This window comes from Micrasema longulum, unplaced genomic scaffold (assembly GCF_059751315.1).
Source record: "Micrasema longulum isolate JH-2025_06_02 unplaced genomic scaffold, ASM5975131v1 h1tg002344l, whole genome shotgun sequence".
Lineage (NCBI taxonomy): Eukaryota > Metazoa > Arthropoda > Insecta > Trichoptera > Brachycentridae > Micrasema > Micrasema longulum.
The window spans coordinates 20-144,198 of record NW_028279494.1 but is presented as its reverse complement, the minus strand read 5'-3'; the positions used below and the strand labels follow the sequence as shown (position 1 = coordinate 144,198).

The following is a 144,179-nucleotide window of genomic DNA, read 5'->3' as shown; positions in this document are numbered from 1 at the left end:
TAAATAATAAGAGTTTTTTATTATTTTTTATTTCAATTATTTATTGACAATTCTCGATGAATTCCATTGTAATGATATAATTCAGACCAGTCTGAATATGCCCATTAGAGGGTGGAAGCGCTAATTGGTCAAATAAATAAATGGAAGTGTACCAAGTATTTTTAATCAATAACTAAATAAACGATATTTTCTTGCTAAAATTGCGAAATGCCCTTTACTAGTTCGTCGTTTACAAAATTACGGCTTATTCTCGTATTTTCCTCCAGTCGGAGGATTCAACTTGCGGGTGAGGTGTGAGGTGTGAGGTGTGAGGTGTGAGGTGTGAGGTGTGAGGTGTGAGGTGTGAGGTGTGAGGTGTGAGGTGTGAGGTGTGAGGTTACAATAATATTGATGTTTTCGCCTCCAATCGCCGTAATATTTACTATTTACGGCGAGCATTCTGCCCTACGTAGTCACGTACGACGCGCGACGCGCGACGTGCGACGCACGACGCCGACGCGCGACGCGACGCGAGAAATGAGATGTATTATTATTTTGCTATTTTAGCGAGATGATTCCGTGCATTTCACGAAAATGTACGAAATTAGTCAACAATAACAAGGTCGGAACTGTAATTACACGAATCCAGAGGCTAATGTCAAAATAGACTCGAAATCTTACTTTTGATTTATATTAATAACAAATCACAACAGAGATAAAAATATGCGAATAATAAAAACGCTATTTAAACTATTTATTGTTTCACCATTTACTTTGTGGAATAACATTTTAAATATCTTTCAAATAAAACACCGTATACCTAGACCACAGACGAGTTTAATATTATAAAACAACCAGTTTCAGGGGTGGTATTCTGAATCTTCAATTAAATGACGCCAGTAGTGATAAAAAATATGACATTTGTGACTCTCATATTTATGTGGGTACTTTTGCTACTACTATCATAACGTCATTTCCCAGTTAGATAGACTGCCACACGCGTCTATCCTGACATACATTCCTTCGTCCACATTCGTACATTTTGTCATAAACGCCCTTCAATTGGCTATTTAAAGGTTGTTTGGTTTATTAAATAGTGTCGTCAAAAGAAATTAGTCAACACGCGAAATTGCACCTAATACGCCATATATAGGTATTTGATTGTACGCCATTTCTGACCTCAGGTTATCGAAATAGGAAATATTTCCATTCAAATCTGTTTGTTGCGATCTGTAATCCAAACAACTACCAGCTTCCTACTCCCTACCTACTAAATGGCAACTACATTTCGTTTCTGCGACTCGACTAATCGATATAATTCAGTGCAACTGTCAAATAATCCCACGTAGATCAAAATTTGTTGCAACAGAAGGAAAACATTTACCAGGCTTATGTCCTGCCATTGGTTGGTTTAATTATATTGCTTTCTTCAAACTAGAATTTATTTGTAATATTTCACCTAAAACTGACTATATTTTTTAATATAAAAAAAACACTTCATGGTATGACATTTTAAACTTTTCTATATATAAACATGTGTAACATTTAAGTCCTCCTTTAAAAATACTTCGATTCATATTATATTATTTTTTTCACATTTCACTGTTCATTTCTTACAATGTTTTAACATATATTTTTTTAATGAATAATTTGCGTTCTTATGATTTACTAAAATATTAAAATTTTTGAACATTTTTAACAAGTAAGTGTAAGTCCCGATGACGAGGAAGTTTGACGATGGATATTTTCGAAGGTACTTTATACCCACTACACACTAAAATAGTAAATCTATTCGCACTTGGCGCATAATAAGTTATCAAATTATGATATTTATAGCTCTTTGTGGTTCGCATAAGATTAATAGTATGTCATTAATTATCTAAATCCGAATGTAGCTCGCATAACAATTTACTGCAATTACTCGGATAACCCTGTCAACTTCAAGTTGGGTGCTTAATTCAATGTCCACAATCAATAAAAATCTACATTTTTCTTCGTATTGTGGGGTTAGATACAAAGTTAATTATTATTTCTGTTTCCTAAGTACATTTGTAAGTAAGAATCTTCACTACACCATCCTTATTTTATTTTATTTTTTTAGTGTACACGGCACAAACGCCTTTTCTAAATATATAGTTAATGCCCATAATGCCCCATTAAATTTCGAGACATTGCAACAATAAAAAAAATTGGTTTTATTCGATAAACCTATTTCAAATATTTATAAAATAAAGTGGCGAAAATTCTACCACTATATGCCTAGGGAAACATTTATTTTTTTGTTTTAAAAAGAAATATTTGCGTTCTTATAATTTACACAAATATTTCAATTTTGATGGCTATTTTCAACGAGTTGTGATAAGAGGTACGGAAGGGACGTGTGTATGCAAACAGAGTGATATGGCGTTCTATCCTCTCTGCCTACCCTTACAGAGAAACGGCGTGATGGTTTGATTGATAGCTAACATACACGCCATAATTTAATAGTGTAAAAAGTTCGCGAGAATATTTATGCGGCCTTTATAAATATAATTTTCAATGTTGTCTTAAGTATTTACTAATTTATTCGCAATAATGGCTTATTTCCGTAGTTCAGCTTTAGTAACTCTATTTGCAGGCGATACGATCTACAAGTAAACAGTGAACAGTGAACAGTGAACAGTAAACAGTGAACATAGAATGCGACGTTGTGAATAAAATTAGAATAAATTATAGTTATCAGGTGCAGGAACCGAGTCAGTTCGCCATTCGCCATTTGCAAGTGCATGTCCCTTTGTTGGATGCGAAGGAGGACCGATGCGGAAGTCGATTCTATAAATATCCTCGCCGCTCACTGCTCGCTGCTCACCGCTTGGTACCGAGGAAGTCTGGCGGAAACGCGGAAGTATTCAGGTGGACGTAGGTACCCAACGCTGACACTTCGCCTCTCGACGAGAACGCGAACAATTATTATTGATGTAAACAAAGTCCACAGCATTCTCGCGTGAATTGCATTTATATAAATACGTGCATAATACTCGCGGTACAAGCACCGACGATGACTTCTTTACAAAAGGGTCACAATAATTACTGTTCTTCTGTTTCATCGCGGCTACTACGCATATTTGACGTTCATTGCTACAAAATTACGTTCATTATGTACATTATTTTGTCTTCGAAACGGTAGAATTCAATGTTATTTAACTAAGCGAAGGTTTACCTATTTATTTATATTAATTCGTTTCATATAAAAGCCATTTTCAATCAGACGTAAATAACTATAATCAAAAATGGAAATCAAAGTGCGGGCGAGCGAGATTTTTTATGTTCCGAGTTCCGACATTATATGGTAGATCACTAAATTACCTTTAGATTTCAACAAACTTCGAGAAGGGAATGAAAATATAGACGAAATATATCGAGCATTACGATCTATCTTTTGCTACAAAATAAATAAAAGGCGAGTGATACATTGATACCCAGATTTACAGATTTTTATAAATAACAAAGAAGTTCCACAAAGAATTTTCAATAACAAACTGCGCGTTCTATCATTCATTTGCTGGTTGAAATGCATAATAAACTTAAATTCAAGACGTACATATTGTAAAAAGACAAAAAAGACATAAATAGACCCTGGTCAAAATAGTAGGAGAATCCAGCTCCGGAAAACCCCTTCAGATACATGAAACAGATCAACACACGGAGCGATGTTGTTCAGCATAGCGGTAGCCCTTCCGACAGGCATAACCATCGGTCCCGTATATCGGAATATGAAACAATATATGCTAAAGCTTTCTTAGGTAATTATCAGGAACATACAAACCGTCGCTCATCGTAATCTCAGAATTATCGATCATACCGCGCAACAATCGATAAAAATGTGGAGTCAAATACACATTCCTTCTAGTCTCTAAACTGTTGTGGCAGAGTATACCCCGGAGAAATTAGGTCGGGTGGAGCCGAGGATAATACCCGCACTCTCTCATGGGGAGATATCTCAGACTTTATATATCTACATGCTTTGTCATTATCCATTCCGAACATATTTTTTTCTGTTGACTTTTGTAAATTTATAGAGCCGAGCCGAATGATTTCACCTACAGTGAAATATTCAGCTGATTGTGGGTATGATGGTCCAGTGTTTCCAGCTTACGATCGCGAGCCTACAACATGCGAGTTCAGTCTTCAGTCTACTGTTTATACAATACAATACGATAGTGTACCTTCTCCCCAGCAGACTTGTGAAAGAGCAAGTCGTGGCTATATATATTGTACATCATATGTACTCGTGCATACATTGTGGATAGGCAACAGTAACAGTATCTCCCGGTAGACCGGATTACCTTGCCCCCGTGCGGTGGTGAAATAACACATGAAGGTACTCTTACTGAGTCGCTTATGTATGTGTTAACTAACACACATACCTGTACATACACAGCGATACCACTACACCACTATACTCTCACTCTCATGTCCCTGGATTCGTCTGACACCATTTATCTCACTATATTTCACAAATCCACATTAATTCATTTATTTCTAAAAAGCATTTGATTTTGACGGAAAAAAACGTTTGATGATTTTGATAAAAATATAAATAAAATTAATTAAGTTGTATTTGACTTTGTTTGAATTGACCGATGATCGCTTTCGCCTTAGTAGGCAGAACTGGTAAATTGTTTACAACATTTTTAACGTTAATACTGTTTTTTTGCAGATTAGTTTTAATCGCACATTTTGTCTGTCTCTAAAAATAATATGCTTATCTGATGTTCTTATCTCCCAAAAACATTTAATAAAAATACAATAAAAACTAAAAATATTGCAAACAATTTAAGTCTCGAAGATGCCTATTTAGGCAAAAGCGTTTGTTGGTCAAATAAAACCAAGTAAAATTATATTTTAATCAAAATCTATGAAGTTTTATCAAGAAAAATCTACAAAAAATATCAACATTATTTAGGTACAATATTTTGAGTTTATCTAAATTTTTAAAGACAAAAGACTGGATTTCACCCCTTAAGGAGTCATTATTCCTTCATCATTCCTCCTCTAAAATGTTCTCCGTCGCTGTTGTTATTTGTTACTTATTTAGGTAGTTGATGCGTGATAAAAAATATTTCAGATGTTTACTATTGTGTAATATTTTTTAAATGTATCTACTTTTTAATCATGGTAATTTCAGAACCATTTAATTTACATATACGATTATTTATGGTGAAACAATAAAATTCAAATTACAGATAAAAAATTAAAAGGACGTTGTTAATATTCAATTTTAATGTACGAAATTGATTTGTTTATATAGCTGAAAAGCAGATCAATGCTCGAGTACCTAAAAGCAAAGCGTATGTCTGATTAGTTAATAATATGATTCATGCTTGAAACACCAACTTTACGGTTATTTATTATATTTAAAAAAACTTCATTTCTCATATTTATTTCATTACCACCACTTAATATTAATTTTATTCCGACAGGTTTCGAAGCCACACAAGCTTTCTTATCGAGGCTTAATTAATTAACGAATAGTATCCTATTTTATAGTTTTTATAGATTTGGTATTAAGTAGACATTTGAAATACATCAAATAATTATTCAAAGACAGTTGTCGTTTTTGGATTAATCGATTGCAAATTGGATGAATAATTGATTATAGATTTTTAGGCATTTCAAGAGGTTAAAAATTAGTAATTAATTGGAAAAAAATTGGAATTATTTAGTAGATTTAATAACTTTCAGGAATAATTAAGGATGTCAAAATAAATAGATTGCTTAAATTGGAATCAGCTTTTTCCTAGGTATGTGTCTCTATGGAATCCTTTAAACAATTTCAGGATTTTTCAGATATTCTCTGAATACGTTTACTATAAACGAATATCTTCGGGATTATATTTCAAGGTACAGATAAAATAGGGTGTTTTTTTAATTTATTTATTTAAACTAGAATTTCAGTTTTAAAAGAACTGACTGGTTATTTGCACCGGTAGTTTGTTGTCGGTGTACCGCGGGAGGCGGGACGCGGAACGCGGGACGCGGGATACGGAAGTATCGAGAGTGTGCCAAGGGCGCGGGCGGACACCCGGTCACTTACTGTCCTAGTAGTTACAGTGCCTTAGAGTGTGTTAGTTAGTACCAGCGGCGAACGGTGATTTGGTTCACAGGTGCGCTACAAAAAATATTCATAAATTTATACCTAATATAATAATGACGATTATTATTAACTTCGCGATATATTATATGCAGTTATATTTTCCATTATTTTTATACAAAACTTTCGCAAAAGTTTATAAAAAATACCACAATTAATTCGTTAGATATATTCCCATAACGATGAAAAAAATGCCAACTGACCAGTTTGTTCCAGAAATGAATGATGCCAAAAACGGCAGCAGAAAGCGGCCACGTGTCCTGCGACATGACAGCACGAAATTAATGGTGATCACGTATGTCAACTGAGTCATCTCCAAGAAAAATAGCCCTCAGGAAACAATGATCGAAATAAGTAGATACTGTTTTCCAAATCAAGAATCATCAAATAATTTTTAGGAGTTTACTTTAAGAGGAAATAACCACAACTGGATTTAAGATGTTAAAAATATAGCATACTTATTTGTATGAATAAATAAGCTGGAATAATTGACTACTTTATTGGCTTAGTGCTGGCCCTGGGAGTGCATTATTAATATTTTTAGAGGAAAATTCAAACGGTGTCAATGATTTATAAGAAAAAAACAGTACTTGTTTATTTTCCGTGAGTTAAGTTACTAGAAAATGGATACTCAAATATGATGGTACAATATAAAGCTCCCCATAACTACTTATATGGGCAATTCGCCTCGACCAACGTCCAAATGCGCAAAAAATCCAATTTGGTATTGTGACAGCATACCAAACACGAAGTAAACCGCTAAAGTCGCATGGGCACTGTGTTGGTAAACTGAATGCAACGTGTTTCGATCATCCCTTTGACGAAGGTAAGGCGATCAGTGATCAGTCTTACGCTTCTGCTACCAGTCCAGGAACAATGAAATATCGCAGTTTAAACAGCCTAGGAAATCAATATTTAATGTCCGACTTGACAGAAATCGAACCCAGGACCTTAAGAATGATAGAAGAACGCATCAACCACTATACACAGAGGGGGACTTATCTCCGTATGATTTTCCGATTCAGTATTTTTATCCGAAAGCAGCCATCGAGTCGAAAAAATTCGTCTAGGGATTTGGTTCTATTTCACACGCAGATTCTTCATCCACCTGTACGCATATAAAATAATGAAAATTATACATTATTTGCCATTCCATTCACAGATTACCACTAATGTTTGTTACTATTATGAATTAAAGTTATTTTACAATCAGTGAATGAATTTGTAAATGCACACAGCGAAGCAGCGTGGCCTTTAAATTTGAACGGATTCCGACAAATACAATAATAACTTAATCTGAACTGCGCGGTACATTGTGATTATTAATTACAGATATTTACGTTTTATCCAAATTATCAACGAAGGTCAATTTAGAATGAAATGAGTGCAATACTAAAAGGCCGACCTTAATCCAGTTCGGTGCGGGGAACAAGTTAGGCACAATCGTGAGAAAAGCACTTTTTTGTAGCGAGTACCGGCAACCGCTAGGTACTACATAAATATGCAATTTATTCATTTTTGTGTATGAATAAAATGACGTTGATAATGGTTATTTGAATGTGACATAAACTTACGTTATTCATTTATTTCACGCATTCTAACAAACTATTCATAAAAAAAACAACATGATATTGATCTTGTTTCAAATTGTGTGATAAGGAACACATAATTTTTTTGTTTGAAAAATGATCTAGTTCGATACATTTATCCGAAATGACAAATATATGTATAATTTTTTTGATTGTAATAAACGGCACACAGTGCATTTGACATAATAGTTGCAAACACAAACAAACAAACCGGATAAATCAGCGTAATATCGTTTGCTAAGAAAAGTAGCGTGGATGATTGGCCTCGAAAGGGGAGACTACACTTACGGAGAAATGGAGTCAATGTTCAAAATCTCAAGTCTACAAAAACGTAGAAATAACATTGACTCCATAGTTATGTTTAATTTGCTGAATGGCTTAATTGATGTACCGTCGTTACTGGAACAAGTGGCATTCAATGTTCCGATCCGCCGGTTACGAAATAATAATGTGCTGTTCCTCGATCAACACAGCGCAAACCTATGGCTTGCATGCACCGATGTCACGATTGTGTCGTATTGTAAACTCGAGACAAGATCAGGACTTTTTTGGTGTAAGTCTTCATAGATTTAAAAATTCACTAAGATAGACCGGATCTTGTCTTGAGGTAGTATTTTTTTTTTTTTGTCCTAGCTTTAATTTTATTTAATTGTCTTTTATTTTATTAGATCCCGTATTTAGTCTTACGCTTCAGGTACCAGTCCAGGGACTATAAAATATTCTAGTATAAAAACAACCTTATGAATAAATTAATATTTCGTATCAACCATGTCGGAAATCGAACCTGAGACCTCTTGCATGTCAAATTTAAATAAAACAATTTTGAATAACGCTAAACGATAAAAAAATATTATTTTATATTTCTATATTACTATTTAAAACTACTGCTTAGGTAAATAGTAAATATAAAAAAATATGTACTGACATAACAAAAAAAAAATAAGATAAGTAAATATTTTGAACCTAAAAATCAAGAAAAAAAAACATTGACATAGAAATTAAATAAACTTTGAACAATACCGGATGATATTTTTCTTCCTTTCCATGAAATACAGGAGAAAGTCCGCCCATTATGCACCTAAATTAATATACTGATAGAATTATTTCAGGACGCCGCCGCCGGTCATGTTTGAAAAATCTCATATAAATTTGTATGGAGACAGGTGGCTCCAGGGTTCCGAAATGTCCTCCAAGTTTGATTGAATCACAGTAAAAATTTCATCACTTTGAAGTTTTAATCCATTTAGAATTTAAAATAGGTGCGTAGGTTTTCACGTCACTGCCATCAATATGTACATTTTTGGGAGATTCCGTTCTGGTTGGATTCGTTCCGACGCGAAGTGATGTTTCTAACATCTGACCCTTCCGGTATTCGTAGTATTTTTCAGTAACACAAAAACATAATATTTTCAAATAGATATTTAGTTCTTACAATAATTTTGAATCAAGGGTCATTTTCATTAAGGCGTCAATAATCGTGATAAAATTAAAAAGATGCATGTAGTGCTGGAGTATGCAGCGAATCTCGGACCTCTGATTTGGAGTCCGCGACACTCCCACAGAACCACAGCCCGTCTCGGCATGGTTTTCTCGTTTTATATGTTTTAGTTCATTTATTCATTCTTTTTTCCGCATCCAGTAGTGCATCGGGCACTGCATTGGTAAACCGAATGCAGCGTATTTTGATAATCTGTTACATCGAAGTAACGTGATTAGTCTTACGCTTCGGGTGCCAGCCCTAGATCAATAAAATAATTGCAGTTCAAACAACTTTTGATATAAATATTTCATGTTCACTTTCATATTTTTACTCGGGTTCAAAAAATCTTTAAATTTACTTTGATCTACGTTTGTTTTACTGATTGTTTTTATTTATTTGTATATAACCACTTACCGACTTTTTATGTATACCGGTTTCGAGACGTACCCGTGTCTTTCTTTGTCAGGACACCAATTAAAGCAACATGCAAAACCCACTATACACCTTCACCATTGTTGTTGCGCAAAAATATAAAACCAATATGCGAGGCATTTGAATAGGCAGCCCTTACATGCACCGATTAGTTTACGAAAATATTTTATGTTGCGGAAGAAATCGTTGAAATAAGAGACGAAAAAAGGGGTTTAATGGGAACATCGCATAATGGGCTATATTGAAAGGTTGTTTGATTATTGATCGAAGGAACGATATTTTTCAAAGCTTTTCTAATGTGAAATATTTTCATATTCCAACCTCAGGGGTTCACAACAATTAAAAAAATAAAATTATACTGATAATAATAAAATTAGAACATAAGTATGAATAGTACGGATAACGCATAGTTAAATTAATATTAGGTTTTTTATTTATTTCATTTGAAACCGTGTAAAACGTGGATACAGCGTTCATTTACAATTCAAACGGCCGCAAGTAGGCCGGTAGGGGTGATAGATAATGTTCACTGGAGGACCAAGCTGTGCCTCCAAATTTAGCGGGCAGACTTCAACAGTATACAACATTATATTATACATATTGTATGCGTTTACCGGGCCGGGTCACCGGTAGCTGGCTACTAAAGCTGGTATTGTGGCGGCTGGTGGCCGCGAGGCCGCGAGGCCGCGAGGTGAACCTTTCCCGCGCGGCGCAGACCAGAAAAGTTAACTACTTTCGGAAGTCCGATTGCCAAAATGCTAAGTCCCTGTGACAATGTACAATATCGAGTCTGTTATCTGCGCTACATTCTATTCACATCGTGAAACGATAGTTTGATTATTAATATACACGGCACGCGGTGTAAATACTTAACCTTAGAAAATAACCTTAGAAAAAAAAAAGTTTACTAAAAAAAACATTTCAGATGTAATGTAAAAGAAAAAAATATATATTAGTCATAATTATAACACGGCAGTTTCATACAAAAAACACGCTTACAAATTATGAAAGGATTAAATCAATATGAGCAAGATAAAAATATTAAAAAGAAGTATATCTTTAAACATGATAATGATTATCATAATAAACAATATTTTGAGTTTGTCCGAATTTTTGTAGACAAGGACTGGATTCAACTCCCTGGGGAGCTATTAACATTAACATATTACAACAGCAATGAAGAATATTTTGAACAATAAAATTTCTTTAAAATGTTCTTCATCTCTGTTGTAATATGTTAATTAACATAATATTTTGATAACCTTACATTTAACACAATAACGCCAAATAATTCTTTTCTTTCAAGTACTATTTGCCTGGTGATTTTAATATATTTTTTTTTAAAAAACGTCAAAATATAAAAATACTTTCTGAAAGAGAAACTTTTTGAAAATACACGATCCCATATTGTATAAATTCAAAGAAGAATAATTAAGTTTGAGCGGTTGTCGTCTACGTTTATATATTACAGCAAATGTAATCGCTTCTAACTGAGCGAGAAAATTAAAACCATACAAATATTGCACCCGCTGCTTAGCAAAAATATGTTACAGGTAATTAAACAAAATAAAAATAGCCTCTCGGCAGGCAGAATAGTTCCGATTTACAGCGCCTACGCCTCATTTATAATCAGTCGTACAATGGATTGCGCAATGTTGTTTGTAAAGTTGTTATTTATACGAGTATTATGAAAGCTTAGTATTTATTCGAAGAACTAACGCGCTCTCTGGACAATGTAGAATTTTGAGTGCATAACGAGATTTTCCTCGTACGTAGGCACCCAGAGGCTGAAGTGTTCCGCATAATTATTCCGATACATCGATACATCGATACGACGCCGACGGCTGTTCCTGGACCCCCCATCATTATTATATTCGAGTCCACTCGCGCATCTAGTGGTGCAAAGGGCAAATCGTTTTATCATCTGTTTACGAGACGGACACGCCGTGTGACATTGGCGCACTAATAAAATCATCATATTTATAATAATGAAAACGAAAAAATCTGAGAGTCAGGAAAACATTTTACATTTACACCTCGTTATATAAAAAAATATACTATTGACTGAATCAGCATTCGATTTGCAGCACTTCGGGATAAATAATTTTATAGTAGATTTAATTATTTATGTATATATATCGAAAGAATAACGCACTTACTTTAAAAACAAATATATAGAGACTCGTCGGTAGGTGAGAAAGAGAGGGCACGGAAGAAAGTTATGAAAAATATACCACAGCACCCGCGAGCTGTGTTGTGGGTATCACAATTGAGAAAAAAATATTTCCTATCATTGTTTATTTATTATTATATATATTTTCTTACATCGGACGGGAATCGAACCCGCGTCGACAGTTTCACATTTGGTCGTCTAACCGACTGTCTTTCACTTTATAGTGTTATAAAGGTTTATATTATTTTTAAAAAAACACAACCATAGTTTCGAAGGGGCACTTCTGCCATCACACACTATAGTTGTTTTTTTTTTTATATTGGCGTTTACGTTTGTAACCCAAAAATTTAAAACGAAGGTTTTATTTCATATTCAGTAATTGTTAAAAAAAAATCTATTATAGGAAGAGGTTTTTATCGTGTTTTGAGCGTATCCAAACGTTCGCTGGCGAGTAAAAAGGTTTCAGTTATTTCACAAAAACAAACAGATGGACGAAACTAAGAAATATGGATATTTAAAAAGGCAGAATTGTGTTTAAAGTTATCACTTAAAGCTGTTAATTGTTTATCTTTCATCGTTCAGTTTGCCATTTGAAATTTTTCTCTCGCGTTTATTGATATGACTTATACGTTACTTATTATTTACATTTTTATTGTACTCATTAGAGATTTATGTGAAAAAAACGTAGTTTTTCGGAAAATAAGTCAGTCGAAAAAATCACGGTCTGACTTTTCATCATGCAGATGTATTCCTCGTACTTTCTACCTGGATTATAGAACAGGAGCAATGATTTTTTTATACATTATAGATATCCACCATTGGTGTGTTATTCGTTCGTTTTTTGCTGTTGATAAATTGTCTTTTATAGGAGCTAGAACTATCCAGAAACTCTTAAACATGCCTAGTATGCAAATATAGTAACTATTGAAAAAGGCTAAACTTGTCGACGCAGAAAATTTCCTTCTGGTACTTTTTCTTTTAAAAAAATAATAAAAATCAGTTCAGTTTTGGGGTGCGGAAAACGGAAATATGAGTCCTCGATTGCTTCTATTTTAGTTTGGCATAATTAGTCCGACGCGCACCGTCCAGTTGTCTTTTTGGCGCAGCATTCGGGGAGGCATTCGCGAGAGAGCGACGAAAAACCTATGTTCAAATACCTTATCATCAAACTGCTATTCGCAGCATAGCCTCTTCAAATGCGATGTTCACATTTTCAATTAGTACTAGATTTCAATATTAAAATAATTCTCAAATTGTATCATTAGTATATCATAGTTTTAAAATAGTGTTTACAATAGAATCTACATTTTTTGTAAAATTTCAATGTAACCCGGGCAGAACCCTTCGGTCTTATGAGCAGCGCCTGGCTCATTTCGGTCTAGATAAGTTGGAATTTAGGAGACAGATTTTTGACTCGATGCATTTTTATACTATGATATATTGTTTTATCGACTCTACATTTTGTTTAGAGAATGTACCTCTCGATGTCTCCAGTCCACGGCGATTGAGATCGTACAGCACATTTTTTCTTCCGACCCTCGATAATAATATGGCGCACTTTAATGCATTATCACGTATGTTAAGATCAGAAAGTAATGCTGATATTGATATTTTTAGCGATCCATTCGATAATTATAAGAGAACTGTAACGTAATTTATAAAATCAATTAGTCCCTTATGTTAGTTAGGTAAAATAATTCGTAATAACCTGTTAGTGTATATTTTTAAATAATTTTCGTAATATTAATAGAACTAATCTAGCCAATAAAAAGAATATTTCAACATTTTTAAAACTTATTTATGCATGTTGTGTTTACATATATAATTAATGAGCAATATCTAAACACAACTGATTGTGATAATTATAGCAATGTCGTATGTATTGTTTGTAGACCGCAATAAATACATTTCCACTCGGAGAGCCGAGTGCGAGAGACGCAGACGACTCGACGACTCGACGACTCGACCGGTCCACTGGCCCATTGCGAGTGCTGCGTGCAGCGACTACAGTACGGAATACTAGGCAGCGATGTAATGGCACTCGGTGTCAACACTGACCTTCCTCACGGTGCACGGTGCGCGGTGCGCGGTGCGCGGTGCGGTGTCGCGCGAGCGGCCACTCTGCAGTCTGCGGTACATGGGTAGATAGATGGAAGGTACATAGCTTCGATAGGAACTAGGAAGTGCGTGACAGCGTGACTACTGCGCCGCGCTATCGGACTTCACTTGTCTATTACGGGCCCAGACCTTAGCCAGGGGTCGACGATCGGTTGTCGCGCTTATAATATTACTTACTAAAATACATTTATTATATTGAATTTTCATGCTTACATTTCTCGGTGAAATGTACGAAAAACTCAATATATTTTAAGAGCGTTAGTCAACGAGGTTCAAACTGTCAGTGGGGTCGCAGTGAGTCGCATCTCGCTGGCTGGTGTGATTCTGCTGCGAACGCCCAGTCGCATTCCGCTCAGTCCGACTCGTCAGCGTCCACGTCGGCGTCGCGAACCCCGGGGGATGGGATCACACGCGTAACGGTGCGGATAACGAGAGGGTGAAAGGCGAGTTTCCGGCGCCTCGAAACTGAAACCGGCCAGCCAAGGGAAGGTAACCCCGACAGAAAAATCTAATAAGCGGTTGTACTGGCTGCGGAATATGAGAGTAGCGCAGGACCGAGCCGCTTTCGCTGCGGCGCTCGCCGACAACGGGGGGACCTGACTTGTGCCTTGGCACCGCAAGAAGAAGTACAATGTAAAATATGCTAGCGTTTAATACAAATTTACAACAAAGAATGGTAAAACTACAAAAACTTATTTTGTTAGGAAAATCATTTGTCAGTCCCGACTTAAAACGAATTCATCTAGCAAGTCGAAAAATGAAATTAATTTATTTTCAAATGTAATTTTGTAAAATAAAACATTTAAAATGTATAATTTTTTGGCACAATAGTGTCATGTTATAATCGACTCATGAGGAAATGAAACGAGGAAAGAAAAAAATTATTTACGGCCAAATTTTTTAAGAACATTTTTAATTTTTGTTTTTTATTAAATCATACAATTTTTTTTTGTACTCCCGGGAGTTAAAAAAAACTCATTTTGGGACAGAATAATATTTACATAAAGGTATAATAATTATAATATAGTACCAAGTAATAATATGTACATAAAACTGAAATAAGATGGCAAGCAAGTATATAATACAAAGAAATTAAAACAATTCATAATACAAATTAATATAAAACATTCGCATATAGTCGGAAAGAAATATCCGAGGAAAAAGAGGAACTTAAAACTAAATTTCACCTTCCACGTACCTCCTCATGTAGTAATTTTTAAAATTGATATAATAAATTTTTGGCGTTCTATAGGACTCCGGTAGCCTGTTGTACTCACTACGAGCGAGGTACAGCAGAGACCTTAGATCTAGACCATACCTTGTCGTGCGTGATCCAGGTACGTGAATATTTTGACTCTGTCGCGTATTAACCTGATGGACGTCACGATTAAAGGTATGGCCAATATTAGTGAGAGAGTCTTTATTTACACCTTGAAGCACCGTTTTTGCAATCTCATAATACGGTATGACCAAAAATGGGAAAATGTCAGTAAATTTGTAAATGTCTTCGACATTCGTTTCCATTGGTTTACCGTATATGAATAAAGTCAGAAGAACATATAATGGTCATCCGCCTGGGCACAGAAATTGTAGATTTAGATCATCCGTTGAGAATGATTCGTTCATCTTCGTCGATATGTGAAAGGAGGTAATAATTTGAAAAAAATTTGTTCGATTTATTTTCGTCTCACGCCAGTCGGCGTCCCCTGGCCGACGCGACGCCAGATGAATGCACAATGCACATCGCACGTTGCACGTCCGGCGGCGGCGGGCGGAAGTACCAGCGGCAGCGGCCGCACAACATATCTGCACCCCGTCGTAAGCGGTGTCCTCATCTCGCCGTCAGCGTCACCCGCTGTCCACAGTCCGGTACTAGTCTACAGTGTGTAGTCCGCCGCCGGGAGGCGCAACTCCAGCGGACGATTCCTCACCCCGCCAGTCGAAGTATACAGTCGGCAGTCGTTACTCCAGTTCGGTGCGAGCGAACCGTCGATGGTTCCATCAGATAACCCAATTGTGAAATAGATAATAAGGTGAGAAAGCTTTCATTTCTGCTTCAATTTATAATAAAACTCGCAAACGTTTTTGATATTGCTTAATAAGCGAGTCCGGAAGAAGCTGCCGGAAGATTGTCGGGGGTTTTGTTAATCAAATCGAAACATTTTACCGGAATATCACGAGCATGACAAGATCAGTTTAATTTTATAAATTTGCGTATTCTTCAAATAAGATGTTCTTCTTCAAACAAAAGCAATATTTTCCATTGTTTATGGGGTTTTTAGAGTTTAATTTTGGCTTCTGAGGTTTTATTTTATTTTGTTTAGGAAGGCCAACAGATATGAGCGTCTTTTCAAAATGAAGTATTCAATAATTCAATACACGCACTCGAACATGTAAAGTACAATTTATTTTGATAAATTATTTATTCAACTTCTTGTACATAAAATATGTATTGTATATTTGCGAGCTAATTGCCAAATGGCAATTTCTTACAACCAACCAATAAAATAAAAGTGCTATTCGTATTATTCATGTTTCGAAGAGCATTCGGGAGAAAAAAAAATGAATGTGTACACAAATCGAAATGGCAATATTTTTATATAAATTAAATGAAATCAACACTAGCATTCAGTGAAAAAACTTATTTATTTATTTATTAACGGACATTGTCCATGTATACAATTTATAGGGCTTAAATATAACAATAAAATAATAGTTAAAAACATTAAAAAAAGAAGAAAAGAAGCATTGACAAACATTTATTACTATTTATTTAGTGCTCGTTTAAATCGTTGTAAACTTAAACCAAAAAAGTCCAGATCTTGTCTTGAGTTAACGATACGACAAAGACAAGCCATTGGAGAATTAAGGCCATAGTTTGTTCTGTGCTGATCGATGAACAGTACTTCATTGTTTCTCAACCTACGAGTTGGAATATTTCATTTTACTTGTCCCAGTAATGATGGAACATCGATTATACCATTGATTATGCCGAACATATTTATGGAATCAATATTAGTTCTACGTTTTTGTAGACTAGAAATATTTAACATTGACTCTATATCAGCATAAAAATAATTACCTCTCTCTAGTCCAAGCATCCACGCTTCTTTTCGAAGCAAGCGATGTTGGACTGATTCAATGTGATTTAAACTGATTGATTTAATATGATTTATAGAGAGAGGAAAGGAGAGATTAAGGCACTGCAGTCTTTCTCATAACTAACACATTTGAATAATGTCAAATCTACGAGTACTTAGTATCTTTTAACAAGTTAATAGATACGAGTACATCACACAGAAATATTTTTGATATCGCGTCGTGGGCAAAGTTAATTCTTACGTAGGATCGTTTCGGTGAAGATGGATTTAAACTATTTTTTTTGTATTTTTTGGTGCGCAATATCATTTCATAGTCTGCGTACTGGCGCTAACTGAAGCGTAAGTTTAACAATTTATGCCTTCGTGTAAGAAATTATCGAATCCAATACAGTGCTCCATTCACATTAGCTGCGGAAAAATGTAATAATAAAGAAAAACATTTTTACGTCGCATAATTAAAATTTATTTTATTGATGAACGAACATTTTTATTTAATTCGTGTATGTGAATAAATAAACAGATAATATTAATACAAACAAAAAGCGGATCTTGATTGATGATAATTAGAAAAAAACAAAATGACCAGTCTTATACCTAAGGTTTTAGTTCCGAATGATTTTTGAATACACATATATATATAGAATACACATACATATATAGTTATAACGCCTTTGTCGGGAATCGAACTTGGACTTCAGGCGCGATAATCGAACATGCCAACCATTGCGCCATAAAGCGGAAAATATTTCTTTTTTAAAATTATACAAATACATCATTATTCACTGACGAATTACAACAGGGATGGAGAATACTTTAAATAAGGGAATATGGAAGTTTAGGCAATCTTAATGACTCCCGAGGGGGTGAAATCCAGTCTTTTGTCCACAAACATTTGGAAAAACTCAAATATTATAATAATTCATTGTTAATAAATACCACCGTTTTCTTTGAAAAAGTATAAATGGAAATTTTACTTCAGTATTACATAAAAAGTATTTACCATGTAGGTATAGTATTAAATGCGGTATTCAAAGTACGGACAATGTTCATATTATATTATTGTGTGTACACAACAGTGGTATGCAGCACACAGAAATCCTGAAACATTTTTCAGGTATTGGAATATGGGTGCATAATACTTGGGCGTAATTTAAATCCTTATTTAAAAATATTTCAATTCTGGGAAAATAAAACCCTTTAAATTACACAACTTCTGATGATCTGTTTTGTACGTCCCGTCAATAATCATGTTCATTTTTCAAAAAATAAAATAAAAGTAAGTGATTTGATATTAACTTTAGCATTTCTTGTTTTTTTTAATGTTTTTCAATGTTTTTTAATTTACTTAATTTATTTTATACATTAGAAGTAGATAATAACGTATCCCTAACTCTATGAGGCCAAGAGACCTGTGTTGAGTTGAGAAAGAACATAATAGAAAGTTACTAAAGAACATTAACTGAATTTTGAAAATAATGATATATGTTTAATATGTGCCTGTGTTTATAAATTTTGTGTTTTTATAAAAAAAAAATTCGAGTTATATTTTCTAAATATTTAAATTGTTTAATTTTTCATTTATTTTATTATTTTGTTTTGCGTTTTTTTTTTCTTTTTTATATTATTTTGTAAACTACCCAAACACAAGAGCCAGACTCTTTTTTGGCAAGTTCAACTATTTTTTTACTGAATGCGTTGTTTATTTATGCTAATAAAGGTTTTAATTGAAAAAAAAATTAAAAAATGAAAAAAAATTACTAAACAATAGCAAAAATATAATTTAAAAATGATTACAAATACATTTATTTCATTAAACATCTTAACAGCACGTTTAATAGTACATAAATCCATATAGATATTAGTGACGTAGTTATTCTAGCATGAATCTGTACTTGATGAGTTTTGCCTGTCAAATGACGATAATTCCTTATCCAGGTAAAAGTCCTATAGTCGTATGCACAATAAATAAATAAAATCTAATGTATTGATCGACAATATTTTGAGTTGGTCCAAAAGTTTGGGATTTCACCCCCTAGGGAGTAGGGAGACATTAAGATTAACTAATTACAACATACATGGAGAATTTTGATAAAGAAATGTGAAAGTCTAGACATTTACAGTGCTAAGGACCAGTCATCGGCTGGTTTAAGTGGACACTTTTCACACTGTGTTACATTTACCATTTTGACTATATTTGAACATGCAAATTTCTTTAATCCTTCCATCTGTTGATTTTTGTGTAGTAAATGAGCTGAAATCTTTACGAAGGCGGGTGAGATTCATCTGGCCGAATTATTTCACCTACCGGGTAACGATTAAACCGGCTGGTCCAAGAACAAGAATAAGAATAATAATAATTATGACGGACAATAAATTCAATTTTTTTATAAAAGGCGTACTTCTAAAAAAGGCCTATTATGGACTAAACGAGTACACGGAAGACAGCAGTATATGGAACTGACAATATTAATTTATTTAATTATTTTTAGAATGTGCATTTATTTATTGAAACTTGACTATATCTTTGTGCTGTTTTGTTTTATTTATATATATATTGACTTTCAATAAGCGTGTACATTATAAGTACATAGAAGAAAAATTAAATAATAATATCAGTAAATGATTGCAGTCTGATAAATCTCTCCCCCATCAAATAATGGTTTCAGCTTCACAAAAATCGAAAGATGAAAGAATTGAAGGAATACGGATGTTCTAACTTAGTCAGAGTGGTGAATTCTACACATTGTGAAAGTACATTCCTCCACATACCCGGAACCGTTTGAAAGGCCGTAGGTCTTCCTATCGGTTTCACTAATACAAAAAACAATGTTTTTCTGTGAATAAACGATTTACACTTCTAAAATTTTTAATTTCACATATCGCGATTTTAATAGTTTTTTTTTCCATTATGAATAATGATTAATAATAAAAATAATTTGACCTCACTGGGGTGTTACCTGTGCCGAGGACACTTAACAATTTACTTTTTTTATTTTTTTTACGTGTGAGAATATACGAGTACATATATAAAGAAGATTTAATATACTATAGAAGACGTTATATATTATATATAGATAATTTAAAAACGTTCAGACAGTTTTAAACACAACATATTTATGTTTACATTGTATATATGTATACCTATATTATTTATTTTGTAAAACGCAAAACTGCTACTCTTTAACTCTACTACTTTAACTGCCCCTCTCGCTGTGAGTTTGGCAAATTATATGGAGTGTTTTTACTGTCGGAAATTGTCACGCATCCTCATGACTTTGTTGGAAAATTTTCGATTAATTATTCAATAACGGACTTATTCCACTCAAAAAATAGCAAATACAAATATTTATAATACACACAGGCACAATTGAAAGAAAATACAAATAAAGAAAATTAAAGCTAGGACAAATATTTCATTATTGTATATATTTTATGCTTACAAATCATTTATATGCATATTATTTTGAACTGCCTTTGTTTTCCTTAACAATCAAAATAAAATGAAATAGATTTATAACAGTATTTAGAAGTTTCTTAAATTTGACTCTCGTCATGTAGGTACTCGTATGGTAATAATGACATAAATGTACATATTATACTTGTAATATTGATGCCTCGTAAAGCGTAAGACTGGTCACTATACCTTTATGTAACAGGCGACCGAAGTATGCTGCATTTGGTTTCCAATTATTAGATGCGGACCAACCACTAGATGCGGAAAGGGGGATTGATTATAATATTAAAATTAATTTACGAGTATATATCTGTACTTTAGAGGATAAAATACAGAAGTCCACTTTTTGCCGTTTTGAAGTTTAAAATGCATAAACTATCGAAATAAGCTGTTATACGTGAATACAACGCCGAAGTCCATTTTTATCACGAAGATGAATGTGTTGTAAATGATAATGAATAAGTTGAAATAAAAATATAAATAGCCCTGTGGCTAGGGTCTCGGATTCACGGATCAAAGATCCGTGGTTCGAATCCCACTCTACCCTAACTTGATTCTCATTTTCTAATAGTGGGTTATTTACAACTCGTTGAAAATGGCCATCAAAATGAAATATTTGGGTAAATCATAAGAACGCAAATATTTCTTTTTTTTATCTCTTTTTTAATGTAATATAATTATCAAAAAAACTATTTTCATGCATTGAAAGTACTTTATATATAGAAATTATCTCATTTAGTTCAAAAGTTACGATGTTTTGGGAATCGCACGATCATAAAATCTTATCACCTAAACATTTCGTTCAAAGAGACTTCCGCGGTTTATCCTTCAAGGTACAGAATTATTATTTTCATATTTTATAATGTACTGATTAAGTCAGTATCCATATGTTCCTATTGATTCATTCGTAATTATATTTATGGTGATTTTTACTGTCATTGAATTTTCTATCGTTCCGTTTATCGAGACATGGAATCTACCCGCCTAAATAAATCAATCGTAAGCTAATTTATGTTAGCGAAATAACTGTACGCTGATTGAAATAAACCGACCTGTGCTCGAAATTCGAAAGATAATTTAGAACTTGAGATTGGAATTCATAATCGCGGAAAGTATTTCAACTTTATTAACCCTTTATAGGGCAAATTAATTTTTCTACCAAAATAGTTTTATATATGTAGTACCCGTTACAAGTTTGAACACTTATACTCTACTTTATCCAAGTTTGGTATAAGTTGGGCTCGTTTGGGTCATTTTTGCTATCTAGAACACCTTTCGAATATAAGATTTAAAATTCACGCCAATATTAAGGAGATATCGCTATTAATGTAAGTGGCTACATGAATAGGCTGTGTTCCAAAATGTTGTCGTTCCAAGTGTTGTCAAAAATGTCCCAATTTATGCCAATTACCCTATGTAGGGTTGAATACTTTGCGGTGCAAGTGTTAATAAAATTTGAAAACGAGTATCCATATTAATATTCGTATGTTTTTATAGCTTTTACCTCTGCAATGTTACCAACGCGGCAGTACGGAAAATAAAGTTGTATCGCTGATGTTTTCCGTAAAAAATAAATAACATAATGGTTTGTTTGTCTCCTTCAAACGTCAATTTTGTCCTAATTTGGCCCAGTCGGGGAGAGCCTTGGCTGCCTCGCGACCCATTCACTAGCGCCGTATAGTGCGGACGAAGGCTAGCGTGAAAATCCTACCCGAGTCGATTGGGGAAGTTCGCGGGAGGCCTTACACTCGACGGCCGCGCAGGGCGGCCCCCCGACCCCCGCCCCGAGCGCAGGGAGGGCGGGTATATAAGGCGGCGCGGACTGGCGCGCGCCAGTGGTCCTCTGGCCGACAGCTAGGTCACTTACGGACTGTTGTGGCAGTAGCGGCACTCTCCACGTGCTCGAGCATTGTCCGAATTCCGGACAGCGAAATCTAGTCTTCGTCGCGTACAGTTATTTCGTTCTGTTAGCGTCGCGCAAATCACAATTTGCCGGTAGAAAGAAATCGTGATACGCGGAACGGCGCTTTCGATTCAGCGATCGAGAAGTAATTCTAATTATTTTTTATTTAAAATACAAATTGCAGAATTCGAGAGAACGGTTTGCCGAAAGTTGGAAAAAGGTAGAGGATTATCTCGGAGCAGTATTTGTGCGCTTTCTCCGGCCGCAGAGGTCAGCCGGCTTCTCAGGACTCGAGTTGCGCAACCAGCGGCGGAGGCGGAGGCGGTTACGGCCTCCAGCGTGGCACCGTGCGTGTGGACAAACTACACACGAGCTCGTGACATATTGGCCACTGCGGTGACAGTGCGCTAGTGACAACTGTTTGTGATAATATTCTTAAGGCATCGTTCACTCGGTGCATCCTAGAACGCCGAAATATAAATACTACAAAAATCAGCGTTCGCTGATCGTAAAAGTGATAAATTGTGATTCATTCGAGTAAGAAATACGTAATTAATAGTCAAGTAAACTAATCGTAGCAAATATGACGACCGTGGAAAATGTTCCGGCGCGAGAGGAGGAGTTGGAGAAAACCGACACAGTGGGGAGCCTGGGCTTCTCGCACGGTCCCATGAAGCACTCCGACACCAGAGATAGCATCTCCTCCGTGGACAGTGACGTGTCTATGTCATTCGACAGGAGAGGGTCGGAAGACAAGTCGGACGAGCCGGGAGCCACCTCCGCGGAAGACGAGGGAGCGCTCATGGCCGACCTGTCGGACTCCGCCTCGGACGCGGGTTCGGCGGGCGGAGGGAAGGACTCCGGCTGCGAGGTCACCCTGGATCCCCAAGATCCTCCTTTCACACCCCCCTCGGAGGAATTAGCCGATAGGATTGTGGCTCAAGTAGAATTTTACTTCTCCGACGTCAACATAACCAAGGACGCTTTTCTCCTCAAGCACGTCAAAAGAAACAAGGAAGGATACGTTTCCCTAAAACTCATTTCCAGTTTTAAACGCGTCAAGCATCTCACCAAGGACTGGAGAGTAGTGGCGGCTTCTCTCAAGAGGTCCAGCAAGCTAGAGATAAACGAAGCTGGAACTAAACTTAGGAGGTTAGACCCTCTTCCTCAATATGACGAGACGACCCCCTCTAGAACTATTGTAGCCGTCAACCTTCCAATGGAGAAGCCGACCATAGAAAACGTTTCCAGATTATTCTCCAAGTGCGGTGAAATAGCTCTGATTCGCGTCCTGCGGCCGGGAAACCCGGTCCCTTCGGACGTAAGACAGTTCATCAACAAGAATCCCTCCCTGGCCGGGCTCGTGTGCGCGATAGTAGAGTTCACCGAGTCCGAATCCGCAAGGAACGCCGTGGCCATGCAGCGTGACGACTTTCCCGGTTACGGCCAGACCATGAAGGTGCACGAGCTCAACTGCGTGCCGAACCCCGACAAGAAGAAGCGCGTCCTGAGCGGTAAGAAGCCGAGCTCCAACCGAGAATTCGAGTACTCGCCGTGCTGCAGCGGGTCAGAGGCGGAGATGGAGTACTGGATCCGCGGAGACCCGCGCTACCGCCTGCGCAGGGGCTCGTCGGGCTACATGGGGCGCGCGCCGGAGCCCGCGTGGGGCCCGCGCCGCCTGTCCTCCTGCAGCCACTCGTCCGATTCCTCCGGCTACTACTACTCGCCGCGCCGCCTGTCATCCAGCAGCCGGGACTCGGACGCCTACCTGTCCCGCCGCATATCCAGCTGCTCCGTGTCCAGCGCGGATTACGAGGGTGCGCGGCGTTGGTCGCACTGCAGTCAGGGTCCCCCGTGCCCGCGCTCGCGCTCTAACAGCGCGGCGCTGTGCCACGACCAGCTGCTGCGTCCTCCGGCAGGGCCCGACGGCACGCGCGGGTTCCACACGGGGGCCCGCCAGAGGAGGATCTCCGACCTGGCCCTGTACTCCCGCTGACCCCCTCGTTCGGTTTCGGCGAGTGCCGCGCCGGTGTCGCGCTCGTACCGCGAGCGCGGGAGAGAGAACCGGTTCAGTCGACTTGCCCTACATATCGCGCTCAAAGACAATGACGAAATTCTCAACTTCTTACCGTGTGTGGAGTGTGGAGACATAACTCCGGGTGGCGCATTCTACAGAGCACTAGAGCGACATTCGGCATACCTATCGGTGGTATATATGGAGAGCCGACAGCTCCGGGAACAAGTCCCACGTCACGAACTATGTACATAGAAAATGCTTATTATTTTGATACTCGTCCAAATAAATTCAGTGTCATATTTTGCAATACTTGTACAGAATCTACATTTAGTAATATTAAAGTTATGGTGTGTACTATAAGTACATACATGCATACACAACAATGAAGTTCATGTTTTAAGCCATGTTTCTTTCAAAAAATAATTTTCTAAACATTTTTGCAATATTTTGTCTACATGCGGGTGTCCGCGCCAAGAAAATATGTCATTTAATTTTCACTTTTCACATTGTATTACGATAATTTTCATTCGCGTTGTTAACATTCATTCAACTGCAGGCTTATTCTGTCACAATGTCGTTTCGTAAGTTCGCTCGGTCGTCATATATCCATCTCACTCTGACGCAATCAATATTGTATTTCGCTCTTGTCCTTTCATACGATACAAATGAATTTACGAAACGAATTAGTAAAAGAATAAGGCCACTGCTCAGTGAACGAGTACGTCCCGGGACATGAAATGCATACGCCGGAGCTTAATTATTACGCTCATTAGCGACTATTAGTTAACGTGTACACGAACTGTGAGGTTAGAGAGGAAGGTACCCCTTTCACTTTGCATAATATTGGCGATATACTCGGCGCGGAGTAATGTTCGCATAGTGAGGTACTTTACTATTTTTTTTTAATTTCGTATGTTTTGTAGTCTCGTTATTTCATATGACGTATTATTATCGTTTTAAAGGTGAATCGTAAAGCAACTTAAATTCAACTGCTAAGCATGAATATTGCGCCTCAGAATGAATCTGTATTTATTTATTTATTGGCGTATGACGCCGTTTGTAGAAATTGATTAAAATTAAATAAGGGACGGATGAGAGAAGATGGAATGGATTTATTTAATAGTGACGAGAAGAAAGAAACTAGTATAAGACTTTTCAAAGTATTTTGTATCGATTTTATGTATTTGTAATTAGAACTAAGATGATTTTGCTGGAAGTCTCAAACTTTTTTATGAATGTACCGACTAAGAGTCCTCTTCGGGGACGTCGCTCCTAATGATTGTAAAATATTTATTGTAATTTAATATTTCAGACTAAGTCAAAAATAGGTTTTAAATACATTTGTTAAAGAACAATCGTGTTTTGTTTACTCCACACTTCCGACCATAATGTGTGCAATGCAGACACAGAGCCGCCATAAAGCAGCAGGAAGGAGAGTTTGTAAAGAAAATAGGTGAGTTCCTCGTCGTGGCCGGTACCGGAACTGCGGGTGCCGCACGATGAGGCAGGCGGCCCGCGGTATGGGTGCATTATGAATAGTAATAACACGAGTAATATTATGGTGGGTATCGGCAAAACGCGACCACTGGCTCGACTGGCATAAGGGTTAGATGGGGAATGGTGTAAAGATTTTCTCAATTAGATTTGAGAAAAATCCACATTGATTTAATGAAGACTTTTCTTCAAGTTAATAAATAGTTTATCATTTAACTTGACTGCACTGAGAAGAAACGATAGAATACACATTTGTGAATTATAAAATAATCGATTTTCTAAAGTCATACTATACCGCGTATACTGTCCCCACCCTGAAGGATATTGAAATGATTTGCTTCATTGTCATAAAGTTAAATTAGTATAACCGGCAACCGGTTGGATTTATTCAACGGTTTCCAAACAATATATAAAATACAAAATACATTTACTCATCAAAACTAAACTTTCGCAGAATAGCTACGAAATGACATTTTAATCACTACTTTTATCCAACAAAAACGATAGTTTGCAATTACTACAAAAATCATGAAAACTGTTATCAAATTAGCTGTATATTAAGATGGCGGATATTAGATTCTCCCTGGCTGTTGAAAAATCAGTGTTGCAATTGAAATATATAAAAAACATCATTACTGTTATAGTGTACCCGTGTTACACTGTACCACCGGCTGACCATACTAACCACGCGAACCATACTCGCGCATACTGTACACTGTACACGCACTAAACTTGTACGGGTACACTGGCACCGGTTGCTAATAGGAATAGCTGTAATCATAATGTGGAGAAAGTCGTGCATTTAAATTGAAAATTCTCCTCAGATTTCCAGTCATAGTAAACGGAAATGAGATTATTGTTTTACATCGATTCATACAAATGCTACATGCACTCGGCGGCGGCGGCGGCGCATAAATACCCACATAAATTCGTATTTAATTCTGAGATCGGAAGGAAGCGATTATACCCATATATTTATTGGGAAATCACAAAGAAAATTTCACATAGATAGGTTATTTATTTAACACTTTATACACACACCTATACAAATTATATACATATTAGGGCGGGCATATTTCCTTAAGGAAATTTCTTCCTACCTACCCAAACGGTGCAGTTTGAAAAAAAAAAATTACACTGTACTATGAAGACGGGAGAGGGAATGGGAAGGAAAGAAGAATGAGAAAGGAACAACTCAAATATTTAGATAGTGACATTTCAATTTTTTTTTAAAATTATTTATTTGTTTATTTATTTATTTAAACGCCTGGTAGACTTTTACATGTTTTACATACAAATAAACAAATGAAGACAGACATGTATTTTACACAGAAGTAGCAAAAAATACAAACGATTTTTCAAAGAAAAATAAAAATATAAAAAAAGTCATCTTTACCAGTACTAAACATATAATGCATACATATATTGCGGTGGAAAGAAGAGAAGTGCATTTTTAAATATAAAGACAAATATATATTTTACACAAAAGTAGCAATAAATAAAAATGAACTAAGAAGAGTAAGAAAAATAAAAATCATATAAAAATAATTATCATTACATATTAGTAGAAAGTATATGAGTTAACTCAATAATACATTCATATATTGCAGTGGAGAGAACAGAAGTGCATTCTTCGTATATATTATATTACGGGAATCTTAAAATTAGGAGAAGTTAGAAAAATAATAATTAAGAATACAGATATACGTAAGTCAATAAACGGTACACAATTGAAATCAACATAGTAATTATAATTAAATAAAGTAATATTTTTTTATTTTTTTTTTTATTTCGAATACAAACAGATGTACAGGTTAAATGAATATTAAAAAAATATATATATATAAAATGTAAACATAGTAGGGCCTGCCATCCAATTATATGTATTCACTAAATAATACTGTAATAAAGCGACGACGGCTTGAAGTTTAAACTATATAAATAATAAATATACTATATATATATATATATATATTGATTTAAATGTAAGTGATGAAGGGGCGTCTCTAATATTAGTGGGGTGATTATTCCACAATCGAGCAGCTACTACTGAGGGAAGTGAACGGGTATTGGAAGGGTTCTCTCGTCGCTGGAGCCAGCACATAGCCCATGCTGGGAGAGCTCTCTCAGATAAACAGGCGAAGTGGGATTAATCAGTTAGAGGTCTCTAAACTTTGTTGTCTCGTAGACCCCTTGCCGTTTTTTCTGTTTTGAGTCGACTCACTGCTTTCATATTAAAAAAAAAAAAATCATCAACTCATACACCGTTCGTGCCGGGAAGCCTGACTCCGGTAGAAGGTCGGCTACGAACCAGAGCGACACTCCTCGCTGCTGGTGCTGGTGCAAGGGAATAAATAGACTACTTGCTCAATTACATATTAAATATACATAATATAATAAGAAAGAAAAACGTCTATTATAAGAAAGTATTGCGTGAGTACTGAGCACCTTTTAAGATACTATCTGTGTTTGATGAATTGTTACATTTTGGTGGGGGCCTGCCTAAACGGGACCCGCTCTTACAGACCCCGGGTCGCGGTGGTCGATCAGGTCGATCAGGTCGATCAGGTCGATCAGGTCGATCAGGTCGATCAGGTCGATCAGGTCGATCAGGTCGATACAGACCACTTTGGGAATGACCGCTCTGCACTCTGTCGATACTCTTCTACCGTATACCAGTGGGGTGTAACATCTCCTTTCACTTTACTCTGAAACTTGAAAATCCAACGGTGATACAGAATACGATAATAATTGTGTAAGTATATTTTTACGTAGGTAGGTTGATGGCCGCCGCCGGGCGCGAGATGTTGTTGTGATAGGTGAGTATATCAACTGGTATCTCAACAGAGACGAACAAAATACTAGAGGACGTTGAAGGTTTACTTATGTGTTTACTAAATAAAATACATCATTTTAATAAATAATGCAGTGCATTATATTCACAATTTGGAACATAAATATTTAATGTATTTACTGTAATTAGACATTATAATCATCTCCGATCCACCATCAAATGTGTTACTACAGTATCTCTGTGTAAATCACGTCTGAAGAAACATCTCCTTTCTCTTCCTTAATCTCTTCTCCTTTCCTCTTTCCTCGTTTTTTCCTTTTTCCCATCGAGCAATAGTTTTGATTTAAGGTCATTTAAAAACAAACAAGTTTATTTCTGTTTTTATGTAGCTTTAGTTTTTTAATCTTTATTTTCTATTGAATATGTTCGGTAACTTGAATTATAAAAATAAAACTATCATTTTATTGGTTGGTTGGAAGAAATTGGCATTTGGCAATAGTACAAATAACAGTATGTGCAAAAAAATTAAATGAATAAAAACATTATTTTGTTTTATTTATTAAAAGAAACATCAGCCACAATAATAAAAAATACAATATTAAGAAATAAACCAAAATTATAGGTCAATTATAGTTTTCTGTATATTACTTAACGCAATAAATTTTAAAAAGTTAAGAGTAAATAAGAGATTATGTCTTTTATTTATTTTAATTCATTTATTTTATTTATATATAAATCGTTTTATTTCGTAATGACTTAATAATTACTATTATCTTTGATTTTATTTGGCAGTCAAGGGGCTGGCCTTATGATGTCGTCTGCCTAACTCGCAAAACTCACAAGTCCTAAACTTACTTTTGTTCAGGGAAGAGAAAAAACCTCAGAGTAAATTCGCCTCCGCTTATAGAGACGCCCTTTCGTTCTATCGCGTAGAACAGCAGCGTTTTAAATATTTGCACATATCGGATACACCCGGTGGTGGTATTTGAATCTTCTCTACCCCTTAGAGAGTGATTTATTTGAAGATTTAGATTTTTTTAATGCGATGGCACTTTGCTTCATATAATGTTGATTACCACACTGCTGATTAAACGTCAAATGGTGTATAAACTGCTTCCAAAACGGAAATAAAACTAATACGGTTTGGTTGATTCAACCTAGTGAAGGGTTTTGGGTAATGCCGCAATAATGGTCTAAATGAAAATCACCATGTTTGATTTCACGTGTTCATATTTTTTGACGTTAAATCTTCAGTGTGGCCATATATGAAGCAAACATTAGTCACATGGAAAAAAATAACATCCCCAAATTAACCACTCGCTAGGGGATAGAGAAGAATCACAATTGCATCCCTGGGATGATATTCCAAACGCTCTCGCGGCCGTATAAAAATGATTTATTTATTTTATTATTGTTTTATTTTTTGTCTATTCCGTATGTAAATACACGAGATAAAGGTGTTTTCTACGGCCGTTCTTCTTGAAAACTCCACCCTCGGGTCTACAGTGATGGTGCTACAAGAGAACGTGTGCCGGTAGTCAGCGGGGCACAAGCTCTGCCAATATTTCGCATAGCTCGCCTTGACTGGATCGACACACGACTACATATTCACTGAACGTTGCCGAAAGGTCGGATGATTACGTTGGTTATATTGGCATTGGACGGGTATATATTGAAGTACCCACCTAGTTACTATTGCAGCGAATCAACTCTCAATAATTCCATTTTTACTGACTATCCGGCCGTTTAAATATTATTTTTTAAATGTTCTGGCAATAAAAATACCAAAATCTTTATTAATTATTTTTAATTATTCGTGTCCAGGCGGACGAAGAATACAATGCTGTATGTGAAATAGAACCAGAACCCCGAACGAGTGCTTTCGACTCGACGGCTGCTCTCGGGTAAAAATTCTAACTGAGGAAAACAATTAGAGAGAAGTCCGCTCCTTAAGGTACACAAGATGCGGAATATTGATTTCAAAGGTTTTTTGAAATGTATAATTCATTATCTTTCTGAATATTTTTAATTCCACCAAATAGTCAAAGCTTAACTCGCTCACTAATCAGAATCCACTATCGAACCCCTTAAGGTACACAAGATACAAAATATTGATTTCAAAGGTTTTTTGAACTGTATAATTCAATATTTTTCTGAATATTTTTAATGCTACCAAATAGTCAAAGCTTAACTCGCTCACTACTCAGAATCCAATATCGAACTTCTTTCTCGAACTTTCGGTGATGTTAAAGTCGAGCGAAGCCAAAAAAAGACGGTGTAAATGTTCCGAATGTTCTGGCGATTAGTCACTCATATTACGCAAACATTAAACCTACACTAGTGTGCATTAGAATAATATACATATATTATCCAAGAATGGTCTCGAGTGAGCCGTCGGCGGCGCGGCGGTCAGTAATAGTGAAATGTCACCCCCTCCCTAATGTTACTCATACAGTAGAGCTATACCCGTATGCAGAGACAAAACTTAAGGTGAGGAAAGTACATTCTAATTTCAAATGCAGAGAATAACCCGAAGGTGAAGACAATAGAATGTACTTTCCTCGCCTTAAGGTTTGTCTCTGCATACGGGTATTAGTTGCCTTCCTTTTTCACTGACGATTGAATAATAAACACCGAGTAGAATCATGAATTGTCGGTCAAGTTAGAGCAAGAGCTAAAAGTACTCTCTAATTTTGATTATTTTTTCGAGTAGATTTCGAAACCGATAGGAAGACCCGCGCAGCGTCGTAGCTAGGGTCGCGAGCGCCCCTGGCGAGATTTGAACTTTGCGCTCCCCGAAAATATTTTTTTTTAATGCTGCGGGTTTCCAAATCGCGCCCCCCTGAGGGTTGCGCCTCTGGCAGCCGTCCGCCTGGCCAGCCCCTAGCTACGACGCTGAACCGGCGATCCTTAAGCTCGGGTTTCCTAGGACAGCGGTGCCCGTATTTTAACGGCCGTAGTGAACATTAATGCGGTTGACAGCCGTCGTAACGGTGACTAGAGAGTGGTTTCCTATAAAAATGGTGTTGATAACACCGTTAAAAAATAAAACCACTCTCTAGTCACCACTACGACAGCTGTCCACCGCATCACCGTTCACTACGGCCGTTAAGATACGGGCACCGCTGTCCTAGGAAACCCTAGCTTTAAAAAGGTTTTCGGGTATGTGGAGGGAGTACTTTCAATTTCACCGAGTAGATATGCCGTGAACGCCGCGCTCGAATCAACCGTGGCAAATATATGTTTGTCGCGGGAAGCAAATTTATCAGTTCTCCATGAAGTCCCGGTGCCGAAGCTTACGTCTGTGCGGGGGTGAGGTATGGCATTGGAAAAACGAGGACGAAAGAAGCCTGAATGCGGTCGAATGTGCGGTAAAGCTGCGTACGAGTATGGTACCTGTAGGTGGACGAGCGACGTGATCGCGGAACAACGGGGTCTACCGCAAACTCTGAATTCGGGCAAAGAAATTTCAGGTTTCTGGGCCCCAAAATATTTAATATGTTACCCGAACACTGCAAAACCATGACTAAATAAAAACAATTGTAAAAAAATGGTTACTGGGTCTAGATATAGAAAAATCGGAAAATTTTCTAAAAAATATTCTTAAGTAATAAACAGTATAATGAATATAATGAAATATTGTATGATAAATTAACCAAGTAGTAGGTAGTCATGATATTGTTTATTTTCCATAAAAATGTCTGTCTTAAAACAGGTTGCACCTAGTTAGGCAGACTTGACATAATCCAGAGAAATCTATTACCTAAAACGTGTAGTAGATAAATCAATTGTAATGTTTGAATAAACAGAGATAATATTATAATTATTAATAAGTAAAAGAAATTAATGAGCGATGTAAATATTTAACACATAATATATTGAAAAATTCGTACGATGTTATAATATTCCGTATACTTTATTCCGGTTTTTTGTATACTTTATTTATAATTAAAAAAACTGCTAAAAGCATTAACGACGCGAATGTCGATGGACGTAGAAAGTAGAAAGACCGAGAAAGACGCGGCATGACCGAATTCAACAAATACTTACCCGAATATTGACATGTCAAAAATCGGAATAATCGTGGTAAGATGTATGAATGCAGAGGAAACGATTTCTGTATGCAAAGATAGAGTGATATGGCGCTCTATCTTCTTGGCCAACCTCTACGGGGAAACGGCGTGATGATTTGTTTTGTTCTCGAGTAGCGATATATTGATTTATTAAAAAATTATTGCAAATATCGAAAAAGGCCCAGAAACGAGGTTTAGTTTAGTGAAATTTAGTGCTACTACTACTATTACCATCACGCCATTTCTCCGTAGGGGTAGGCAGAGAGAATGGACCGCCACACACGTCTATCCTGGCATACAATCCTAGCCTCTTCCACATTTATACATCTTGTCATACATGCCCTTCGGTTCTGTCTGCTTTTGACATGACCAGACTTAAGATTTTGGTTTATCTGATCATGCCACGTCTTCCTTGGTCGTCCTCGTCTAACGCTGCCGTTCATTTTTGCCATATATACTTGTTTTACCATTCTCTCGTCGTCCATTCGTTCTACGTGACCAAACCATCTCAGAGACCCTTTCATAATCTTATCAATTATACTTGTCTCAGATTTACACTCTCGCCTGATTTCATCATTCGTAACCCTGTCATACATTGATTTCCCACACATTCGTCTAAGAGATCGCATTTCAACCGCGTTCACTCGGCAACATAAAATGACAATAAAAAATTAGAAAAAGTCGTAACAATAATGATGCACTATTACAATGTTACTATACGCCGAGCAAGTAAGAGTTATGTAGGGCATTCTGATTACAAATATTACAGTTATATTACTATTACGCGGTGTTAAATTAATGATCTTTTGAGAAAATCATATTCATGACAAAATTAACTTTGAAAAATACATCATTTACTGCCTTAGAACGAGGAACTTATCTTATAATAGTTAGGCAGTTTAGATGGAGTCATCTAAACTGCCTAACTATTTGTTTTTGCCGGTGAGTACCGGCAAAAACACAAAATATGGATGTATACTTTTACTTTTCAATTAACTTATGTACTGTTTAAATAATTAAATATCAATTGCATACTAAATATGTAACATTTAAATTTTAAAAATACACGGTAACTTTAATATTTTATTTTTGCTGTCTTTATAGTTGTTAAGTACTGATTTTATATTTTCTATACTTCAAATCATATAAAACTGTAAATATGCCGTTCCTTCCCAAATCCTTCCTATTTCAAATTATTGTGCTTCTACCGTCCTGTGAGCAAGTCACATGTGAAAAGTTGCCTCTCATATCATATACTGCTTCAGCATATTTTGTACCGAGTGAAGTTAGTATTGTATAAATAGGCTAAATTATACAGTTCATCATCATCTACACCAGGGGTCTCCAAACTACGGCCCGCGGGCCAAATCCGGCCCTCCAGTGTCATCAATCTGGCCCGCGACAGCCAATGATTTATTGTTGTTACTATTGCTGTGATAAGTTGAAAAAGAAAACACAGAATGATAATTACTCGGTTTTATTTACTGGCAAGGTAAAACTTAACGACAGAAATGATGACGCAGAAAACTTAACTTAAGTATCTAAGTTTAAGCATATTAATAACTAACAAATAATTTAAATGAATCCCACTAATCACAGTAAAACAAAAACACTAATGAGATTTATGTAATTGTGATTTTCCACCGACAATAGTTTGTAGTTGTGGATCAATTTTACTTGTACCAATAATCAAAAGAGATTTAAGATTCTCATCGGTTAATTGAGATCTGTAAACATTCTTTGTGTACTTCATCTTGGAAAACGTTTTCTCACACAAGTAAGTAGTACCAAAAACAGAAAACAACCCACGAGCAAATTTATGCAAATTATCAAATTGTTCCAGTGGAAGACTCTTATAAAATTCCAGCAAAGATGAATTTTGATATTTGTTCTTAATCATATCACTGCACTGTAAATCAATAATTTCCATTTGGACTTTCGGAGCCAGGGTTTCAATGTCAGAATCAAAAGGATTTTGAAAAAGATTAATTTCATTCGCAATGACATCAAAATCTGAGAAACGAGTATCAAAATTTATTTTCAAAGCACTCAAAGTTTCGATTGCAAAATCGACGGGAAATTCAGTCTCTGTAGTGTGGCTGAATATTTCACATGTTTTAAAATGTGTGAAACATTTTTTACGTAATTGCGATTGAAATATTATTATTTTCTGCCTGAAGGATTTGATATTGGTGTATAAATCAGGAAGAAGCTGATTTTCTCCTTGCAATCTCAAATTCAGTTCGTTCATATGATTTGTCAAATCGACATAGAATGCTAACTTCCACATCCATTCACTATTTTCTAAATCGGTAAAAGGGCGCTGCTTCTCATTAAAAAAAAATCGATCTCTGCTCGAAGTTCAAAAAAGCGCTTACGGACTTTTCCGTAACTAAGCCAGCGTACGGCAGTATGATATGGTAAGTCACAAGTGTAACCACTCCTTTATTTTTACCACACATATTTTTGCCTCCATCAGTTATAATAGATTTCAAATTTTTCCATCGAAGGTTCTTTTTATTAATGGCATTTTTAACTCCCTTAAAAATATCTGCCCCAGTTGTCGTGCCGTGAATACTATCAATATCAAGAAGTTCTTCATAGCTTTTATCTACTCCGCGAATAAAAATCAACACCTGAGCTGTATCTGATACATCCGTTGACTCATCCAATGCTAGAGAAAACCACTCATGATGTCCATTTTTGTCAGACAGTTGAGATGATATATTTTCTGCGATGTCTTGCACCCTCCGAGAAACGGTGTTTTGCTGACAAACTGACACTTTTAAATAAATTTACCTATTCGGGGCATATTTCTTCGGCTACTGCAATCAAGCATTCTTTTATCATTTCTCCATCGGTGAATGGTTTGCCACGTTTTCAGATTTCAAGAGCCACACGAAAGTTGGCGCGAGTTGCAGACTCTTGTTTAGTATTCGCTTTGGTAAACAAAGATTGCTGCAATTTGAGTCCGCGTTTCAAAGCTTTAAATTTTTCCGTCCGCAAACTTCCTGTATACTTGGAGTAATTTTGAAGATATTTCGATTCATAGTGTCGTTTAATGTTATATTCTTTGAGAACAGCTATGGTTTCATTACAAATTAAACATAGCGCCTTATTACTGGACTCAATCACAAAATACTGAAAGTTCCATTTATCTTGGAACGTTCTGCATTCACTGTCGATTTTTCGCTTCTTTTCCATACTAACAAATCACACATAAAAACAATAAGTCAAATCAAAATACTTTTATGCACGGGTGTTACTTTATTTCACAATAGACAGTTTCGCTTCCTTCGCCTTTCCTACGCAGACTGACTCGCGGTTGCGCCGCTAGCCTTTTTATATGCAATTACTGCCATCTCGAAGTGATCGGAATACACTAGCCAGAACCAGAACTTTCTCGAACCAACGCGGTAATTCCAAATATTTAATTACGACGAATTTCATTTGTTTATTTATTCAGATATTTAGAACATTACAGAAAAAAGACCCAATTCATTCTAAATACAATAATAGATCACAAATTACAGTAGATAGTTATGTTATTAAAATAATATAACAAAATGTAAAAAGAAAAATTAAAAGTTAGAAAGTGCTTTCCTAAGAGAAGGCCCACTGTCGTAAAATATATAATAATGCCACCTGTTAGCGGGTAGCTGAAATAGATAGTACATAGTTCCGTACATAGTACCACTACTCGCCACTAGATGTCGTTAAGTGTCACAATACACAATAATAATTATTATGCAAAAAAGCGTAAGTTTGCTTAGTTCGCGCACTTTGCGACTATTCTAGTCTAGAAATATAGTTAAGGGCAGAAAAATTAAAACTGGTTTGGCCCTTGGAACAAACTGAAAAAATCATTATGGCCCGAAGGCTTCAAAGTTTGGAGACCCCTGATCTACACGATACCGGTATCCGGGCTACAGCAATAGTGATGTGCTCCATATAAGAAACAATCGGAAGAACTTTAAAAGTGAGTAACAATTTCCATACAGTCCACTAAAACTCTTAATTCTCTTTGTTATCAGTGCAGTAAATTGACCATACGGTAGTCTATTTGTGTCGTTTTGATTTCCCGTTCCCCGTAGTAGTCGTAGTAGATATTTTTACGTTTTTGGAAAAAAAAAATTGAAATTGAAAAAAGATTCGATAATGTCGCCACTTTACTGATTAAATTGTCGATACGAATTGTCCACGTCCATTGTTTTTTTAAAAATAAATTTATTTATTTTCCACGCTCAGATTTGTTGAATATCAAGTAAAGTAGAAACAAACGGCATCACTGTCTTCTGGCAATGGGCAGTTGGCAGTTCACCGACCGCGAGGGAACAAGTTCGGTGGCGGAGCGCGGCGGCGCGGAGGAGAAGAGAAAGTCACTGTTATCTTTACCAGCAGTACTAAATGGACACCCATTTGCCGCGTAGACTGCGCGATAATAAAACTATACTATACCGTACACCGTACACTACTCCGAGACTGAGCAGTTTCACGCTCTGCAGAACTTGCAATCGTGATGGTACTCGAGCTCGTGCATTGGCTCGCGGCGTTCAATCGACAGGACCTATTTACCAATGGGACATAGCACGAGGACGTTCAGCATTCATCATTCCCTTTCCGCACCTAATGATTTGTTACATGAAGGTAAGATGATCAGTCATACAGTTCGGGTGCCAGTCCGAGGACATAATGTAAAAACGCAAATATTTCCTGTCAACCATATCGGGAATCGAGCCCGAGACCTGTTGCATGGCAGGCGAGCGCGCTGACGACTAGCGCTGGCCGCCGTGTTTTCTTACACGTGGTAAAAAATATTATAATTAATATGAAAAAAATTAGCTGTTTCGCAACGTCACAGGTTTATACGACCGGTTAAGCCACGCGTTTTTGCAATAAGCGATAAATTATAGCGTTTTATTTTTTTTTTATTTGAAAATTTATTTATTTATAAACCCTTACGGATTATAACATTCATTTTACATAAAATAATACATACATTTTTCATTTATACTCTGTTGTTTAAAATAATATTTTTTACATCTTTTGTAAAGTTTGTCTGAGTCTTTTGTTTAGTTTTGTCTGGTAGTTTATTGTATAATTTCAGTCCCTGGTTCATTAGTCTTGATTGTCCTTGTCTTGTTTTAAAAAGTTGTATATGGTATTTGTATGTTGTTGTGGCAACCATGGGCGTTCATGATTGCGATTAGATTTGCGGTTTCCGGGGTAGCCATGTTTTTCGACGATTAGCGTGTTTGCGGTATAAAATAAAATTTTACGAAGTTCAACATTAAAATATCAGAAACGAAAACAAACTGTTTGCCGTTCCTACGAACTTATTCGATCGTTTTAAACGAAACCGTAGAATGTCCGCGAGTCAGCGCAGCGGTTCGTTCAGATGTGTGTTTCGATCACTGGCCGACCAGAATGAGAAACTTCAGCCCTACGGGAAATTGGATACAATAATTCTTTTCTTGCGCGCGGTAAAAATTGGAGCATCAAATTGTACCACGAAGTTTCATGAAATGTACGAAAAAAATAATACTCGAACGACGTATCCTGTTCATATGAATCAACCAATGATACGAGATTTATGGTAGATTTCCGGTTTGCTTTGAACCTTTGACGCCACACGCGGAGTTATTTCAGAAATACAAAAATTTAAAATATCATAGCGCTGATAATACATATTATATTACATTTATTTTCTCTTGTTTGAAAGAAGAAAGGAAGGAAGGCTGATCTGCGGTTATTCCGTGTGCATCCGCTGATGGAAGGATTTTTAAGACGTAGTCATTTATTTATTTAACATATTTACATATAATGTCCAATTTAAACAAATCATATAACGAAAAACAATAATAATACAGTAACAAATAATAGAAGCGATACAATAAAAAAGCAGAGACAAGTTACATTAGACAGGCATTATGGAATTAAGGTTAATTCCACAAATATACAGTCAATTTATTGGAAATATTTTTTCAGTCCATTTGTAAAAAAACTCAATTTACAATCAAAATAATAAAGACCTTGATTTACATTTACAAATCTAATAATTCTAGGTAGAAGCGTATGGAACATAGTTCATGAAAACAAAAAGTAACATTTTATATTACAATGTTGTTTTTCATTATTATTGTTTTTTTTTTTTTTTTTACAAGTGGAATTATACGAAGTGCCTTTAAACGGGTACGAATTTTTTCTTATCTTTTTTTCATTATATTTACTTATGTACTCGTGTATAGAAAATTATAATTAGCCTATAATTTTGGTTTATTTGTAAATATTGTTTTTTTTTGTAACAATGGCTGTAGTTTTCTTCTCATAAATACAAAAAAACGACATTTATTAAACATAAATTTCCGAAAACGACATAATTTTCCACTCCTATTTTCCTTCACTCATCCTCTACCATTCCTCATCCCTTTCCTTATTTTTCCTTCCTACTATTTATGTATTCGACACTTTATATACATATACAATATATATATATACATATAAGGGCGGGCATATTGACTTAAGGCAATTTCTTCCTACCTACCAAAACCATCCAGTTTGAGAAAATTACAAATACATGAACGCATTGAATCTTACAATGATAACAAAAATTAAAAGCAAAGATTAACAAAATTAAAATATTTTTAAAAAAATACAATATACTATGAAGAGAGGAGAGGGGATGGGAAGGAAAGAAGAAAGATACAGGAACAATTTAAATATTAAGATAGTTACATTTCAATCTTGACTTAAATGTAAATAAAGAAGGAGCGTCTCTAACATTAGTAAGTAGATTATTCCACAATCGAACGGCTACTACTGTGAAAGAGGAGGCAAGAAAATTAGAGCAGTGACAGGGTATTAAAAGGGTTCTCTCGTTACTAGAACGAAGAGATAGTCCGTGTTGTGAAAGAGGTTGGAAGAGCTCTCTCAGGTAAACAGGCAAAGTGAGATTATTTAAGATATTGTGAAGAAGTGATAGAATGTGAATTTTTCTTCTATGCCTGATACTGATCCAGTGTAGATGCGTGCGATACTCGATTATGTGGTCAAATTTGCGAAGATCAAAGATATAACGTATACAAATATTCTGCAATCGTTCTAACTTATCAAGTAATTCAGAGTTAGCGTCTGGATAACATACATCCGCATAGTCAAGGAGTGGAAGAAGTAAGCTTTGGACTAATGACTATCTCTTCGGTTGATCGCTATATATTTGTTCACGCTAGTTGGTGCAGGGTTCTCGAGGAATGCGGAAAAATGAGGAAAAAGACACAGTTTCTTCAAAATACTATTTATTATCCAAATTCCGCAATGTCACATAAATCACAATTGAAAACAGCCTGAAAAAGTTGAGCGGGCACATAGTCATTAAACACACAAATCAGCTCGAATAAAACCACAGGGCAATCACACCCTCACATTCGTAAATCGTAACACTCAAGGATGCGTACAAGCCTCGCCTGTCACTTAGGACTTTCCGTCATCGTCTCTAGAGGCTCACTAATCAATGTCTCAGAAATAATAATTATTGCAAAAAGATAACCGCAGTTTCTTTAAATGATTACATAGGTAAACACATTTACTTAATTCACGTAACACTCAAGGATGCGTACACCCCTCGCCTGCTACGGTCTGACTTTCTTATTTTAGGATTAAAGTATTATGTCAATTTCAAAACGTTTTAATTAGTTAAGGAGCTGTTAATTTCCATATGAAATTATCCGTCTAACACGAGAAAGCCAATAATTTTAAAAGTCATTCCCACTTAGAATTGGAATTCAAATTCACACTGCAGAAATGAAAATGCTCAGATGGTCCGTAGGTGTTACCAGGATAGGGAAATATCACTTTTTTTTACAATTATGAATTAATAAGGGTAAATGAAATATTTCAAAGTAAAAAAAAAATTTTTTTGCACTTATTAGTAGCATAAAAAATATTTTTAAATTCATCATTTTGAATTCCCGCGAAAACACTTTATTTCATAGGTTACGCCCGTCATACGTCACAAGCCGCATTTAAGTTTGACGTTCTGTCATTTTTGTATGCAAAAACTGTTGTGTATTATTTCATCTGAGTTTATTTACATATATTAGTGATTTTACAACTATTTTTTCTGCATTATATCTGGAATAAAGGGCTTTTAATACTGTATAGTACCCAAATGCAGGATTACTTTGAAGACAACGCCAGAAAAAATGATTTTAAATGTGCCCAAAGATGCATCAATATGAAGAAAATAGTGCTTCGCTGTGAAGAGAGATATAAAGAAAAATAGGATGTTTACTTCCAAATCCGTTATCTATTGTTGTGAATATCACTTTAATGTAAGTATTATTTAAAGTATTTGTTTGTTTTTATACGTATTTAGTTTGTCATTGATCACGGAAATTCTGACATTTCGTATAACCTAAATTTTTTTTTGTCGCTACGCCATCGATATATTATACTTTTCCACGTTCATAGCGAGTATTTTTATTTTCCAATGAGTCTCGGATCATATCGGTATTGTAATGATATTTATTCAAGTGTACAAATAATATATTGCTATTCATTTAAGGGTTTCTATTTATTACAGTTGGAAAAGTATTTGGAGAATAACATGGTGTGCCAAAAGTCCTAGATGATGAAGAAAAAGTTAATCGTGTGCAAATTTCCCAGGAAATTCGAAACTGTGTCCAAGAAAACCCTAATTTCCCTGACAATGTGATAACCAGTGACGACCCGGAGACCAAACACCAGAGCACCGAGTGGCACACCAACAACTCCCCGCGTCCAAAGAAAGCCAGAATGAGCAAGTCAAGGGTCAAATCCATGTTAATCTCCTTTTTTGACCGTCGCGGTATAGCTCACAGGGAGTTCGTATCCCCTGGATAGACTGTGAATGCCATTTTTTACGTGGACGTGCTTGACAGGTTGCACAAACACGTCTTCCCCATGAGGCCAGACATCGCCGATTCTTGAAAGATTCACCACGATAGCGCGCCATGCCACACCACGCTGTTGGTGAGGGAGTTTCTGACCAAGCACAGGGTTGCCTCACCCCCCCTACAGTCCAGATCTAGCACTGCTGGACTTCTTCCTCGTATGTTTTTTTTGTAAATGCCCCTTGGGTGTAAAAAAAAAAACAGTACATAATGCATATTATGACCATATCATATTCTTGAAATAAAAAAATGATATCCAAACTGAATATTTTACTCCACGTTAACCATCACAGCAAACTTTACTTAGCATTTGTTGCTATAGAGTTCGACCAAATGGACCACGCTCAGATATTTTAAGAGGTAACAACCGTCATCGCAGCTGATATGTGACTAGGCGTCAGACACAAATTATATGCGTCAGAAAGTTACCACTCTAAAAAAATATTTGGTTATTTTATTTTTTCCATCTGTTTATAGGAGCCGGCTTTGTAGTCGATCGGTACATACAGACGATCGTTAAGCGTAAAAGTCATGCAAAATTTATGTTCAATAGGTAGAACAAACCGAGGTAAGATACAGATAGTACAGAAGTTAAGTATACCCTCTCGATATATACAGATGAAGATGGCGTTCATAATCGAAGTACAGTAGCCAGTTAAGTACCCGTACCTAGAGCAACAGTCGAGTCGGCGGCTGATGAGGGAGAGGCGGCGCGTGGCGCGCTGACTGCGTCAGAGGCCAATACCACGAATCTCGACTCTCGACACTCTCGACACCGCCACCGATCCGCGGAAATAAAACCAAATATGTAATAATAATAGAAGAGTGAATGCCGCGTCCGATTCAGTTCCGTTCGCGTTAGTTAATTACGGACCTATCACTTCCTTCACCTCACTCTAATATTTCTCTCTTCGGAACTAATTGACTTGGAAGAACATTCCTTTCTGCTTTACTAGAGACAGAAGAATACTAAAGAAGACTACGTAAACCTCCTTCGGAGTCGAGCACTTTTCCTCGAATACGGGATTTTATAATCTTCTCTCTCGCATGTACAGGCAGTATAATAAGGTTATTTAATTACACGCGAAATACAAACATGAGATATTTTTGGAATTTTCCTGAGGGAGTTGAAAAATAATTCATTTTGCAGATCTGCTTCCATAATTTTTTAAGTCAGGTTTAACAATATTATTTTTATATGGATTTGATTTATTGATTTTTTTTCTATAATTAAAACGAATATTTTCTTTTTCTTTTTATTTTCTTATTAATTTAAGACACTTTTTTTAGATTTCAAACATAATAAATATTTTTACTAATTTACTATTTGTACCAATTTGCATGCTGAAAATATTTTACATCTCGTATGTCATCTTGTGTAAATTCAGTTGTCTGCCATTGTTCTTTAATAAAATAAAATTTAAAAAATTGAAAGAAGAAACTTGGGACATAAAAGTGATTGTACATTGTACCCACCAACTGCAACCTCCTCCGCATGATATTCGACATGACACGGCCTATTATTTATTTATTTATTTTAAAGAAACAAACAGTCGACAATGATATAAAATTTCCAAAAATACGGTTTAAAGACAGACCGGCGAAGTTTCTAAATAAGAATTATACATATTATTAAATTATGTAACAACAAAGGGGTGTGTTTATGTGTATTTGTATGAGAGTAAGTGTAGATGTGTGTTTATGTTTATTTATGTGGGAGTAAGTGTTCAGGTGTGTGTAAGTGTGAGCATCATTAAATAGTAAGTGGGATCGTATCGCAGCCAGAAATAATGAGTCTTAATTTATTTTTAAATAAATTAAGGGGCAGGTAAAACATATCAATAGATGAAAGAAAAGGCATGAAGATATTATCATAAAAAAATACTCGTGCCACAAAGAAATTTATTCACCGATCCAAATCACGAGTTAATTTATATTAAAAAGTTAAATCAATGATTGAATGGTATTATAAAATTACGGAAAGTGAGTTCTGAGTTATTATGCCGTGTGTCGTTCGCACTCTTTTCCGACGGCGATGATTCGGAACGAATTAGGCACAGCGTCCATCATCAGGGTCGATGCGATTGAAATATGGGCGAGTATTTAAAATATGTCCAGCGAGGCAGGCGCCGTGGCGCAGTCGGTTAGACCAGGGGTCTCCAAACTTTGAAGCCTTCGGGCCATAATGATTTTTTCAGTTTGTTCCAAGGACCAAACCAGTTTTTATTTTTCTGCCCTTAACTATATTTCTAGACTAGAATAGTCGCAAAGTGCGCGAACTAAGCAAACTTACGCTTTTTTGCATTTCAATTATTATTGTGTATTGTGACACTTAACGACATCTAGTGGCGAGTAGTGGTACTATGTATTGCACTATGTACAATCTATTTCAGCTACCCGCTAACAGGTGGCATTAGTCGTAATTAAATATTTGGAATTACCGCGTTGGTTCGAGAAAGTTGTTCTGGCTAGTGTATTCCGATCACTTCGAGATGGCAGTAATTGCATATAAAAAGGCTAGCAGCGCAACCGCGAGTCAGTCTGCGTAGGAAAGGCGAAGGAAGCGAAACTGTCTATTGTGAAATAAAGTAACACCCGTGCATAAAAGTATTTTGATTTGACTTATTGTTTTTATGTGTGATTTGTTAGTATGGAAAAGAAGCGAAAAATCGACAGTGAATGCAGAACGTTCCAAGATAAACGGAACTTTCTGTATTTTGTGATTGAGTCCAGTAAAAAGGCGCTATATTTAATTTGTAATGAAACCATAGCTGTTCTCAAAGAATATAACATTAAACGACACTATGAATCGAAACATTTTCAAAATTACTCCAAGTATACAGGAAGTTTGCGGACGGAAAAATTTAAAGCTTTGAAACGCGGACTCAAATCGCAGCAATCTTTGTTTACCAAAGCGAATACTAAACAAGAGTCTGCAACTCGCGCCAACTTTCGTGTGGCTCTTGAAATCTGAAAACGTGGCAAACCATTCACCGATGGAGAAATGATAAAAGAATGCTTGATTGCAGTAGCCGAAGAAATATGCCCCGAATAGGTAAATTTATTTAAAAGTGTCAGTTTGTCAGCAAAACACCGTTTCTCGGAGGGTGCAAGACATCGCAGAAAATATATCATCTCAACTGTCTGACAAAAATGGACATCATGAGTGGTTTTCTCTAGCATTGGATGAGTTAACGGATGTATCAGATACTGCTCAGGTGTTGATTTTTATTCGCGGAGTAGATAAAAGCTATGAAGTGTATGAAGAACGTCTTGATATTGATAGTATTCACGGCACGACAACTGGGGCAGATATTTTTAAGGGAGTTAAAAATGCCATTAATAAAAAGAACCTTCGATGGAAAAATTTGAAATCTATTACAACTGATGGAGACAAAAATATGTGTGGTAAAAATAAAGGAGTGGTTACACTTGTGACTTACCATATCATACTGCCGTACGCTGGCTTAGTTACGGAAAAGTCCGTAAGCGCTTTTTTGAACTTCGAGCAGAGATCGATTTTTTTTTAATGAGAAGCAGCGCCCTTTTGCCGATTTAGAAAATAGTGAATGGATGTGGAAGTTAGCATTCTATGTCGATTTGACAAATCATATGAACAAACTGAATTTGAGATTGCAAGGAGAAAATCAGCTTCTTCCTGATTTATACACCAATATCAAATCCTTCAGGCAGAAAATAATAATATTTCAATCGCAATTACGTAAAAAATGTTTCACACATTTTAAAACATGTGAAATATTCAGCCACACTACAGAGACTAAATTTCCCGTCGATTTTGCAATCGAAACTTTGAGTGCTCTGAAAATAAATTTTGATACTCGTTTCTCAGATTTTGATGTCATTGCGAATGAAATTAATCTTTTTCAAAATCCTTTTGATTCTGACATTGAAACCCTGGCTCCGGAAGTCCAAATGGAAATTATTGATTTACAGTGCAGTGATATGATTAAGAACAAATATCAAAATTCATCTTTGCTGGAATTTTATAAGAGTCTTCGACTGGAACAATTTGATAATTTGCATAAATTTGCTCGTGGGTTGTTTTCTGTTTTTGGTACTACTTACTTGTGTGAGAAAACGTTTTCCAAGATGAAGTACACAAAGAATGTTTACAGATCTCAATTAACCGATGAGAATCTTAAATCTCTTTTGATAATTGGTACAAGTAAAATTGATCCACAACTACAAACTATTGTCCGTGGAAAATCACAATTACATAAATCTCATTAGTGTTTTTGTTTTACTGTGATTAGTGGGATTCATTTAAATTATTTGTTAGTTATTAATATGCTTAAACTTAGATACTTAAGTTAAGTTTTCTGCGTCATCATTTCTGTCGTTGAGTTTTACCTTGCAAGTAAATAAAACCGAGTAATTATCATTCTGTGTTTTCTTCTTCAACTTATCACAGCAATAGTAACAACAATAAATCATTGGCTGTCGCGGGCCAGATTGATGACACTGGCGGGCCGGATTTGACCCGCGGGCCGTAGTTTGGAGACCCCTGGGTTAGACGGCTAACTGTGAAACTGGCGTCGCGGGCTCGATTCCCGCCAGTTGCGATAAAAAAATCAAGAAAGGTTTTTTTTCTCAATTGGTCTGGGTGTTGTGGTGTATTTTTCATAACCTCCTTCCACACCTTTTTCCCACCTGCTGACGAGCCTCTAATTAGAGAGGCTTGAAAATGCACTTAGGATTTTTACCGTGTCGCAGTCATCGCAATCGTCTTTTTGCAGTTTGTTGCACATAAAAGAATAAAAAATTTTTTGAGCCCGTAATCTCGAGGAGACCGAAGACTCATTTCATACGTCTCGTCCAAACCCACGTGAAACGGTAAAACTAGAGTGGATTGGTGTAATTGATTGTACTTGATTATATGTCAATTTACCTTTTTAGTGAATAATCTCAGCTAAAAATTCGGCAAAAAGAAATCGAGCCACGAGAGGTAGCCGTGGATTTACCGGGCTACTTTGAAAACGATTAAACTATTTTTTTCGCATATCGCAAACAGTTCAAAAACCTTGGCGAGGAGCGGCAGGGGGAAGGGGGAATGTGGCCGCTGTCATCGAATTCGGTAAATTACTCCCAAAATCAGTAGAGTTGGCCAACGCCGGACTCCATAATAATACTTTTTATTTCGTAAGAAAAAAATAATAATAGCGCCATCTATTTTTGCCTGTAAAATACAATTAGGAAACAAGTTCACTAACGAAAGAAAATATTTACTCTTTACAATCATTGACCTATTATATGTATTAAGTCAATGTAATACTATAAAAATAAACTATAAGGCCGTTTCCGTAGGGATAGACAGAGAGGATAGAACACCTCGTATAATTTTTAAACATTTCCAATAATTGTTGTGAAAAATAATACTTTTCCGTCACATGAAAAATTTAAAAATACATCAACGTCAACAATAAATCAATGACATTACTATCCATTATATATATAAATATATTGTAAAAGTATGCCCAGCGAGTATAATACTTTATTATTATTATCGTAATACACAACATTAAAATAAATTAAAAATACTGACATCTAGTCCGTATTTAAAAAAGTATAAAATAACCTAAGAAATAAAGAAATGATAAAATGAATTCCTTCTTTATCTTTACTGTGTCTTTACTCATCGCAAGTTGCCGGTTGTCGTTTGTCGTTGTTTGAGAAAAAATTTGACATTTGAACCGATTTGAACTAAAACTTATTTGTAAACTTTTCGATTGACGGGACCGGAATCATAAGTTTGCATGATAAACTCATTTAAAAATCGTATGTTCATTGAGTGGACTAAAAAAAAGTATTTTTTTAATTTTTTTAAATGACTTAGTAACGTCTATCATGAAAGCTTCAATTCCGCATGTGAATTTAGGTTATGTTATAATTTGAAATAAATTTTATTTGTTTTTAAACATGGTTCTCTTTAGTGGAACGCTATGGGCCGGGAAAAAGGTAAGTCAATTGTTTGTTGTTTTGTGGTTAATGACTTTAAACCTTTCAAATTGTTTTAGAAAAAATACTACGAATTCAGTAACTTTATGCACTCAATCTTTTTGCTATTTCAACCGCTTTAGTTATGAATATTGTATTTACAAAATTTAATACCTACGTTTTGTGGCATTGAAAATTTAAAGCAGAAACACATTTTCACTGTCGAAATTTGTTCATTACCGACCAACTTTTGAGATTGTCCAAATTCATATAAGTAGAGAGGAGCTGGATTACCTCGGAGCGGGATTGAGATTGACAAATGCAGTAGATTAACAGAGACGGGGAAGCTTTCGAAATCGGTTTAGGAAGGCATTTACAGAACTCATACTGTCTGTGTTTATTTCAAGAAAATCAACATGCCTATGCAAGAATTGAAGAAATAGGGATGTTTATAGACAGAATGGTGATCTTACAGTGTGCAAAGCGCTTAGCATAAGCCCTGTAAATGTGCATAATTTTTTTGATGTCAATGTTCTTACTTATATCTGGGACCTAAAGCCTTTAACAGTCTGCCAAAAAATGTTCGGGACATACTGAGATTCTCGAAATTTAAGCAGAAAATAAAAAATATATTAATGGACAGAAATGCAAGAAACCTGGAAAACTAAAGTCACCTATAATTCCTGCCGCGTATGCGTAGTTGCGTATGCGTAGTTGAGACTTGTAACAATATGATTGTATTTAAAATAAATTATTTTTTGTACATCTATGTAAAAAGTCTAAAACAATTCATTGTGTTAAAATATGTATATATCACACTAAACTGAAATCGTAAAATGTCTTCCTCGGCATGTGTTTCCCCAGCTCACTGGGAATACATTGTTAATTTAATTATAGAATGTATTCTTGCGAAGTATTAAATAAATAAATAATAAATCACGTTGATGCCATAAATAATTAAAAGTTACAGTTGCAGATTAAGTGACATTTATTTATTTTGAATACAAAAAACATATCCGGTAGTGATACGTAAATTATATAATTTTTACATAAAGAAAGAATGAAGAAATTACAAATGGGCAATGATATAATTATTTAGTTGCAGTTTAAGCTACTTCATTAGTTCGATCGGTATTTTGTGTGGCCGCGGCTGGTGTTTGGCTGAGAAGCGGTAGTTGAGGATTATTAAGCCGTTCGTGAGAACAGTTGAATGATTTGGTTGTTACAATTGCTAATGCCGATGTTTGCGAAATTCGTCTTTCAGAGAATGTTAATTGCACAATTGCGAAATTAATCTTTCGGTGACTTGTACGAAGGGCGTCGGAATTTAATAATTTTTTCAAAATAATAATAATCTAAATTTATGTTAATAATTTTATAAAAATACCAAGATGGAAATAGATTTTGTAGCTGAATTTAGTGCGAGTAAACATAGTTTTGCTACGTTTGTGTTTGCAATATGGTCAGGAGGAAGAATGACAACATACGAAATTAGCCCTCCGTATTATTTGCTAAACTCTCAGAGACAGAGGCGATGAGATCTGCAGTATTAAATTCCAGTTGAAATTTTAAAGTGGCTTGTTTATTGACAAGAAAATATTTTTTTTTAGTACGAGGGAAACCTATAAAAAGACCCACGGCCTTTTAAACGGTTTTCGGGTATGCGGAGGGAGTGCTTTTGCCGATTTCTAACTCTGAGGCTGTTTTTTCCACTCGTTCGTGTTATAGGATTATGAGTATTAAAATATATGTCGTGCGGTACAGATGCGGAACTTCATGCGGCCGGGCTTCATGGACGCAGTGCGCGTGCGCGTGGTAGGCGGTGACGGGGGCGCGGGGCTGCCGCGGGTGGGGGGGCGCGGGGGACAGGGGGGTGCGGTCGCCTGTCTCGGAGTACCCCACGCCAGCCTCGCCTCCATCAAGGCCAAGTGAGACAGCGCTTTTATCATATTAATAATGAACACTGTTCGTCATTATCATCATACCTTATACGGCACCGTGTCGGTACACCGAATGCGGCATGTCTCGACAATTACATCGTCGTTTATCAATACGGATTTTCCCGATGGAATGATATATTTTTATCGGATTGAAAGTAGTCTGGTAGTAATCACTATGAACGAAACGCAATGATCCGTTTGTCTATGGTGACGTAGCGTCGTTATTCTGTTCACTAATCCAAAATCCTACTTCAAACTAAAACGAAAAGCAAATCCTAGATCCTAATCCTAGTCCTAATCAAGTCAATTTTTTCAAATTTAAGCGATTGATTTCAAATTAATTATTTTTGATATCCCACTTATTTTACTACTACTTATTTTTACCCCTACTTATTTTCGAATAGTGTTACTAATTGTACTGTTGATATATTATGTTTTTTTAACTGTAATTTATTAAAATAAGTATCCCGTTTTTACTTCTAACCTTTCCGGCTATCCCTATGCAAAAAACATCTTAATCGGTCGCTCCGTTGAGACAAGAAGGAGACACAAACAAACGCGCTTTCGCATTTATAATATTAGTATGAATGGACGGATCATCTGAAATTATGCGGAGCATTAGCTTTTATGTTCCTGATAATTACCTTAGACAGCGTCAACATAGACTGTTTCACATTCCAATATACAGGACCAACCTGCCAATGGTTATGCCTGTTGGAAGGGCTATCTCTATGTTGAACAATATCACTTTGGACATTGACATTTTTCACGTCTCTGAGGGAGTTTTTCGTTACAAGATTCTCTTACTTTTTTAACATATTATTCTTTGGATATTATGTATACTAATGTGTTTTTTTTTTTTATATATACCTAATTTTACCTAATTATTTCTATATGTATGAATTAAGATATTTTATTTTGTAATGTACATATACAGTGGTGCCTCACACAACGAACTTAATTCGTTCCAGGAGCAAGTTCGTTATGCGAAAAGTTCGTTATGTGAAACGCGTTTTCCCATAACAATACATGTTAAAAAAAATAATTCGTTCTGTAGCATAAAATATGGTAAGATGACATAAAAAAAAGATAAATTTTTTGTTATTATTTTTATTTAGATACATCTAAAAACATAATGAAAAAAACACATTTTTTAATTTTAAGAAATAATCGAATCTTGCACATCTTCATCCATTTTCCGCTTTTTGGCCGATGGTGCAGTGAAAAACCTGTCCAAAGTCGTTTGTTTCTCTCTTTTCTTCAACATCTGCCGGAAATAACGGACAAGAGTATCGGAGTACAGGTCGTTGATCCTGTTTGCTTCAGCGGAATCCGGATAGTGGGCATTGGTAAACTCCTGAACTGCTTTCCATTTGACCAGGATGTTCTTGATGTCAGCAGTTGGAATTGGTTGATTGTTTGATTGTTGCTCCTCGTTATCAGATGACGCTTCCCTTTGAGCATTGTCCTGTTGTTGGGCCAGAAGTGTTTGGAGCTCTTCAGTTGTCAGCTCTTCTTTGTGTTCCTCAATAAGCTCCTCTACATCCTCTTCAACGATTGCTGCGACACGTGCGTAAGTTAAGCGTACTGCTCAGTGACTAACGACTGCCTGCGCGGAAGGATGCAATAAATCGGCAGTGATCGTGTGAAGTGGGCGACTTCGTTGTGTGAAGCGAAGTTCGTTGTGTGAAGCGAAGTTCGTTGTATGAATCGTGAAATGAACGAAAAGGAAGTTCGTTGTGTGCAGCGTTCGCTGTGCGAGGCGTTCGTTATGCGAGGCACCACTGTATATGAATAAATAAATAAATGATAAAATGATAAAAATCATTGTCTTATGGAATCTACTTTAGTAAAGTTATCAGTAGGCGGGTCGATGAACATGAATATATTTATTATTAACTTCATAGGGCTTGCGCATATGCTTCTGTATAGAATCAAGTGATTTTTCCTAATTCATTTCCAGTCATTCATAAAATTATTATTTCAAATATAAAATATGATTTCTCTCCATGTCTGGGCGGAAAAGAAATACAGTTCCTTGTGGGAAATAGAACCAGAATCCAGGACGAGCACTTCCGCTCTGAGGGAAAAATCCCAAATAAGAAAATCGAGTGGACGTAAGTCCGCCTCTTTGTAGTGGTCCCGGGTTCAATCCCGGGAAGGTCTACGTGAAGCGCAAGGCCAATCGCCTTACCTTCAGGTGACAGATGATCGATACACGCTGCATTTAGTGATGTATTGCAGTGCCCACTGGGTGTGGAAAGGTCCATGATGATGATGAATTATAAAACTCGATTTATTTCTTTTATTTACAATTTTTCTGTTTACATTTATGTACATTTTTTATTACATACGAGGGTTGTGTAAAAAATAAGGTTCCCAAAGCTGTTAACTCGCCGCGCGAAATGATAGTCGAAATCCGACAACACCGCTGTGTGCGCTGGTTCCCCCACTCTAGATCCCGCCTTAGTAAAACTCGCTGCGACGTTCAGTGCTAGCCTGACAGCCATCCGCGATGGAACCCCTGATCGCCGTCACCGCCAGGTGCAAAGTTCGTGTAGTAATCCGATTTTTGCACGCTAAAAAGTTACTACCGGTTGATATTCATAGGCAGTTGTGTGAAGTTTATGGGGAAGTTTGTATCAGCGTTCAACACGTCCGCAAATGATGTTCTCCGATGGGCGCACAGACATCCACGATGAGCAAGCAAGCGGAAGGCCATCGATTTAGGACGAAGTTGTGTCGAAGATTGAGCTAATTCTGTTGGAAGATCGGAGGATAACGATTCGGGAACTGGCTACCCGGATTTCTGAGGTTTGTGAAAAAACAATCCACACGATTTTGACTGAAAGGTTATGTTATCACAAGGTGTGTGCGCGGTGGGTCCCGCAAATGCTTTCTGAAACCCACAAAGCGTCACTTGTTCCCAGAAGTTTCTTCGAGAATGCGCCGAGAAGACTGAAGATTTCTTAGACCTTGCAAAAACTCAGAAGAGCCATCCAAAATCGCCGGAGAGGAAGACTAACAAAAGGCTGCACTGCGACAATGCGCACCCGCGTGTCTCGCCAAACCAAGGAATCAATCGAAAATTTTGGCTGGGATCTCGTTGAACAGGCTCCCTACAGCCCTGATCTTGCACCGAGTGCATTCCACTTGTTTCCAAAATTAAAGCAACACTTGGGTGGCAACGTTTCGAGACTGATGAAAGAGTGCAGGAAGCGGTCACCAAATTCATCCACAGACTGACTGCGGACTTCTTTGAAGTTGGATTCCAAAAGTGGATTAGTCGTCAACAAAAATGCGTTGAAAAATCTGGTGATTATGTTGAAAAATAGTTAAGAAATTAAGCTTTCCAATGATGTATTTTTCAGTTCGAATAAAAAATCCCTTAAACCTGAAAAAAATTTAAGAACCTTATTTTCTACACAACCCTCGTATATCGCTATATTTATTAAAACAAAAAAATCCCACATGAGTATAGCCCGCGTGTGGGTATACTCAATCTAGAATACATTACAAAAACTATGGTGTAGATGTATATACATATAAATATTGAAAATAGAGACATATGAAATAAAAATTATTAGGGTTAGAAAAGTTACATTCGGGTTTTTTTTTTAAATACGAGTAAGTGGAAAATAAGATAATAAGAAATAGAAAAAAATAATAAAAAGGAAGTAGATAATTAAATCAAGAAAAATTACAAAAGCATAAAAAAAGTTTATCTGGAAAAGAAATCATTGATATTTGTATTTGTGACCCAGTTTATAAATAAATTGTTAGAAGAAGAGAGGCTTAAATCTTTCTTGTGTTTCTGCAAAGGCACCGGGAGAGATGCGTGCGAGCCGGCCACGGGCAGGACAGTGTCCAGAGAATGATCCTGGGTCCCCCAGGAGAGGATGTGGTGCTGGAGGTTCCCCCAGGAATCACCATCTTCTCAGGCGAGAAATCCCTGGGTGAGTGTTTATTAACTAAGTTATTCAATCATATTTCGGTTAACAGACTGTATTGAACTCTGGATAGATTTCGTCAAAATCGTGAACCCCGCTGTTGTCTTTTAGTGGGATACTAGTACGTTCCCTATAGGGAAATACGCAGTGCCCACCGTACTAGATTATTGAAAAATATATTCATGATATCAAATATTCAATATAAGTTATGAAAGTAATTATCAGAAGAATTTGAAAAATTAGTACAAAACATCGGACATAATCCGTTTACTCCTTCGTACCGACCGGCACGCCGTCATTGGCATTTACTAATTATGTATGGGTTCACGTATATTTTACTTAAGTTGACAATGTGTCAATATAAGTGATTATTAGGCAGTGCTATGTATTGGAAAGAAAAAACGAGCACAAAAATGCTCGCTTTCTTCAATAATTATTAAGAAAACATCCTCGATGGCTAAATGATAAATTTGATTATTTAATACGACCGAAAATATGGTTCTGTCTTCATTTTGACAAAAAAATACAAATGCAAAACTATGAAACTTGTGCTGGTAAAGGAAATGTGTGTTAATCATTCAAAAAAATAAAACATGTTCAACCTAGCTCAAGGCGGCCGCCTACCCTTGAGAACTATACTAATAGTGTAGCTCGCTCGCACCGTATTGCAGGTGAGATAAACGCGGAGGGGGAGCAGATAGTGGTTGCGGCAGGCGGCGAGGGGGGCGGACCCACCAACAGCTGGCTGGGGGGGAGGGGAGAGCAGCGCACGCTTCTGTTGGAGTTACGCCTCATCGCCGACGTGGGGCTGCTGGGCTTCCCCAACGCTGGCAAGAGCACCCTCTTGCGAGCCGTGTCCAGAGCCAAGCCCAAGGTGGCCGCCTACCCTTGTGAGTATTGAATCCCTTTTAGAGAAATGAATACCTGCTTGCGTATTTGCATCAGTGGTCTGAACCGAACTCTTGTCCGTCTGTGTTGTTGTTGTTCCATCGAAGGGAAGTGGTAACTTACAAAACTAAATAGTAGAATAACTCGAGAGGACCGCTCACTGACTGTGCTCTAGAACCCGCTACGTTCGCTCTAAGGTCTGAGAGGTTGTAAGGACGATTAGGGTCTTTGCACAAGACTGTACGTACTGTCGGTATTAAGAGAATTATGGTTTTAACTTTAAATACTTCTGATCTGGACCCAGATAGGGAAATTAGATGCAGAATAGAGAAGCACTCTGGTTGTATAAACAAAATGGACATCTCTGGTTGTCCATTTCATTTAGGTCAATCAGTTCAAAACCTTGTTTGTATGAATGCTTTTTTGAAAGGAAGAAAACAAACAAAAAGCAGTACACAAGATATAGGCGCACCAGCAAAGGCTGCCTCCCAATAACAAATAATAATAACAATAATCATAATTAGGTGGAGAACGCCAGTATAAGCTGAGTGTTTATGGTAATTTTGTATTGGAGTTCAGTGGTTCAGTGGATTATAATGCAATTTGTGCATTATAAATCCGCGAAACAGTGATCTGTCGTTCGTGCGCCTACCTTTCATCCGGCGAGTGGCGCGATCAATGGTGTATGTTACATAGTGTGTAAAGTGATCACCTAAACCAGTCAATGCACATTAATGTCTGCAAAGTAGTTAAGTATGTGAGCTGTACTAATAATATAATGTTGTTTTCTTTTATTTCCTACTATTCTTTATGTATATATACAGGGTGTTCTTTAAACCCTGTCACATCCGAAACCACGATGATCAGTATGGGCAAGAAGACATATTAGCTTAAAAAAATATTTAGAACGAAGAAAATTTAAAAAAAAAAAAATATTAAAAAAAAAACGAATGGTTGCTTACTTCTGCAGGGGTGAAGCGAAGGGGGCGTGGCCGTGCCGTTGACGGTGTATCAGACTCCCCCCTCCCTCCTCGTTTCTCCCCTGCAGAAGTAAGCAACCATTTGTTTTTTTCTATATTTTATTTTTTAAGATTTTAGTTGTTTCAAAAAAATATTTTAATGTGCCAATATGTCTTCTTGCTCATACTGATCATCGTGGCTTCGGATGTGACAGGGTTTAAAGAACACCTGTATATATGTGTGGATTTAAGTATGAATATGTATTATTTTATGTGTATTTCATATATATTTTTTAGACACCATAAGTATAATATATTAAATCATGTAAATGAATGCCTCGACACGGGTCGTGCCCAGTGAGGTATTCATATTTAAATAAAAAGTGTTATGTGAAAAGTGAAATAATTTTTTTTTTAATAAATGACAGGTCGTGAGGCTTGTAAATACCTAGATTTCCACATTCCCTAATAATTCCTCATCTCAGTTGAGATATTGGTCTCCAGATGTTACATGTTATACTTCTAGTTACTACGATTCGACCAAATATCGGGACTATGGCGTTCCCCGATTTGAGACAGATTACTGTAGCGGATCTTCCTGGATTGGTTGAAGGAGCACATCGTAATATAGGTTTGTTGATTGGAAATATAATGATTATATTAAATAATTTAATAATTTCACATTTCAGAATATGAAGATTATGATGATAACATTATGTTTAGCAATTAATATGAAAATATTCATTTTTTTTTCATGTCCGTACTTACTGAAATTTAATACGTAATTTAATTTCAATTTATTTATTAGATATGTTTACGTTCACAAAAGACATATTTTGAGGCACACATACGATGAGAATTTTTATTTTTAAAGGAATAACCCGCCTATGTCTTGTCCTGCCCGTCAATCTGCCGAAACAAAAGAATTGTCACGGATTAATTTTTTAGTCCAAAGTTAAAACGTCGGAATCTCGAACGTAGTTTCTCTATTTACTATCAAAACATTCGAGGCATAAACACTAAGTTAAATACCTTGAGATGTAATCTTTCTACAGGATGTAAATACGATTTTCTATTTTTACGGAAACCTGGCTATCTGACAATATCATGTCAACCGAACTAGGACTGAGTATAATATATTTCGTTGTGATCGTTCAGTATCTTCAAATAAAAGTCGAGGCGGTGGTGTCATGATATGTGTAAATAAATTGTATTCTTGTTACACCGTTGAGTCTTCCAACAATATTGCAGATCAAATTATATTATGTGTTTCAGTTAGTTAAAAAAAAAAATGATTTTAGGTTGTGTTTATACTCCACCTTCTTCGTCTATTGATACTTACAAGGCTCACACAGAATTGGTAGAGCGAGTTTCCACTGATGCAGCTTCTGTGGAGATTATAATTTGCCTAAAGTATTTTGGATTAACGATGGAGGTGGAGTTAAAACACAAAGCCCCAATACCCCTCAAACAGCAGTGGTAGTAAATTCATTTGCTTACATGAACATGTATCAATTAAATTTCGTAAAAAAATGTTTAGGATACTGTCTAGATTTGATTTTCAGTACTATACCTAACATTTCTGTATTAGAATCTATTGATCTTTTGTTGCCCATCGACAAATATCACCCACCACTTGATTTAAATGTTACGCATGCCTTTAATATTGACTCACTTAAGCCTAACGATAATGCGCATTACAAGTTTGATAAAGGAAATTATGATGGGTTAAACCTATATTTCTTGTCTTATGACTGGAGCACTATTTTTTCTTATACTGATATTAATGAGGCTGTAATTAACTTTAACCAATGTTTGAATGAAGCAATAAATATGTTCATCCCTAAAGCTAACTTTATCCGACCAAAGTTTCCAAAATGGTTCAGTCCGTATTTAAAAAACTTAATATTTGAAAAAAAAAAAAAATCACAAATTATATAAATCAACTGGCAACCTAATAAATTACCAAATATTTTCCCAATTGAGAGAAATGGTAAAAGCGGAGACAAGAATCTGTTACAGTGTCTTTATTAGCAATACTGAGCAGATGATAAACGATGACCCGAAAAAGTTTTGGAGGTTTGTCTCGGATAAGCGTAGCGATCACCATATACCGTCAATTATGTTCCTCAATGACGGACGAGCAGCTAATGGTGCCGACATTGCAAATCTGTTTGCAACTCATTTCTCATCCGTTTTTGTAAATAATAATTCCTTATGCTGCGCTATCCCATTACACTATTCGAATACTATAGATTTAAACAGTTGCACAATTTCTAAAAATGATGTTTTCCGTTCTATTAACAAATTAACCAATAAAAAGATTACTGGGCCTGATGGTATTCCAGATTTATTATTAAAAAATTGTAGCTACACTCTCGCTAAACCAATTTCATTTATGTTTAATCTCTCTCTGTCATCTGGTGAGTTTCCATCCTTATGGAAGATAAGTTATACAAGGCCTATTTTTAAATCAGGCGATAAATCTGATGTTAGCAATTATACGCCTATTTCAACATTATCTTGTATCCCTAAAATGTTTGAAGCTATTATGGTTAGCAAAATCACGCCTATGTTTATGAATATACTGATCGATGAACAGCATGGATTTAGATCTGCCAGATCAACCACCTCTAACCTGGTAGATTATACCCAGGTTATTGTCAAAGCACTTGAAAATGGTCAGCAGATTGACGTTCTCTATACAGATTTTTCTAAAGCATTTGACAAAGTAGATCATAAAATTCTCATGTATAAATTACATGCCTTGGGAATAAGAGATCCATTACTCTCATTTATTAAATCGTATCCAACTGGTAGGAAACAAAATGTTCGGATAAATAACTATTTATCAACCAGTGTTGATGTTACATCGGGTGTACCTCAGGGTGCTCATTTGGCACCCCTGCTTTTCAATTTGTTTATTAATGATGTTGCTAAATCATTCTCTTACTCTCGTTTCTGGCTCTTCGCGGACAACAAAATTCTCAAAATAATTCAAACTTTACAGGACTGTTTTCTTCTTCAATCAGACATTAACTCTTTTAACTGATGGTGTAAAGTCAATAAATTAGAACTAAATATTAAAAAATGCAAAATAATGTCATTTCATAGAACAAAACAACCAATTTCCTTCGAGTACCTATTAGAAAACTCCAAAATTGATGTAGTTAAGTCCATCAGAGATTTAGGAGTTGTTTTGGACTATAAACTGACATACAACGAGCATATAGATAATACAGTAAATAAATCACTGAAATTACTTGGCTTCATTAACAGAATATCCTCTGATTTTACTAATGTCCGTACAATCAAAACTCTTTATTGCTCAACTGTTCGCCCTCTTCTAGAATATGCCTCCGTGGTCTGGTCTCCATTCTATGACAATCACATAAATCACATTGAATCAGTCCAACATCGCTTGCTTCGAAAAATAGCGTGGATGCTCGGACTACAGAGAGGTAATTATTCTTATGCTGAAATAGAGTCAATATTAAATATGTCTAGTCTACAAAAACGTAGAACTAATATTGACTCCATATATATGTTCGGCATACCAAATGGTATAATCGATGTTCCATCATTACTGGGACAAGTAAAATTCAATATTCCGACTCGTAGATTAAGAAACAATGAAGTACTGTTCATCGATCAGCATAGAACAAACTATGGCCTTAATTCTCCAATGACCCGTCTTTGTCGTATTGTTAACTCATGACAAGATCTGGACTTTTTTGTTTAAGTTTACAACGATTTAAACGAGCACTTAATAAATAGTCCAGATCTTGTCTCGATGTCCCTTATGTTTGTCAATGCTTCTTTTCTTTTTTTAAAATGTTTTAAACTATTCTTTTATTGTAATATTTAAACCCTATAAATTGTATACATGGACAATGTCCGTTAAAAAATAAATATAATAATCCTATTTTAGAGGCTTTTCAGCAGGCGGGTAAGAGAGGAAAGAATTGGGAGAGATTATAGTTAACAATATAATTTGAATGTAGAAAATGTTTGAATAAAAATAGCTAGTAATTAGCCGCCGATGCCTAAGGTAATCATTAGGAACATACAGAAAAATACTCTCCATTACACCTGAGTTGATCGTAATACCATGTACTGAGCAATATATATGCATTTCTTCTTTTCTTCGAACTATTGTAGCCATGAATTTCCAGTATGAAGTCTGACGGGTATAGGGTGCCTAGATCAGAATAAATTTTAATAACAGTTTTTTATGTTAGCATCATATTCTAAAGAACCTACACTTAGATCAGCTTGTGATTACTGTGTGTGCAGTTTGGTGATCGCTCGTGTCTTGTTACTATCGGAGATAGAATGCGGAATGCTCTTCAGTCTGTGAAAAGAGGTGTGATAATTAAAAGAGAACTATTCTGCATTAAAAATTATTTTAGTTCCAATTATCAGTTTTGATGAGAAACGCTTGAATCTTACGCTAGAGTTTGTCAAAACTTTCACCGTATTTTCCAGGAATGGGCCATCGTTTTCTACGTCACGTAGAAAGGACCAAGTTACTTCTGATGCTGGTGGATATTAATGGATTCTCCCTCAGTGCTAAGCACAAGCACCGCACTTGCTTGGAGAATATACTGCTACTGAATAAAGTAAGGACATAGATAAATCAATAATAATAATCGACACATTTTACATATTGAGAAATTTACTCTTTTGAATGTAACGATTGTTAATGAATGAAGGTTTGAGAAATATTTGAAATAAAGAGTATCGGTTGCACGGGACTTTTCTAATTACTCCTTTGTTAATGGAAATTTTCAATTAGATGTTTTATGTACTTACCCAGTCTTACTTAGACATCCCGTCTTATATTTTTCAAAAATTTAACAATTCAAACTGACACGTTCTCAACTGACAAATAAAAATTTTGCTCCTATTTATTTAGAATGCCGTAAGTTATTCTGAACTCTAACATAAATTTGTATCAAAACAGGCGGCTTCAGCATTTTGAAAAATTCCCAAAGTTTGATTAAATTAAAGTAAAAATTTAATTACTTGAAGTGGTTTTAATGCATTCAGAGTATTTTTTTAACTATTTGATCTGGGATTAATAATAATAATGTTGGTTTATTAACGAAAAAAATCTATTTCTTTATCTACTACATATCAGGGGCGAGCTCTCCCAATAATCGATTATTTGCAGCTTACCATATTTTTTGACATCGAAAGTAATGTTTTATATTACATTATTATTACGAAAAAATATATCACAAATATAGTAATAATAATCATACATTGCATTTCTTGAGTTAATCAATTTACATCAGTGGAATATGATGTATGGAATAACAGCGAGCAAGCTACACCTCTATCGGCCAAAAGTATTACTACCGGATTACAGAAGCTTGCGTGCTCAAAGATAATACATAAAATACATTGCGTCTCCAAACTTCAAATTTCAGATTTACCTTAGAAAAATTAAGCTTACAATTACAGTAAAATCTTGCAGCTTCCCTCAATGCAATTTAGTCTTTGAACACTTCTTTATAAGGGGCTATTATTCTTTAAAATAAAACTGCTTCACTTAAGACAGTGCAAGTGAGATAGTATTATACGCACCCGTATAATGTGAAAAGGAGATGACGAATATTTGTACGAGTATATAACATAGAAGTTTGATTAGGATAATACTTAAGTTCTGTACGGCGGTTTATAAGTTAATTTGTTGTAAAATACATAATATTACGAATTTACATTTTAATCCTTAGTATCAGTATGAATACTTAAGTGAGTTTTCAAAAACAAAGATTTGTCAAACAAGAATAAAATATACAAGAAATAAATAAGATTTTTAACGGACGATGACAGTTATAGGTTATTCTTCAGTATCCATTTAAACTTTAAAAATAATGTTTGAGTTACGATAAAAACGTTACTAGTAAATTAAAATTGAATAGTGTCAAGAGTAAATTATGCATAAAGAATAGTAAAATGTATAACTTACACCGTTTTGTGAATATCAAAGTGACATAAAAATCGATGAAAGCATGATTCTAAAAAGGCAATTATTAGTGAACTATCGTTTTCGGTAAGGAATACTTTTAAATCATTTAGATTTTATCATTATTTACTAAGAAATAGTGTTTTATTTCAAGACAAGTAAAGGTAGTCACAATTAAGCGAAAAGTACGCTTATGAATAATAATATTGTATAAATCACTTTTTCGACGCTTGCACCAGTTTAGAAATAGCTGCGCGCATATGTCGTTGCTTTCTAACACTACGGTTGACGTTCGAGTCCTCGCAGGGTTCCAGTTTTTTGCAATCGTTCGAAAAATTACACTTGCGATTACAGTAAAATCTTGCAGCTTTCATTAATGCAATTTAGTCTTTCAATACTTTTTCATAAGGGCTAGTATTCTTTAAGATACATCAATTTGACTTACGACAGTCTAAGGGAGGTGACAATATACGCACTCGTTATGTGTAAGAAAGAGATAACAAATATATTTTGTATGTGTTAACACGGAAGTTACAATAATAAGTAAGTAATTTAGCATACTTATGTTTCGGTTTGTTTGAAAGTAAATTTGCTTTAAAATAAAAAAATATTTTGATATTTTATTCGAAACGAATTGATATTTTAATCCATAATATAGTATAAATCCTTTAGTGGGTTTTAAAAAACAAAGATTCGCTAATTGTTTTTTGATTGTAATTCGTTTTTGTGCATACGACGACAGTTGAATATTGTAGGTTATTCTTCAGTATCCATTCAAACTTTTAAAATTTAGTTAGAGTTATGATAAAAACATTACTAGTGTATAGTGTTAAGAATAAATATATATGAAGAATTATAATATGTATAACTTATGTCGTTTTGTGAATAATAATGTGATATAAAATTTGATGAAACAATGATTTTTAAAACGTAATTTATGTTTTGTTTGGTGAACTATCGTACTCGGAAGGAATACTTTTAAATTATTTAATTATTATCGTTTATTAAGAAATAGTGTTTTATTTCAAGACAAGTTATAATAGTCTGACTTAACCAAAGATGTTAAATTATCCAGTTTATTAATTACTTTTTCGATGCTTAGCCCAAAACGCGAAATAGCTGCGCGGATGGGTTGTTGCTTTCTAATGACGTAGGCGGGGGTTCGAGTCCATAGGGGTTCCAATTTTTTTTTTTGCAATTATGTTTTTTTAAATTGTATTTTTTAAATCAAATGTTTGTGCTACATTAGAAAATATTTTTACTGAAACTATTAGCCGCTGGTGCCATTTGTTAGGAATTATTTATTAAATATAAAGTAGACTTGTTTTTTATATGCCATACTACCGCTATGGACATTTTATCAGAATTTTCATAGCTTACCAATTTAAAAGCTCACCGCTCGCCACTGATATATACCTAGGTAATAGATTTCTCTGGATTATGTCTAGTCTGCCTAACTATAACTAGGTACAACCTGTTTTAAGGCTGACAATAACACTACTACTAGTTAATTTACTATACCGTTGTACAATGTATAATTATACCATTCATTATTTGTGTTTGAGTAAATTTTCCGACTTTTCTCTACCTAATTCCATGGTTTTGCAATGTTCGGGTAAAATATTGAATATTTTGGGGCCCAGAAACCTGAAATTTCTTTGCCCGAATTCAGAGTTTGCGGTAGACCCCATGACCCATCCTCTAGTTTGATTTCTGGTAGTGTGGGAGTGTTCCTTTTGGGATTTGGTAGAATAATTTGCTTTCACAAACATTATTATTCTAGAGATATATAATTGCCTTATATCTAAGATCTTGAATTCCTCAAATGACTTGATGCTGGGGTACCTGAAGGGCTTTTTAAAAATTATTTTAATGATCGATTTTTGAGCAGAGTCGAGAGGTTTTAATATTGGTTTATTAGTGCCTCCCCATCCTATTATGCCATAAGTTATAATTGAGTTACATAAAATATAATTATGTGGTTTGAGTTTAATTAGGGATAAGATGTTACGTATCGACTTGAAGATATGAGAAAGTTTTTTAATTTTTTGTTTTATATATCTGTACCTCAGAGGCAGACAGATGCAAACCCAAAGGTTAAATGTTTAAAACATGCCTAAAGAATCTATTTTCTCTAAGTTGTTTCTAATTATTCATAGCATTCATTTGTATTTTCAGTATCTTAATACATTGGTTCTTTCATTATAAGACTTACATTTTTTTTTAAATCAATGGACAAGATCATAAACTGGATACGAAAATCGAAATGTCATTTCATCAAATTCTGGATTTGCATCCGTCTGCCTCTGAGGTACAGATATTTTATGTGTTCTGTCCATTTAAAATATTTATTAATCATTAATTCCAAATATTTTATATATTGTACTGATTCAAGTATTTAAGAGCATATTTTTAATTGAAAGTTTTGTTCAGGCTGTCCCACTATGGTTTTGCTAAATGTCGTGTATTTTGTTTTGTCAATATTTAAAGTTAAGAGATTGTAATCCAGCCACATTTTTATTATATTGACACCATTTTGAGCCGCAGATTAAGTTTCACCCCACTTGTAAAAATTAGAGCAGTGTCAGCAGAGTAATTATTAAAGGATTGTTAAAGGCGCATGGAGCATGAAAAGAAAGGCATTTTTGTGAGTTTCCAATCACTGTATACCTTAAATATTTACCTAACTATCCATATAGATTTCACCTCGGAGTAATGACGCCATAGAGCCGCCCGTACAGACAAAAATCATTCAGGGTTATCAAACACGAAGTTAGCTATAGTTGATATCAAACCAATGAGCCGTAGGTACTCGGGTCGAGAATCGCAAGTGCAGCGACAAAACTGTCCCATTACACGTCTGTTGTTAAACCAAAAGTTTTCAATGCTTTTGTTCCATGCAGTAGAGCAAAATGGCATCTCTACAGCTGTAGCCCATTATTACTCTGCGGAATTGACAGGTCAATCATCGGTAAAATTGCTTCGGTTGGAATGATGCAAAGTGGTGTTTCTAATATCTGACCCCTAATTTCAGAAACATTCCTTTTTTACGTTGAATAGTAAAAATGTCTCATGTTTAGGAATTGGAGATGTATAATCCGGCACTGGTGAGTAAACCCGCAATGCTAGTCGTCAACAAGATGGATACTCCGGGAGCCGAAGAGAAGTTTCAACAACTGATTATGAATCTGAAGAATATCGATGGTAATTATATTTCTCTCTGTCTTAGTCGTTTTTCAACAGAAATGGAGAATATTTCAGAGAAGAAATATGGACGTCTAGGCATTGACAGGGCTTTTTCGCTAGCAATGGGATGTGTACATTCATAATTCTTATTTGCTTATTAATTTTTAAACATTTCCAATATCCGCAGGTAGTTTTGATATTTTTATTAAAAAATACGGTAAATCAGAAGTACGTTCCGTTTGTATTTCTCTTCATCTCAGTGCTGCAATTGCAGTTTCGCACATGCGCGGCACTCACCCTGACCTATTGAGAAGGAGATGACGCCATCCTTGGTTTTACAAAAAAACACGGATTGTCTCTCTCTTTGGTGTAAAGAAAACAACCTTTTCCTAAATGGTCGTAAAGTGTCAAATAATTCAATTTAACAGTTCGAAAAAGACTGGTACTTTTCCTTATTCAATCGACGGTGACAGTTTCCCTTCTGTAAAGGAAACTAAAGACCTCGGTATCGTATTTGATGAAACGCTTTCTTTTAGTAGCAATATTTATATATATCGAAGAAGGGTATGCAAATGCTCAGATTTGTATCGAAATCAACGAAAGATTTTAAATCAATCCAAAATTGATATTGTTCATTGGTTAGGAGTCAGTTAAAATACAATTCTTCAATTTGGTCACCTCTCTATTGTTACCCATTGTAATAAAATATAAAAAAACCAACATAAATTTCTCCAGTTCATAAATTTTTAATTCTTTCTTTCTCTTAATTATGTTGAATTTACTTCAAATTAGTTCTAGAGGAATAATGTCTGATCTGCTCTTTTTGTATAAAGTTGTAAATAATATTTTTGATGATACTGATGTGGTCAAACGTATCCATTTCAACGTGCCTAATAGGCCGACAAGGCATCACATTTATTTTAAATTATGTTCCAATATTGTACGCAGATATGCGCGGCTCAGTGGAGGAGAACATGTGGCCATCCGAGTTGCTGCAGTTCCAGGCCATCGCCGCCATCTCCGCCAGGGATGGCGCTCGCGTCGCCGACCTCAAGGCCAGAGTCAGGGCCGTGCTGGACGAGCAGGCCGACAGGGAGCGGGAGCCGGAGGCCGACCTCGAGGCCGACCTCGTCCGCGCCCTCGAGGAGAGAGGACCGCGACTGACCTAGAGTCGACGAGATTTACTCTGGTTTAACATTCTTTACAATCAGTTTATGAAATGTTGTCTGTCCACTCTCGAGAAGATTATGGAAAATATATCTTAGATAATAATATAACCATGTAATTAAAATTAAAGTAAAAACATTTAGTTTTTAACTATTTTATCTTTATTTAATTACCCACTGGTTTGGAAACGACACAGGCTTACTTATCAAAATATAATTTAGTAATAAATATTATCCTATTTTATAATTTGAACAGTGTCTACTTAACACTAAATCTAATACACACCGAGGTAATGAGTCGCGTCATTATGGTGATTAAATCAATATTTAGCGGTTAAAAACAATGTGATTTTCATCAACAATATTTGAAGTTTGTCTAAACCTAGGTACACAAGAACCGGATTCAACCCCCTTCAATTTGCGCGCACAAAATGAAATTAGTGTGAAATTGGTGTGCGGCAACAACAAAACAAAATAATGCCTAATGAATTGAATGCTAATTGATAAATCATTTAGCAGTCATTGGAGTAACCATCTGTTGTCACTGTCGGTTCTTGCTATATTTTAGTATTTGTTTCACTCATGCCCAGCCCGGCCCGGTCATTTCATCGAGTCGTCTCATCGTATTCGCGCATCGCACGCGTGCATCATGCTATCACTGTCTCTCTCGGCGAGATTTGCGTTTCTTCAGGCACATTTCATTACCGAGTAATGATTTTACGCATTGATGATTTTATCGTTGCCATTACACGACAAAATGATTAAAAAATATTTATGATTTTTGCAAGTGACACGATATCGGGGTAGGCCCTATTTCACACTTATGATAACTTTTTAAACCATCATCTCTTTACCTTATGTTTTTAACTTTAAATAATATGTCTGTTGCCACATTTGAAACTGCATCGTAATTTATTGATATAAACAGTTTATTCTTCCTAAACATGTGTCAACTGCGTGTAAAATAAAAATATTTAGTAAAATTTTAATGTGACGTTTTTGTTGAGGGCATCGAAAATCGGAATGTCACTAAGCTTGTGTTTTCTTGAAAAATGTTTTGAAATTCAATGCCAAAAAGGTCAATTACACTGCACGTACTTTGTATTTAGTTTGAGACAATATTTACCCCGTGTGCAATTTGCCATTTTTTGACGCGTTAAATAAGTTTTGAATAATTTTCAGCGTAAAGCCGGGGTTATGAAACGTAAATAACGTTGGTTGAATGAGAATGTATGAACAAAATGGGACCCAAACATTTCGGCGTAAAAAGCGAGAAAACATAAAATTGATGAACATGAAACCGAAGTTGTACTGTATGTATAATAACAAAAGTAAGTTATCTGTCTTTTAATATCCAAGTTTTCCACTGTATATTTTTAAACAAGGATATTTATTTATTTATTTTATCAACATAAACGGCAAATCTGCCCTTTACAAAAATTTATAATTCTAACATATTTGGCTTAATATTTTTTTTTTTTTTTTAAATATAAATTTCCTTATACCCAAGATTTATAAAAAAAATTAACCTAAAAATTATACAGCATATTCAGTAGAAAGTTTGAACAATTCAAGAATAAATGTAAAAAACAAAATTAAATCATAAAACATTCTACAGTAATACAACAAGAACATCGTGAGTACTGTTTCATACAGCTGGGCAAAGTGAACAAAAACTGTATATATTATGAAATGCATGAATAAATAAATATAATTACCATTCGCCATCTTTGAAAAAGTTCAAAAGGTTTGTTCTAAAGGAACAATACCCTACACTAAATATATCAGATACGTGGGAATAACTATTGCTGAGTTCATGAAGTCTGTTTAATACGGCATTACAAGTATACACTGTCCGTGAATTGTTGCTACAAAACGGTGGCACCTGTCTAGTCATTCTTCCAGGCACCCTGAAGTTGATAGATAATAGTTCAGGGCAATCCCATATTGAATTTACAATTTAGAATAAATTTAAAAGGTCTATAATTTTTCTTCTATCGTTAAGTTTTAACAAATTTGATGTTTCTGGTAAAAAATCGTAATTTAAAAATTCATGACTGATTTTAAGTTCAAAATTTATTTACCGTAAGAATTTTTTTGGACTCTTTCAAGAGAATTTTGGTGACAGTTCTAGTAAGGAGTCCATATTGTTTATTTATTTATTTATTTATTTACGGACAAAGTCCATTATAAACATTACAATTAAAAGAAATTTTTACAAAGGAATAAAAAAATATAAGGAACAGAAATAAGCAGCAAAGACAGATGATAGATTTTTTAGATTAAGTAAAAAGCATAGGCTAACTATACAGATTCTTTAGCTGATTTGTAAAGAAAGACATCCTTACACCATAATAATCAAGATCTTGATGATCGTTCACCCGCCTGATCATTCTGGGCAAAGGCGACTGTGCACCATAATTGGTCCTGTAGTGACCGAGGAAAAGCATTTCATTATTTCTTAGTCTACGGGTGGGAACGTTAAAAAGAATCTTTTGCAAAATTTCAGGGGCATCAATGAGACAGTTCATAATTTTATACATGCAGATTATATCTGCAATGCATCTGCGTTTTTCAAGACTTGATATGCTTAAAAACCTCTCCATATCAGAATATGAATAGTCTCCTCTTTCCAATCCCATCTTCCATGCAATTTTTCTTATAAAACGATGTAAAGTATATATTGTAAAGTTATACTCTAACTGGCTTCTCACTAATGAAGTATACATCAACTTCAAAGTTCCTATGTTTTTTAATTCTTTAGTCACACGCAACATGAAGCCTAACATTTTTAGAGATTTACTAGTAATATTATGTATGTGCCTAAAAAGGATAATTTTTGATCTAAAACGATACCCAGGTCGAGAAGTCAGAGGTCGAGCCTAATTGCATATTACCCATCAAGTAATCAAATAAAATTGGGTTTTTTATTCTAAAAAATCTCATTTTGTGGAATTTCTGGAATGAGAAACTCACGTAACATGGTCAAATAACACTCAGAGTTAACGGTGACCGCTCTCCCATTTTGTTTGAAAAAGTATGGCCCTGTCACACCAAATTTCGCAACTCCAGCCAGCACTGTATGCCCATCACAATGCAATGGGCACTAGTACAGTTGTTCAGGGTTATTTTGTCACCAATAACGGCAGTTTTGTTTGTTTACACTGCCGTTGAGGTGAAAATGAGACTCATCTGTCATTGAAATCACAATTTCAGGGTTTTCTTCCAACATCTCTCTCATTCTGTTCGAAAAATCACTTCTTCTCTCAAAATCTTGAGGCTTCAACTCTTGGGGTGCTATTCTGAACCACTCTCGTGGCACGAGAAAACAGTTTTTCTCATGTATTTTGTATGTAAATACTCGAAATAATACGGCCACGAGAGCGTTTGGAATACCAGCCCTGGACAGTTGCGATTTTGTAGGGATGGAAGTTTGAATTGCGTAAAATGCGTCGGACGGATGTATCTGATATTCCAAGAGATTGAGCATATCATTTTGCAGATCGGCGGGGGCTCTGTTGGATTGCGTGACGCCCAACTTCGACGTTTACAGGTGTTGTGACCGTCTTCATACTGCCTCTTGGTTTTTTTTAATGCAGAACCGGTTTCACGGATGTTCTGAACCCATTGATGAATGGTATTGCGGGTAGGAATCGAACCATTGTGTGAAATGTTGAAACGAAGACGGAACTTCCTCTGAGCTTTTACCACTGAATCGTTATTTAAAGAATGTCTCTGCGACGAACGCACGATGTTGCACGGTCCAATTCTCCATTGTAACTTAACTTCCACCCAATGGGAACACAATGAGACCATCTCCACTTTCCTACAACAAATATTACTTCGATACTGCACGAATCAAAACTGTTAGGTAACGCTGGCAGACCCTGTCTCTGGCATATGGTTAACTTAGAGCCTTTGCCGACAAACGCAATGGGCTGTCAACAAATGGTCACATCAAGATGCTCGGGGGGTCGGTATAAATGTTTCTAACATTTGTCTCGTTACTTCAAGCTGAAAATCAGCGAGACTTACCATTTTGCCTGTAAACGTTTAAAATAAAATGTGAGCATTTAGTAAGTATAAATTGATGATTTGAAAGACCACTTTCTTGTATCGTTTAATAGATTTTCGCATGCAACTCAAGTTGCTTAACATTAAATCTGTTTTGTCGACAGAACCCATGCATTTGTCACATCCTAAAATGCACTTTAACTGACAATTGGCTCATTCTATTCACTTTGCCCGTAGGAGCCGAGGAGTCATCATGTATTGTGGTGAGAATATGAATCTCCCCCTTATCATGCCATTATAATTCTAGCAAAGGCCCTCGGTGTTAAGGTATTAATTTCCCTTTCTTGATTTTAGGAATAATATTCATATTTTCTATACTATTTATGCATGCATCGGTGTTATTTTCATGCAAAAATGAAAACAGTCAGAGGCTGGAATACCAGTTATCAACCAATAAATTTAGCACTTTTCCGATGTAGTCCTCCGGAAATGTGGTAGCAACAGCCCCTGAGATGCCTAGACACTGGTTATTGTTGATTTCTATTTTATCTCCAAAATAAATTATGAAGTCGAGAACATATCCTGCGGTGACATCGCATAGGACAAACATTTATATCCCAAAATGATGTCTTTTGGAAGATATATACTGTTTGAATGCTAGTCGACCTTTAAGAACCATCATGCTTTCATCAATGCGCAGAATCATAGTATTCTTAAGAATTGTGTGTGTGTGGTCGACTAGCATTTTTATTTAAAACAGTTTATCACTATGAATCTGATTGTTTGAATCAGAAAAATGAAGCAGTCTATGCAAAATTACATAGCGATCTCTCGGCATAATTTGACCAAAAAGCTCGATGACAGTCAGTAGTTGGTCTGTGGACCATTGTTTGTCAACCATTGAATGACAATTCCTTGTCATCAACATTGTCACAGTTATAAATATGTGCATTTCAACTGTGCAGGTTTCATTCCCTCTTTCTAGGCGAGATTTTTGTGATGGTGCTGTTTTTCATCAGAAAATGTATGATATTTATTAGTTTCTATAAAGATTTTTGCCATTATGTCATGATTTAGAAAATGCAAAAAATAATATGCTTCCTTTGACTGTTAGAAGATTGTATTACAAAAAGTCAATACTGATGATCAGCCTGGAGACATCTGGTATGAAAAATCTTCATGCGAAGTCTCAGGTCAGCAGACCGAAGTTCACTATGCAGCCGTACATGGCGATGGTCGTCCCATTTGCTGTTGAAAGCTCGTACGATGTTTTCTCCCTGCGTCCACTCAATCCCGTAAGTGGGTATACGTACAGGTCTGCGCAGGTGTCAACCAGGAGTTACCTGATTTTGATACTCTGGTCTGTCACGAATAACCGACTAGATTTAGTCGCGGAGTCGCTTGTCCCCATCGGTTACTCCCGCTGGCATCTCCCTCATCGTGTCTTTCATATTTTTATAGAATTGTGTTCCTGCGTCTAGATGTAGTAACGTGAAAAAGGCACGTATGTTCAACATTCAGATATGAAGAAAATTGATAAAAAGCAATGAATGTGTGGATGGTAAATGAAATGAAAAACTGCTGAATGGTAACTTTTATTTGGATGGTAATGAAGTTCACTAGTATGGTAAAGAAATATTGATGGATAATGCCTAATGTAATATGAATTAGAATTGAAAAATAAAATATGATTGAAATCATTCAAAGTATCATTTGACTCGACATGATGAGCAGGTTTTTTTTACAGGGCTTATGACATGTCATTGGCCGGTTTAACTGGCCACTTTACACATGATAATGGTTTCAGCTCTTTAACTTCACCAAAATCAACAAATGGATGGGTTGAGGAAATGTGGATGGTGAATGTTACCTTTATAAATGGACATTTCTAACTCACTTTTTACACTAATTGATACACTTAACATTGGGATAGGGGATAGTTGGAAATATCCAAAAGTCACTGCACTTTTCTTTTTAAAAATGGTCCAATCGCCGGATCCGACACTTGTCACTAATTTATCATAAAGTTCACGGAAATAATAAAAATGTTTGGCGGCCACGTACTTCTGGTTTGTGATTGTACTATTTTATTTATTTATTAATTACACTATACATACATTTGTTAAGGACAGAGACACAGTTTACAGCGACACAATCAGGAATGACCCATGTCTGTGAACTTGCTCTGACTCGCTAGAAAATCCGTGTTGAGTCGGGGCACTTGTAATGCATTCATAACCATACATTCACACACATATATACATATATATTCGCACATACATATTTATATTATATTTTATACATACATATACATATATATTAAGTTTATACACATCATTGATACTTTATGCATTATTACATTTTACATTTATACATACATATTAATCATTTACCAGTTAGTCCACATTTGATCGCAGAAATCTATTCCCGTTCGGGCAAACCAGTTACTCAAACCAGATTTAAATTTCGAAAATGACTCAGATTCCTTTGTTACCTGATCTAGTAAATTAAAAATTCTTGGACCTACCACAGAGAAATGTCTCTTAGCCAAAGTTGTTTTACTTTTTGGTACGTAGTAATTTACTTTTGAGGAATATCTTGTTATTATTTCCTGTTGTGTTCTTTGTTTACTACTTGTGGTCCAAAAGTTGATCAGACATGACTTATAATAGATTTGTCTAATTGAAAGGACTTTGGCCTCTTTAAACAATAAATCCGATGAAAAATAGATATTTAAATATTATTTTTAGTATGGTTTTTTGGGTTATCATGAGCGGTCTGTAGATTGTCTGAGCACAACCACCCCATCCTATTATGCCATATGTTGCCACTGATTGAAATAGTGCGAAATACACCGAACGAAGAGTGCTGAGGTCTAACACATTTCTTATGTTGTAAAATACATAAATAAGTTTTCTTAATCTATCAGTTGTTGTGTCTATATGAGATTTCGAGTGAAGATGTTGGTCAATGACTACTCCCAAATATTTGATATTTTCTGTCTGATTTATCTGTGGACAGGAACAAGTACCACTATTATCATAATAATTCAATATTTCTTTATGACACGAATACAGCATTTTGAATAGCAATATGCAATTGCTCCACTTCCTTGGGACGAATCAGTTCGAAGGCACTTTCCCGGGAATATGTGGTTGGCGTTGATAAGTAAGATGGACAGTTGGGAAGAATAGATAGTATTGGTGTAGAACTTCGAAGTTGTTTAATGGGCGAGAGAGTCCTAATATTGAAAAGTCGGTGAGATTTTATAATATAATCATTTTATTTATTAACACGAATTGAACAAAGTTTTCCATTGAAATAATAATTTACATTTAAATATAATGATAAAATAATAAATTTAAGTTTTTATTTTATCATTCTTAAATTAACCTTGTGTAGGCGACTCACATGTCAATAAATAAAAAGTGAAACCTAACAAAATGTTTGATCGACGCTTTGGATAGAAATTATCGATTATATATTATATTTATTAATACACCCTTGAAATGAATAAGTCACCCTTGAAAAACTTAAGTGCACAAATGGTAAAAAAATATATTTTGGCATTTTCTGTTAGGACTTGTCATAATTTATATAAGCGTGCTAAAACACGTATATTCGTACAGTTATGAGTTTTACAAGTTAGACCGACGATATTATACATACATTTTCTAACACAGTACATTATTATAAGGACTAAAAGCAGTCTCTTATAGTTCATCATACCAAAAATATCATCTTTACAAAATATCAACAAGCACTTATGTGCAGTTTTTAAAAAAAAATATATATTTTACTAGGCAATCCATCCTAAGAAGGATGTTTTATAAAAATAATTTTGTGAAATTTTAAGTTATCCAACATTCCGGGCCACCAGTTTTTCTACCCGGAACCGGTAATTATATTCGACAAACAATTCGAGACAGATGATCTGTCAAAAATGTTTTCCCTCTCTGTTGCAATAAATATCTAACTAGAGTCCACCACTGAACAATGTTAACTATCAGAAATTGGTTCCATCGCTTCTGCGACTTCTCCGTGACTCGAGACTCAAGTGGCTGATCAAAATTACGAGATATAAGTTTTAGCTGTCTTATTTTCAAAATAAGTGACAACAAGCTTACAATAAATTTGAATACTTTAGAATACATTTATGATTCATGAACTTAGTAAATTTCCTTCCTACAAATTTGTAAATATGTTTTAAAATACCTTTTTTCCTATACCTACGAATGTACATGTAGGAAAACAAGTGCTCGGATATTATTTTTCAGTCATTATTATTTATTTATTTAAGGCTTCGAGTACAAAAAAACACCTTATTACCACGTGGCCTTATTGCTATCAGAAATATCTTCAAGCCGACCAAAAAACAGACTGGTCAAAACGATTTTGAATAAATAAGCATATTAATTTTCAAAGTTCAGACAAACTGGTGAAAAATTAGTGTAAAGAAAATAAATTAAATTTTAATTTCGAATAGCGGCTCTATTAAGTGAGTAGATAGAGCTTGCACATATGAACTTATTAATAAAAATACTTATGTTGTACACTATATGTGAGGAGGAATGTGGGATCAGGTAAAGAGTTCGCAAGGAGTCAGGAGGAGGATCCAGGAAAGTGTTAGAGCTTTGGCTTTACAGTACAACGTTCTTTACCCTTCCGGCTGATTCACACCGGTTGCGATAGGTCATATAAATCCACTCGGCACGGTAAAATTAAAAAAATAATGTAACGAAAGTCAAAACTTCTTGTACAAGTTGACATTTTGTGGATTAGTACGACCGCGACCGGCGTGAAATCGGCCTTCGGATATGAATATATAGGTACACAGTACACTTATTCTCCTATTATAAACATTGTAGTCTTTATTAGTATAAAAATATCTAAAACAAAATACTCACTCAAAAAATATCACTTTTAATGCTTTGTATCTCTAATACTTCGCCTGCTACAAACTACGGTGTACCTATTACGTATCAGATAATCTGCAGTTGATTACGCTACACTATAGTGCATATTTTGTTTACTTATTTATTTTAAGAAAATAACAACAAATTTTACATGCAATGCATACAGAATATATAAATAATTGTAACATAAAGTGTAAAAATAAGTCTATGTACATTTTATAGTGACATTTAGATATTATCAATTAATAACAATACATACCCAGTAATATATACATGTATATATAACATCAAAACATTATAATTAAAATTGAATTAGATTATGAAGTAAAATTTTATTAAAAAACAATAAAAAAAGGAAATTATAAATAAATCAAAAATGAAAACATTGTTAGATAGAACAATAAAGAGAGAAATTAGCATAAATTAAAAAAATCAAACAATAAAAAAATAATCTAGAAAGCTAATCCAATCAGCCAACCCCATCTAGGTACTTGTACATACCACTACATACAAAGCATACAAACATACACACATACACACCTATTAATATGTAATCTTTAGAATATAAACATTCTCTATTTGGGAAGTATAAAATAACAATAATGTTTATACCCCGCTAAAAGAAGAGTTTTCTGCAAACCAATTCCTAGGAATCGAAACTAAGGATTTACAGGAAAATGAATCCTCTAATACTCTAATGCATGAGTTATTTTTTAGCGAAAATGATTTTTTGTCACCCAGTTTGATAGTTTGATAGGGGACCGGCGAGGGCGGGCGCATAATATGCTCGGATATTGTGCGCGCGCGCAGTGCCCGGCGGACCCACAACCTACACAATATTAGCGCAATACGTCGCTCGCCTTCCTCTGCCCCATACGAGTACGAGTAGTATTATTTGTTCAATTTGTAAAACCACTGTATTTTCGTGTGTTCAATAAACCGAAATTGTAAGTAACTTCACTTTTTCATTTCTTAATTCCTCGAGTTTAAATCAGGAACATAATATGTTTGCATCAACTGCAAACTACTAGAGTATATTATACACCTCTACAATATTTTTTAAAATTAATATTAAAAAGGAATTTAAAATTGAAAATATATATTTTAATACAATGCATATTAAGAATTTGAATAGAGTAGTAAAATAATAAATGAGACAAAAAGTATTTCGCTAGATTCCACTATAACCCGAATCGATAAGTTATTATCGGTGACACTAGAATACAACTAACTCACGCCCTCCTACATCGGACAATGGTGAAGTTTAGTTTTACGGGAAATTGGAAGTCGAAAACGTTTTCTTATATGGGTCAAAATTAGAGCGTTTGATTAAATTTCTCGAAAATGTACAAAAAAAAAAAAAAAAAATTAACTAATGATTATGATAAAATTATAAATAAACTTCTTGGTTTAGTCATAATCATTAACTATGGAGTTTTATCAAGAAATATCAACAAAAAACATCAATATTTAAAATGAACCATTTTACAACGTCATCGTTTCATGTGAAGACGTGTTTACAATAACCAATCAATTATAGCGTTGTTATGTTGTTGTGACATATTTTTGGTTTTCAGGGATCCATGTTTTTCGACGTTTAGCAGGGACAAATAATTTGTTTTTACTATTCACTGACTCTAAAGCTAGGGTTTCCTAGGACAGCGTTGCCCGTATCTGAACGGTGATGCGGTGGACAGCCGTCATAGAGGTGACTAGAGAGTGGTTTTATTTTTAACGGTGTTATCACCGTTTTCCTAGGAAACCACTCTTTAGTCACCGTTACGACGGTTGTCCACCGCATCACCGTTCACCACGGCCGTTAAGATACGCGCACCGTTGTCCTAGGAAACCCAGCTTAAGCTCGTGACGCCGCGGGCGCGGCGCGGCGGTGCAATTTCGTGATAAGTTTCCGCGGTAATTTTCAAAATTACAAAACTTTAATAGCCATAGTAATACGATACATAAAAATATTCTAGGCTTAGTTCGATAGTTGTCGGCCCCGTGGTGTAACGGTTAGCGCGTTTGCCTACCACGCGAGCGGTCTCAGGTTCGATTCCCGACATGGTTGAAATAAAATATTTATTTTAAAGGGTGTTTTTACACTAAAATATTTCATATTCCCTGGACTGGTACTTAAAGCGGAAGACTGATCATCTTGCCTTTATGTAACAAAAACATTCTCAAGAAGCTGCAATTGGTGCCCTATGCACCATTCGGTGCGGAAATGGAATAAATTTTAAACCTCTGAAATTCCTCAAATACATAAGAAATAATGACATATAATATATTTGAATACTTGGTTTTAATTATTTGAATATTTGTTATTAAAAACGGCTAGATTAAGACCGTCGGCGTCGGCTCCCAGGTGTCAGCAGCGTCGGGGTCAAGGCAGGGGCCACGGGAGCCCCGAGAAGTCCACGGGCCCCCCGAGCCCCGCGTCCGCCTCCAGGAGGCTCATGATGACGGCCATGGCGGCCTCGTCGCTGCCGTCCGCGGCCGGGCCCCCCGCGCCGCCCGCGCCCCCTGCGCCGCCCGCGCCGACCGGCGGGGGCGGGCCGTCAAGGGGAGGTTGCAGCAGGACCGAGTCCTGGGAACAGAGAACGCCCCGATTATGGCGCTGCGAACTTGCACGCGGAAACAGCTAAAATACATACGTATTTGCTCGTATATCCGTACAGTTGTGAGTTTCTCCATGTAAATACCCGCCTTGAAGATGAATAGACATGATAAGAACGAAATCAGACAACGAGTCACTGCGTTAACAGCTTTTGGTATGTTTCACAAGGAAACTATCCTGAAATGGGTAGGTAACATTTCAGGATAGTCCCTCGATTTGCCCCGAGTTTGCAAACAACTTTAAAAGGGTGGTAACGACGTTGTTCTACGTCCGATTCGGCTCCGGCGACTGTCCCATTCTCTTCGGCCATTTTCTGGTTACCCGAACATAATAAAATATGTAAGCTTCGAATAAACAAATTGAGTATAAAAACGTAGAAAATAAATTTCCCGCCATTTATCAAATGTGTGGGAATAAAAAATGCTCCTTTGCACAAACGAAATGAAATTAATAAAAAAATACAATATACCTAATAATTCAGTCAGATGAATCTCTTCGCAACAATAAAGGTTTCAGCTCTTTAACTTTACTAAAATCAACAAATGGAAGAATTGAAGAAATATGGATGGTCAAACATAGGCAGAATGGTGAATGTTACACAGTGTGTAAAGTGGCCACTTAAACCAGCCAATGACAGGTCATAAGCCCTGTAAATGCCTTGACTTCCATATTCCCTTATTTAAGGTATTCTCCATCCCTGTTGTAATCTGTTAATACCTATATAGGTAGAGGTACCTACTTCCAGAATTTTCTCGCGTTTCTTACCGGACTTTTTCTCTAAACAAAGTTCTAATTCATAAAAATGTAAAAAAAGTGTTTAAATGAAGTATGTCCGACGCGCGACGGTGTCACAAAGGTGTCCGACTGTCCGACTGTCCGACACGATGTCCTATTTCTTCTACGTGTTATATTCCAGGAGCTCGCAAAAGTCGAAAACGTAATGTATTTGGAATAAAAATAATTAATCAGTTTTTTTTTCGATCTTCGGAGGGAAATTTAACGCATGGGATCAAATACTGTAGTTGATTTTGTTCTAATGGTACTTTGAATTTTTTGCTGAATTATTTTTAAGGCTTTTATTTAGGAGCGTAGTATAGAATCGTACTCTAATTTTGATTTAACGCGAGTGATATACTTAATATTGTATACTAGCGGGCCCGACAGACGTTGTCCTGCCCGAACGTCGGCTTGCCTGCTATTAGCTTGGAAAAAGACTTTTCATTGATAAGTAGGTACCTAGGTACTTGTTTATGATTGAATTCCAAAACTAAAAGTTATTAATATTCAAATATTAATATATAAAGTAAGTACTAGGTACTTGTTTATGATACAATTCCAAAATATAAAATAACTCATTTTTAAATAAATAATTATTTTTTCAAATGTCAAAATCGGCTCTTCTCACCAACAGGGGTCAACTTTATACATGAATGCGATTTTCAAAAATGTAATGAATGTCAGTTAATATTTATTAATTTATTTTATTGGGTAAACAAACAGTTTGTACAAAAATATTGAATTTTTTTTTGTATATTCGTGTAGAACACTCATGCACACACCAAAAAAATGTTTACACTTAATACAATTACATTAATTTGGTTAAATATAACAAATGTAAAAGAAAAGAAATGAAAATATATGTATATAATAATAAAATTAATAACTGCTTCTCTCAAAATTTCTACGATTTTTGACCTAAATTTACATACATTGCCACAAAAAATATCAGCCTCGGTAAAACTATTGTTATATTGGTCGTATATTCTAGGTATTGTAGATTGTTTCACATAGTTTGTTAACGAAGGTTGAAAAAATAGTATTATAAGTATTACCGAAAATCCAGTAAAAATAAGTAAATGGGAAGAAATCATAAGGAATGTAAGGAAATAATCTGATTGGGATCCATAAAAAGCTCATGTTGTTTGTAAACATTAAAAAACAAATTTCTTTACACACAAAAAAACAACATTATTCTATTTTTTTGTATTTGCATTTTCATCGAATGCAACCCTGGTAGGTCGATAAAAAAAAGGTTTGGGCTTCTAAATTTGTTTTTACAGATTCGATTGAAAATTTTAATGTCTGCGAACACGCGCAGCACACACCGCAAGTAAATTGGTGAAGCCGTTAAGGAGAAATTCAGTGACATCACACGTACAGACGAATTATATACATATAAAGAAGATAAAGCTTACCGGAAGTGGCAGCAAAGACGGTGTCGGGTCAGGACTATCGGAGGAGGATGAAGATCCTCTCGCCCTCGCTCTCTGCGCTTGTCGAGCTACTTGGCTCCCTATCTTACTGGACTCCATGTGGCTGCTGATGAATTTCTGCATATCACTGCCACTCGCTGTCAAAGGGACCAGTACACAATACGGCTAATTTACTCTTATAATAAAATGTAACCTCCCATTTCTTAAAAATAACATACTACCCAAACCACCTTAGTACTGCTGATACCCCTTGAGATCCGAACATTAGAATTTATGGTATCTAGAGATCGCGATTTCTAGAGCCGTGTTGCGATGTCTTTGGTTACTTGGAAAATGCAAATGAAATTTGTATTCTACTTGTTTCAAGAATCTTTTTTGAACACTCGATTCTATTAATGTATTCTAATAATGCTTCAATAGATCTAAGACAAATATATTGTTTTCAATGTTTAAAATATATATTTTAGAACCAAAATTTATTTACAAGTAATGGGCTATTATCACGGTTTTTTTTTATTAGCTAATAAATTAATTTGAAAAATCACAAGACAATCGGTACTACTCTTATTAAAATCCGTTAAGAAATAAGGGAGATATAAAGGATTAAAGTCTAGTCATTTGAATATAAATAAAAACAGACAATTCATGACGTCACCAAGTTTGACGTCATCGTATGCGAAGATAGTTTTTACGTAAAAATTTATGATTCGAGTAGAGTAAGTGGAATGGGGTGACTTTGTTCAGTTTCGAACTTCAAACCTTCGTAAAAGAAAAATTAAAATTCTTATTTTTTAAATGAGAAAATATTATGTTGTGTGAGCGAGAAAATAATAAAAACTTTGTGATCAAAGTCAACCCTTCGGAGTGGGGTCGCTTTGATACATCATGATTTTATGCGTTTGTTTTGAACATTTCATTTTATTTTTTACTTTATTTAGATGAAAAATATAAGTATACAACGTATACAACATTACTACTGAATACAATTTTATATTAATTTAATACATATATTTACATTAACGTTTTGCTTTACGTAAAAAAAAAAAACGATTCTTGAGTATAAAATGGGGAGTGACGTTTTACAATAATTTGTTTATTTTATTTTTAATCGGTAAATATTTTTAGTATAACATATAAATTATAAAAAAACGGTGTTTTAAGTCAGTGCTACACAAAAAAGAATTATAAATATAACTTTTCACTTCTTTTTTAATTATATTATCCATACTCCGATAGTAAATTACTTGCAAAAAAAACACTCAGGTATCAGCAAATTATGATTAGGCGTGTATTTAATAAGGGTTTAAGTCGAATCTCATGAAATAATTAAAAATAATATTCTTTAATTCCACATAAAACAAAAATTATTTTTATAATTATTTTAAACCAAAATCGGAATTTTTATATATACTCAAAAATAATTATTGAAATATACATCAAGATTAAAATATAAATCAAGAAAAATATTATGGTGATTAAAAAAATGTATTTAAGAAATATTTTAAATTATTGATAAAGATAACATAATGTACCTTCCTTTTTGATGGAATAAAATTATCAGTTAATGAATGTATTATTGTGTATAGGAATTTGTTCATTGACTGACATTATTATCGAAACAGAATGAGAGGTTATTGTGTTCTTTTTATTTGGTGAAAACTTATCTTTCACAGCTTTGAAAACATTTATTTTACCGAATGAATTAGAATCCATTACTTTATTCCAGGAAAGCAATTATTGTGTCTGTTTATCTGTTTCTTACAAAGACGTGAAACATACTTAGGAAATGAATATTGGCCATATTCAACAATGTTCGACAAAATTTCACAAGAAGTACAATTGAGGTGTATGAGGTTTTTTTACAAGCATTTCGTAACAATTATCTGATTTACTAGATGAATAACTTCACCGTTATCATTCGAGAACGAATCTTCACATTTATTTGCTCACCTTTAAAAGAAAATCTTTAAGACTCGTTCATTTGAGTCATAATATTTTTTATTTATATTCTGAAATCCCGTATGTTAAGGGAAAATCCCCAGTCCTCACATTTTGGTAAATAAAATTTTCCTTCTGTTCTGGAAAACTGGCTTAAATGATTTGAAGGATGTTAAACTTTATATTATTCATTGTATAGTGTTTCAAATAATATTTTGTAATGGTTGGAAGCAGCCCGAATTTTTGTAACAGCTTTTCTTAGTATTTGAGCAAAATATTTTTTTGTAGGCCCTGTTTCAAAACTTTTATTAATAAGTTCGAATCATGTCGATCTCAAAAAAAAGATATATATAAAATGATCAATTTCAGATCATTTTAGAAAACTTCTTATTATTCGTTAAATAAAAATTAAAATGTTAAAATAATCATAATAATGGACACTCAGTGATATAAGTACCAGTAATGTCAAGACAATGCAAATTACGAAATTACTTGTATCATTAAAAAAAGTCTATCACTAAATTTTTAAAAATTAAAAAATATCTTGACGATTCCACTTCAAACTTCTTGAAATCTTACTTTAAATAAAGTTATATAACAATTTCATTTAAATCGTATTCCGTGTTACCATTAAAAAAACAGTTAAAATTGATCGAAATTTATTAATGATCAGTAGTTATAGAGATAAATATAAACAATATATCCGCTGATCAAAGTCGCCTTACGATTTAAATGTCGCCCCATTTTACGGTCGCCATTTATTTCAAGGTTGGCTAGCTCTCTAGAGAAGGGGAAAAAATCATAGAGAGCAATACGCGTCGTTTCAATTTCTATTCGGATTACCAACATTTAAAACAAATGCACGATTCGTGGTGTACTGTTGGGTGGGTTTGGATGATCGAATTTATTACCAACCGAATAGAAACGCTTTTCAGAGATGTTGAAAATAGTAAACGAAATTTATGAATGAAATTATTGATTATTAGAGCTTTTATAAACACTAAAGGAGTCTTTGAGAAATCCTTTATATGTATAATGTGTTAAATCCGATATTCCTCCCGGGTGATAATACCCTAATAAAATAGACCAAGTAAAAGAAGGAATCGTGTGTTAGAAATACCACATTGTAAAACGAGGCTCGCACAGAGACATGCATATTTTATAGGCCCAAAAAATTTTAATTCTTTTTTTACTGATAATATTTCATTGACTTCTTCTTTTAAAAAACATGCACTATTCTGGATTCAAACTAAAGATATGAACTCTTTTTTTCTATGATTTATTTTGTTGCCCTTTAATAATAAGGAATATTTTAGTGTTTTTTTAAAAATATTTTTTATTTCCTTTTTCAATTACTATAAAAAAAATGCCATGTAATATTTTACAGAATATTTTACATTTTCTTTCTTATGTTACACAAAAATTATAACGGTCCATTATTTATTAAAGGAGCAAAAATTCATTAACATTTTCTTGTATTTGTCAAATAAGTACCCGGAAATTCTCATTTTAAATTTTCCCTCTGAGAATATTTAAAAAAAAAATTTTTCCCAGGTTGGCACAACTGTCAGCCACTATTCTGTGAATTTTTATTGCTATGTGTCATTTAGTTTGGTTACGGCGTCATTAGGAACAAGTCAACCTTTTGTGTGCGTTGCGATTTTTACTATGGATAAAAATATCGAACAAAGAGTTTGTGTGAAATCTTGTGTTTCAAACGAAATTTCTTGTGCCAAAACGTTGAAAATGTTGAAAAAAACGTTTGTTGATTCAACCATGTCGAAAACTCAAGTTTACGATTGGTATAAATCGTTCAAAGAGGGGCGAGAAGAAGTGAACGATTTGCCACGTTCAGGACGGCCTTCGACCTCTTCAACTGAAGAAAACGTCGACAAAATAAAGGAAATGGTGCTCAAAAATCGTCATTATAGTTTGCGAGAGATAGCCCAAGAAATGAACATGTCTCATGAGACCGCTCGTCATATTTTGGTTGATGTTTTGGGTATGCGGAAAGTCGCAGCGCGATTGGTGCCAAAAGATCTGAATTTTCTTCAAAAAGTGAATCGCAGTAAGGTGGCTGAAGACATGCTTAAACGCGTAAATTCCGATCCAACGTTCATCAAACGCATCATAACTGGAGACGAGACATAGGTTTTCGAGTCAACAGTCCAAGTCAACAATCATCAGAATGGCGCACCAAAAATGAGCCGAAACCGAAAAAACCGCGCCGAAGCAAATCGAAAATCAAGGTGATGCTGACCGTTTTCTTCGATATTCGTGGTGTTGTTCATTCGGAATTTTTACCGGAGGGCCAAACCGTCAATAAAGAATGTTATCTTGGCGTTATGAGGCGTTTGAGAGAGAATGTTCGTCGCAAAAGACCAGATTTGTGGCGGAACAACAGTTGGATTTTGCACCACGATAATGCACCAGCGCACAAAGCGATCATTGTGAACGAGTTTTTGAACAAAAATTCAACAAATATCATCGAACAACCACCGTACTCTCCAGATATGGCCCCGTGTGACTTTTTCCTGTTTCCAAAACTCAAATTACCACTTTGTGGAACCCGTTTTGAGAGCATTGAAGACATCAAAACTAATTCGCAACGAGAACTGAAGGCCATCCCGGAATATAGCTTTAAAAAGTGTTTCGATGATTGGATCGTTCGTTGGAAGAAGTGTATTGCCTCAGAAGGGGCCTATTTTGAAGGGGATATAATAAATTTAGATGATTGAAAAGTTGTTTGTGTTTTATTTCAAATTTCCGGGTACTTATTTGACAGTGTAGTATACCCACGAACAGGCCATGCCTTTGTGGGATTTTTTGTTTACTATTTTTACAATTAATATGTATTTCATTGCTATTTAATACTCTGTTTTATCACGTATGTTTATTGTAAAAAACAAAAATAAATAAATAAAAAAAATCCATTTATAAACAGGGGACCAGATGGCAGTGAAATATTCAAGATGGGGGCGCACGCATGTTATGTATGGCGTTATAAATGTACCTAAGTTTAAAAAAGTTACACGGCCGCATGATAAATCCAGTTATTTTATATGCCTTGTTAATTATTATTTTTTTTTAATTTTATTTTATTTATTTTTGCACCACAACAGGCGAGGAGGCCCAATTACAGTGGTGAATTACATTGCAGAACACCCAGTCTTGAGAAAAATATAATTTAAGTTTTTGTGTTCTCATTGGGAATCAAACCCAGATCCTTCCGTGCGCGAGTCAAGCGTCTTGACCACTACACCACGGAGGCCACCAACTGTTTCTATATGACTATTGTAATTTAATTTTGGGTGCAAAACAATTCCTTAGTCACGTATTTCGTTTGCTTCTCTAGTTTTGTTTTAATTTATAATATAGTCATATTTGATTTTATTTTTATTTCGAGTGAAATATATTTTGTAACATTGATATGAAGTTTGTTTTAATACAGTAATTTGATAATGCATATGAATCTTGTTGCAATTTTGCACAATCATCCCTACACTTAACTTTTAGGTAAAAAAAAATATCGTCAGCAAAACAAAAGTAATGGGCATTTTTTAAACATAATTGAATATCATAAATAAAGACATTAAATAAAAGTGGCCCAAGGTGTGATCCCTGTGGTACACCAGACGGAATGGAGATGACATCATATTTATATTCTTCAACCATAATTGACTAAAGTCTATTATCTAAATAAGAGATGAATTATCTGTATAAGTCACCGTGTATTACCAGATATTCTAATTTACGCATAACAATTCGGTGATCCACCTTTAGAATAATATGTGTATATGAAATCAACATTGCGTTCTGTCATCCATATTGGATGTGGCGTATTCGGTTAAATTTACCATATTGGTAAATACAGAGCTCCTCTTCAGAAAACCATGCATTTTAGCGTATTAACAGTGTTTTATCGTATATAACTCCAAGTGATGTGTGCGCTGATGAGTGCATTATCCAGTGTCGTGGCTTAATGTGAGCATAGCAGTATTTTGTTGAAGATTGAAATACGGAACAAAATGTAATTAAAAGTGTTTACTCACAGTGCCCCAGAAAATCAAATGTGGGTGGACCAGAGACGATCATCTGATCCGGGACTCCTTCGTCGGGGCAAGAGCAGTTCTTGGCCAGCAGGCACTCCGTCTCCTTGGTCCACGGGTTACGGAAGGCACGCCAGTCGCTCTGCAGGCGCGTATAGGAGCCGTCCCTCGTGCGCGCGCGGTAGGGCGGAGTGCGTACGCGCCCTCCGCCCACCAGCACCAGATGGTGCGTCTCTGCTAACGCGGGGATGTCCTCCCGGTGGAAGTACTCGTACATACTCGTTCCCAACAGCTCCTGCGGTAGGAAGCCCGTCACCAGCGTAGACCTGCGGGACCAAGCTGTTACGTTAGTGTGAAATTGTAGTCTCCCTGTGGTACACCTGAGTTGTTGTCTTTTTTAGATTTAAAAAAAAATATATTCTTGAGACACCTGTAGTAAGTAGCCTCGCATGTCATGTACATGAAATGGGAAGATTGATCATTGATTTTGATTGTTTACTTTGATGTGTCGAATTACCATTGTGTGAAAGTCTAAGAACGATGGGGTATGATAACTAACTCGAATAGAAAGTGAATATCTCTTAGGGATATTCCATCTTTCCTGCATTCTGTTTCAAGATTATGACTGACAAACGGACATTGAAATAACAGATGTTTGACACTCTGCGAAAAGATATTATCGCATGGACTAAAGTCGTCATTCTTTATTTTAAACCTGTGTAGATAACTTTTTCCGGTGATGACGACGGAAGTAAGCTGCATCTGCCAGTGTTGGGAAAAACATTTTGGTAATATTTTCTGTAGGAAAAGCTCAGTAATGGTCTTCTCAATGTTGCTGCGTATTTCGTTTCGTACAGCGCTCGCCAAAGTAAGGGGAAATTCTAAGAAGTTAGGTGAAGTTCTTTTACAATTTGCGGCGCTTGTTCGTTCATTTGATGTCTTATTTCGTACGACTCCAGCGTGTCCTTCACCAGAATTCTTGTTTACCTTTGATCCACGAATAGGAATTTTCCGTCCATGGCGTGTCGCGATACGAAGTGGACAGGTCTGCAGGGCGGTCCCTGCGACGACGCCGCTGGTGGGAGAGGCGGGGAGAGGGATGGGTGGGGGCGACCCACGGCCACCAGGCAGGACAAGCTGCCCCCGTCGGCGCCACCCCCCTCCCCCTCGCCCTCCCCCGGGCAGCTGCCCTCACCTGCCCAGCTCTTGAGATAGCCGCTGCACTGGATCACCAAGTAACGCTTGTCTACGAAATGTTGACAGATTTTGCATTTTGCCATACAATATAGATAGTTGATACTAGTACTTAAATCGATTACTTATTATTATACTGTTTTTTTTTCCAAAATGTTCAAACTTTCGTTGAAAGGGAAATATTGGGATTTGCATTTGGATATTGATGTGATCGAAGAACAAAAACAAAAACGAATGATTTAAGCAATTTACACGCTTTCTGACATTAGTTTTGCCTGAATTAACTCTCAAAAGACTGCTAAAAAATCCCTCTGGAGACGGTTTTGTAACGTCGGGTGTCGTCATTAAGCAAAAGACGAGTAATTTGAAATCCGGGTATTTCAAAACAAATATGTTTATACATGGTTTAATAATCTGTTTTTCATAATTTACAATACAATTTACATATTTTAAGCCTAAGTAAAGAAAAATATTACGTCATTATTTTTTTAAAAAGCGAGATAACTATATCAAGTCTTTTTTTTTTTAATTGAAAATTTATTTATAAACCCTTACGGATTATTACATTCATTTTAAATAGAATAATATATACATTTTTAAATCATACTCTGTTGTTCAAAATATTATTTTTTACGTCTTTTGAAAAGTTTGTCTTAGTCTTTTGTTTAGTTTTGTCTGGTAGTTTATTGTATAATTTCAGTCCCTGCTTCATTAGTCCTGATTGTCCTTGTCTTGTTTTAGAAAGTTGTATATGGTATTTGTCTGATATTCTCGTATTATGTCCATGTTGACTACAATTTTTTGCAAGTTTTAGTTCTTCGTCTACAATTACATTAGTGGCTAATTAATGGATAAATTTTAATGATTCTATTTGAAAGAGTTCTGTTATATTTAATTGCTTAGTTTGTTTAAAAAGTTCTCTAGTTGCAGTTAAATAGGGAAGGTCATATACTAACTTTAATATTTTAGTTTGTTGTCTTTGTAGTATGTTTATGTCATTTTGATATCCTGCTCCCCATAGTAGTTGCGTATAACATATTTTAGTTTTTACATAGGCTTCATACATTAGAATTTTTTCCGTTTTTGGAACAAAATTTTTGATTTTTAAAAAAAGACTCGACAATGTCGCCACTTTGCTAACTAAATTGTTGATATTAATTGTGCATGTTAATTGTCTGTCTATTGTTAGTCCTAAGTATTTAACATGTTAAATTTCAGTAAGTCGTTCATTATTTATGTAAGCATTTACTTTATGACATTTTTTTCTAGATTCAAAATGGATAATATTGCATTTTTTTTCATTAAATGTAAGTAAGTTTGTGTTTGTCTATTTAGTCAACATAGTTAGGTCTTTGTTTATGTCATTGTTTGTTAATACGTCTGTTCGATTTTTATAAAATAGTCCAATGTCGTCGGCATACATAATAATTTTTCCCTTAAAATTGTACAGTGACAAATCATTAATGTATAAAATATATAATATTGGACCCAAAATAGATCCTTGGGGTACTCCAAAATTTACTGTTTGCAAAAGGCTTTTTTTTTCATTTACATATGTATACTGCTTCCGATTTGCTAAGTATGATTTTAATAATTTACTTTCTTGATTTTATATTATCATGGTCTCAACATGAACCGTATCGAAAGCTTTTTTAAAATCTAAGATTACCCCCGTGATTGGGATCCCAGGTTTGAATAAAATTTATTAAATTTACTAGGGCTGTTCCGGTTCCTTTTTTTTCTGAAAGCCATGTTGATTGTAACTTAGTATTTCAAGATTTTTAACATGATCCATTAATCTCTTATGAATATATTTTTCAAATATTTTGTTAAAAACTGTTAAATTTGCAATTGGTCTGTAATTGCTATGATCTGTTTTATCACCTCCTTTATATATTGGAGTGATTTTTGCTATTTTTAATTCATCTGGATGGATACCTTCTTTTATATGCAATTAATCAGATTTATTAATATTGGACTAAGCATGTCTTTAAGAATTTTCACCAGCGATGGTTTAATTTTATCATATCCCGGAGAAGCATTTTTTTTTCAAATTATCTATAATTTTTTTGATTTCTCCTATTGTTGCGGGTCTAAGAAAGAAGGTAGCATTTATTTGATATTTTTGTGTTTCTGTTACATTTAAACATGGTCCCTTTATTTTATTTGCAAGTTTTTTTCCTATATTTGTATAAAAATCATTTAATTTACTTGTTATTTCTACCGGATTATTTGTTACTTTTCCATTCATTCGTTTTATTTCCTTTATACATGTTGATGATATTTTTGTGTCTGATTTAATATTTTTAATAATTTTCCATAATTTATTACTGTTTCCTTCTGCGCATGCTATTTGTTGTTGATAGTAATGTTTTTTAGAATTTCTTATATCATTTCTCAGCTCTTTTTGAATATTTTTTAGTTGTATTGGCAGATGTTGATTGTGTCTTTCTTTTACCATTTTTTTGTAAATTTTTATCTTTTAGAATGACTTTTTTTAATATTTCTTTTGTGAGCCTCTTCTCTTGGATCGAAGTTGTAAATATTCGGTGTTCTGTTTTTGTATTCTTTTTAATTTCAGTTAGAATCAACTCTTGCAGTTGTTTAAAACTAGTTATTTGTAAATTTTGTAATTTTATTTCCACGCTTTCTTTAAGTTTATTAAAATCGATTTTTTCTGAAGTATATTTTTGCCTTGCTACTATTTGTTTAGCTACTGTTATATCCAAATTTAACTCCCTTGCTCTATGATCACTTAGCGGTGTGTCTATGTAGTCAATGGTATGATTGCATCCTATTATATTAGTGATCACATGGTCAATTACTGTATTTTCACCTCTTTGATTCCACCTAGTATACTTTTCAGGTGATATTTCATTTAGTATTTTAAAATTATGTGAGTGGAGAGAATTTAAGTAATCATTAGTATGCACACATTTTTTGTCGAGTAGGTTTATGTTGAAATCACCAACTATAATTATTTTTCCTTTTTCTTTTGTAAGTATATCTGTTTAAAAAAATTCGATTAATTGGTGTTCCTGATTTTTAATGGGTGGTCTATAGACGACACAGATATTAATATTTTGTTTAGTTAAATTAATTAAGATTACATTTGATTTATCTTTTGCGGTTTCTTTTATTTTAATTTGGAAATCTAAATTATTAGCAATATATATCGCTACACCTCCTCCTTTGCTTTCTTTACATGAGTTAATTACATTATAATTATTAATTCCATACAATTGTTCTTCAGCGTTGCTTAGCTATGTTTCTGTAAGCATAATGATATCTGGTATTGATGAGTCATTTGATTTAAGTGCATCTATTTTCGGTTTAAGACTGCGTATATTTATATAAAGAATCTTGAGTTTATGCATTTTTCTAATTTTTTTTTTTTTTTTCCTCTGGTTGTTCAGATTTGTGTCTGTCTAAATGATCAAGCTCATTGATTTTATTTACATTTTCTTATCACAGGACGTAATTAGCTTGTGATTCAAATTTATACATTTTATTCAACGTAGTAACCATTTCATACATTGTTCGCTCTTTTAATATTTGCTTTTCGTAAAATTTCATTGGTCCTATGAATGTATAGTTTTCATGTAGTTTTGACAGTTTTCTGATTTCTATATTTAGTTTTAAGGTGTTAAGGAAATCATTCTTATAGACAGAGTAAATATATACTTTTGTATGTTTAAGATTATCTAGTATATAGTATAAATAACTTAGAAATTGAATAGGGGATGTCTCATTTTGTCCCAGTAGTAGTATTACGGTCTCTTCCATTGTAAATGTATTTGATTGTGATATAATGTTAGAAGCATAATTTTCTAAGGTAGCTTCTGGATAAATGTTGCTACAGCAGTGAACATGGTTAGATATATTTTGCTCAATGGTTCTCCTGATTTTTTTCCTCTTTCATCTCCTATTATAAGAATATTCATTTTCTGCACATTATCTTCTTTTTGTATTACATGTAAATTATTTTCTGTTAGTTTTTTCTTTTTTATATTTTTTTGTGTATTTATCAATTTGTGAAGTATCATTAGTTTCATCATCAGTTGTTGATATTGTTTCGTAGTTTCATTATTTGACTCATCCTTCTTTTTCTTATTACTATTTGTTATTATTTTGTTTGATTTAATTTCGGTTCAATATTTTCAACAACCTTTTGATTGTTGATTAATTCATCACGTTCTTCTTTCTTATTTTTTACTAATTCTTTATATTTATCAGTAAACAATTTTAGTTCGATGGTAAGAGTATTGATTGATTCTTTAACTTTTGAGATTTCTTCCCACATGTTTTTAATATAGTTCATTGGTGAATCTGTTATGATTGGTTCCTTATTTTTATTTTGAGTACGGTTCTTAGGTTTCTTGTTTGATGTCTTCAACTGGGCATCATCTTCATCAAAATATAGTGCACTTGTATTATATCGTGGATCATGTATTTTAAAAATCTCACATTTCCACTGTGCTCGATATATTTTACTCATTTTTTTATAATTTTCCAGCGTGGTTCCAGCACATGTCGGATGAAAATATATAGAGCACCTCGCACATTTGAGTGCTTTTCGGGGGCTGATATTTTGTACACATTTGTTACAATTCATATTGATTATGTTTTAAAATAAAAATGTGTGCACAAAAGAGGTTTTAAATTATAAAGGTTTTTTGTTTTTTTTTAATAAGTGAAAAACAATTATTATTTATTGTACGAAAGGAGGTATTAAAAATGATTATTATTTTGTTTTATTTTACAAATTATTGAGAAAAAACTATATGAACTTAAACTAAAAATTATTTTATAGGATAATTGAGGTACTTAATTAATTAAAAAAATATTATTAACACTTTGTCTATGCTCAAATTATTTGTTTATTTACTTCACTGTTTATTGCCTATTATCAAGAATGCACTTTGTCTATAGTTTGAAACGCAGCTCGTAGTCTATGTAGACTCGAGTGACATCATAGCCACCCGAGGACCCGAGGGTTAAACATCAACATTTCTCCGAAAAGTGAACAAATACTTTAGCGGAATGAGCTATCTGAGCGAACCTGTTCCCGAGTGCTTTCTCTTCCTGTGGCACGAGGCCGAGGAGACGGTGGACACGGAGTCCGACTCGTCCTTGGGCGGCTGCTGCGAGGAGCGGCACTTCATGCGACACACGAAGGAGCGCCGCGCCCCCGGGCACAGCTTGCTGGCCCCCGCGGTCGCCGGCAGGTCCGTCTTCACGGGGAGCATCGCTGCAACACAAGGCTACGCCGTCTTACTTTTCTCGGGCCGACCGACCGACTGAGGTGGCACATCAGCGATGGAAAGTACATCTAGCGTAACCAAAATACATACTTTTAGCGTCGATAAGTCTTTCTCTCGGGTTCAGATCGGAAGATGACAGCTGCTCCTTAACTTTGGCGACGTCCTTAGGGTGGAGGATGTCGAACCAACTCTGCCCCAGAAGGTCCGCCTGTAAGAGAGTCGACGGGTCAGGATTGTCAGGATTGTTAGGAGCGGCTGGCGGCGACGCGCGCGAAGGAGTCGCAGGAAAAGCACTCCTTCCACATACCGTTTTAAAGACCGTGGGGTCGGAAGATAAACGGTTTTGTTCATACTAAAAAGCAATGTTCTTTTGCCAATAATCAATTACTCTTTGAAAATTTTCGTACAAGTACCTACCGCGATTTTAATTGAATTCATCTCAACCAGATTCATTAACGATATTTTGAATAAAAGAGAACTGAATAAAAAAAATAAACCCAAATATACACGAATTATCAAATATACGCGTCGAACTGTAACTGAACTATAACATCAAAGAGTTGCTTATGTTAATTAGGTAAAATTATGATAACTTGTGAGCATAATGACTATTGTAATAAGTATCACTAACTAACTAACTAACCATCACGCAATGGCGTATACCCCTCCGGGGAAATGTCCCCGGAGGGGTAGGCAGAGAGGATAGAACGCCACACCACTCTGTCCTGGCACACTTCCTTTGCTTCCTTCACATTCATACATCTTCTCATGCACGCACGTCGATTATTCCGACTTTTCACATGACCACTTTCAAGAATTTGTTGTACTTGATCATGCCATGTCTTTCTCGGCCTTCCTCGACTTCTACAACCAGACACATTCGCATCATAAATCTTTTTAGCCGTTCTTTCATCATTCATTCGCTCCACATGACCGAACCATCGCAAAAGACCTTTCTTAATTTTGTCGATAATGCTTAACTCAGCTTGCATTCTGCTCTAATTTCATTAGGGCAATATTCATACAATTTAACCAAACCTTTCCATTTATTTTATGTTTTATAAAAAACTGTTTTCACTTATTTATACATGTCGTGTTCACATATAATTGATGGACAATATCTAAACGTAACATATTATTATATCAATGTCGTATGTATTGTTTATTGTTTGTGAACCAAAATAAATAAAAAATTCTCTTTCACTGTGAAATATTGACATTCTTCCTCATGATCATTTTACAAACGCGAATGTTAAAAAAAAACTGTGTTCGCTCGTATTAAATTTAGTTACAAAAGTAAATAAGAAAAACGTTTGATGTTATTATGGTTATTTTGAAAAACTTATTAATTCCGACGCCCTTCATACGAGTCACCGAAAGATCGATAAACTCCTCGTGCGATGTACTCACCGGCGAGTAGCGGAGGATCTGCGCCACTGAGTCGGACACGTAGAGGAGGCGACCGCGGTCGCAGCCCACGGCGAACAGGAAGCCGTCCGCGCGGCGCAGGATGAGCGCCTTGAGGTCCGCGTCCGACAGGAAGGCGGGCTTGTAGCGGCCCGCGGTGTAGGCGGGCAGCGCGCCGCGCACGCCGCGCAGGTGCTGCACGGCGAGGCGCAGCACCGTGAGCTTGTCCAGCTTGCGCGACATGGCGTGGCACATGGGCACCGTGGCGGCCAGCTCCTGGATGTACATGTTCATCTTGTCGCGGCGCCGCTTCTCGATCTCGCTGTGGTTCTGCCTGGGGGGCGGCGCCGGCGGCGAAGGGGACATTGAAACTTTCAAATGTAAATACATATTTTGGTCGAGGTTTTCCTTCCCGAATTTGTCGGTAGAGTGAGAAATATTATCAGTCGGTAATGAAAAAACAAAAAAGAAAGACGTTCAGTCTTTAAATCGGATTCGGGTATGCGGTAGATGCTTTCAATGCCCGGGGTACGAGTGTATTAAAAAAAAATAAAGGGAAAACGTACAGCTTATTACGAACAAATCGCACCCCAGAAGTACACCGTGGTAGGTCCAAAGTGGCCATTTTGCTGGAGAGCAAAAATAAACTAAATAAAAAAAAAATGAATGCGCTTAACTAAATCTGATTGACATTATATGCCAAGTGTGTTTTGTGGTATTCGCTTATTTCACTGTTAAAATATGGAAAAACATTGTAGCATCATACTTACTGCAGTATTCTGTTAGATATTTTGCAAATATGGCAATAGGACACAGCAATACCTACAGTATATCTAAAATATGTAATATGTTAGCAAACAATATTAAGGCAAGTGCGTTGATAACATCGTAAGAACTAATATTAACATTTAGTAATATTACATTTTGTATCAAATTTATCACAAACTTATATATTTTTTGTATTTTCAAATTGTTGAAAATACGTTTTTGTGTTATCGACCATTTAAAAAAAATGTTGTTGTGATATTTAATTAATATATTCATGTTAGGTTACATTAAAAAAAGATACCTGCTATAATAAAGAACCAGTTGACAAATTTCACGCTGGTTATCGAGGAGGCTTAATTTAAAGAATAAACTTGAATATATCGCTTGAAATAGCATAAATCACATTGAATCAGTCCAACATCGCTTGCTTCGAAAAATAGCGTGATGCTTGTACTAGAGAGAGATAATTATTCTTATGCTGAAATAGAGTCAATGTTAAATATTTCTAGTCTACAAAAACGTAGAACTAATATTGACTCCATATATACATATGTTCGGCATACTAAATGGTATATTCGATGTTCCATCATTACTGGGACAAGTAAAATTCAATATTCCGACTCGTAGATTGAGAAACAATGAAGTTACTGTTTATCGATCAGCATAGAACAAACTATGGCCTTAATTCTCCAATGACCCGTCTTTGTCGTATTGTTAACTCAAGACAAGATCTGGACTTTTTTGTTTAAGTTTACACGATTTAAACGAGCACTAATTAAATAGTCCAGATCTTGTCTCGATGTCCCTTATGTTTGTCAATGCTTCTTTTTTTTTTTTTTTAATGTTTTAAACTATTATTTTATTGTTATATTAAAGCTTATAAATTGTATACATGGACAATGTCCGTCAATAAATAAATAAATGACTATATTTTTAAAAATAAAAAAAGTCTAATTAAATCTATCCACTAAGAATTGTTTATAGTCAATAGCAAATAACTTATATATTGATATTTCATTTATCAGTGGGCATGTAAACACACTAAACCTGACACCACGAGGCCGACTAATCTCCACTCGATTTATTTTAGCAAAATTTTCATCCGCGAGTAGAAACTAAATAATAAAACCAAAAGTAAAAATAATAAATAAGTGTCCACCCACCCTAATTTTACCGGACCCAGAAACGGGCCCGTACATGACAGACGCAATCAATCGTTAGAATAATAATATATAAGATCGTATGTGAAAATAAATAAATTCGAGTACATACGAGATGTGCGCGTCGTGTCGTCGTGTGTCGTGGTGATAGGTTTAGGATTTGTGTTTGTTTTTGCTCGTCAAACGTTTCAAAATAGAAAAATCTATTTTTATTTTGAAGAAATAATAGATTTCTTATAATTTACCGAGATATTTCATTTTGGTGACCATTTTCAACGAGTTATAAGTGACTCGCTATTGGAAAATGGAAATCGAGTATGGGTAGCATTTCATCTCACTCACCAACTAGGTTCGAACCTCGGACCTCCGATCCGCGAGTCCGCAACACTAGTCGCACGACCACAAAAGGACAGAGAAGAGTGACAGGTTCGGTGGCACCAGACTGGGCACGTTCAGCGTTCAGCGTCACCGTCCCCTCCTCGAACCGACCTCGGAGCGTGCAACACGCCCTTAATCACTTCTATTTGGTCCAAAAAGCCACAAATTTCCGGCAGATAACCCACTCGAGATTTCGACCCGAGGCGTTTACACATTTCACCAGACTAGACGAGATAATTAGTACTCGGTGTAAATATTAATGTGAGACGTTTGTTTAACCTTGTCCGCACGAGGCGGGAGGCGGGTGGCGGGGGGCGCACGGGTAGATGCCCCTACCCTTGACCGCCGCTAATCTGGAAGCCCGCACTACCCGCCGGAGAAGGAACCTGTACTCGCCACGGCACACGGCACACGGCACACGGCACACGGTAGCTAGAATATTATTACTCCGCGAGTCGCGGTTGTCCCTAATCGCACATTTATATGGCTTGTGGCTTGCCCGACCGATATCTGTCCCACTTACCGACTTACCTCGCGACACGTGCTCAGTATCCAGATTTCTAGAGAACTCGTTACTCGTGTACTTACCGCGTAGATGGCATCATTTCAGTTCAGTTTTAAAAAATTACTAAAACTATTAATAATTAAGATGAACTAAGTTAAGATCGACATTTTACAACAGGAAATAAATATGGAAGTGTAGGCAGACTAATTTCACCCGCAACAATGAGGGTTTTAGATATTTTACTTCACGAAAGTTCGCAGATGTAAGAGTTGGGGAAACGTGGATGTTCAAACATAGGCGGAATGGTGAATGTTATTCCGTGAGTAAAGTGGCCACTCAAACCGGTCAGCTCATGAGCCCTGTCAATGCCTAGACTTCCATATTCCCTTCTCAAAAATGTTTTCCCTCTGTGTTGCGATAAATATTTTTTATAGTTTGTATAACTCATCGCCTCGACTGTTACATAAAATAAAAAAAGATTTTTAGAAATTTCGCCGAGAAGTTGCCAAAATTACAAACCTAATTGTCTAATCATTGAATGTGCTCGTGTAGGCGCCCTTTATCGACAGCGAATGCGACTGTGCATCACTACGACCGTACCTACATACGAGTACCTTCCTATAAAGGTTAGTATAGTTCTTACAACTAGGCACTGGGCATTTGTCATATAAGGTAACTAGGTGTTCACTCACTTCTTGTTGTCGTCCGTCGTCCGAACAGACTTGTCGTCTCCGGTGTCCTCCTCGCAGTCCTCGCTCTCCGCGCTGAAACACCCCCCCCCCCACACCGCAGTTTAGTGCCTTCGCTATGACGGTATGGTTGAATATAAAGGTCGTATCTCCCGAGCGGTCACGAAGATAAACTGCCGACCTTTTATCTTTATGTTTCGGGTAGGCGCATCGGTACACAAATCTACGCACTCAAGTGGCATACCTTCATCATGACGTCACAGTTGAAGATAAATTCTCCCGAGCGATCGGGAAGATACACTATCGACCCTTTATCTTCAAGTTTTGGGGTAGGTACATCGGTATATTTATCGAGGTATCCCACGGTGTACGAGCAACGAGCCACGAGCATACATATGTACCCATTATGCAACTAAAATAACATTTTATACCAAATAAAAATTCTCCCTACTTGTTGTGTTGTTTTCTGTTGCAATATATCAAATAAAATTATGCATCTCGCCTTCGTGTGACAAATGACCGAGATGCGCTGTTTACTGCGGGTTCTGATTCACCATAAAGTCTGAATAAGGAAATTACGTGGTTAGAAAAGAAAGTGGTTAAAAACAAATTCGGTTTATATTTATTTTAGTATAATGAAAAACTACACATCCTTCCCTCGCCGCATGTCACCGAGGGAAACGTAAATGTAATTATATGTATTCAATTAATATAAAATTTGTATTTAGTTGTAATAACGCGTAGTTTTATTTTTTTTCTGAATGAACTAAGAAAATTTTCCAAAATATCCATATTTTCAGTTACATTTTACGTAAATTGAAATATGGCGCAGGTTTCAGTTTATTATTGTATAATCCGAAGGTTAATGACGCACATCAGCGAGAGGATGGGAAGGGAACGGGTGACGGGTGACGGGTGACGGGGAGGTGTCGCGTTCCCCCACCTTCCTTTACCAGTTTAACTTCGAATACAAGAGTTGTAACTTTTCCAATTTATGAAGTATTTTTAAGGATTCCCATAGTGTTGGCAATTCGGGGTGTTAATTAACTTGTCGCGTAATACAGCGGGTGCGGGTTGCCTCCGAACTCCGTGTTCTGTAGTCTGTAGTACTCCGCAGTCTGCAGTCTGCAGCCTGCGCCGTGACGCGGGGCGGGGCCCACCTGCAGGGCGCGGGGCCCCTAATTGAGTAAATAATGATTAATTAAAACGACTTTTATCAGATTTTCTGAGCGATACGAGGGATGTAAACTTCGAATAAATCACGGCAGTTTTTTTTCTTTAACCGGCAAACTGGGATTCGGAGATAGGCACGGGAATATGGACATTGCGCAACAGCTTCACTACGACGCGATATGCCAAAATAGGATGGTTTTCTTTATTTTATTTCTTCCTGTGTAAAATTCCTACTTTATATAATTCGCAGTTTGAAATAATAATTTCATAAGTAGAAAACTGTAAATGTCATATAAAATTGTTGCGTAAAATGTTTATGTTTTCTGTAAACCTGTTAGATTCTCAAAAATAAAAAATAATATTATATATGGGTATCGATAGAACGAAAATCTTTCATTTATGTGTTTCACTTCAATTAATTTATTCGTGTATTAAATGTAATATTATATTCTATGGATTACTCGAATCCTTAACGTTCTTAATGTGTACCGGCCTGCCGATATTTGTACTATATTTCGAAGTAAGATGGCGGTAATCACGCGTGAAATGAAAGCGCCGAGGAAGATCTGCGCTGTCAAAGAGAACCAATAATTACTCATCATTCCCTTCTCCGGGTCCTGAAGGAGTCGAGGGATCTTGTCCATCCCGGGCTGCGGCTCCGTCTCCCGGGAAATTCTAATAAATACGATTCTAAGATAATTTGGTGTACTTGATGAACAACACGGTTTAATGGAGGTACATAATTACGTACGGTATTGTAGTAGTTCATTCTATTAAGATCTGATGGCAATGCGAGATACATTTCATACAATATTTGCACTCGGTGTTATTTTCACCATCTTTGTAAAACTACCCTCCAGTGAATGGTTTCAAATAAAAACTGATACTACAATTAAACATGAATTTCTACCAGTTTCTAAATGTTACGTAATTAAAATGTTTCATCAATGTCCAGAATGTGTAGGTAAGTCAATTCGTCACATAACTTGGAATTCTTTGGGATAGATCGTCCGGGTATTCGTAGATCTCTTCGCCACCAAAACAGTGTGGAATGAAGATGAATTGGAATGGTTCAGCTCGAAGTCTCATATGTTCATCGTGTTTATGAATATATTGTAAACCGTGTCTTCTCCAAACCAACTAGACTCTGAGATTTTCTATATTCGTAATATTAAAACTAATCATCGGAAACATTCTACCATCCCTCGAATATGTAAAGTATTTAACAAGAATTTTAATTAACATAATATGTTAATACAACAGAGTAATACAACAGAGATGAAGAGAAGGTAATATAGAAGTCTAGGCATCTACAGGACTTATGACCTGTCAATGGCTGGTTTGAGTGGCCACTTTACACACTGTGTAACATTCACCATTCTGCCTATATTTGAACATCTATATTTCTTCAATTCTTTAATCTGTTGATGTTTGTGAAGTTAAAGAATGGTGAATGTTACACAGTGTGTAAAGTGGCCACTTAAACCAGCCATTGACAGGTCATAAGCCCTGTAGATGCCTAGACTTCTATATTACCTTCTCTTAAATGTTCTTCATCTCTGTTATAATATGTTAATATAAACAGCTCCCTAGGGAGTTGAATCTAGTCCTTGTCAACAAAAATTTGGACAAACTCAAAATATTGTTGAAGAATTTTAATAGTTTAGATATATTAAACACTCCATATTATATGTACAAAAGAGAACTAACAGGCTTGATTCAAAATAACAGAAAAAAGACGTTTTATCTCTTTTCTTGCTCTTAAATTAAATTAAATTAAATCAAATGCAATTTTCCGCTCCTACTTTCCTTCAATCATCCTTTACCACTCCTTATCAATTTCCTTTTTTTTCCTTCTCGTTATCTCATTGTTTTGTCCACATATTATATTATTCCATGTCATGAAAATTCTGGTCATTTAAAACTCAAAGTTGCTGTAAGAGTGCGACCCGTCAATCAAAAAGAACTAAATAAGAAACATGAATTAGTTGTGAAAGTAATTGAAGACAAATATTTAACGTTGAAGCATAAAACAAGAAGGAAGTATGAAAAAAATCGACGATTAACATCTGATGTAAATGACAAGGGTATGCTTTTTATATTCGATAATGTATTCAGCACGACTGCTACAAATACTGAAATTTTCGATGTAGTTATAAAAGATTTGGTGGGTGGACTTCTTGATGGTTTCAACTGTTCTGTGTTTTTCTATGGAGCAAGTGGCACAGGAAAAACATACACTATGTTTGGTAGACCAGAAAACCCGGGAATAGTTTATCTTACTATTCAAGAACTGTTTGACAACGTAAATCTCCTTAAATCTGAAAGGGATTTTCAAATAAATTTGTCTTACTTAGAAATATACAATGAAAACATTTATGACTTACTCAGATCTTCCAAATCCCTCAAAATGTTCGAGGACAATAAAAGCGGGCTAGTTATATGCAGGTTTGCACTATCCCAAAATTAATACAGCCAAAGAGTTGCGAGATCTCATCAATAAGGGAAATATCAATCGAAGCCAATACCCAACTTCAGCGAATGAAATGAGTTCAAGGAGTCACGCCGTCTGCCAAATTTACGTCAGGATGAAGAACTTTAACGTCAACCGAGAAAACCTCGCAAAGTTATCTTTGACGGACTTGGCTGGCTGTGAAAGAGTTTCGTCCACCCGTTGCACCGGACTCAGATTCCACGAAGCGAAATTAATCAACAAAAGTGTTTTAGCTCTGGGAAATTGTTTGAATAGTCTGGCGAACGGATCTAAATACGTACCGTATCGTGGATCAAAACTGACTAGGATTTTGAAAGACTCTCTTGGCGGTAATAGTCGAACTGTTATGGTTGCATACATTGCACCAACGGATTTGACATACGATACTACTCTTAACTCTCTCAGATATGCTACACAAGCCAAGAAAATTGAGTTGCATGCGAACATGCGAACATGCGAACATTTCTTTCATTTTAATTTAATCTAATCTAATATCTAATTGCTTGTGGAGTTTTTTTTTTATATATATATATATTTGGACCCCTGTATTTAGTAGCCTTACGTGTCATGTACAAGGCTAAGGTACTCGGAAAAAAAAGTTTTTGTTTGTCTTGGAAATGGGATGTTCGATCACTGATTTTGGTTTATTACCTTTATGAGTCCAATCACCATTGTTGCAAAGTTCAAGAACAATGGCGCGTGATAACTACTTTTAACTACAGTGTGGATATCTGTTAAGGATATTCCATCTTTCCTGCATTCTGCTTCAAGATTATGGCGTTGGAAACTGAAAAATGGGCACTGAAATAAGAGATGTTCTATATTCTGTGAAGAAATATCATCGCATGGACAATAGTCATCATTCCTTAATTTAAACCTATATAGATAACTTCTCATAGCTCCGTGTCCGGTAAAAATTTGGGTCGTTTCGAAAGTACTTTGGTGATGATGACGGAAGTTTGCTGCATCAGCCAGCGTTGGGAAAAACATTTTAGTGATAATACATGTAGAAGAAGCGCGGCAATTATACTCCCAACGCTGCTGCGTATTTTGTTTTATACAGCGTTTAGCAAAGCTAAGGGAAAATTCTGAGAAGAAAGGTGCCGTTCTTTTACAAGTTGCGGCTCTTGCTCGTTCATCCGCTCTCTTATTTCCTACGATACCAGCATGTTCTCTTATCCAGCATATTTGAATGTTCATCCCTCTTATTTTTAGATGCTTAATTTTACTCTGAATATCTACAATGAATGGATTTACCGACCGAGTATCTTTTATAGCTTGAACGCCTGAACGACAATCTGATAATATTTTTGGAATAACCCATCTATCTGGTGGTTTCTTTAATAACCATTCGAGAGCTTCTTGCTTCTTGCTTGTGGAGTACCGGGTCTAGGGAGACCCCTGCTCCTTCATCTGGCTGAATTAACTTTGATTGAATTTATTGAGTAGTAAAACTACCGAAGGGGATGGGTTTTAAAAATGTAAAATATAAAATGCAGATTTTATTGTAAAAGGAGGACATCGTAGTCGGAAAGTGAGTTTATTGTAGGGTCAGGGTGTGCGGCTAGTCCGCTATAAAAGCGTTCTGACAACGCGACTATGGACTGATTTACGGGGGGTACGCCATACTCTGTGTGTAGTTAAGTAATGCGTGTCCGAATTAGGGCCTTTAGTTTTGAAAGGTTTGAATCGAGAGAGAGAGATAGAGAGCTGATAGTACCCCGGAGGCTGAATTTATTACAGCATCGATATGCTTTTTCCACCCGAGTTTAGAATCCAAGGTGACACCTAGATATTTGATTGAATCTGTCCATGGGATGTTCTTACCAAAAATAGTTACGTTTGGCGGGAGAGTTGCTAGTCTTCTGCGAGTAAAGAGTGTGGTAGCACTCTTGCTGGGGTTTATTGTGATTCGCATTAGCATTAGCGATTACCTTGCACCATTTTTCCAGGGCAAGGCACTGGTTTTGTATTCTCTTGGCCACCATATTGGCGCTATGAGAGGTAGACATTAGGGCGGTATCGTCCACGAACTGGGCTATCATTCATTTTAATAAAGAGTATGTTTATTACCAAAAATAGTTACGTTTGGCGGGAGAGTTGCTAGTCTTCTGCGAGTAAAGAGTGTGGTAGCACTCTTGCTGGGGTTTATTGTGATTCGCATTCGCATTAGCGATTACCTTGCACCATTTTTCCAGGGCAAGGCACTGGTTTTGTACTCTCTTGGCCACCATATTGGCGCTATGAGAGGTAGACATTAGGGCGGTATCGTCCACGAACTGGGCTATCATTCATTTTAATAAAGAGTATGTTTATTCTTTATATAGTTTAAACCGTCGCACTAAGGCGAAAATGCCCGAAAAGCTGGCCGAAACCTTAGATTCCAAATTACCTGGAAGCAGGTGGTGAATATTTTTGAGAAATGACAATATACCTACCCACGAGTGACTCGTGTGCCATTCCCCTTACACACAAACTAAGAGAGTTGCGTCAGTTCGACTTTCCGGTAGACGGCTGTGTTTGTAAATTTGTGAACTGTGAAATATTATTACTGAAATAGTAACTTTATTGTTTTTTTGACAAATTTTGGTCGTTTTTGCAAAGGATTCTGAAGATGGAGGTATGTAACTAATTATTTTTTCTAAAATAAGAGTTGCGTGTTTTTATTTTGGCCTTATTTAAAGGCTGTAATCACAGTCGTAAGCCCTTATATTAATAAAATGTATGTATAATTCAATCGCGTCAAGCCTTAAAGTACCAAATCAACCAATATCAACCTCAAGTTTTTATCTCATAAGAAAGACACAAGTATTGACTATGTGTTTAAGTCAATTTTAGGTGCCCATTTTTGCCCCCTTCATACAATTTTTTTTCAATCTGTAACTACTGGACTAAAAAAAAAAGTTTAATTTTTATTTATTTATTTTGACAGGTTCAACTACTGAGTACATTTATATATCATGGCAGACATTATTGGAATACTACCGAGAGAAGAAAAAAAACATGTTCAAAAACTTAGTTGAAAAAGTGAAAAACGCGCGATGCACGAAAGACATTTCTGTAAAATAAAAAAATCAGCTATCAAAGTTTGTATATCAGTTCAAATCTAAATGGATTTACTAAAAAAGACAAATGAACGCTTTATAAAGAAATAAAGAGAATGGCTGGCGGCAAATATATCTTTTCTTATCATCACAATGGAAAATATGAATCCAAATGTTGGTGGGAGACCGGTGAAAATACTTTATGGATAGTAGCAAAAGGACACAACACTGAAAAACTAAAGAATTTCAAACGTTCAAATACAGATACATCAGAATTTGTGTTGTTCCAATACAAATAGTGACAATGTTATCATTTGGAGAAATCCTACAGCATCTTCTCCGATACACTGTAGACCACTTAAACTTGTATTCGCCAAGGAGACTACACAATTTACTAAAAGAGAAGTTAATAATGTAAATGACCAAATTCAAACGTTGAGACCCACTGTGATAGAGTGAGATGGTAATTGAATATTCGTAAAAAATACTTAAATATTAATTATGGTCGACAGAAAAACAATAAATGCATTAATGGGTACATCGTCCAATCAACGCTGCTATTTTTGCGGGCTACAAAATTTAATAATATATATCTGTGGATAAACAAAAAAAGTATTTAGACTTTGGAATATCTCCTCTACATGCGTGGATACGATTATTTGAATTTTTAATTCACATTTGTTATAAATTAACAGTAAATGGCAAACACGGGGTTTTGACGAAAAAATAACAGTAGGAACACAAAAAAGACCATACAAGAGATGTTCCGGAGAAGAATGGGTCTTTTGGTGGCCAAACCGAAACCTGGTTTTGGAAGCTCCAACGACGAAAATACCGCGAGGAGGTTTTTCCATGACTATGAAATCTCTGCAGAAATAACAGGATGAAATAAAAATCTTATTTATAGATTTTAAATCATACTGTTGGCTCTTGCGAGTACATTTTCAATCAATGAAGATAGATTTCAGATTTATTGCTAAAGATAGCGGTCTCATTTATAAAATACTATCCATGGCATAGTATGCCTACGACAGTGCATAATATTTTAGTTCATGGACATGAAATTATACAAAATTCCATATTCTCATTAGGTTTACTCTAGAAGGAAGCTCAAGAATCGAAAAATAAAGATATAAAAGCATTTAGAGAACGCTTTTCCAGAAAATTTTCCCGGATTCAAAATATGAAAGATATCTTCCTAACCTTTTGGTTTCTTTACATCCCAACATCACCGGAATTTCAAGAAAAATCTAAAAACTAAGTGGTGTTGCGGGAGAATATCCCAAGGAACTGAATTTATTTAACATGCCTACGAGCAATATGAAATATACATGTATTACGCATGCTTATTTTTTTCAATAAATTTGATTAAAATTTATTATTGTTTAAATTCCTATACTGTTTTCAAAAAAATTTTCATGCGAACAGGTTTTGGCCATGATTTCTTGAAATTTCGCATGTGTGCGTCGTCGCTTTATTGTAGTACAATTTAGTGAATACATATTATTGGATAGCAGGCCCTACTACTACATATACATTATTTTATAGTTTTTATTTATATTCATTTACTTGCACACCTGTTTGTATTCGAAATAAATAAAACGAAAAATAAAATAAAATACCATTATTTTATTGCCCTTGTTTGTCTTTGCTACATAGTTTTCTTTTCTTTTTGTTCAGTTTCCTGTACATATGTTTTTTTATGTATCTGTTGTAATTGGCTTAGGTCGTTTATATAATAAATAAATAAAACGATAAAAATTAAATAGATGAAATAAATAAAAAATAAATCAATCAATAAATAAATGAACGAATCGAATAAATAAATAAATATAACAGCATCTAGCCACATTAACTCTGCTTTTGATTTTGACTTCAAATTTAACTTATTCCTTATTCGTATTTTAAATAGGTTTTTGAGAAGAAAGTGACAAAGTTTCAAGTTCAAAAAATTGCCGAGTGAAACACAGTTCTTGTCACTTTTAATGAGTAGATAGGCTAGCTATGTACCTTCCTTAAAACTTGAAGATAAAAGGTTGGTAGTTTACCACTCTGATCGCTCGGGAGTATTTAGCTTCAACTATGACGTCATAATGAAGGTATGCCACTTTAATGCGTAGATTTGTGTACCGTAGCGTACGCGTCTCCTCGGTGCATATCGATGCACCCACCCAAAACTTGACGATAGAGGGTCGGTAGTTTATCTTCGTAACCGCTCGGGAGAATTTATATTCAACCATACCGTCATAGTGAAGGTGAAATGTCACAGTAAATTTGAGTACCAGCCCTTACCGGTATGAAGGTAATAAAAACCTGAATAAGATATTGTTAGAAATTGAATATTACAACCAGAATTATCTTCTTTAAAAAAAAAGAAAAAATTCAACAAAAAAAGTTTCCAACTAAAATATTTCAACAACTTTAAAAAAAAAGTATTACCGAAGACATAATTTTACGTAAATATAAAGGAAAATGTCACCAAAAATTAATATGATTTAGAATGCTTGTATTTCTTTTCAAAAACCAAAAATGCAAATTTTGCTTCGGCCACTTTAATTTTCAATCTATAATCTTTAAATCCTTCAAACTTATTTTAGTTCAATACTTATATTAAGTTTATTTTTTAAAAAAAGTACCTTTAAAAAATAGTGTTTTTATCTAGTTTCAGTTTTTTTTATTTTATTATCGCGCGGTTTTCAAAAAAACCTTAGTTGTAAATGGCAAAATCGTATGATTACTAATTTTTAGTGCGTTTTACCCGACTAAAGCCTTAATTTTGAAAAACGTAATTTTTATCTGTTCGAACTAAATTTGAACGATTCTTACTGGAAGGACAATTTCCGTTTCCTGGTTGGAAGTTCCGTCAGCTGAGTGTCCATAGCGCATGTGTAGGAAGATACTCCGGAAGGACCGGCAACCGCCACCGGAACGGGACACGGGCCAGTCAGTTCAGCGCACGCGCCGGTCATGTCGGCGCACGGGCCGGTCAGTTCCGCGCGCGGGCCGGTCAGGTCAGCGCACGGGCCGGTCAGTTCCGCGCACGGGCCGACCAGCTCGGGACACGGGCCGGTCAGCTCGGCGCACGGGTCCACCAGCTCGGCGCAGGGGCCGGCCAGCTCGGGACACGGCCCGACTAGGTCGGCGCACTGTCCGCTCAGGTCGGCGCACTGTCCGGTCAGGTCAGCGCATCGTCCGGATAGGTGGCAGGGCCGGGTTCGCAGGCCCAGGTACAGCGAACTGCGAAAATACGGTAAACTTTATATAAAATCGGAACTCTCTCGATAGCGTTTGTAAACAAAAACACAACCCTCTTAATACGTTTAAGAAATTCTACAAATATACGAGTAACGTCGTATTCAATAAACGGATGAGCGGTATAAAAAATAGGAGCACTCAGGTGATTGTGAGTCATGCGCACTTAACCAGGAGTACAGTAAGAAACGATTTGGTGATTCCAATAGCACGTACAGCGGTATTCCAAAAATCATTTCTATATAACGGACCTAAACTATACAACCTGATACCGTCTTTTTGGAAATCTGATAAACCATCAGTTTTGAAAAGAAATTTAAAAATTTGGTTGACAGACATTGGAAGTAAGGAATCGGAGAATTTATTGAAGATAGTAATCTAAATATTATGCTATCCCACTGAATCATATATAAATTTATTGTATTTTCGCATGTGCATATATATCGTGTATGAATGTGTGTATATATATGTATATGTATGTATATGTGTGTATATATGTATGTATGTGTATATGTATGTACGAAGTATGTATGCTTTATATTTGTGTATTTAATTGTATTTTTACATTTAATGTAAACTAAATTTTTTTTCTTTTCTTCTCTTTTGGGCTATAACGGTTTTTTTTTTATTTCTTCAATATAGTTTTTTTTATTTATAGGAAAAATATTCGTAAACCATATTTGCCGCAACAAATCGGTTTCTTAGAACAGGCATTTGCCCATATAGGAACCGATTGCAACATTAGGCGTATTAATATTTCTGGCTTGCCGACCCTTCATATACTGAGCCTACTCCTAGTACTAGCAGAATTTTGCCAGAGTGTTTTTTGTGCCATTTTGTAACATTGTATGTATAAACTAATAAATAAATAAATAAATAAAATAAGTATCGAGATTAAGTCAATAGTGTTAAGGTAGGAAAATGTGCGCTTATTTGTCGCATTAAAAATGGGTATAAAGTGTCGCATGTGGGATCGGATAAGAGGGAGGAATGTCAGAAATCGGAGCCTACTCGTCTACCACATTTCTAATTATGCCGGCATGATAGCTCTTTCATCACGGATAGGATCTTTCTTAGGCTGTCGATCTGGCCCTCTATCACAAGTACATGTATTATTATTATTACACTACTTGGAACTCTGTAACTCTATAAGTAATAATAAAACAATATGTTAGTTTTCATTATTTTATTTACTTTATTTTACAGAAACATACAGTCAACAATGATTAAATGACATAATGAAGATAAGTTTTGAAGACAGACCAGCGAAGTTTGTGTTTATAAAAGGCATTTGTGCCGTGTACACACTAATAAATAAATAAATAAATATAAAAATCACCCTTATAAAATTATGGTACAACCACAAAATGGAGCGTTTTTTGTATTTGTATGCGAGTAAACGACATGAATATTGCAAAATAATATAAACAAAGAGATATGTTGGTTACGAGCTTATTTTCATAGCACCGGAAGATATGATGATCATCATCATCGTCATTCCCTTTCCGCACCTTATGGTGTATAGGACACAACATTGGTAAACCAATCGCGGCGCATCTTGATAATTGTTGTGACATTAAGGTAAGATGGTCAGTTTTACGCTTTAGGTGTCAGTCCAGGGACTATGAAATATCCTAGTGTAAAAAACGATGACGCCAGAGATGAGATGCTGAATGGTCTGACAGGGGTCATGCGACCAGCGTGGAATGTGGATCTAATGGCCAACAGTACGAATTTTGCACTCTTCCGTCAGTTTGTCCGGACTTGGGTATCGCGTTGGGAGCTCCTCAGATGCGCGGACGCCTAGGTGGGTAAAATATGGTGGGACAGGCAACTGTTCCTGTAGGATGCTCATTCAGTTGGGTCTGTGCTTCCTTCCGAGCGGAACGCACACATTATTTTGTTTTGTCCTCCCCTTACGGGGGTGGTATTCGGATCCTCTGCCTCTGACCACCCAGGGAGTCCTTCTTTATCCAACGTCGTTCTCTTAATGTAAATATCCGTGTTTTTACTTATGTTTTGTGTAAGTTATGTTTGTTATGTTACTATAGTTTTAAGAAAATGTTTTTGTATATTTGGATACGTTTATTTATGCAAATTATTTGTTAACATATTTTTTTGAATAAAAAAAACAGAGGCATTGAGGGGATCCTGAGGGGTGGAGACGACGTGTTGGCCTCTGTCCATACATCCTCCTCCCCCCTCCTTAATCTGCATAGAGTTTGTATTCCTTAGGAATATTTATAATAACTTTCCTCTATGCGCAGCTGACAAAGAGTCCCTCAGGACTCTATAACAGCTGCGGGTGGATGGTGGGCTTAAGGGTCTCCCCTCAATGTAAAAACGCCTTTTAAAATAAATATTTCACGTCAACCATGTCGGGATTCGAACCCGAGACCTCTCGCATCGTAGACAAATGCGCTGAAAACTACAGCACGAGGCCGAAGAAAAATAAATAAAAATATTTTGATGAATGAATTATTTGAATTAGTTTAAATTTGATTTATTTTTTAAATTATGGATAAAAAAGTTATGTTAAATAAATGTTTTTTTTAATGTACCTACAGCCTACAGCATTTATGCTTTTCTCATTTTTATAAGTGACGTTTAATCTTAACACTTATTTTTAATACCTATCGTATTCTTTCAGTAGCCTTTAATGATTGTTTTTTAATGTATACAAATCATAGGCAAGAGTAGACAAAGATGTTGAAAGGAGAGTGAATGCGGGCAACAACATGAACGGCGCACTAAGCACAGTAATCGCTAATAAAAATGTGTCAATCGAAGCGAAACTGGCGGTGCACAACGGAGTTTTAGTCCCGACACTTATGTATGGAAGTGAAACATGAGACTGGCGGAGGAAGGATGAAAGCCGAGTGAACGCGGTTTAAATGCGATATCCTAGACGAATGTGTGGGAAATCAATATATGACTGGGTTACGAATGATGAAATAATTGATAAGATTAAGAAAGGGTCTCTGAGATGGTTTGGTCACGTGGAACGAATGGACGACGAAAGAATGATAAAACAAGTATATATGGCAAAAATGAACGGTAACGTGAGACGAGGACGATCGACGAAGACGTGGCATTATCAGATAAACCAAAATCTTAAGTCTGGTCATGTCAAAAGCAGACAGAACCGAAGGGCATGTATGACAAGATGTATGAATGAGGAAGAAGCTAGGAATACATGCCAGGATAGACGTGTGTGGCGATCCATTATCTCTGCCTACCCCTACCCGTACCCGTAATGGTAGTGGTAGTAGTAGTAGTATAAACAGTAGTAGTACCTACATAGACTACTCCTTTGTAGGACTATTTTCGATTATGTGGTGGTTTGTTTCTGTGCGTGTGTAGGTATAGCTATATTCTACGCTTATTGTAAAAAGAAAAAATACTCATGAAAACATAACGGAAAATGAGATTATTAGTCAAATAATTCAATTATTTATTTTTACATTGCATTAGGTTTAGGCAGGTACAGCTGGGTCGAGAACATTTTCTTAGTGAACTTGGTTTTCGATAATAAATGAAATTATTCATCAGTTCTCTGGGTTCGGTCAATGCTGTATATCGAGTGCTAGTTTTGTTTTACTAACCTAACACTGCATTTTAAAGTTTCTGATTTGAAACATTGAGAGCGTGATATACGCGTGATGAAAGAAGCGAGATTTCAGTCGACATCTAAACTGACTGTGACGGGACTATGGACGATCCGCAAGTGTGGGGGAGAATGCAATCAAATCCTGACCTTAGAGTAGATTTTCTTTCACACGTATTTTCCCTGATAAAGAGGTCCAATAGGTATCTTGGAGCCACACCCACGATGGTTCACTTTGGCCCGCGTGGCTGCCTCCGAGAAATCATAAGCCAACATAAATATGCTAAGGATTTGTTATTTCTTCCCTCGGGGGGTGTAGGCAGGTAGGCAGGTAGGTACCGGCCACAGGTGTCGAATGTCATGATTGCCTATTATTCCCACCGAGTATTCTTATTATTGTCCTCCGATCAATTTCAGTTTGTGATTATTTCTTTCGCAATAATCTAGTTTCGCGCGAGTACCCCCCCCCCCGTTACCACCCTCCTCCGACATCACGCTGCATCCGGTACCTACCGGAAGTATCCTGGGAACTTCTAATGTTGCAAAACACCTATCTATGTATTTAGAGCCACGCATCGGTACCTACTCGTATAATATCCAATCAAACATGTTCCTTGTATTTGAAGAACGGTTTAATAAATTTGAATTCGGTAATTGAATTAAATGATTCGCAGATATTTATTTCAATGGAAATGAAAATCCCCTTTGGAATTTTAAAATTACGCTTTGAACTGGAAAAATTACTTTATGAAACTGCACACAAATTAACATTTCCACACGCTGAAAGAACTTTTCTACTGTATATTAAACTTATTTTAGATTTTTTTTAAATTAATAAATTTCATAAATGGTACGTGTTTTTTTAAAATTCTATTCAAATCTACTTTTTACATGTAGTAATAGTTATAACTGTAACTCTCCAAAAAAAGTGACTTACTCTTGTGCTTGGAGAGTGGCTTATAGTTGTTTATTTAGTAGAGTTAATTTGATTTTGAATATACGAGTACATGAGAAAAAAAAACAAAAACTTAAAATACTAATACATTCATACTAATTAAAATTTAATGCAGTTTTTACACTTGTTCAAAAAGTTTCTTTAAATTTATTTATAGATATATTAGTTTTAATAGTTTTTAGTTCATTGGGGAGATTATTGTAATTTTTGACACCTTTGACGACAAAGCTATTTTGACCACGACTTGTGTGATATTAAGGGATTTTAATGTTATTTTGGTATCTTAGTGACTTAATCATCTCAAATTCTTTTATTTTTTCTTCTTTATAAATTTGCATAGTGAAATTAATTTTATAAATGGTGTCTTCTGTATGAAATTTAAATAATTAATATAGACTTTTCATTTTGAATGTTGAGGGTTTCTTTGAAATTACTTTAATTATTCATCTTTGTACTATTTTAAGAAGGTTTAAAATATTGGCAAATAAACCACCCCATCCAACAATACCATATTGTAATAAAGATTGTACAATTGAGTAATGAGCTATTTTTAAATTAGTAATTTTTAAAATATTCCTTCATCTATGCCTGTAATATAATATAATCATAAAAAATTCATTGCTGAGAAAACATCTCGCTCGTTTTTAGAGTTGCCGAGAGAGTCAAAAGCGCAGGCGCGTCATTAGAAATAATAATTAGTTATTCGCTATATTTTTCTTTGTTTCACTTTTTTTTCCAAAACTTGAAAGCTAATGAGCTATTTTTTTATTATTATTTCTTCATCTTTCTTCGTGCATACATATACACATACTCACCCTCAAACGTCGCACACACACAATTGTGTCATTCTTGATTAATATATGATTTTTGAAAAGAAGAAATTCAGCCAGACGGGAATTGGATAAATAAAATAGTTATTATTGTTAGTTATTATATTGGTAAATATTACGGCATTAAATTGTAAGGCAAAGTTTTTTTTAATGTATGAAAAAATAATTTAATAAAAACGAACTTCTTTAAATGACGTCACCAGTTAATACGAATCAACCAATAGTAAGAGAGTTGTGAAATTTTTTCGATTTAGGTTAAGTCAATAGACCGATCGTCAGAACTAACCGAGAAGATGCGGATGAGAAAAAAAGATTAAACTATGTTAGTACCTATTTAATCCGTAAGGGTTTATTTATAAAAAATTCAAAGAAAAAATAAATAAAAACCACTGAACTTCCACATTGGCTTTAGTATTGTGAACATATTTCTACTTATTGTTAGAAAACCCAGATAAAGCTGCTGTAATCGCCTAGTAAGTACCTACTCGTATCGTATATACCCGAAGGACGCGGACGGTCCGTCGTCAGTCGACTTTACTACTGGCTCACTGTCAGCAGTCAGCAGTCAGCAGTCAGCAGTCAGCAGTCAGCAGGCAGCAGTCAGCAGGCAGCAGGCAGCGGCCTCGCTCCCCGCCGGAGCTCAGAGTCAAGGTGGCAGTCGGTGGGTGTAGGTGGGGCGGGCGGCGGGCGTCGCGGCACCGGCTACGTCATATCGGCGCGCTGCACATTCCGCTCCGTCGCTGCTCAGCAGCGAGTGCATCTACCGAGTGACCGCTCGTTACTCTTTTCCAGTGGAACTATCCGATATTTCAATTTTCCAATATGTTAATATTGAAAACAAGTTTTCAATTTAAAAAAAAGGTTGGTTTCTTTATTTACGTTCTATTTAGAATACAAACAGATGTATAGGTTAAAATGCTCATATTATACTTAGAGAAATTCAAAGAAAAAAAAGGCTTAACAAGGATATAGTGGGAAGGGAAAATAAGGAAAGGGACGGGGAGTGGTAGACGACGAATGAAAGAAAATAGGAGAGTAAAATTGCATTCGATTTGTTGACGAAAAATAAAAAACAAGATAAAACGTACGGTGTCCGTTATTTTCTGAATCAACGTTGTTATTTATTTTCCGAACCTACTGTGTTGTTCCTTTCTCCTTTTTCTTTAGTTCCGATCTTCTCTCCTCTCTTCATAGTGCAGTGTTATTTTTATTTTTAAAAATAAATTTTTGTTTTTCATTTTGTATAAAATTATAAGATAAAGTATTATTCCTTAGAATGTGTCCATGCACTTGAAATTTTCTCAAACTGAACGATTTCAGTAGGTGGGAAGACCTTAAGGCAATATGTATTTATATTGTATACGTATGTAAAGTGTAAATATAAATAATATCGAGTGTTAAGTATATATGGACCATTGTTTTTCAATCTGTGGGTCGCGACCCCCTGGGGGGTCGCGGAGCCTCTGTAGGGGGGTCGCGAGAGGTCGAGAAAACTACAGTTTTTTATACAACATATAATTTGTGAGACTTAAATAAAAAGTCGATGAGAGTTAAAATTATTATATTCAACAAAATTTCCCTATAATCAATCATACAAGTCAGAAAAATGCTAGCTCAAAACATGTTATTACAAAGAAAATAAATATTAAAAATGTGTTTAAATAGAAAATGATTACATCTGTGCTTGCTTATCTTTGTTCATTTTAATGTGAAGGTTGCGCTTGAGTTTGTTCAATTAATTTCTCCCATCGTGGATCCGTTTTTGCCACATTAAGTATTAAATCGTTTTCCAAATTTAAGCGATTTCTTAGTTTACATTTTATTCGCGCCATTGATGAAAATGCCAACTCGCACAAGTACGAGGTAGAAAATGGAATCAAAAACTTCAAAGCCTCGGTTGTTAATTCCGGGTATTCTGTTTTTCTTTTTAACCGAAACGTATCCAAATTTTCAGACTTGAATTCCAAGTGTAACATTCCATCGGCAGATAGTTCCAGCAGATTCTCTTTGAGCTTAGTTGCTAAATTTGCCTCGTTTATAGCTGCATTTAAAAATGCATTTAAGATCTATCTTTGCCCAGTGTTATCCAATATCTCTTGCAGTGAGAAGTAATGGCACAATTCTTTCTTCAAATTATGTAACACCATTTTTATACCAGATATATATGAGTTGATGTTGATCTCGCTTCCGACTTCTTCAATGAAAGACTGTGTGGACGAAAATGAATCAAATTTGTTTTGATTTATGATGATGATGATGACCACAATTCAATTTTTTTTACAAAGCCAAGGAGTTTGTCTTTTGCTGTAATGACGTTTTCATCACGCCCTTGAAGACTTTTATTCAAGTTATTTAAATGTTCAAATAAGTCAAAAAGAAAAGCCAATTTTAAAAGGGATTCCGGGTCAAAAATGAATTCAGAGTAATGTGACTTGGCTTGCTGTAAATATACTAATAGTTCAGCGCGAAGTTCTATAACTCTGGTCAGTACTTTGCCTTTTGATAACCACCTAACTTCTGTACGGTAAAGCAAATTACGGTGTAGTGTCCCCATATCTTCACAAATGATTCGAAACAATCGAGTCTGCAACGCTTTTCCTTTAATAGAATTTACAATGTAAATAATAATATTAAGAACTTGGCTGTATTTTTGCGGTAAGGATTTGGCTGCAAGAGCTTGGCGATGGAGAAAGCAATGCATCCAACAAGCGTTTGGCATCTGTTCTTTCAGTCTAGCAATAAATCCACTCTTCGCACCAGTCATGGCCTTTGCTCCGTCACTACAAATAGCAATGCATTTTTGTGCCCAATCGATATTCATATCTTGCGCAGCTTCAAGGAACATGTCATGCAAGCATTGACCTGTAGTATTTTTGGGAAGTGCCTTGCAAAATAGTATTTCTTCCATTATTATTTCATTGAATTCAAAACGCACAAAAGCCACAAATTGCGCACAACTCACAATATCCGTTGATTCGTCAAATTGCAAGGATACAAAAGAACTTTTCATTATTTTTTATATGACTTGTTCACGAACATCAGTCGCCATATTGCTTATCCTGCGTTGAATGGTATTGTCAGGGAGAGGTATACTTTTTAGCTTTTCGACCTCTTGCTTGCCAAACACAATCTCTGCTATATCTAAAGCCGCTGGTAAAATCAAATTTTCGGCAATAGTGTGAGATTTCCCTGCTTTAGCCACACGAAAAGCTACTCGATAACTAGCGAGCAACGCTTTCTCATTCAGGTTGGACATTTATCCTAAAGAAGTTTTTTGACGTTCAAACGTTCAAAATTCAAAATTCCACGGGTTTATTTTTTTCATTAGGATGTTTTGTGTTTAGGTGGCGTACCAACTTCGATGGCTTCATGCTTTCTCTTTACAAAATTTCAAAGCAAATTACGCACTGCGGTTTACATCACAGTAAACCCAAATTGTAAATAAATGTCGTCATAAAGACGTTTTTTTTTTATTCCACTACTCCCGCTAGACGTTGATAGTTCTGATGATCTTTTCAGGAATTTATCCATTTTCAATTATAACAACTCAAATAAATGCGTACCGTAAAACAAGTGGTTTGCGCTCTTCAAACAATTAAATAGCAGACATGACCACGCGTGACTTACGCTCACAAATCAGTATATCAAGGCACCTTACAGTCCACATAACACCGAATTTACACTTCTGAATGGTTTCCACTTATCGGGATTGCTTCTGATTCCACTTGCTTCGCTGTCTAGCATCAAACTGCCATGGCCGCGGTCGACCGCCGTATTTATAGGCCAGCGCATTCTAGCGAGAATTATCTCGAAGCGTAAAGAAACGTCTCGAAACTGGTGGATCTTTCGGACTACCAACGCCATCTGTTGCTAACATCCGGAACCTGCACTAGTTCCTAGTGTTATCAACAGATGGCGCTGGGAGTCTAACCCTAACGATATATTTTATTTATTTATATACATCTAATATGTTTGTATTTGTTTGTTAGTTATCAATTGGCCACGTATTCAATTTAAAATTATATGTTTTACGTACTTAATACTTAATTATATGTTTATATCAGATTGCAAATAACGCAAACGCCTAAATTTTTTGTAAGTATTATATATTTTTAACATACATGGAAAAAAGGGTTGGGGTCGCGAAATATTTGTTGATACTAGGGGGGTCGTGTCAAGAAAAAGGTTGAAAAACACTGATATAGATTAGTTTATAAATTAGTCTGATATAGATTAGCTAGAATTTCATTAGTGAAATTCTAGCTAAATGTTTTACAAATACGAGAGTCGGACGGATGAACGTTTCGAGTGATTCGCTTTAATGTTAGGAATATACGAAATATCTGACTGTCTAGTTTCTAGTCGGTTCGGAGGGGACACGGAAAGCGAGTAGAATAATATTAGTTCCGAGGCTTACAATTTTATAAAACAGACTCTGGTCGGAAATATCTCTTCTGTGTGGAGGTGGATCCAGATTACGAAATTTTAAAGAATCTGTGTAATTTAGAAAATGCAAATGAAATAGGTATTTTACTTCATTAATTCTTTTGAACGCTTAGTTTTATTAATATTAAATTTATTAAAAGAGTACCAAATAAAAATGCGATATTCAATACATATTACCGAAGCTTATCTAACGTTGAGCACGCATCGAGGGTTACGGATTCGAATACCGGTGGTATGACAACAAATCCAAAAAAGATTTTTCTCAAGCCTGAATATTCTGCGCTGTAATTCAACACTGCGATTGAGCCTGGCCTATTGCGGAGCAAACAAATCATACAACACTATATAGATACCATATAATTAGTAAACCCGTTTTGTGGTGATTCATAATAAACGCATTAGGTGGGTATACGACGCCAACAGACGCCAACAATCTCCCTAAATCGAGGGAGTGACATTTCAATCGCGAGAGAAATTATGTTTTAAAAAAGTATCTTCATCGTTTAGTGAAAAAATTTACAAACGAGGAAACTATCGATTGAACGTTGTATTAAACGTACGGTCACCAGTCACTGCACGGAGAGGCCAATGAGAATATTTACACGAGTTCCTAGTTCAGAATTGCATAATGCAACTACACAATGTTTATGTACGGTGATATTATTATTTAGTACGTCGGAGTAGTGTGCGTAGTCATCCGTTTGTTTATCGTTGTGTGTAGACGCAATTATTAGTAGGTGTATTAGGCACACTATGTACCGACTACACAAACATATGCGCGTAGGAAAGGTAGATCCAGTTGGTAGCCTCTGCGGGAGTAATTATCTCACACTGCACAATATACACACGGGCAGCAGCTGAAGGTCTCCCCAGGTGCAGATTGGATTGCGTAATATTTTTACTAGCTCGATAGTGACACGGAGATTGCGTATGCACTCGACTGTAGGTACCTGCACTTGACCAGTCAAGGCTTTCAGTTAACATGTCTACCCACATAATATAGGGATTATTATATTATATTGCATCCGTTGATTCTCTCCTGCGGCGAGTGTTCTGTACGTCTGTTCTGTTCCGTGTAATACGTGCGATACTATTGCTACAGCACTGTCGAAGCACTAGAGAAGTGTCACTATCCCTAGAGCGGTCTAGTCACTAGACTCGTGTCGCCGGTCTCTAGGGAAGTGTCACTATAACCTCAACTTTAATTCTAAAACATTTTGTTGATGTCACACGTCTTTATTTTACTATAACTAGCTTCGGAAACGTCAGTTATTTGGAATAAATAATTAAAATAATAATTATTAACACTCATTACCCAATATAATTTTAAAGTCTAAGTGATGTTTTTAAATGAATCGGGTTATCATCCCGTGGTAGCGGACTGAAATATAAGAGATCCCAAGTTCAAACCCCATTTTATTTCAGTTAGATTCCCATAGTCAGGCGCCGTGGCGTAGTTGGTTAGACGGCTAACTGTGAAACTGGCGTCGCGGGTTCGATTCCCGCCAGTTGCAAGAAAAAAATCCAAGAAATATTTTTTTCTTAATTGGTCTGGGTGTTGTGGTGTATTTTTCATTACCTCCTTCCATATCCCCTCTATCCCACCTGCTGATAAGCCTCAAAATAGAGGCTTAGCGGGTTGATCCTTAAAAAAAATAAAAATATTTCTAATAGTGAATTATTTGTATAACATAAGTTGGGTCCGTTTTTTTTCCAAATATAAAAATGAGCACCAAAAGTAAAACAAAATGGAAAAGATGATAGAACGTTGGAAAGTAAACTTTCTTCTTTTGAAGATTTTTAACGTTAAATATATTATTTTATTTGAAATTCAATGTCAACAAAACCAAGGTGAGCATTTTCGACACCTCCTTCTGTTCGCGTTTAATCGAGGGAACAAAACTGCCGAAGCTGCTCGCGATATTTGCGCAGTGTACGTTGAAGATGCTGCGAATAAACGGACAGCTCTTCGATGGTTTTTGCGTTTCAAAGACGGTAATTTCAGCCCGAGTTCCGGGCGACAAAGCGACGAGTTTAGCCGAGGACCGCTTAGAACATATATTATTATTATTCCTAAAGGTCTCCTTCAGACTACAGTAGGATTGGCTAAACATGTGAATTGTAGTCGCACGACTGAATACTGCCATCATAAATCATCCTACCGTCTTTAAAATCCAACAATTATCGACGAACTTTCCTTTTATTTATGGCATCTTCACCGTACACTGCGCAAATATCACGAGCAGCTTCGGCAGCATTATTCCCTCGATTGAACGCGAACAGAGGGATGTCTAAAATGCTTACTTTTTTCTACTTGACATTCCATTTTGAAGGCTCGTAATGAAATAATATGTGACGTTTAGCAAGCGCAATATCTTGTAGAGCAGAAAACTTTCTTTCGAATGACGACCTTTACCGACCTTTCCCATTTTGTTTTACTTTTTAAAGCGTATTTTTTAATATGGAAAATAACGGACACAATAATTTATGTTAACTTGAAATATTAGGGTAAATCATAAAAACGCAAATACGTCTTTAAAATTTAAAAAATGAAGATATAACCGGGCTTTATTTTTTTATTAAATAAATGCACCAAGCGTAACAATTCAAAATTAAATACATACAAATGTATGTCTTAAATAAGATTTACACAAGCATATACCCTAAAAGTTAATCTTAATTAGGATGGCATTACAAACTTTAGCATCAATGGTAATGGGCCAAAATATTATGAAGCGCCTTTAGTTAGGCAATCGGTACAACGTTTCGCATTTAAATAAAAAATAAAAATATTGTAGAGTAAAATATACTAATGAATGTAGTATACCAATAAATACATATTTAATTGACAAATAATTCCTGTTCTAGCTAATTTCAGGATAAAGTAAATACTACGTCTCCCTAACAAATTGAAAAAAATAAGAGATGGCAAATCACGATACACGTGCGTCGTGCAATCATTCATGTAAGAAAGAGTATACATACGAGTATATCGTTGATGCATATTTATTTCTATGCAACTCGTTACCATAGATACGACACTAGTTGGCAGCTCGCTACTTTTTACATATATTGGATAAACAGGCTTAACTAACTCGTTTAAATTAATAGCAACAGAAAGGAAAAACATTCTTGAGAAGGGTATATGAAAGTCTAGCCATTTATAGGGCTACCGAGCCTATTCTATGATATTTCCTTTCTTTTGTGATAAATTTAAATTTTCATAACTCCCCGCGGAGTAAATCTAGCCTTGTCTATTAACATTTGGGCAAACATAAAATACGGTCGATTAAACTAACTTATTATATAGGAAAACGTGAAAAATATCGAATAAAAAAAATAATGGAAGGCGCCTACAAAATTATACAATTTAGACCGAAAATGAGAATTTCCCGAAGCAGATCTGTGGAGATAGGCGGAGCGGTTTATTAAAAATGTATATTATTGCTTTCTGCGTACTGAACTACTAGGTTTTATCTGGTGGCGCATGGGGTCGTAGAGTGAATTATAATATCACAATAGTTGAAAATTATTTATTGCAATTTTTATATCGGTAACTTAGAGCCATTTAACGTTTATTTTTTGGACTTTCTCGATTCGATGTTACTGTATGTCTCTATTCAATCGCGCCTCATGTCCGAGGGTGGTGATCCGCCTGACTTCTGGCATGGCGCATGGCTCACCCGTAGACGGTCTCCTTGTGGCCATCAGTCCGTGATCATTCTGATTATTCAGTGACCGAGCCACTCCATCTTGTCGGTTGACGTCCACGCGACCTCGTCCCTTCGACGATTCCCGGGAGGATAGTTTTCTCCAAACTATCCGAGCCCCCCTGGAAATATGTTGTAAGTCTCTCTCTTATGTCTAGTTCCCGGAGTATGGATATATTTGCACGTCCGGCTATCCGCAGAATACGCGGCGATCCGAAAGCTTCGGTTTTTTTCTCTTCAGATTCTCTCAGGGTCCGGCACTCCACACCGCACATGAACACTGAGAAAACCGAGGCCTTCGCCACTTTTTGTTGTGTTACTTCACCGTTATAAATTCACAGTTATAAATTAAATTAAAAATATAACCAATAAATAAATTATGCACGAACGATAACATTTATAAGGTTTTTTCAACGTTTTAGTGGAATTTACTCGTCATCGTTTTCCTCTAATTATTAGGCTTATTTTTTATGCTCAAATCCAAAAATAATATTTTTTCAGTTCCAATGTCTCTATTGTCCGCGTTAATTTGGAAATGTTGCTGCCGAACAATCGAGATCGGAGGTTCAGCGTTCAGCGTACCTTTGTGTACTAGGAACTGTTTTAAATGTTTTTAAATAAATTTGTACATTTCACCGCATAAATTTGTAGAACGCGAGTGAAACATTGCGCAACGCTACATAAATCCATATTTAATCCTCTTTAAACAGTACGTTTAACGGATGAGAGACGGAAAATCTTATCGCCTAGGAAAAAGTACAAGTCTAGGCATTAAAAGAGCTTATGATCTGTCATTGGCTGATGTCATTTTAACTATACTTCTTATGTGTGACCATCCGTAATTATTCCATTATTTAATATGTTAAGGTGTGCAATTCAAAATAGGTGAAAAATGTATCGGTCTGAGCGCGGAGATGAACATCCCGGCTGACTTCCCGTGAGTCAGTTCCTATTACTCATAAAAATTTGGATTCACCCGAAATATTGCTGAACTTATGACTTGACAAGATAAATCCCGAATACAAAAACAATTACAAAAGTAGTGGTAACTTTTCACTCGTAGGTACTCGTATTATATTTCTACCCGAACAAATTGTAATGTAGAAATATTTTTTTCGGTGTTTCTGATTCGTAAAATGCATTAGTTTTAATGTACCCAACGGGACAATGAGAAGTTATATTCCATTTGAATATATTGGCAATGTAAAAACAAATGCGGACACCGATTCTTCGTTCCCGGGACTCCTCTTTCTCGGGAACGAACGTCCGTATAATGTACTGCAGATGTCGATTTATTCAACTCGAATTTGAGACTGTTAAAAAAATTATGTGTGAATGTGCCCGAACTCGAAACAAGGTTGTCTGTCCGTAAATGCTATTTTATAACTCAAATTTGTTACAAGGCGTCGGTCAGACAGTGTGTATAAGAATAGGTATGTTACACGCAAATACAACACAAGATTTGCACAAAATAAAAGCTCGTCAGCACCGAGGTTTTGTAAGAAAAAAGAACTCTAAATTATATTATCCCAAAAAAATTCAACAAAATACCAAACACATCTCGATAGAAAGCATTGACATTTAAGAATGGCTGATGCGAGTTACATACTCGTTTACATTTCCTTTCAGTTGTTAACGATGTTTACATTGTTTTATAAATTCATATCGCTTCTTTGAACATGTACCTAGACCTAGCCTAGGTATCTCTGTAAAGGACAATCTTCAATAAAATACCGAAACACATTTCGCAATTTATTTATAATTATTGTCTGCACCGACCGTTACCCTTCGATGTGTTGATTTCATCCATCTTGCGGTAGTATATATTACGTGACGCGCTCTAAGGTCATTTGTATAAAAATAAGTTATGATAATCTTCCGTAAGTATTATATGCAATTACACCGTGACTGATAACGAAAACAACTAGAGAGACCTTTTCAAGTTCAAGTATGATAATAAACGACTTCGTATTATTTGCGTTTCATTTACTAGCATCGTGTACTTACGTTATTACGGTAATGCAATATTTTGATTTACGTCGTGAAGTAGGTACGATAAACTACTTTCAATATGATGACGAATGTCACTATACTTGTGTCGGTACTGCGTAGATATACCGACTACCTACTACCCACTTCCGACTACCGACGGTGTGCAGGTTCGGGATGCAGTATTATGGTGGTCAGGTCCAATACCGAGGAAGTAATCGGCACTGTAGCGCCGCTATACTCGTATGCACAAACTTGTTTATCTGCTGCCTCTAATCGGATGATATTATTGTAAACTTGATTTATTCTCTTATATGAAGCAATAATGTGATTATACTATTAATTTATGTCTGCACAAAATATTAGTGGGTAAATAATACGATTTCTCGAGGCATCGATATATTATATTGTCGCGAGGTGTATTAACAATTGTATTTTATATTCTAGGGACTTTACTAATAGGTACGTCCGTAGTTGAAGCACTCTATCGCTCACTCGTACGCCCTCTTTTAGAACATGCCTCCGCGATCTGGTCTCTCTTCCACGCGGGCCGGACAAATCATATCAAATCGGCGCAACATCGTCTGCTAAGAGAAGTCGCGTGGACGATTAGCTTCGAGAGGGGAGACTACACCTACGGAGAAATGGCCTCAATGTTCAAAATCTCGAGTCTACAAAAACGTAGAAATAACATTGACTCTATATTTATGTTTAATTTACTAAATCTCTAAATTGGGCTAAAATCTGTTGATTATTGCGAAGTTTCAAGTTAATCGCAATTCAATAATGGTAAAAGTGGAATAAAATAATATGTTACCTAGGTAAGTTAGGTTAAAATAAAATATTTAATAATCACTAATTTTATTTCAATAAGTTTTGTTTACCCATGTATTTCAACGGCAAAACCGCAAGAAAATAGCCCCCAGGAGATAAAAAGCATTCCCACTTATGAGTTACGAAACAGCGGTGAATGGGAACTATTTAGGTACAAGCGATCACATTTTTAAAGAAAATAAACGTAATCTGTCCAAACAGATACCTTAACTGATTATTTTGAGATTTACTAATAAAACAGAAGTAAACTTACTCGCATACTTCGTGAGGCGCGGAGGGCCCCCCGCCCCCGTAGGGCGGGTAGGTCATGTCCCCCGGCCGAGCTAGTGCGGGACGGCGGGCGGCGAGACGCGCGTCGTGCGCGGCCGGAGTGCAGCGCGAGACTGGCGGTGCAAGCTGCACGCCGCACGCGAGGCGGCCTCCCGCTGCCAGGGGCGCTCAACTGTCTCTCTCCCTCTAGCCCTCGGGCTACTGAGCCCTGTTGTATGCGATTGCCCGATAAAGTGTTGATTGTCATACTATTGTCAAAACATATTATCGGCGTTGATGTCGTTTTAATTACTTTTATATTCACAGTGTATTTTATTTTATTATTAACAATAATAATATTTTTGTATAAGTATTTGCGTGTTCGTTAGAGTATCGGGAGCCGGCCGGTGTATTAGGCACAATAACCCGCGATAGTGGTTTGTTTCTCGGCTCAACACCTGCACACTACTTATGTTTGTAACTATATAACTAGAAACATAATATAAATAATGTCAATGAATGCCTCGATACGGGTTGTGTCCGGTGAGGTATTTATATAGAAAAGATAAGTATATTTTTGAAAAATGAAAAAAAAGACTCTTTGAATCGGGTTGTGATCTCGTGACTAGTAACGGACTTACGGATCAAATGTCCGAGGTTTGAACTTCACTCTACCTCATCTTGATTTCAAATTTAGAGTTACAGTTACAGATTCTTGAAAATGCCCCCGAAAATTAAAAGATTTTGGTTACTCATAATAACTCAATTTTTTTTTAGTAATTTTGTAAATTCCTTTATCATAACATTGTTCTTGTTCAGTCGGTATAATAAAGGCGAATAATGTAATTGAATTCATTTACCATTCGATTATTACTACTATTTATCAATAATCAATCCACGGAGGAGTGGAGAATAGACTATCCCGTTAGTTTTACCCCACCCAAGCCACAAAACTATTTAAAACTGTTTTTTTTTTTAACTATTTAAAACTGTTTCTGTTAACATAAAAAAAATATTTACTTACCCTTTTTCATCTTCCTGGATATCGTTTTCATTACTTTTGTATTGCGCCGATTCTTAAAAATTAACATTAGTCTTAGCGGCATTTGCTCGGGTTCACAGACGGAAATGATAGCTGCATGGGAAAAATGATCGATTGGGCGCCAAGAAATTATTAGACCCCCGACGGCGGCTAGAGCTTCGTGAGTTGTCGCTAGGGCTACACGTGTTGCTCTCATGAGAATAAACTGTACAAATGTTTTATGAAATAATTTAAATGTTAGTTTTTTATGTTTATATCGGCTAAGAGTCTCGATTTTGTAATTTTATGAGCTGCCCCTTTAATAGAGATGGTTAATTATATCACTTGCGGGGCAGACGTTAGAATATTGAGACTATAGCCACAAATATGTATGAGATTGTGAGGTACTAAACCTCACCAAATCCCACTAAGACTTGTGTCACCTTTTTAACCAATGTGTAGGATCTTTTCCCGTGTTATCTGTGCGTTAATTAAGACATAGGGATGATGCTTTTACACTTAATTTATATGTTATATAGCTTCAAAGTCATAATGTAGAAATAAGTATAAACATGTCTCACTAATGAGAGAGCGCGCTACGATTTAATCCGGGGCAGTCTGACCCCTTCCCGCCCTTTCGGCGGCCTATGTATACTGTCTCGTACCCTGTTCGACCGCGACACTGTGCAAATGAATCGATAAAACCTCTTTTTTTTTGTAAATAAAGTTGTGTATAAATCAAGAATAAGCATATTTTATTAGAATTGCGCCCTCTTCGACTTCGACTTCGCCCACCGCCCGCCCTTTCTGGAGAATATCACCGCTGACCCAGCCAAGAGAAGTCTATCTCATCCGAGATAGCCGGCTAACAGCAGTTGCAGAGCCAGTTATCAACAGTTCAACTATACACACGGCGAGGAGACGTGTATAACTTTATTAAGGAAACTATTTGAGAGATTTGATGAGCAATATGTTAAGTATATGGAGAGATCAGAACTATAAGAAACGATAATTTTTCAAGTTTTTTTACATTGGGCTTTTTTCCTTTTTTTAAATGAATAACTTGCTAAGCCTCAATTTTAAAAATTATGTCAGCAGGTGGGTAAGAAAGGATCAGAACGAAATTTATGAATAATACACCACAACACCCAGACGAATTGAAAAAAATGGCGGGAATCAAACCCATGACGCCAGTTTCCAATTTGGCCGTTCAACCAACTGCTTCTTGGCGCCTGTCATTGCTATTTGAAGTAGTGATTTAATAGTCGTTAGAAATATACTTTATATGTATTGCCGGATATATTATATGGTAAAACGTAAAATTTTACATTCAAATAATTCACTACGTTTGTCACAAATAGCTAAAAACTATTTATTTATTTACTGATTTTGTTCATTAACGCCCAAAAGGCATTTACAAAAAAATAAATACATGCTTACACATTAAATAGTACAGAATATACAGAAAAAATATGTAAAATTAGTTAGAAATGATATAATAAAAAGTTTTACGAAGTAAAAAAAAAACAATAATAAAAACAAAGGTTTGCAAGAAAAAACAGTGAGCATATAAACAAAAAATGCAAAGATATAAGCTTATGAAATAAATTCTTTAAAGCAAACACAGTAAATAAAGTGTTGCGGTAAGCAAGAAAGACAAATTAAAGTTAAATTAATAAACAAGCAAGCATATATTATCGCGAAAAAAGAAGAAATAAAAATATGTATATATGAAACGCGTATTCGCCAATACTACAATGCTATTTGATATAATAGTAAAAAATAAAAAACAAGTACAAAGTAATAAAAATAAACAAGTAAGTATTTTTTTAATTTATGGGATTGAATTGTCAATAATAGTTTGACGAGCAGCTACAAATAAACTTGATATTGTGGACTTATAAGATAATAAAGAATTCAACAGAATGTCTGCAGCCGTTCCATAAATGTTACCTAACCTATGCAGTCTCGGTATCAATGAATTGTTTCGTTGGTTGGAAGAAGTACTGGAGCAATGAAATAATAAAGTACTCCTAGTGTTGACAGCAGGTACTCTAAAATTAATCAATTCAAGTATTATTGGTACGTCAAAAAGAGAGTTTACAATTTTATATAGTACAATGCGTAAAAGTATATTACTAAAGGTATTAAATTTATTTATGAATACCTTAATTACAAAGAAAAAGCATAAGTATGCTATCGTTAGCTAAATTTGATTCCTTAACTACTATTGTCCAAAAATATAACGTTTCCACTACGTATGGGACAATTTAAACCCTTATTTTAAATTTAGTTTAATGAATGTGTACAGAAGAAAAATAAATAAAAATCCCTCCTCATTTAATACATTATTTTTTTATGAAAGGGGTTTTTAAAATAAGAAAATTTAAAAATACTGTAAACAACGTAAAATTTTGGCAAAGTCGTACCATATTGCTAATTTAATGCAGAATTATTTAGTCATTTTTTTAAATTATCTCATATACTGAAATAAATATAGTGATTAAACTATAAAACCGTTATCTTAAAAAAATATATAAACACCAAAAAACTGATAATCTAGCATTAAATTCATGTAAAAAATTACTTATATCAGCCCATTTCTAGCATTTTCAGAATGTTTTTAAAAGAGTTTTACAAACATTCGGGTTCAAATTCACTGTCATTATATTCATCATCACTATTTTTCATTTAGCAAGCCTCGTGGCTTAAATGTAGTTTCATTGATCAGTTTCCATTATCACCGCACAAAATCTGTATACACGGTATTTCATGGCTAGACCGAAGAAAATTCCTTATGGTAAACAAAAAAAGAATACTCATATTTTTTTTCATAAATGATTTGTTTCAAATATTTTTTTTGTTCTGAAAATGGAGCAAATCTTAAATTTCTCGGACTGGTATTCCTTCCACAAACCCCTTTATCTCCCCTAATTAACTGCTTTCCTTGCCCACGTCCGTTGCGTATCGCTTCGTTGGTAAAAAAATGGGAAAAAACGTTTAATCAAACAGAAGGTTAAAAAATCTGTCTTAAATAATTTATAAATGAAATATATTTATATACATTGTTATTATCAGAGCAGACATAAAATATGTTTATGTGTGCCCTATTTCAAGACTCAAAATAAAATGTAATACATTTTTTTTTTTTTTTTTTTATAAGGGAGGAGTAGGGGTTTTTGGGAGGGGTGCTAGTCCGAGAAATAAAAGGAACTTCTTTTTTTAAATTATGCAAATAAACAAAACTACTTTTTGAGGATTCCTTTTGTACGTGAATACTATTTATATGTCAAATGAAACCGTAAACATTATTGTTACAGAAATCATAAAACAAATAGTCGCGATACATCTACTCTGTTTAACGTATCAACATAAACTGGGAATACCAAAAATATGTGACTAATATCTTATAGTTTGACGGCATCGTTTGTAAAAATTCAATGTGCACGGGTCATTTTGACTCATGCACTGTAGTTAAGGGCTAACACCGCCGCGCCATCGCACCAGTGTCCGCAATTGGAAATAAGCAGGAGGCAAGGCCACTGTAGGCCCCCAGTTGAGAGCGCCTGGTAATGCTCACCACTGCGCATTATTGTAGGCAGGGAAGGAGGGGAGGGGCGTGTCTCGCGGTGAGACCGCCCCTCGAACACTACCACACTGCTGATTAATTTAATTATATTCATGTTGGTACATGTTTATAAAACAATACTCCACTAGTAGTTAATCGGAGCGGCATTCGGCGGCGGATTCTGCACCCCAAAAACTGAATACATTGTTTTTTGAGATGAAATTTTCTGCGTACCTTTTCTGTTTTTCAAAATTATTAATCATATTTGTTTACCGTGCGTGCCATATATGGATGTATAGGTATAGTGTACCCACTGTCTAATGTCAGAAGTCATGCCGCGTTTCCTCTTAATAGGAAATATTATTATAGTTACCGGTTTGATCAAACCTTGAGTTTTTGCGTTTAGGCAATTAAAATATTTTTGTTACATATTTTGTATCAATTACCGGTAGCGCTGAAAATATTTTTTCCTGAAATATAATTTTGTTTATACCGAACGTTTCAAGTTATTCGTATAGTCAGTTAACCGATATAATCGACTTATTCAAAACATTTCACTTTCTGAAATTTTAAACTGAAAATTCTCACAAGATAAGATATAGTATCCCTAATGTTCCATTTTTATTATACGAAGTGAACCCGGAAATGCTTTACTATTGATAGGTTTGAGCATATACTTGTAGGTATATAGATTTAAAATAGATTAAATTAATAATAAAAGTTTGATATCAATTATTGTAATTAGTTCAAATTCAATATGTACATGTTCATTTTTATTTTTGTGTTTCCGATTACATAAATTGTGAGGAAATGGAGAATTTTAATAAATAGGTATTTGAACATTGCCTCCCCGATACTGTGCAAAAAAAATCACGTGAGCTTGATATTCAATTCGAAACCAAAATGCTCGATTGCGTCGTGGCAGCATGTAAAAACCGTTTGCATAAACGTCAAAAGATGGTGTATCTTTTCATCGGTAAGTAGGTACCTAGGTACTTGTTAATGATCGAATTACAAAACTAAAGGCATCCGTCTGTCCACCTTCCATCAAATTCCTGAGTATTTCTATTCGAGCCTCGAATTCTGTGTCAAACGAAGGCAGGGGGGGGGCTGCAGGGGGCTCGGAGGGGCTCACGTGAGCCCCTTGTTAAATTTGACTTGGACCGGCGAGCCCCTTGTTAAATTAAGAGAAATGAATATTCTCAGATCAAATCAGTAATTAAATGAAATTTATGTGGATGGTTTAAATGTATTATGAAACATAAAATTTTGTTGCCTTTTGAAATTTCTCGAGAAATATATTGATTAGGGATGCGCAATAAAAGAGACCTATCCGTTTTTTGTCTATATAGCCATATAGTGTAACAATTGCCGGCAATCACCTAGCAATGCTTTAAAACGCCGATGTTTGATAATGCACTACATTGATTCCATATGTTCTTAGATGTTCAACACAACATTTTTGCGATTCTTTGAACGATTATCCGTCTTGCTTCACACGTGCACATTTTTCTTCCCTTAACCGTAATTGGGCACTGTTTTTGAGCACAAATGATTACACATATCATTACATTATTTAAGTATTACCAAAAATCCAGTAAAAGAAATAAATGGGTAGAAATTATAAGGAATTTAAGGAAAGAATCTGATTGAGATCCTCAAAAAACAATTGCTGTTTGTAAACATTCATAAACAAACTTTTTTTATACACAAAAAAACATCTTTCCATTTTTTTGTAAATGAATTCTCCTCGAATGCAACCCTGGTAGATCAATGAATAAAACATTTATGCTCGTTACTTCTTTTTGACATATTAAATTACAACTGATATCAGATATTTGAATTTTTAAATTAAAGAATTTTTTACCATAAAAAAACAGGTCATATTTTGTCGTTTAATGTGCATAGTAAGTATTAATTATTTTTAATTATTATGTATTAGTGTTTTGGATAGTTAGACAAAAATGAAACACCTCCCCCCTCCCTTTCCCCTCCTTCATCAATCCCACGAACCCCCCTTCCAACCACCTCCCCCCGCGAGCCCCTTGTTAAAAAATTGGCAGCCCACCCCTGAACAAAGGTATTATTGTCGTTGCACATCAAATATGGGCCATGTGACTCTAAGCACATTCTGAGAAAATCGATAAAAACGATTTAAAAAAAAACGAAACAGAAAATAACACTTCTATGTACGGACAAAGTAGGAAAAATACTTTTTTTTTCAATGAAGTAATATATTTATTACAAATATCACTTACTTTATGCCAAAAAGTCACATTTTGATTCGATTTTGCCACATGGCTCATATTCAATGCATAGTTTTCGTCACATGGCCCATTTGTAATATTTTATTTTTATTTTTTATTTATTTATCAAATATTTGTTAGATTCGGTCATGTCATAACTTTTTTGATCTTCCTCGTTTCTTGCATCCATCAACATTCGCGTCTTAAATCTTTTAAGCCGTTCTCGCGCCGTCCAACGAATGCTCTACATGTCAAAACCAATTAAGAAAACCGATTTTATCGAGATTCTACCATCACAAAATGTATATAAACATACCATTACATTTTAACTTTGTAGTGGTATGCAGATAATATGACTAAAAAATAATATAATTTTACCAGTACCGAGTATCCTCCCGACAAGTCAAATGAATAGACCATTTTAGTCATTATTTCGAGCCTCTTTCTTTAAAAATAAATTCAATTTTAACTATCCTCTTTACAGTATCGAAGAAAAATAAAATTAATGAAATACGTGATAGTAAAATGATAAAAATATTTTTTTTTAATATTAGTATTAATTAAAATTGTACAACATGTACATCAAACACGCAAATAATAATCATCATACATAAATATTATCAATCATACAAAAAGATAGAAAGGCATAAGGAGAATGAATCAAAAACAACGCGAGGAACTGGAAAGACTCGACGAAATGCTTTTATTTTAACAAAAAACCGAAACAAGTGCATGTCTGAACAAAAAGCGGATTCCTGCGTGTCTAACAAATGAAATGTACAGACTGATGTTGAAAGATGCTGATAAAATGAGGACATGGAAGGACTATAATACATTGCTACACTCTTCAACGACAACTGTTTCGGATTTATTATCTTTTTATTCAAGTGTCAAGCCGTTCCTTCCTTTGATTCCGGTGGTCCTTGTTTTTGAATTCCAATGTACCTCCCTCCCTGACGGCCAGTCGAGAAAGCAACGCGCGCGAACACACAACGAAAAACGTACCGCGAGCGTGACATCATTCGAATCATCAATATAAACGAAACGTAAAAAGTGACTTTGTGCAAACAAAAACGGTGTTTTTCTGGACCAGTGCCAAAGGGAGGAAATCGTAAGTCCTTATCCCTTTCATTCATTCCAGGATTGACACTTAAAACCATAACGTCAATTAGTTTACGTAAACTCAGACGTTCCCTATTTTTTTCAAACACGCGTATTGCGAGAGGGCAGGCCTTGTTTTACAGTCCCGAGATCCAACATTTGGTCTATCTTGCGAACCGGATAATTAATATATTCGGACATTTTGCCCTTTCGCGACACGTCGTCGATGAAAATAAACCTGCATTGGTTAACGATTAAATTCTCACCGTATAAAATATACAATAATAACGTATTTTTAGTTTATTTAATATATGATTAACATATTTATCGTAAAAACATAATTAAGATTCATATACATAAATATTTGTGAGTTTTTTTGTCATTCTATTGTTATTTGCATCAAAAGTTTGAAACTACCCTCTTTGCGCGTCAATACTAGGCGCGAGGCCCGCCAAGCGACGATCACTTTTAGCATTAGCAATTTCGAAATCATTTTTCATTCATTAAACTTCGAATCATCAGAGTTAGCGTAAATGGACATACAACGATACAACTAGGCGAAAATATGCGCTAAAAAGATCGAAGGTTGAAGATTGAAGATCAGGAAAAAACGCTTTGTCCGATCCAGAAAACATTTCAATTTTTTTATCGTGGTGCGAGGGGCTAAATCCAATAATGGATATGTCCAACGAAACGCAAATAAAAACTGTGCGTGAAATTGCTGAAAATGAAGCTGCCGTAAGTAAGGGAAACCAATGAGATACAGGCACAAATGAATTGTGCGAAATTTTCAACATCACGCGATTTCTTTTTCGATCGTGTGAAAAGAAGCATCGCACAAAATTGCCGTTTGTAAAATAAACTTGAATTAATGGTAGTCTACAATATTTGTCTGGAATGAGCCAAACTCGATGTATGCTCAAAAACCAAAAAATATAGCATATTTTGCATGTATTTAAAACTTTCACTAAGAATTCAAGGTTGCGAACATACCACGTTATTAGACGCTCCCAGCTTTGTCTAACACACTGGTAATTAAAAATCCTCGAATGGTTTCTCGGCAAAACTACCCAACGTCCGGGCCTTTAGAGAAAAATAAGGTATTTCTATTATGTAGTAGAATAATTAGACAAAACAAAAAAATTTCATTATTTTATTTAAAAAAGGATGCCCCTTAATCCGAGTGCGGATTCCTTTTGAAATTTCGATGTCACATAAATATAACGTATGAATATATCACAATATTCAGGTAGAGTTCGGCGGAGGAGTACGAGGAGTAGGCATGTCGCTAACAAGCCGCGCGACGAGCCGCAGTAAGCGACCGGACAGGGGGATTATCCGCTCGCGTCCGGGACATCATTATCGGCGGCCCGGTCTGCAGCGCTAATCTCCGTTAGCTAATTATATTATGTTTGCAGAGGTATGATCTGTTCATTACTCTCCCAGTCTCCCGGTCTCCCGGTCTCCTCCCCGCAGCGGGACGTGGCCGCACACTGCCGCACGGCAGTGCGGGACTCCACTTCACCGTCCCGACCTCCCGACAGTCCCGACTCGAGAAGGGGAGGCGAGTGGCCGATGTCCCCATTTCCCCATTTCCCCATTTCCCCGTTTCACGCGATGTTTGTTCAAGTAAATGCGTAATATTTACCCTACTTACCTACATATTACATTTAGAACGTTTTAAAGTTAAAAAGCGGCTGCAGTTCGATGTCTACAACATACCCGCATACTACAAATATGAATATTAGATAACGCGGAGTTTGGGTTCCTTTTTGTATTTATCGTGTGATATGTAGAAAGCGTATCAAAACGATGATTTTAAAACACAAAAAGAACAATTATGATTAAGTAAAAGAAGAAAACGTAAGAAATGAAATAAAAATCATAAAAGAGAATAAAAATATAACGTTTACGTTTTCCATGGAGGTAATTATTGAGAATCAATAAAAATACCGAATACACACACCGAGACATCCATATACACATATATGAACATCTACATGCTTATATAAAACAAACACATAAACATGTATGTAAAAAACATATACATACGCACATCTGCACGCACATGTAAAACGTACAAATACGCATAGATTACATGCGGCACATATCATCATCATCATCGTTCCCTTTCCGCACCTAATGGTGCATAGGGCACTGCATTGGTACTCCAATCGCAGCGTATCTTGATCATTTTTGTTACATGAAGGCCAGATGATCAGTCTTACGCTTCAGGTACCAGTCCAGGGACTATGAAATATTCTAGTGTGAAAACGCCCATTCAAATAAATATTTCACTAACCATGTCGGGAATTGAACCCGAAACCTCTTGCATGGCAGGCTTACGCGCTGACCATTACACCACAAGGCCGACAAATACATATACATACCATAAATCATCCAAGATTCAGCAACTTTCCCAAATAATCAACTTCACGAACAAATTTTCTATGCAGTGTGCGGCTCAACTGCAGAATCATCTCTCATCCACCGTCAAAGATGTAAATACATTATCACTGTTTAAATCACGTCTGAAGAAACATCTTCCTTCCTTCCTTAATCTCAATTTAATTTAATTAATTCACAAAATTATTTAAATCAAAATAGTGGAGTCGTAGTATACGTTAGGGATAGCATGCGCGCTGATGTGAGGGAAATATGCATGGAACAAGGTAATTGTTTAAAAATTGTGATTGAAGATGATATATGCATATTTGCGATATATAGGTCTCCATCTTATAGTAATATTGACACATTCTTGGAGTCTTTGCATCTCCTCCTCCGGCAGTGCAGTGGGGCCATGCGGAGTATCATCATAGGGGACATTAATATTAATACGCTGGGCCAAAGGCACAGGCAGTGTGAAGACTACTTGTGCGTTATGGCTGAACACAATTTCATATGTAACATAGACGCACCGACAAGAGTGCAAGGTACCTCTGAATCTTGCCTTGACCATATCAATACTCGTAACGTGCACAATTCTCTTACATTTATTATACAGAACACTATAACCGATCATTACACCACCGGTATTAGTATCCGAATAAACACGCCAAAAAAGAAAGTTAATAAATTTACAAATTCAATAAACTATTCAAATCTTTCAAGGGACCTCGAATCTGAGTTGTGGGAGGACATACTTCAACAAACTGACACTGACAAAGCGATGAATATTTTTGTAAAAAAAATTGAACATTACGTTGATAAAAATACTTTCAGTAAGTCGGTGGCACACAAAAAATTTCATCTTACTCCTTGGATTACGGATAGTATTGTAAAATCAATTCATAAGAGAAATCACTTACATAAAATAGCAAAAAAAGATCCACTTAATGAAAGTAAACAAAAATATTATTTAAAATACAGAAATGTGTGTAAATATGTTATTAGAAGAGCAAAGGAGATATATTATAAAAATCTCCTGAGTAACAATAATTCTCCGGGTAAAATCTGGGAAACAATTCGAGAAATTACAAAAACTAAATCAAAAAAGGGGCCTGAAATTACATCTATAATTTTGCCAGACTCTACAAATACTAATGATCCCCAAATAATAGCCCATATTGCCAATGAATATTTTACTACAGTAGGTTCTAAATTATCTGAAGCTATATTATGTGAATCCAAACTGAATGAATGTAATCTAGCATCATCTATTAATGTCAAGAACATAATGCCATCGTTTCAACTAAATAAAATATCAGAACAAGAAATCATTAAAATTATCACTAGTCTAAAAAAAACGTATTCCAAGGGTCCTGACGTTGTTAATACTTTTATGTTAAAACAATTTAAAAATTTCATTGCCAAACCTCTGTCGCACATTTTCAATCTAAGTTTCTCATCAGGAATTTTTCCAACACAACTTAAACAATCAATAGTGCAACCAATCTTTAAATCGGGTGATCAACAGAATATAGAAAATTACAGACCAATATCGTTGGTAAGTGCATATTCAAAAGTATTGGAGAAAGCATTCAAAAATAGACTAAGCGATTATGTAGAGAGTAAAAACTTACTTAGTGACAACCAATTTGGATTTAGACCAGGTAAAAGCACAGATGACGCAATAAAAAAATTAACCGGAGCATTAGTAAACAACATTAACAATGGTAAGAAAACACTTGCAATTTTTCTTGATTTGGCAAAAGCGTTTGACACCATATCGCACAAAATTCTTTTAAAAAGAGTTGAAAACATTGGGATCACAGGTAGACCTCTAAATTGGTTACACAGTTTCATTTCCAACAGATTACAGAGGGTTAAAATTGGAGAATGCAGCAGTACTGCTTTAGAAATGAATTTTGGGGTACCACAGGGTAGTACGCTAGGACCTTTGCTGTTTATTATATATATAAACGAATTGTGTAATTTAAATATTAACGCTCGTATAATCACCTTTGCAGACGATACAGTTCTTGTATTTGAAGGTGATAATTGGGAGGAAACACATGTTAAGGCCGAAACAGGAATGAATATTCTTAAAAACTGGCTCAAAGATAATTTGCTGACACTAAACTCAAAGAAAACAAAATACGTAAAATTCAGCCCAAATATAAAAGGCCTACCAAGAATAGAATTAAGGATAAAAATTCATAATACAAATTGTAACACGCTTACCAGCTGTAATTGCTACCATCTGGAATGTGTACAAGACATCAAATATTTAGGAATCTTTATTGACGCACACCTTAACTGGAGAAAACACATTAACTATTTAGTGGGTAGAGTTAGGAAACTAATCTATATCTTTATAACACTGCGTAACATATTGTCCATTGTAGATATTAAAAGTATATACTATGGTTTGTGCAACTCTGTTTTGGCCTACGGATGTATTTGTTGGGGAGGAGCTGCCAAGACTATTCTTGATCCCTTGGTTAAGGTACATAAATCAATATTGAGGATAATATTGCGAAAACCGTACAATCATCCGAGTGAAGGCCTTTTCAAATCCTTAGACGTCCTTGGCTTAAGGCAAATCTACATGAGGAAAGTAATACTTGACATCCACAAAAATAGGAGCACTCAGGTGATTGTGAGTCATGCGCACTTAACCAGGAGTACAGTAAGAAACGATTTGGTGATTCCAATAGCACGTACAGCGGTATTCCAAAAATCATTTCTATATAACGGACCTAAACTATACAACCTGATACCGTCTTTTTGGAAATCTGATAAACCATCAGTTTTGAAGAGAAATTTAAAAATTTGGTTGACAGACATTGGAAGTAAGGAATCGGAGAATTTATTGAAGATAGTAATCTAAATATTATGCTATCCCACTGAATCATATATAAATTTATTGTATTTTCGCATGTGCATATATATCGTGTATGAATGTGTGTATATATATGTATATGTATGTATATGTGTGTATATATGTATGTATGTGTATATGTATGTACGAAGTATGTATGCTTTATATTTGTGTATTTAATTGTATTTTTACATTTAATGTAAACTAAATTTTTTTTTTCTTTTCTTCTCTTTTGGGCTATGACTGTTTTTTTTTTATTTCTTCAATATAGTTTTTTTTATTTATAGGAAAAATATTCGTAAACCATATTTGCCGCAACAAATCGGTTTCTTAGAACAGGCATTTGCCCATATAGGAACCGATTGCAACATTAGGCGTATTAATATTTCTGGCTTGCCGACCCTTCATATACTGAGCCTACTCCTAGTACTAGCAGAATTTTGCCAGAGTGTTTTTTTTTGTGCCATTTTGTAACATTGTATGTATAAACTAATAAATAAATAAATAAATCTCTCCCCCTTTCCTCTTTCCTCTTTCCTATAAGATATACCTTTTCTAGTTGAGTAATTTTTTTATTTTTTTAATTTATAAATCCTACAACACTAAGTATTTTCAGAATTTTATTATTTACGTCTGTGCTTTGGGGGGGCTGAAATTCTCTATACTAACAAACAGTTATTTGCATAAAGGTTCGGGTTTTTTGTTTTTTTCATCTCCGTTTATACATACATTCAACATATTAAGTTTTTATCTAAGTACCAAATACACATCGTATCGAGTAACTTACTTTTTAAAATATTCATAGAGTTGTTTCAAAAGTAAATAATCATAGAACTCGCTCGAGAGATACTCGCTCGTAGGTAAGTGGTCGGTAGTCTTGTCCCCGCCATGGCTGTGTGTACACAATACTCGATGCTCGTGAGTTGTGTAGGAACTTTTTCAATATATCTTCCGGAGACACGCCATGCGCCATGCGCCACCCCGACCCCCACTTGTTGCGCAACCCTTCCCCGGGGGGCCGTCACCGCCAGCGCCCGCCGGCAGCTGGCGGAGTCCCCCCCGCCCGCGCGGACTGTAGACAGTGTACTTGACATGGAAATTAACACTCCAGTCATGGAAAGAGAGACGATGCTCGATACATCGAAGGAGGAAATGAGACGGTCATGTGATTCCGATTTTTTTCGTAATCCGAATAACGAGTAGCTGGAAAAGTGGGACGCCCTTCGAAGAATATATTTACAATAATTGCCTATGGTTTTGCTTGCTCTGTGTCTTTAGCTTTTCGACGGAGATCTTCATGCCGACAATGCGTTAATGGGTCTAGCGCCGTCATATGACGCCACGTTTCGAATAGGTCGATGTCGATATTGTGATGTACTGCAGCTTCTTCATAATTATTGAAATGTAAATATTGACGATAGTTTAGGTGATTCGATTTTTTAAAAAAAATCTTTCAAGTCTTAAAATATATTTGGAATTATAAATGTTTAAACTAGTATTTTCTCATGGGATTGAAGGGTTTTAATTTTTGAGAGATGTTTGAATCAGGGGGTCTTTAAAACTGCAAAATGTAGCGGCCGTTCGAGGGGTTGCGATGGCTCTGGTTTGCCTGGTCGGGCTCGGTTCTTCCAGTTCAGTGACAAGCATATTTATAAAAGCTTCCATGAGGGTATATTATTATTCTTATTTATGTAATTTTAATTATTTTACCAGCTTTTACGAGCGGCTTCGCTCGCGCGGAATCTATTATAACGGAGAAATTAATTAGTTTTATCGTTTAACAAAAATATTTTCCCGATTGCGTTGTCTATGAATCTTTTCAGCTCTCCGGCTATCTTCGTGCAAAAAATAACATTGATCGGTTGCTCCGTTGCAACCTGAAGGAAACACGAACGGACAAATACACTTTCGCATTTACTATAAACTAATATTACACGGATAGGCACAAATAATATTTTTCTTATTATAGTAAATTCATAAAGTTTAATCATGAATATGTAGTTTTAAAGAAGGTATGTATTTTTGTATTAAGCGAAGCTGCTGGGTCACAGTATAATATGTAGAGCCTTAAGTTGGCGTCGTATTTTTTTGTATTTTTGCCAAAAAACGCCGTATTCAGAAACTCAAATCGATGGAAACAGATAAATTGATTACATGTAGGTACCGAGATGCACTGACGCTGGCGGTGATCGGGCATTAAAAACAGCAAATGGAAATTCTAAATAAATCGAATATTTTTGAAACTGAGATTTTTTCCAAGTTTGTTATCTGTTCGATAAGGCTGTAAATTTGATTTTGCAATGTGCCGATTTGAAATGACGCCGCGTAACTGCGTAACTCGTAGAACGGATCCGGGTGGGCGAAGGCGAAGGGGGCTTCCGATGCAATGTGGACAGTGCAGTGCACGGAGCGGGCCTGGCGCGGCGCAGGTGCGCCCTGTCGGGAGTCGGGAAGCTCCCGCGTCTTCCTCCGGCAGACGACTGTTCTGACAGCCGGACGGGGCTACAATTGGGATCGCGGCGGGGGCGCGTATCGAGCGGTTATGGGAATTTTAAAATCTACGAACGTCATTTCGAGTTAAATAATTCGTTATGAAACACATACATAACAATGTGCTGTTTCGTAGACTGAGTAGGTTTATAAACCGTATACGCAATAAACATAATCGGGTTATTGTCCCGTTGCCAGTGTCGCGGATTTACGGTTCGGAGGTCCGAGGTTCGAATCCCACCGTGCCACAACTTTATTTCCATTTTCTAATGCTCAAATTTTAATATTTGTGTAAGAACGCAAATATATTGAAATAAAATTAAGTTATGCGATTTTTTATACGAAGAAAAATATCGGTAATACTAGGGAAGTAATTATTTTATAAGCTCTTCCTATAAGATAAGTAATTCGTTTCCACTCTACAATATTAACGAAGAATGTGGATATATGGAAATGAAGAGCGTGAAGTGGTAAAAAACATGTTTTTAAAATATTGTTTGCGAATGATGTACTATTTTATCAATTTGAAAAAAACCTACATTTTCTGATGCAAATGACCGTGTTAAAAAATAGGAAACATGTTGTAAAGGGAAATTTGAAGCTCGAATATTATATCCGCGAGTCAGCGATACTACCAAGAACTATAATCCATTTCTAAGGCTCATTTTAGACGGATTGTACAAATCCACGTGGCACGATAATGTTATCGTGGTGTGGACATAGGGTGGATTGATTTGTATTATATTTTATATAGTAGTATAAAATATAGCGAGTACGCAATTTCGATTTCGGTAGTCAGATGGCAGAAAGAACCATCTGTATTTTTCAAAAATCTTCAGGGGAGCTGAAATAAGAATCAATTACAAGACTTCAATCCATAAACTTAATAATTTTAATGTTACTTTTTAATAATAAATTACCGTTCTAAATGACTGTTTTTAAAAAAAAAAATAATTCTATGTGTATTAACTGATTTAAAAAAAATAAATTAATCCAATATAAAATACAAATACATAGCTTACAAATGAAAATGTTCATAAACTACTAATAATATTGAATGTACCTATGTACATTCAATATAATAAAGTTTTTATTAATGGATGTAGCCACTCCAATGGCCCACAGGCACGTTCCGGAGTGTCAGTGTATTATTTATTTTATACATAATTGTACATACTTTCACACCAATTGTTGTAAAAATTCAAAAGAAATAAAATAAATTAAAACATACCTACATCAATAAAACGAGAAACTACTTTCAAGAAACTAAGATAATATTCTTATATTCGAAACATATTCCTCAGATGCCTGTCTAGTCTTTTTAGTCCCATACTTATAACAAATGTCGACAACCACTCGACGGATCTAAGCCTGGTTTTCACTGTCATGTAACGTGTCTTAAAACAAAGCTACTTGTATTTGTTATATCTTCCAAAAAATAAAAATTAGTACGTCATATTCGTTTCTTACCAAAAGTTACCGTAAAATACCGCGGTAATTTATACCGTTATAAAAATAATACCGTTTTTGCTACCATTTATGCTTGCAATATACACATGTATGTTCGTATGGATGAATGACAATATCCGACTAAGACCCTCCATATAATCTTCTAACCTCACAGTGAACGTAGTAGAGTTAAATTTAATTGAAATTATATATGAAATTGGAAATTTTAAAAGATCAACTCATTTATTGACAAAAATATTGCATTTTTGTATGAGTAAAACTGATAGGAAGACCCACAGTCTTTAAACAGTTTCGGGTATGTGGAGGGATGTACTCCTGCTCCGGGGAGTTACGCTTTCGGGAATTTTCCCGCGGTACATCATTACTTGCACATCCAGTACCTTATGCACCATTGAGTGCGAATAAGGGTTTGATGGTGATGAACATAATGTCATTGTATTCTTTTAGATGTTTGTAAATCTAACATTTTGGATCATCGTAAAATATAATTTTTATTTGAGAATAAAAAATACTGTTTTGTGATCCACTGTATTTGCTTACACAACCGAATATATAAAATATGTATTATGTATGTTTACTTGTTAAATAACCCTAAAGAGGGAAACATTTTGTAGCCGAAACTAGAGAGCCAAATTATACAAAAAAAAATTCTCTCTTTTTTTGTATAATCTGATTGTTTTGGTAATTTTGCTGATAGTTAATTTTCTGCTTACTAAAGTTGAAGGTGTAAACAAGGACTTATACACTCGCATACGTTAATGTTTATTGTATGCAATTATTACTTTACTTTGTCAATATAATGATTTAAATAATATAAACATTCAAATTAATAATGCACTGGCCTATGCACCATTGGGTTCTGATAAGGGTTTGGTGATAATGTATTTCGATATAAATTTTACCGATGTACATATAAATTTACTTTAATATAAATAAATATTCGTTTTAATAAACGATACATCGATATTATTATTGAAACTAATTGAAACGAATAATGGCGGTACATTACTTTTTCACTAACACATTTGTAAAAACTCTTTGCGATGTTCTTATGAATATGATTTAACCTGTTATTATAATCGAATATTTTTTATCAGTTTTTTTGAAAAAAATTGGTATTGATGTAAGAGCAATATTTTCCGAATAATAAATAATTTACATTAAAACTAAAAACTGCACTAATAAGTGCATATTATTTATTTAAACCCTTTCTAATTTATATTATAAATAAGTGGGTTATATTGTTCATTTTGTTTAAATATGTATTTTAAGTTTATATAAGATATTATTAAAAGTGTTTACACGTGATTGATGAAAAATAAGTAGTGAATTTTTTTATTTTAATGTTTCTGTATATTATTTTTCATTGTTTGTAAACCAAATAATTAAATTAATGTCAGGCGGGATGGGATCTCTACGAAGACGACATATATTATTTAATAATACGCTAATTAGCAGCGTGGTTTATTTAAATTTCTGTGCGTTTGACTTAACGGTTCCTAATTTATCATTTCATTTGTGAATAAAAAATAGCAGATTTAAGATATATACGAATTAAAACATATAAACAAAATTTAAATAATAATACGGTGTGTATAAAAATACTTATTTAGTCATGTTTTTTACAATAAAAGGAACATTATGAAAATTTCATCAAAAATATTTAATACGTTCGGTATTTTCTTACTTGTCAATAAAAAGGAAACATTTTTGTGACAATACATAATATAATACATAGTGAATACATCCGAAATAGTAAGAAAACAAAAAAGAAACATAAAGCATAGTACTTAACGCCATCTATATAAATAACATTAATAACTATCACTATCAAAAAGATTTAGGTAATATTTTTTAATTGCGACACTTTTGGATTTGCTATTCAATTTTTCGTGTTTTAATATTTATTTAAAATTCGGAATGGTCAATACTTTCCAGATACCTTTTTCCGAACTTCGTTGAGCAAAACTTAGGTACATGAACATTCCCTGATTTACGCGTTATTATTATTTTCGAAATATTATTTTATTACATTATTTTACAGAAATACACCATTTCTTTCTAAACAGTCCCCTTAGTAAAACCTGTGTGAAGGAATATTTTTTTTACTAAAAAAAAAAAGTAATAATAACAACAAAAAAATAGAAAAAATACCTAATTAATAAACACCCTTTTCTAAAGAGAAATGACCAAAACATAGTTTTCACAATAATAATATTACGAGTACAATACATAAGTTTTTATGTATTTTTTTTAGTTAGTGTATACAATAATGCATTATAAGAATAGGCATATTTATTTTATATATTTTTAATAAATATTTTTTCTGTCATTCTTCATTCTTCATAAGTATATTGAAAAAACAAAGCATTATCCATAAATAAAAAGTCGATTACGGGAATAATCTAATTCGGTTATTCGAACTATTAATATTGATAATAATCGTTTGCGATTAAGCACACCCCAACAGATTTTGAAAGATTTTTGCCTAAGGCCGTTTTCACACATGCCACGCAAATCCAAACGACCCGATATTTTACCGCGCTTATCCTGCAAACGCATACAAAATCTGTTACCTTTTCACACGCGTTGTAAAATGAAGATGACCTGGTCTGCCAGACAAAAATCTGCTTGTAGTGTGTAAACGTGTACGTGTAAAAAAAAGAGTTAGGAGGGTTAAGGTCAGATCAGCAAGGGTATACAAAGGTCAGGCATGGTCAGCAAAGGTCAGGTCATAAGGGCAAAGGTCAGCAAGGGTCAGGTCATGAGGGCAAAGGTCAGAGGTCAAATGTCAAAAGGTAAATGTCAGGTCAGCAAGGTGGAGGGTTAGCAAATGTGGGGGGTCAGCAAATGTGGGGAGGGGTCAGCAAAGGTCAGAGGTCAAATGTCAGGTCAGCAAATGGGGGGTCAGCAAAGGTCAAAGGTCAAATGTTAAATGTCAGATAAGCAAAGGTCAGAGGTCAAATGTAAAATGTCAGGTCAGCAAAGGTAGGGGGGGTCAGCAAAGGTCAGAGGTCAAAGGTCGGCGGTCAAAGGTCAGAGGTCAAATGTCAAATGTCAGGTCAGCAAAGGTCAGAGGTCAAATGTTAAATGTCAGATAAGCAAAGGTCAGAGGTCAAATGTCAAAGGTAAATGTCAGGTCAGCACACGTCAGAGGTCAAAGGTCAAATGTCAAAGGTAAAATGTCAGGTAAGCAAATGTAGGGGGTCAGAAAAGGTCAGAGGTGAAATGTCAATGTTCAAATATTAGGTCAGCAAATGTGGGGGGTCAGCAAAGGTCAGAGGTCAAATGTCAAAGGTAAAATGCCAGGTCAGCAAAGGTCAGAGGTCAAAGGTCAGAGGTCAAAGGTCAAATGTCAGCTAGGGCGGGGGTTCAGCAAAGGTCAGAGGTCAAATGTCAAAATTCAAATGTCAAGTCCCAAAGGTCAGAGGTCAAATGTCAGGTGAGCAAACGTCAGACGTCAAAGGTTAAATATAGGTCAGCAAAGGTCATAGGTCAAATGTCAGATGAACAAACGTCAGAGGTAAAAGGTCAGAGGTCAAAGGTCAGCAAAAGTGGAGGTCAGCAAAGGTCAGAGGTAAGAGGTCAAATGTCAAAGATAAAATGTCAGGTCAGCAAAGGTCGAAGGTAAGAGCTC

The 144,179-nt window shown here is 35.4% G+C and overlaps 3 protein-coding genes across 4 annotated transcripts; 2 read left to right on the top strand and 1 right to left on the bottom strand.

Moving 5' to 3' along the window:
• Nucleotides 1–15,701: 15,701 nt before the first annotated feature.
• On the top strand, nt 15,702–25,734 carry LOC148272392 (uncharacterized). The gene is made up of 2 exons (XM_088240097.1): nt 15,702–15,937; nt 22,547–25,734. The coding sequence occupies exon 2, from the start codon at nt 22,946–22,948 to the stop codon at nt 24,356–24,358; it is 1,413 nt and encodes a 470-aa protein (XP_088096223.1). The 5' UTR covers nt 15,702–15,937; nt 22,547–22,945; the 3' UTR covers nt 24,359–25,734.
• Nucleotides 25,735–47,310: 21,576 nt separating this feature from the next.
• On the top strand, nt 47,311–65,842 carry LOC148272391 (GTP-binding protein 10 homolog). 2 transcript variants are annotated; one of them, XM_088240099.1, is made up of 8 exons: nt 47,311–47,646; nt 49,390–49,553; nt 53,388–53,521; nt 54,187–54,405; nt 55,889–55,993; nt 59,851–59,984; nt 64,417–64,540; nt 65,471–65,842. In XM_088240099.1, exons 1-8 carry the CDS (start codon nt 47,608–47,610, stop codon nt 65,689–65,691), a joined length of 1,140 nt encoding a protein of 379 aa, XP_088096225.1. In that variant the 5' UTR covers nt 47,311–47,607; the 3' UTR covers nt 65,692–65,842. The 2 variants fall into 2 exon arrangements, with proteins under 2 accessions (XP_088096225.1, XP_088096226.1); XM_088240100.1 differs by lacking the exon at nt 49,390–49,553 and having other exon boundaries at nt 47,346–47,646.
• A 9,130-nt stretch (nt 65,843–74,972) lies between these two features.
• On the bottom strand, nt 74,973–123,496 carry cyc (basic helix-loop-helix ARNT-like protein cyc). The gene is made up of 10 exons (XM_088240103.1): nt 123,388–123,496; nt 106,338–106,748; nt 96,804–96,875; nt 93,304–93,634; nt 91,984–92,101; nt 91,692–91,880; nt 86,423–86,681; nt 85,439–85,761; nt 79,431–79,585; nt 74,973–77,205 (listed from the first exon to the last, which is right to left on the bottom strand). Exons 1-10 carry the CDS (start codon nt 123,441–123,443, stop codon nt 77,002–77,004), a joined length of 2,118 nt encoding a protein of 705 aa, XP_088096229.1. The 5' UTR covers nt 123,444–123,496; the 3' UTR covers nt 74,973–77,001.
• Between the last annotated feature and the right edge of the window lie 20,683 nt (nt 123,497–144,179).

What these genes read in the sequence shown, in the direction of transcription:
- LOC148272392 (XM_088240097.1), top strand. Translation starts at nt 22,946, where the DNA reads ATGACGACCGTGGAAAATGTTCCGGCGCGAGAGGAGGAGTTGGAGAAA.
- LOC148272391 (XM_088240099.1), top strand. Translation starts at nt 47,608, where the DNA reads ATGGTTCTCTTTAGTGGAACGCTATGGGCCGGGAAAAAG. An exon ending in CAAGGTGGCCGCCTACCCTT is followed by an intron (nt 54,406 to 55,888) that starts GTGAGTATTGAA and finishes TTATACTTCTAG; the next exon opens with TTACTACGATTCGACCAAAT. An exon ending in GAATCTGAAGAATATCGATG is followed by an intron (nt 64,541 to 65,470) that starts GTAATTATATTT and finishes TATTGTACGCAG; the next exon opens with ATATGCGCGGCTCAGTGGAG.
- cyc (XM_088240103.1), bottom strand. Translation starts at nt 123,443, where the DNA reads ATGACCTACCCGCCCTACGGGGGCGGGGGGCCCTCCGCGCCTCACGAA. An exon ending in AGATCCTCCGCTACTCGCCG is followed by an intron (nt 92,102 to 93,303) that starts GTGAGTACATCG and finishes ACTCTCTTACAG; the next exon opens with GCGGACCTTCTGGGGCAGAG. An exon ending in TTCCTATTCGTGGATCAAAG is followed by an intron (nt 85,762 to 86,422) that starts GTAAACAAGAAT and finishes TTGGTCCCGCAG; the next exon opens with GTCTACGCTGGTGACGGGCT.